Source organism: Wyeomyia smithii, chromosome 2 (genome assembly GCF_029784165.1).
Source record: "Wyeomyia smithii strain HCP4-BCI-WySm-NY-G18 chromosome 2, ASM2978416v1, whole genome shotgun sequence".
In the NCBI taxonomy this organism is placed as follows: Eukaryota; Metazoa; Arthropoda; class Insecta; order Diptera; family Culicidae; genus Wyeomyia; species Wyeomyia smithii.
Genome location: NC_073695.1, coordinates 68,938,072 through 69,057,618, shown reverse-complemented (window position 1 = coordinate 69,057,618; position 119,547 = coordinate 68,938,072). Strand labels below are relative to the sequence as shown.

Sequence of the window (119,547 nt, the reverse complement as noted above, 5' to 3'; positions counted from 1 at the left end):
GAACATCTCACACAAGTGGTAACTATATTACATCGAATTGCGAACGTAAAACTTGGAGAAATAGAGAACATCGCACAACCAACTGCATTTTCATTATCGAAATCAACTTAAAATCGTCCGGGAAAATGCACCAAATCACAACTCCGTACAAATTTTCGATATAATCCGCAAACCTATCATTGTTCTTCATCTTTTACACTCGCGAAAAACATCCCTAGAGCTTTAAACACTGGAAAAACTCAAAATTAGTAACAGCCAGAGCCTGACAAAGTCATTTTCAATTGACAATTATCAGGTTATAGTGACGCTTTGACCCGTCGCTTTCAATTGAAAAGCTTTTATATCATTTTCGAGCACTTCGTGAGTCACATGACACAAAGTCGAAAGCTCTTGCTGTGCTTCTGACAACTGAAGGGCTTGGAATTGATACAAACGCTTTTCAATTAAAAGCGGAGATTATCACTATCACTCTCACATGACGATTCTCAATTGAAAATGGCAATGAGCGTTGACGGAGACAGAAGGCTTCCATATAGGAAAGAGGAAGGAAATATTGATCGGAACTTGCGTAACGTATTTTTTAGATGCCATTGGCGTTCTAACTACGGCTTGCGGTATTAGAAACCTATCCTCAAATGACGCGATACGGTGCTAATTTCAAATGAGACGCTGAAGGAAAGAAAGAGTCTCTCCCTCCGTCTCTCTCTCCGTCAATTGAAATAGTCATTAGTTTCATTTGAAATGATCCGAAAGAAGAAAGAGGGAAAGAGAGAAGAAATTACTCGTTGATAGTAGCCGAAAGGAATCAAGGGAAAATGAAACTGTTCAAATCGAAATGACAACGCGAGTATATCAGTTTCATTGTTTTGTTTCGAAAATGTAGAGCCCTGGTAACAGCACAGAAAAAACGCGACACGACACGGCAGCAGAGGTGCCAGTTCAATCAATTGAATGAAACTACCCAAGATAAAGTATAAAAGAGTGAACTCAACGTTGATTATTTTTGACGTATTATTACACTGAGTGCAATATTTTTTTTTTTTACTCTCGCTTATTTTCCGTCGGTCTAGTTCCGCCACTGTTGTGGCCAATCACCGACGCCCAGGGAGGCGACTCCACACCCAGGACCCTAACTCACGACCCGTTAATTAACGGACCGGCGCCAACGGCTTTACTTCCTCATGCGATGGAAGGCGTGATCCCAGAGATTTTTCGCCTCAGAAAATCTCCCGGTGCCGGCTGAGATTGAATCTAGACCAGTTTGGTTGGTTGTGAGGCGTCGAGCGTGGTTGGCTGAGACGTTACCAACCACACTAGGCCCCCGCTTCACTGAGTGCTATACATCTACTATTAAATTAATCTACAATTACTCAAAATTGGCTTCCTGCACGGAACGACTCCGTTGAGTGAAATCGACATGAATTCGGGTACTTTTCGTTTTCCGTGTACAAGAAGTGCGCAAATCCAATTTCCGCACTTTTTGTAGAAGATAAATATTACCGCGATTGGACGTACCCGTGCACTCCTACAAGAATTTTTCGCGAGAAAATTTGTCGCAATCAACAATAACATCGCAGCGGATCCACGATTTGCGGGCCCCACTGACAGATGCTATGTTATGCGTATGAAAAGTTGCGGTGATATGCTATCTCGTTTACACACACGCTGAGATGTTAACCCTTGAAACATGACTAACATTTGAAAAGGCAATAACAGCCATTGTCATGAAGCAGAGAAAACTGAAGTTGAAGTTTCGTATCTGAAATTTAAATCCTATTTTAACGTTTCATACGACAAGGTGTTTTTTTATTGAAGATTAAAAAGCTGGTAGTATCATCTACTGTTTACTAACACGAAACTGTAAAAAAAAAAAACAATTTCGGGTGAGAAATGAACAGAAAATATAATTACGCCATAATTATAATGTAGTAGCACCTATGCCATGATGTTTCTTCTGTTATCTGCCAACACTGGATATACGCCCATGAATAACAGCAAAAGAACTTTTCAGTGTACTTTTACGCCCTGGCTTTTATGTCAGGTTGATTGTAAATATGGACTTTCGTCCTTTTGATCAACACAAATAAAATACGTGATTTAAGAAGGTTTTTTAAAACAGAAGTTCTATTTCATAAAAAAATATTAATACACAAGATAAACAAGATATCCCGCCATCTCGGTAGGAGATACGTTGATTGTGACTAAAAATTCGGATATAACCACAATGAAAGTGAGTGAGAATATTTTTGACGTTGGACTAACGTCTATATCGAAGTTAGGCACCTGAATTTGAAAATCTAGTAATTCAACCGGGGAAAACTAGGGAAAAGTGGTCAGGTTTTGAGCGCTTATATATCAGTCATTTGTTTTCAGAATTTCGAGGTTTTGGTATCAACCGATCAGAAATTCTTTTACGGTTGAATTTATGTAACAAAAATAACCTATTGTTCGAGATACACTATTGAAAAATTGATAAATCACATCGATTGTCTAAATCATACCGAGCAACCAATCACCACCTCTCTTCACAAGCACAGTCGACACTAACGGATACAACCGATCTGACTTTGTAAACAGTCTCACAGCTTTCAACCAATAACGAGCTCGCTTTCGGTAGCTGCAACAGGTGTTTCAACACCGTTTTAAAATGCTTCTTTTATCATTACCACTGAACAGATTCTAAACACCAATGGCTTGATTGATGGGGGAAATATTGCGCAAGATTGTCATATAATAATTTAAATATGTTTTCGATACTAAACTAGTTAAAAGTTGTGTTAAAAGTCGTGCACATTCAACCAATCACAAGCTCGCTTCTTGTTTGCTCGCGGATGGATTTTTGCTTTGGGCTATATAATAGCCTGTGTCGTCTCATAGCAGTCATCAGTTAACAAGTGAAAGGCCACCAGGCCGGTCTTGTATAATCAGCAGCGGTGGCTGATTCCAGCGGCCAAACTGAGCTGCAGCAGAACCAGAGCGGTGGTATCAGGCAGCAGCGGCGGAGGTAGTGGGAAGCTGCATTTCTTCATTCAGTTGGTTCTCCTTCGATCTGAGTTGGACCCCACCAGCGGTAATCCAATTCAGATATCAGTGGGTGAAAACAGCCAGAAACTGCACGAGCCAGCACCGCCACTAGGAAAGCTACCGCCATTTAGTGTGTGTGCAGTGTGCACATATAGCGTATGTGCATCTGTATTGCTATGCCATTTGCGATGATAGGGATGGCGCTGTTGCGTGTGTATGGCTAGATATAGCGTGTGTAAGACACTAGCATGTGTAGCATATTATGGCTATTGCGTGTATATCTTCAGCGTGTGTACGGATAGTTATAGCTTGTGTGTGGATAGCTGCTGCGTGTGTAATGATTAGTTATAGCGTATGTATGGATAGTAATAGCACATGGTTGCATAGCTTATGCGTGTGTATAGATAGTTGTATCGGATGTATGGAAAGGATTAGCGTGTGTATGGATAGCTATAGCTACAGCGTGTGTATGAATAGTTTTAACGCGTGTTTAGATAGTTATAGCATGTGTGTGAATAACTATAGCGGGTGTTTATCGAAGATTATTATTGTCATTGAAAATATTAAAACGTCTTAACGAACACAGTTGTGAATTTGATTTTACAGCAGCGATTTTAACTTCTTCAGCCAGTCTTTATTCATCGAGGAAAAATTACTACCTATGAATGATCAACACTTATTTACTAGAAATTTGATTTAGATCAAAACGGGTTCTTTTGAGTATCATAAATTATTGGTAAAAAGAGTTGCAAGTTTTCTCAATGTGCATTCATTAAATTTTCGTTTTTGTTTCTCGGTGCGCGGTTTTGATTATGTTTCTCGCACACAGAGAAAGAAACAAACTTGTCGCTATCGTGAAAAATAACAAAACAATTAGAAATGCTCTAAATCACAACTGAAGAAGTTTAGATATTTTCCCGTCACTCGCCCAAACCTTGATAACAACTACCGAAAAACGTGTGATTGAGCTCTTGCTATTTTGAGTTATTGAACCAAACGTTTTTTTGTTTTTCAAATACATGAAGTTGTATGCTGGGCTGGAACTAACCTAGCATGAGTTTTATCGATTAAATGTCAAACAATTTTCAAATTTAAAATTCTCGGTTGAATCGTTCGGGCTCTAATTTCAGATAGTTTCGTAAAGTTTGCTTTTTGCTTAGATAGGAAAATTTTACCAATTCGCTCAATTAAATGATTGTCTTGGTAGTGCAGCAAACAAAGGGTTGATTCGAATATGTATGAAATGACAGCGATTAAATAAAAGATATCCATTCTTTTAGTATATATTATTATTTATAACGTTTTAACCTCTTAGCATTCAAAAATGCACTGTTAGATAAAATTGCCGCAAATACTAGAGTTGCAATTCTCTCTATTATTTGTTTTAATGGAATATAAGAATACCGTAGTCCAACGTCATACGGTCGTGTCTTAAATACCACCCTCCTACTTTTTTTTATCTGATTAGTAAATGAATCTGTTTTCTTCTAGATACTTATTAGAATCTGATGTATACCCACTGGAAAATAAACTACTTTTGTTGTTCTTCAAAAAAAAAAATCCATTCCCTGATATGTTGAAATCAATAAAAGCAATGACTGCTACTGAGCATTACCCATTGTAGAGACGACATTCTTCGCTTGTAGCTTTATCAGCAGCTTCTGGGAAAATATTAAAAACCTAATATATATATTTTACAAGCACCAAGTATGTGTATCATACCGACTCAGGGGACTGTTACCGCCAAAGTTTTGCCTACCAGTCATAAATTTATTATAGCATTAAAGTTTTATTTAAAATGCTCACACACTATATCTTATTTATTGAAAGTGCTCATTGTACTGATAACAAACGTTTAGCTTTGGTTTTTTTCCTTCTAAATACATGTTCGATAATAAGTCGCATACGCTGTAACAACCGTATGCGACCGCTGTAACAACCAACTTGACTTGGTGAAAGGCAGTAACTTGAGGGCATAATTCCAATGATGCCAGTTTAAATACGAAGAATGACGATGTAACAACACGCTTGTGTATAATTATAGGATATGAACCATAATAACACATGATAAACTTTTGCTCACAAAAGTTCACTAAAATGCTTATCAATTAATGCTAACCGATAAATAACGTTTTTTGAGTATGTTGCACCATCATGGAAATAGTTGAATAGGATATTGCGATAATATTTTTGAAGGAAATATATGTGGCGTAACAACAATGTAACATGGTACTCAGAAAGTGGAAATATGTCTTTTGAGAAATAATGTTTATTTGCAGAATTTTGGCACTATTTGTTTAATCAGACTATAGAATTGCCATTTTTATTTCATGTTATTGAATAAACTCAATTTGCTTCAATTTGGCGTTTACGCCCTTTTCAAATGTTACTCTAGATTTGTAGGCACACGAACAAAATACAGAAAAATACAGATTTTTTTTACGGGAGCATACAGATTTATCAAAATAAAATCTGGCAGCTCTGATTTTAATCGCCTTGCGCAGAATTAGGGCGCCTCACGGTAGTTTTTTTAATTTTGTCGGCGAAATGTCTGCAGTTGTTTTGAGTAAAAAACACCATCCTAGCTTATCGCTAGAATCCATTAAGTCGTTGAATAAAAATCGTATTCACACGGTTCTTGAGTTTGCACAAACAGACGATGATCGTTTGCTGCAAATTACAAATCTCGATGCTGAGGAAATTTCCGCGATTAAAGCCACCCTAGTGGACTATTATTCTGGATACAATGTTTCGGTTCGGGACTATTTCCGATATCTCACCGACGTTGTTCAACCCATCAACACCGGCATAAGAGGTTTGGATTTGCTGCTTGAAGGTGGTCTATTACCAGGACATTTACTGGAAATTTGCGGAGAATCTGGTGCTGGAAAAACTCAACTTTGCACGTCACTCGCTGTGAATGTTGCCAAACGGCACAAGGTGGAGATCCTGTATGCCGATTGTAAATGTGATTTTTCAGCAAATAGAGTACACCAGATGTTAACAGCGATTAGCTGTACGGAACAGGAAATCCACGATATCATGTGTAAAATTAAAGTGCAACGATTTTTTTCAGCAGAGAGTCTAGTGGAAGCAATGGAAAATTTCAGAGCTCTCATTGACAATCACGATACATTCAAGGTGCTTATCATAGATTCGCTGCCCGCGTTGTGGTATTTGTATCAAAATTCAAAAAGTAACTGCTATCCGCTGGGGTTGTTAACCCGGTTGATCGGTATTCTAAGGAAACTTGCTACGGAAAACTTTCTATGCGTAGTTGTTGTCAATCTTTTGATTCCATCAGCAGAATTAGCATCTAAACCAAATAATCTCCGACGATCAACCCAAAATGTAGTAGAAAATAGTTCATATCCGGCGTTGGGTAAATTTTGGGAAACTGTTCCAACGACAAGAATTGTAATTAGTAAGCTAGAGGGAAACACCATTGGGCCCGAGAGATTGTTAACAATTTGGAAGTGTAACTATTTGAAAACCGGTGATCGACAAATTGTAACCATTACAGATGTTGGAACTAGTTGAATGAGAATAGTTTTTGAACTTGGATTAGTTTGACCAGGAGCTTACTGTTACTCGCTATGTATGTTTCTTTGTTTTAACAAAGACTACTAAAGAGCTTTTTATTGCATTTTAAACTTAGTATATTCAAGTTTATACATTAAGTTCTATTTAAAAATAAAATTTACTTCCTGATACAATTACACAATAAAACTATTTTCTCTGTATCTGCCCTTACACGATAATACTAAACGTTACCTGTCGATAAATAGTCATGATGAAATAAATCGTCTCATCTCAAGGCTTTCCGCTGTACTTGTCTCGTTGATACATTTTGAGGACTTTTTTTGGTGGAACTAAATTTCTACTTAGGCCAGGGCGCTTTTTCTTGTTTGCCTGCTTTTGCCCCGCTGTGTGCGTTGCATCTGGCTGACTGGAATGGGCCACATCTCCAGATTCTGGTGGATCTGTTTGTTCACTACCGTGCAATTCCTTTCTCAGTATAAGGTCAGAGTCGTGGGCAAAGTTGCACTTGCTTCCAAATCGGCAGCGACCCTTGCGGTAGCTCCAACATATCTTACGCTTTTGCTCGGTGCTATCGTGTTCAGTATCAACCTGTAACGGTGTAGAAGCGCTTTATTTCGTGATAGATGGTGAAGCTTTATGATACAAATAGACAGCATGTTTTAAAATTTTGTGGTGATGCTGTATGATGTTAGTATAAGCGTGTTTAATCATTGCGTTTCAAAATAATCGATAACAAAAACAACTACTATATACCATTTTAACATGTTTCTCCAAACTGGCTAGTTTAGCATCTTCTGCTTCTCGAAACGGGTTACTGAAAACGCCGCCAGGAATTGTTTTCTTATCGTTAGCTAGCATTAAACTGGCACTGGGTAGCACCGGTTGAGTTTGCCTAAAACCGAAAATAAATAAGGAACAGTTTTTGTTTTTTAAAGTAGTTTGTTTACCAATTCTGGTACCTACCTTTTTTCTGCTGTAAGTAGTTCGTTTTGTTGATTAAAATCCGAATCACTAGCGGAACTATTACCAGATCTACTATTTTCATCCGCACTGTCACCGTAATCAGCCACCAAGGAAAACATATTGAAACCGTTTAATTATATAACTGATAATGGCATTGAAAACAAGTTTGTTCTTTTTGGAAATTCTCCAATATAAATAATGATTATAAAAAAACTTATCGTTTGTTTACCATAACTGCGATACAAAATTATTCTGTAACGCTGAATAACGCCGTGCATCAAATGAATTATAGAAAACTGAAAATACACTCAAAGAAAATATTACCTAGTGAACACTTGAATGTTTTCACTGCATTAGGTAAATAATACGCAAAATTCCGAATACTCAATTGGGTTGTTTAACTGTACCAGGTTTTTGTATCATCTAAAAGAGCTGCATTTTCTAAGCAAAACGTACTTTTCAAAAATTTTATATCGTTTTCCGGTTTTCAAATAACGAAATAATACAATTGTCAGGTTCGAGCACTTCGTGAGTCACATGACACACAGTCGAGCTCTTGATGTGATTCTGACAACTGAAGGGCTTGTAATTGATACAAACGCTTTTTAATTGAAGTTTACAATTGAAGTTTATCACCACATACATAAGACATAAATAACACTCAGGAAGAAATCTTCCAAAAAAGTTGGTACCAACAGACATTTGACGCAACCCTACAAATTTCGCACTTCGCGTTGCATGCGAGGAAAAAGGAGGGAAATATTTTTGCTATTTTCATCCCACACATGTTGACAATTACATAAGAGAGTTCGCGTTGGAGCGAGCCAACTCACTGACATCTCTATCCTAATCCCATTGCTCTTGTTGTCTTGTTTTAGCTTTGACCTGTTTTTGATTTCTTCTCTTTTCAATCAAACCGGTCGCTGCTAAACGCGCTATAGAGAAATAGTAGCCGGGCCTCCGGGAAGCATCGCGCTCTCAAATTTGGCAGCCCAGTAACAGCGCTGCTAAAGGTTTATACTGGATGAAACGTCAAACAGAGACGATAGCAACGACCGGTGTGAAAACGGGTGAGTGCGTAAAATAGCCGCGCTGTACACAGTCGCCATAACAACTTAAATAGTAGCGCACTGTTAAGGATGCCCTAAAGACGTTTACGAACTAAGCACGCAAAGTATTTTGAAGTTAGAAGGTATGATTATAGGGTCATGATGTATGTATTGTAAAGTGAGCAGGAAATAGTTTCCATAGAAAATTGAATGGCTTGGCGAAACTATTTCATTGGTGTTAGTGAAATACTGTACGGTCGATCATACCTTTTAACTTCAAAATACTTTGCTAAGCACGTGCGGTGGCGGGTTGAAGCTGACAAATTTCACAGTGCGCTTCGGGCAGCACGCCAATTCAATAGACCTTTTTACGTACGAATGTGTTAGTGCAACTAGTTGAGGAAAATATTTACAAATAGTTGTTTTGTTTGCAATGCTATGTTTTCAGCAGCTGGACCAATATTCAGTTGACCACTCATTATGTGTTTTAAACTTGTTTCTGAATAATTTTTTTCATTCGTGATCAGAAATCGGAAGAAGCTGCTGAACATAATCGACCAAAAATGGTAAAAAGTGATAAAAGTCGAAGCAACGAGATGCGATCATGGAGGGGGGATTGTTATAAAGCTACATAATTATCTAGAGGGGGGGGGGGGTCTTAATTTGTGCCGAAATGCTACGATGCGGTAGGAGGGAATCAAAAAACCTTAAGAAAGCTACGTCATTTATGCATGCTCCCAATGGTACATGGGCGAACTGTTATTGTAGCGATTTCTAGCAGGTTTCGAACTGTTGTAAATCGTAATTCTAAAACCGAAGAACAACGATAGAATTTTTAAAAAATCATGATTTGCTTAGAAAATTCAACTGATACAGCTGAACAACCCAATTGTGAATGTCTTGCTCTTCGGCCTAAATAACAGAGTTATATATTTTGCCAAAGCCCGTCAAGCTTGTTGCCGACATGTTGAGCGGGAGTGCGAATGAAATAGCTTGTCACCGGGTCGTTTCACACTTCCTGTTTTATTGGTCTTATTTCGCAAAATGCACTCGAAAAAGCCGGTCTTCTTCACACAGAGTTCTATTTCACAAAATCAATATGCGTCGAAGCGCAACTAATTCTGAACACCCTTATATCAAATTGAAATAAGTCTTAGAATGATCTTTTACATTATGTGGATGTAACCAATATCTTCTCTTCAATGGTAGTACAAAGGATTTAGCAAATAAGAAATGTAATCTCTCTGGTGAGGTGTAATTTGCAGTGATACTATGTAGATCGCAGATTCTAAAGCAAAGCAAAGCCTTGCTATTACATTCCAAATTGGAACTCGAATTTCTGTTATAGACAGACTTCGCAGCCAACTGTTTGAATGTACCTACAGGATAATTGCGGAGCTGGCGCTACGATCCTACTGACACTAACAGTCTCTTCCGAGCCAAGACTCGAACCTCCGACAACTGACTTGGTAGGCTAGCATCGTACCTCGAGACCAGCTGGGACGGTTCGGGATCGCAGATTCTATAAGCATTCGAATCCTAATCACTTTTCGTGACGGACGCAATTTAGATATTCCTTTCATCCCCGTACCTTTCAGTAGTAAAAATTTACAAATTTCCAGATCGACAATATTATTCGTATTCATACGTCGAAAGTGTTATATAAACCATCTTACCAATGTTTGTGATAACCATTATTGCTGGGAAACTTGAACGAATTATATAAAAATAGAATAAACACATAACCGCATTAAAAGAGTGCACCTGTAGTGTTTTCCATGGCAGATTTATACCAGGGTGTATGACAGATTTCAATAGAAGAAGTATAAATTTAGTTTATTTTCCGTGTAAAATGCGTTCTTTCCACCACAAGGGAGCGCTGCAAAATTCACTGAGCACTAAGCAGTTTTCGAATCACAGATGACCTTCCGTTCTGTGCTGGAAGTAACCTAACTGCTGTCAAAACCCTTCTTTATCCGCTCGATTTTGACCCAGTATAGAGATAAGTGACTTTTCACCTACGCACACTAGTAAACGTGTAAACCCGTGTGAAGTTGCTTTTGTTTCCTCCAAACTATAAATCATCGCATCTCGTTGCTTCGACTTTTATCACTTTTTACCATTTTTGATCGATTATGTTCAGCAGCTTCTTCCGATTTCTGATCACGAATGAAAAAAATTTTTCAGAAACAAGTTTAAAACACATAATGAGTGTTCAACTGAATATTGGTCCAGCTGCTGAAAACATAGCATTGCAAACAAAACAACTATTTGTAAATATTTTCCTCAACTAGTTGCACTAACACATTCGTACGTAAAAAGGTCTATTGACCTGGCGTGCTGCCCGAAGCGCACTGTGAAATTTGTCAGCTTCAACCCGCCACCGCACGTGCTTAGCAAAGTATTTTGAAGTTAAAAGGTATGATCGACCGTACAGTATTTCACTAACACCAATGAAATAGTTTCGCCAAGCCATTCAATTTTCTATGGAAACTATTTTTTGCTCACTTTACAATACATGTAAAATTTTTTGTAAATGATGTATGTATTGTAAAGTGAGCAAAAAATAGTTTCCATAGAAAACTGAATGGCTTGGCGAAACTATTTCATTGGTGTTAGTGAAATACTGTACGGTCGATCATACCTTTTAACTTCAAAATACTTTGCTAAGCACGTGCGGTGGCGGGCTGAAGCTGACAAATTTCACAGTGCGCTTCGGGCAGCACGCCAGGTCAATAGACCTTTTTACGTACGAATGTGTTAGTGCAACTAGTTGAGGAAAATATTTACAAATAGTTGTTTTGTTTGCAATGATATGTTTTCAGCAGATGGACCAATATGCAGTTGAACACTCATTATGTGTTTTAAACTTGTTTCTGAATATTTTTTTTCATTCGTGATCAGAAATCGGAAGAAGCTGCTGAACATAATCGACCAAAAATGGTAAAAAGTGATAAAAGTCGAAGCAACGAGATGCGATGATTTACAGTTTGGAGGAAACAAAAGCAACTTTACACGGGTTTACACGTTTACTAGTGTGCGTAGGTGAAAAGTCACTTATCTCTACACTGGGTCAAAATCGAGCGGATAAAGAAGGGTTTTGACAGCAGTTAGGTTACTTCCAGCACAGAACGGAAGGTCATCTGTGATTCGAAAACTGCTTAGTGCTCAGTGAATTTTGCAGCGCTCCCTTGTGGTGGAAAGAACGCATTTTACACGGAAAATAAACTAAATTTATACTTCTTCTATTGAAATCTGTCATACACCCTGGTATAAATCTGCCATGGAAAACACTACAGGTGCACTCTTTTAATGCGGTTATGTGTTTATTCTATTTTTATATAATTCGATCAAGTTTCCCAGCAATAATGATTATCACAAACATTGGTAAGATGGTTTATATTACACTTTTGACGTATGAATACGAATAATATTGTCGATCTGGAAATTTGCAAATTTTTACTATTGAAAGGTACGGGGATGAAAGGAATATCTAAATTGCGTCCGTCACGAAAAGTGATTAGGATTCGAATGCTTATAGAATCTGCGATCCCGAACCGTCCCAGCTGGTCTCGAGGTACGATGCTAGCCTACCAAGTCAGTTGTCGGAGGTTCGAGTCTTGGCTCGGAAGAGACTGTTAGTGTCAGTAGGATCGTAGCGCTAGCTCCGCAATTGTCCTGTAGGTACAGTCAAACAGTTGGCTGCGAAGTCTGTCTATAACAGAAATTCGAGTTCCAATTTGGACTGTAGTAGCAAGGCTTTGCTTTGCTTTAGAATCTGCGATCTACATAGTATCACTGCAAATTACACCTCACCAGAGAGATTACATTTCATATTTGCTAAATCCTTTGTACTACCATTGAAGAGAAGATATTGGTTACATCCACATAATGTAAATGATCATTCTAAGACTTATTTCAATTTGATATAAGGGTGTTCAGAATTAGTTGCGCTTCGACGCATATTGATTTTGTGAAATAGAACTCTGTGTGAAGAAGACCGGCTTTTTCGAGTGCATTTTGCGAAATAAGACCAGTAAAACAGGAAGTGTGAAACGACCCGGTGACAAGCTATTTCATTCGCACTCCCGCTCAACATGTCGGCAACAAGCTTGACGGGCTTTGGCAAAATATATAACTCTGTTATTTAGACCGAAGAGCAAGACATTCACAATTGGGTTGTTCAGCTGTATCAGTTGAATTTTCTAAGCAAATTATGATTTTTTTAAAAATTCTATCGTTATTTTCGGTTTTAGAATTACGATTTACAACAGTTCGAAACCTGCTAGAAATCGCTACAATAACAGTTCGCCCATGTACCAACTGTCATTGGGAGCATGCATAAATGACGTAGCTTTCTTAAGGTTTTTTGATTCCCTCCTACCCAGAGATGCCAGATGTTTTTGAAAAATGTCTGCAACTGCTCGAAAAACCGGAAAAATGTGCTCGAAATCTGAAAAAAATCCGTCCGTGATCCGAAAAAATTTCGCTCGCGCAGGCAAAAGTCTGTAAAAATCTGCACACATTTTAAGAAAATCTGCACAAATATGAGGAGACTCTGAAAAAATCTGCAGAAACCGTGAAAAAAATGCAAATATCTGCAAACCGATAAATATCTGCACACGGACTCCAAAAATCTGCGTTTTGCAGACAAATCTGCACGTTTGGTATCACTGCTCCTACCGCATCGTAGCATTTCGGCACAAAGTAAGACCCCCCCCCCTCTAGATAATTATGTAGCTTTATAACAATCCTCCATGATTTTTTTTCACAAATTTTACTATCAAAAACAAACATGGTATCATAAATGAACAAGAAAAGAGAAGAAAGTATTAAAAACGACCTTAAACAGACAAAAGAGTGATAGAAAGGAACAATTTGCAAAAATCCAAATTTTTTTAGTTTGCTACGTAGCTTGGTTTTAACCCCCCCCTCCCCCCAAACGTCAGATTTCGTCACAAAACTACAAACCTCTCCACTCCTCATCAAATGCTACGTCATTTATGGATGTTCCCATTCATGCGATTTAGTGCGATTTTTTATTCTTCATTAAAGAAATTGAAGGACAATGATATAAATTCACGTTTGCTTAGAAAATTACACTCTTTGAGCTGATATTTAAAACCCAGAAATCCGTGAATAGCTAAACAACCCAATAAAGACATTCTGTTAGAATTACAACAGATACTCGGAACTACTCACTTTTTTTAATTATGTTCTGATTTGATCTTTGTCTTGCCCCATGGTTTAGACAATAAACAGATATTTCCATGTTTTCTACGCAGATTTTTTGAGTGGATTTCTACAAGCGCTTTTTACGCGCAGTCAGGGACATACGTGGAGTCTCGCATTTACGAGTTTTTTTTTGTGTTTTTTCACGCGGTACAGAATACGCGAAAAATATTGTTTGCAAATTTAATATGGTACAACCACATTATCCGTTTTTTTCCTCTGTGTGGACTCATCACTGCGACCAGAGACATTTTTGATTTATTGTGATACACATTATCCGTTCGTGCAACCACATTATCCGATGATCCAGAAGCTTATCCAAGTTTACCTAATCTCATCCTGCTTATTTTTATTCCATCAGACGCATGACGCATCAATGAGTCCAAAACCCATATATCTTCAGAGTTTGGATCTCGGTTAATCGATAACACATGTTATGTAATGTAATAACGGGATGATAGTCATATTTGATTTATGACAACGATAAAGTTTCAAACTAATTTTCATAAATAACTGTCGCTAACACATGATACACACGTGAGAGGAAGATCTTCGCAATAATTGCATCATTAACAGTTTCAAACACCCGTTTTTAATAAGCATTGGTTGTGGTTCGTGTTCCAAACCAACATGTTCGGGACATCAGATAGCTTTTGTTGATAGTTTCACTTATCTTCACTACGCTATATTAGGTTTTTTTTTTTCGAATTCAAAAAATTGCACAAATGTGGAATTTTGCTGTTTTCGCACAACGTTTTTGCATTGCACGTAAAAGTTCGTAAACGTACACGACAAATATATATTGCTGAAAGAGCAAAGAAAATTCATTTGTGATTTTTCAGTCCTCTTTGTGTACACTTCCTGTATGATCATATACTTGAAGTTGACCTTCCGTTCTGTGCTTCCAGGTCAAAACTAGCAATACTCAGAGGGAGAGATATGCGAAGAGAATGTTGTGCACGTTAATTTTTTGTTACTCTAAAGTTAGTTAGATATCACCAATTTTCGGGAAAAGTGGAGGTACCCTAATTCGCGTTGACGGTGTTGCTGATATTTGTATGGTTTTTGCATGCGAAAAAGAAGGAAGGAAATATTTTTGCTTTTGTCATCACGCACATTTTGACAATTACATATGAGTGTTCACGTAGGTGCGAACAGCCTTCAAAATCTCTTTCAAAGCGAATAACCCGAATTAGAGTACTTTTACGGTTACTCATTTCTGAGTGAGGGCGTCATAAGTCAAAAACTGAGTAGAATCTACTCTGTTTATGCAAACCAGAAAACATCGAAAATGAATACAAGTCACCCAGTTTGTCTGAAAAATTTGATGATTTCTGGTTTTTGTAAATCCGACTATAAATTCAGGAGAATCAAAAACATAGATTTATTTTTCATCGAAGCATTATAAATCTCGCCAAACATGTGAAAAGGGCCCATGTGCCATATGTAAACAAGCCAAATTTTCTCTTTTTTTGATCAATACAAGCGAAATCTGCTCTTACCAATAAGATTTATTGATAAAAGAATTTACTCTTAATCAAACAATCTTATTTGTACGAGTAGATTAAGCTTGTATTCATTGAAAAACGTGAAATTGTGGCTTGTTTACAGATGGCACTTGGGCCCTTTTCACATGTTCAGCGAGAAATGTTTTAAATCATTTTCGTGTCTTCCGACAACCGACCGACAAGTTGCGATTATCGATACCGGCGATAAATATCGAAAGCCTCCTCATCAGGGGACATTCACATACCACGTGGACAGATTATAAACGATTTTGAACCCCTCCCCCCCCCCGCCATGGATAACTGCTGGATAACTTTTTCCATTCACCGTTTAGTGATAGTAGTGAAAATGAATGATACGAGTGCGAAAGAGAACGGAAAACTCTCCGCTTATGAGAACTCGTTACTATTAGGCAGTAAAATGAAGCGTAATTTGAGCAACACACTTTTCACTGAAGCCGAATTTTCACAAGTTCATGTAAACCATGTAAAAAACCCGCAACAACTGTCAAACCGCTTTGTTCTTCTTTTTTTGTGACGTCACCGTGCAATGATCAATGGACCGTGGACATTACACATAGCCCCAACCCAAGCTGTCTACGTGGTATGTGAATGACCCCTCACTGGTTTATTATTGTTTTTTCTTTGATGAATTTAGGTTGAATGATCCTCAACACCAGGGATATTTAGAGGATTTATTCAAAACTTCGAATGTGGTTTAAGTTTAAAGAGACCAACAAAATATTCAAAAGAATGAAATTTATTGGTAATTGTCTGAGGTTGATGAAAATGTCTGTGTATATGAATAATTTTCTTCCAGATATCGGTGCTAACCTTACCGACACGATGTTTCAAGGTATCTATAATGGTTCCTCTAAGCATCAGCCTGATCTGGGTAATGTTCTGGAGCGGAGTTGGGCAGCTGGATTACAAAAAATTATTGTCACTTGTGGCAGTGTTTCTGACTATGAGCCGGCTTTGCAAATCGTTAATCAAGATGGTAAGTATGTGACAGGATGGCAAGAACACATTTAATTAAATCTGCCAAGATCAGGCAAAATGTTATTGTGGGTGCTATTAATGTATCGCCTGTATTCTAGAGCGACTTTTCATGACGGTTGGCTGTCACCCGACTAGATGCGGTGAGTTTGAACCGAATCCAGAGGGTTACTTTCTTTCGCTATGTAGGCAGATTGAGGACAACTGTTCTAAAGTCGTTGCTATCGGTGAATGCGGTTTGGACTACGATCGGTTGAACTTTTGTGCAAAAGATCTACAGAAAAAATATTTCGAAAAGCAATTGAATCTAGCCTGCAAATATGAGCTACCTCTTTTCCTTCATTGCCGAAACGCACATGAAGATTTTCTAGAAATTTTAAGCCGAAATCTAGACAAGGTTCCCAAACGAGGTGTCGTGCATACCTTTGATGGTTCAGCGGAAGACGCACGAAAGTTGATAGAGATGGGTTTCTGCATCGGTATAAATGGTTGCTCGCTGAAAACGGAAGACAATCTGCATACGATAGCTCAGATTCCGGACAGCTACATTATGCTCGAGACTGACGCTCCGTGGTGCGAAATTCGTCCTTCGCATGCAGGATCGAAGTTTATAAAGACAAAGTTTCCATCGGTAAAAAAGAAAGAAAAGTGGGAGCAAAATTTGCTGATAGCCGGACGCTGCGAGCCTGTGATGATTGTGTAAGTTGAAAATTTTACTTTTTAAACAGACCATTATAGCGTGTATGTTTTTTTAGACAAGTGCTTGAGGTACTCTCAGGTGTAAAAAAACAACCGATTGAAAGCCTTGCCGAACTCTATTACAATAATACAAAAAGGGTTTTCTTTCCAAGGGAAAAATAAAGATGCAATAATAAAAAAGTATTATTTCAGGCACAAAAAACAATCGAAAGCATAAAGTTGAAAAACAGGTTGGTTTCGAAATGATAAATGTAGATTAGTTTGATTTTGACATGAAAATGATTTCCGAGTTACTTCCACTTTTTGAATTCACAACCATCCGGTGGTTTAACTTCCACCGGTTTTGAACCGACTTCTCCCCAGTTTGTGCTAAGTACAGTTCCACCAGATTCGTAGAACGATTTCATCATGGCTTTTTTGGTATCCTCGTTGGCGTCAGCGTAAATTTTCTTGAATAAATCCTGGACAGCGTCTTCCCCCTGCAAAAATATCGGTTATATGTCACTATAGGATTACAAAATATTCTATGTTGCTCTACCTGAGGTTTTTCCTCTGCTTCCTGTTTTTCGATGTCCTTGGAAATTTTGTCCCAATCGTTCGACTTTTTGGGCAGTGATTCGGCGGCAGCAATTTCCTCCTGCTTCTCCAGTGCCACCCAGCGGTGCCCGATGAGTTTTGCCAGTTTTATTTCAACCTTGCTGGGAGTTGCTTTGTGCGAACTGTTTTCGACGTTGACTGCATCCCACAGATTGATGACGATCGGCTCGATTCCATCTGCAACCATGCGGAGGCTATTCGAGGCGATCGTGACCAAATAGTGTTTATCTGTCGCATTTTTTAACAGAACCGTAACCGTGACGGTCGTATCCGACTGATACCAATCGTACTTTACAGTAGTACCCATTTAGGGGGTCTTTTGAAAGTTGATAAAGAGAACTGCAGCCGTATGATCCGAATTTGCACAGACTATTTATGTCACTTACCAGAGCAGAGGCTGTTTTTTCGTTTTATTTTCTAGAAATTTTGAAGATCCCACTAGCAGCGTTACTCATGTTACGAAATGAATTGTGTACGGACTGCGTTACACAGCTTTTGAACTACGGAATGGTTACCGTTTTTCTGTCAATCATTGAAATTAATTTTGACATATTGACATGTTTGTTAGTATTGACTTCGACATAAAATTGCTTTAGATTATATGTTTGTTTCTCGCTGCGATACGATACGTGTGATATCAGCTTGCAAGCACAGCAGAAGTAGAAGGAAATAGAGGATTCACAAAAGTGTGTGAAAATTTGAAAGTCGGTAAAGAAAACCATTAAAAAATTTCGTGATATTCGTGAATACGAGGAAACTGCTTGCATCATCTGTTTGAAGTTGAATGTTTCATTGTTCGTGATGCTTTGCTAAAGTAACGGGTTGTTTCCAGTATATGCGGTTGTGATTACAGACCGTAAATGGGACTGCCCGATACTCTTTATGCTACCTTGATTACGATATGGACAGACAGGATTTGAAAAGTAATAACACACGGAGCTATCGAACAAAGAAACGAAAAAAAGCGATACGCAAATTTGTGGTGCACATTTGCCGCATCCTTATTCTAAGCAAATTCTCTAGTTTTGATGTCTTGAAGAAATAAGTGTATCTTTGGGGTATCGCAAATATCCAGAGACAAGGGAACAGCTCATGCGAGACGAAGCCAGTAACCCAGAGGCTTTCAAATTGGATTACTCGAAGATTTACAGTTCACCGAAAGCAACCGCGTACGAAAGAAACTGAAAAGTGGTTGAAGAGTACGAAGCACGACAGGAAGTAAAAACGCAACATACCTACTATCATAACAATAAAACACGAGCAAAACCGCAACTCAACCAGTAGCAGTGCGCAACCAATTACTAGAGACGAGCTAAACATGAAGGCAATTGAAGCCAAAATTGTCGTTTTGGGATCTCAAGGTGAGCGAGATTTTTCTATTTTAATCGTATACTGAATGTTGAAATTTGTTTTCGGCGAGAGCAGAAAATACTTTTTTTTAGAAATAGTTTTTGGAGACTACGAAGTTTCTCTTTGGAATGGTTCATTTGTAGGAAATACTATCTGTATGCCTTTAGAACGAATTGTTCAAGATCCCGCCGCTGCTTGTAATATTTTGAATCCTTTCAAATCTCAACGTAGAGCTCAACATGTCAATTCAACGGCATAACGGTTTTTTGCAACCCCAGATATCAAATGGCGGCTGGCACGTCATCGAATCTAATTTTTCGAATCTTATTATGTAGTGCACTTTTATGAAGTCGTATGACCTTCAACCATTTTTATCAGAGATATTTTATCAATTTTATCTTTATACAAATTAAAAACCTATATCTGATGCGCTCATTACTTTGGTTATCGGATCAGTGGATTTTTTTAGATGAGTCCAGTGAATTGGGTACACATGAAATGCATTTGATATACGACAGTTCGCATGAATCTTTCTTGTTTCTGTCTGGAGTTTTTAACGTCATTTGAGATTAGATTAGAAAAAAAAATGAATTAAATGCGGGTAAAATCATTGTTTGTCCTTCATTTTTTTACGTTTTAATTCTACTCATGGAAAAATAATCTGCATACGCTGTAATGGATGAAAAAAAAAATGGATTCAATGGATTTTTTTTAATAGGGTGGAGTTATTTACTTATATTTCTTGAGAATTTATATTGTGTGTTTCGTCACAAACGGTGAGGTATCAACATATTACATGTATTTTTTATTTTATTAAATGCAGGAAAATTTTGAATCAGGGATGACGCTCCAAAATCATTGTTGAAAGTTTATGCTAAATTCTTTGAAGTTGCACAATAATTTGTCCAGGTAGGGACTGCATATCATATTGCTGATTCAATTATTTATTTGTAAACTTACAGTTTATTCTTAAAACAAAGTCTAGAATTCTTGTTGATAAGAAGATATAAACGTTTTAAATACTTTTTTGCACTTTAGATATTCTTGCGCTCCTTGAAATTAAGATTCTTATTATAAACTAGCCCTAAGTATTCAACTTGATCAGACCAACTCAGGGCCACACCGTTCATATCAACAAAGTGATTATTGGTGGATTTGAGAAACGAAACTCTTGAAATATGAAGAAAAATAATTAGTTGTGTTTATGATGCATCAGGAGAAATTTTCCATGTCTGCTAATGAGACAGTCCACGCCACTTCCCAAATTGATGCTGATTGATCATTTCCGATTCCGTCGAATTCCACAGTTGTTCCTTTTCGATAAAATTCTCTATCTGAAAAAAAGATGAAATGGTGTCTTCATCAAAGTTGTAGGTAATAAAATTTCGGTTGAGGAAATATATATTAATGCAAAGCCTTGGTGCTACATTCCGATTCGGAACTTGACCTTCTGTTTATTTATACACAGAGGCATTCCATGGAAAATAAATAAAAATAAATTTTTTTTTAGGATGCCCTTTCCGATTTCGCTGAAACTTTGCACAGCTGTTCCCAGTTGATAAAGAGGTCATTCTACACTATCAGTACTTTATGTAGACTCACGGCTGCTGTTTCGGAAGAACCTATCCAAAAATGTGACTGATGAATAAAATATTTTGTATCAGAAAAACGACTTGTTTGATTGAACTGGGCCAAACATTCCCAATTGTCACAAAATCTAAAACATCGTAGAAAGTACCTTTTTAAAAAATCTATCGCATTGAAGACGACAATATGTACTACTATCTGTCAAAATTTGGTGAAAAACAAAAAAAGTTATGGACGTTTGAATATTTTATCATTTTCACTCAGAACTTATTTTTGATGATTTTTTTCTGTTGTTATAAACTATCGCTAAGAGCATGATACAAATCCAACCCGCTGTTTTTGTGGTATAATTAACTATTTAATCGATTATACTTGCCATGCTCTCATACCTACCTATATTATTTCTCGGCCAAATAGCAGCTATAACTACACGCAAAAGTTTAACTTAATTAATAAGTACACTAAAGTCGCTTTTCATGCGGGGGATACATGCCGCGTAAAAAAACCGCGTAAATTCCGGAATCCGCGTAAAAAACACGTAAATTCCGGAATTCGCGTAAAAAAAAAACTGCGTAAATTCCGGAATCCGCGTAAAAAAAACAGCGTTAATTCTGCATTCCGAGTGAAGGGAAACCGAAATCCGCGCAAAAAAATACTGCGTAAATTATGGAATCCGTGTAAAAAACCGCGTAAATTCCGGAATTCGCGTAAAAAACCGCGTAAATTCCGAAATCCGCGTAAAAAACCGCGTAAATGCCGGAATCCGCGTAAAAAAGCCGTAAAAAAATATTTTCTTTCGTGTAACAAATCTATTACTTTACAAGTAATAAAATTCTTCTCCTGTTGAGTAACAACCCTTACTGTCATATAATTTGCACATGTTGCAAGATCACGTGTATCTAATAATAACTGTTACAACTACTTGCAAAAGGTAAATGAAAAATTATCCTCATCTCCAGTCGATTTACAACACACACTGTCGTGACTTAAATGAATTAGATCGCTGCGTCAATACAAACACAGCAAATGATGTCTCGCTTACACATGAAACCGGCTCTTGCTTGTATGTTCCCCTGCAAAAATGTATAAAATTTCATTCATTCATTCCTGTATCAGAAAGTAAAATTAAAGCAAAATTGTATTCAAATTGTGATGACGCTCAAATATTCGATATAGTAAAAAAAGTGATGTAAATTTAGAGATATGGAAATATACATATCACATAGTGCTTAGAGTAGTGTATATGTCTTATCTTATTTTTCAGTTTGGCCATAGTACTTAATTTTGCTCGTCTTATTTTTAAAACCGTCTGATAGCGAGAATCTTTACTGAGTTACGCATATTAGATTTCAATAGGGCCAGTATCAAAATGATTGATTATGTTACAAAAACAGCGCGTTGGATTTGTATCATGCTCTTAGCGATAATTTATAACAATAACAGAAAAAAACACAAAAAAAAATTCTGAGTGAAAATGACAAAATATTCAAACGTACATAACTTTTTTGTTTTTTATTTGACCATCACCAAATTTTGACAGATAGTAATACAGATTGTCGTCGTCAATGTGTAAAAAAATTAGATTTTTTGAAGAGGTACTTTTTAAGATATTTTAAATTTTGTGACAATTTGGAATATTTGGCCCAGGAAAAAATATTTTTACAGAGTATATATTTTTTTTAGAATCGCAATTTTATAACCTACAATTTTGCCGAAGACACCATTTCAATCAAACAAGTCGTTTTTCTGCTACAAAATATTTCATTCATGAGTCACATTTTTGGATAGGCCCTTTTGCAGCAGCAGTTGTGAGTCTACATGAAGAACTTATAGTATAGAATGACCTCTTTATCAACTGGAAATAACTGTGCAAAGTTATTTTTATCTGGCTGATACTTAACACAGATGTTTCAATGGGCAAAAAATGTCGTTTTGTGCTAACGTATGCGTTAAAATAATGGACTTTTCTCGGATGGTGGTAGAAAAATAATTAAGACAGATAATTGAGTTTCATAAATTTTCTATGAAAGGCAATTGTGTTAGCTTACTTGCAAAAAAAATATACGATCTTGCGAACGGCCTTCTGGCAATTAACCGGAACATTCGCCATGGCTGACGAAAACATGCGTGTAGGCATGTTTTTTAATTCTTTTTTCGTTTAATTTATCAATTCCTCTTGAAATTTTGCGACAAATTATTGAAGTAAAACTTACGCTTCAGGCTTGCCAGAAATCCTCGACGAGACGCAACTTGGGAACGTTGGGCGGGCTCGCCAACTTGGGTACCACATCGACATTTAGCCGTTCCATCTCTTCAAACGATCGCCTCGAATAGTGAGCCGACTCCAGATCCGGCCAAAACACCGTGTCTTCGGCCTTCTAGTATTTTTTGGTGAACGACGCAACTTCCGGCAGGTACTTCGTACTAGAGATGGTCGAGTACGGGTATTTTTACCCGAAACCCGTACCCGACCCGTACCCGACGGGTTCGGGTCGGGTTTCGGGTAACGCCAAAAAATATTTTACGGGTTCGGGTCGGGTACGGGTAATTAAAAAACCAAGGCTTCGGGTTCGGGTCGGGTACGGGTTTGAAAAATAATCAATTGGTCGGGTACGGGTAATTCAATTTTCGTGCATTATGAGAATTTAATTTTTATCATTTCAAGCCTGGGTGTTTTCTTAATGTCGATAATCGGTAAGATCGGAGAAAAAATCGCACATCCTCACTCAACGAGAGATCGCCCAATACCTATCCTGACAGTTGTCGGCCGTCTATGCACCAAGGGAATGACATCATGCTATCGCTTTCTAATGTTAGAGTGAATAGTTCTTCCTGCAACGGTTTTGATTTAAATGGAATTTTTGTCGGGCTTTTTTCATAACTGTCAGGAAAACCGCGGAGCATTGCACAGTGGGGCGACTTAATACAAATGCTTGTCAAGTAAAAAAAGTGTCAATAAATACGACAAAATATGGTATTTACTTAATTTTGGGGTGCTGAACACGAATCTCCATTCCACTTTTTATTTGGGGACGTTCACAAAGCACGTGACTTAATTTCTCATGATTTTCCAGCACTTTTCCTCTCACTTTTTTATTAAACAGAATTATATGATCTTTAACCACAAGCAACGCCACAGGGCGTCCTCTTTACAAAAACAGATTACGTAGTTTTTGCACAACTCCTCAAATCAACCAAATTTCGCGAAAAAAAAATTGTTTTTATAAAAATTTAAACAATATTATATATTATAATAGGTAATAAAAACTAACTAAAAAATCAACTTTTTCTTCGAGGACAAAAAAACCAAGCTATCATTGAAGCTGCAGAGCGTTTTAAAGTAATGTTATTTTTTTTTTAAATATGTCATAAACATCAGTATGCCGAGCTTTGAAAAGTTATAAAAAAATCAAATTTTATGATATTGCACCCAAATTTTGAACTTAAGCACTTAAATGTTATATCAATAATAAAAAAAATATGAAACAGCTGACGTTTAAACATTTGTTTTGATGGCCAGCGCTTTCCCACTGTGCATTGAGATGTTTAGTACGAAACAAATATATAAAATTTGACAGCGATAGCATAGTCTTGGTTTGTACTGTGACCAAGGATGCCGCATGTGCAGAAATATCTGTTTTTTACCGATTTTTAGAATTTATCGATGACACCGAATCTATACTCAAAATAACAGGTTTTTGGCAAATGCAGTGAATTATCAAATTTTTCTCAAGTTATAAACTTTTGACCTTACAAAATTCGTTTGACCTTTTAATGAGTTTATAAAACTCGTCGTTTATTTTAAACTTTACTAGACATGCACTTTTCATAGTGGACCGATTCCTTATAGTGGACCACCCGCCTGACACTCTGGGTTCATTATCATTCGCACACTCGGTTCTAGCCTAACTCCGGCCATCAGCTCGAGAGACCACATATGACAATCAGTGCATAAAATGTGCGAGGTACCCAGGCATTTTGAAATAAAAAATTGAACAAAAATTCAGAACGGGTCGGGTACCGACAATTTCGGCGTTTTTTTCTATCGGGTACGGGTCGGGTACGGGTATTTGGAATAGATATTTTTCGGGTTCGGATCGGGTACGGGTATTTTAAACAAACCAGACTTCGGGTTCGGGTCGGGTACGGGTTTGAAAATTTTTGTTGAGTCGGGTACGGGTCGGGTACGGGTAACAAATTTCCCATACCCGACCATCTCTACTTAGTACTATAAATCCCCCCGTTTACGGCCAGTCCGGAGCGAAAGAAGAACAGCTTTGACATCCCCTTCTCGCTGATTGTCAGCCACAGCAGCACCGTCTTGGGGAACTTGGTGTGTGAAAGAAATTTCACCTTAGTGCTTACTTCTTTCCAGAGGCGACGCGTGACCAAGTGGGCCACCTGTTCAATCGACATTTGCAACATTAAAACAACAGTATTGGGATAACAGATTTTAAAAGTTTTATTTATCAACATTTATTTATATAACAAAGGAATCCTTCGGTTTACTTTTAACGCAAACTTGTCGATAATATCGTCGTAAAATAATGGCGTCAGCATCATCTCATGGAGTAAATCCTTCTCCACAGCCATCATCATAATACCAAATAATCGATTCTGCCCCGATTTAGACCGCAAATAATTTTTGATCCGTCGGAGAACCGAAAACGTTCGTTCGACGGACGCCGTTGTATTAGGCAATGTCAGTATCATTCTGGCCAGCCGAAGCGTTTCGGAGAAAGTTTGATGCAGGTTTTGTCCAAGGATAAACGACGCATACCCTTCCGGTTTTTCGTTACTTCTTCGTTATGCTTATTGCGGGCGATCTGCCGGCTATGGTCAAGTGCTTCGTCTATCCTCATTTGCCCGAACATCGATAAGGCAAGTGAATTGTTTATGTGATCTTTAGAGCTCGAATGCGTTTTAATTGACGCAGAAAGGTGATTCAGATCACTATATCCTTCCTTGCTCCAAACATTTTTTTCATTGGCGCTACGGAAAAGCAAACATGGCCAGCAGAAAAGTTTATTTAATTTCGCCGATCCACACAGCCATTGCTGGTCATACGATGACAAATTAAAGTTGCGGGACATAATTTTCCCCTTCAACTTATACGTGGATTTTAATTGTTCCATAGGTGGACGAGGAACCGGATGTCCAATAACTTTAATTTTTTCTTCCATGGTTCTGGCGGCAAACGGGCGCTTTAGAATTTGCTCAATAATGCAATGATCCATAACGTTGTCCATCTGGAAATCCACGCAAACAAACTCCAGTAGGTATATGGTAGTTTGTGATGATTAATTGAAATATAATATGATGAAGTAATTAAGCTTTACTCACCACGTATCGTTCCTTAAACGAGATTGAAATTTCACACAAGAAAGCAACAGAAATTTGAAAGATGGAGCAATGGTAGTCTTAGCCGTCACAAACAAATCAAAAGCAACCGTAACGTGAGCAGTCAAACATGTACTATACCGACTATACCATTCTAGTTACCATACTATGGTTCAAGTTATTGAATGAACAACATCGAGAAAAAAGGCTTGAATCGAAACCACACATCAACGAAAAAACACCACTACATCTACAATAACCATGAATGAATTTGTTCGATTTTTCATTTGTATCGCACTCAGCGCTGCGCGACACTTTTTTTCTCACGTGAAGAATAATGTCATCAATGAGGAAATACATGAAAACCCTTCGCTGCACTCTCGGCTTTGCATCGACCTGACGCTCGCTTGAGCGTTGAGAGCTGTGTACTCTCGCGGCCTCTCTCAAATTTCAATAAACGAACATCAAAGAATGGTGGGGGTCGGCGTCGGCGGTATCGTTTCCATCGGCTTGGTTCAACATAATTTTTGAACCGCAAATGTCATTTTTACGCAAGGCTGCGCATTAGTAGTGGTGCACGCTTTATGTACATAACTGGCTGCGTACGCTATAGTACTTCAAAATGCAGAGAAGTGTTTGAATGAATGCTAGTTCAGATAAATGATTTGAACAAACGGTAGTCATTACTGCTTATCTCGTTGTGTTGTGTTGTATTACGGGTGGGCTGTGTTGCGGGTGGGTTGAGTAGTGTAGAGTGTGTTTAGCCAGGTTATATTATACACGGTGGAGAAATAAATAGAAATTGAAATTGGTGGAAATAAATTGAAAATCAAAAAAATGTTCGAATGTTCGAAATAACATTAAGGTTACAAGAAAACTTAATGATGTCAGATCCATGCTACAAATGAGAAATAATTCGAGTAATTGTTCCGAAATTGTCTACCTGTCATATGAACAGGTTGAACAGGTGGACGAGACGCCTCTGCTTCTTTCGTGGTGGAAGTAAAAAACAAAGTGCCCTACCAGTCGTTGCCATCCAGGGTGAGACAGGTCTCGTCGTCCATCACCACCGCCACGTCGTGAATTGCCGGGAAAATCCCCCCCTGCCCGGAACGGTCCCCCTGCCCTTCCTGGCTACGCCTATGCTTGTTACAATATACTCATAAACGAACCCAAGTTTGAAGAACTGCGAGATTCTAAGAGATTGATGAAACGAAAACAGAAGACGAATATCTACGCGATCAAATAGTTTTCGCTATCCTCTGAAGTCTTACTTGCAGCAAAATTTTTTCGATCATACCAACCCATCCTGAAAAATGTCACTGTCGTTTGGCTCAAACTGTCAAATCCATAAAGTTTAGAGGATATGGAGTGTCTTGCCAAGGTAATCGTTTAATGTGCGTAAAAATGATCGAATTTCCGTTTGCTGAATATTGAGTTTTTATTATAACAAGTCTCATGGGAAACTGATGGCATGGGGTATTGGATTGTCGACAGGGTGACAGATTTCAGCGGCTTAAAACAACAAGATATACAACACCAGTGCGGCGAACGGAAATTTGGTCTAAATTAGCTGGTTCAAATCAGGTTTCGTTCCAAAAATAGACCACCGTTAAGATGCCCTTACATTTGATGGTCAAAATTATGTAAATTCCACATATTTTCTATGTGGTATATGGAAAACTTTGTGTGGTTAAAATCCATTTCTCTTTCAGTTTTAGGAAACTAATATAACTAGCTTTTAATTGTATGCGAACATACCATAACAGCTTTAGTTGGATTTTTTATGTTCCAAGATATTAAGAAAAACTGTTTTTTTTTTTAATTTCTGAAACAGGTAATTTTGGAGGCGTTTTTTAGCATGAACCATTGCATATATCAAGATTTCGTTCAGAAATTATATAGATTATATAGATCAAAAACTACAAAAACATGTGCTCAAAACTTCCTCCTCTATGGTTCCTGTATGAGAGCCATGTCCACCCCTTCTTTTTTGAACTTCATACACAAAACAGCGAATTTTTTTTTTACTTTACACAATTTTTTTACGCGATTTTCTTGAAATTACGGGATTCGTGACATGGGAAACATTTGTATAGAAACCAAGATACACACACATACATACACTTACATACATACATACACGTATGCAACACACATACACGCATACATACACACATACACACACACTTATCACAAAGCGAAAGATTTTGTCAAAACGACGCAATTATTTTTACTCGATTTGTTCAAAATTACGCGATTTTTTTTTACGCGCACGCATTTTTTTTGCGCGCACGCATCAATCGCGTAACAAGAGAATCCAGTGTACTACTGTCCATACACTGTAAAAAAATTTCACGTCGAAGTGAAGTGATTTGCTGTTGAATTCGCACTATTTGCCGAACATTTCAAAGTGAAGAGAAAATCCTTCGAAACATGTTAATGCAAAGAACGATGAAATCAAAAGCAAATCACTTGATTTTCTGTTGTTATGTTCATCTTTTTTGATATGCTTATGTTTGAAATTCGGAATGTTGGTCATTTGGATATTATCAGCTAATCACAATAAATTCAAAAGGTTTCTGTTTATTTTAGATTTTTCAATTTTATTTTATTCTAAGTTTTCAGTTTGATTACAAAATGACAACTGTCGCTGTGTCGGTGCATTCGATTCAGGATCTGTAGAAGAGCTGTTTTATTGTTATATTAATATCAAAGAATCAATAAAACTTACTTCCAAACAAATTTTTAATCTCTAGGAAAAATTCCGCCACCGTCATTATTTTTGTTTCGTTTTATGTTTTTGATGTTTATCAATTGTAATTGCAGCTGTAATTCAATTAATTTGAATAGTTGTGCAAATACAAGAGATATTCATTATAATATGATGGTGATTTTCATTGAACAGTTTTCAACGCAAGATCATTTCATTGGAAAGTGTTAATCATTGAGAAATCAACACTAAATCACTTCAATTTGCAGTGTGACGTGACGAATCGAGTCAAGTGCAAAAACACTCGAAGTAATCGTGGCATTTAATTACAGTGTACTATCCACGTTAACCGGAAGCCATGCAACTGAATAATCAATGATAAAGCAATATTGGTGTACAGCGGGGTTTTAGAGTGATAACCACAAAATTTACTGTTGAGAAATATTCTTTACATTTTTGGTGTGGCCGTTTTCTAAAAGATAAAAATGTAGGTACAATGTTCGCCTAGACTAGACTTTGCGCTTTTTCGGTGGGTGTGTCATTGATAAGTGTGGCGTTAGACGTTGCTTTCATTGAGCAGTTCCGGCTCGAATAATCGAAGCTTATCTACGTGTTGCGATTCTCAGCTTTCCTCCAAAGGCGTCTGTCAGATCACAAACAAATGTCACCTGCTTGTCGGAAGATCTTATCTTCTTTCATTTATATCTTAGTTCAGTATACACGTGTAAGCCGTTTATTGTCTGTGCTGAGAAAGTTCTGATAAGATTCCGTTGTCTAGGAATTGCCGGCTTCGATTGTTGTCTTTCTGCGACTGTACAAAGTATCTCTTTATTGACAAAGTGACATATTTGCGTAAGGCCAAAAATTACGTTTCGTAACACCCGGGTCATGTACCCAACTGCAAACGACGCACCTGGCAAACCTTTGGTCCTCTTGTGCACTTTTTTTCGTTCTCATAGCCTTGCCATGATAGAAATTTAATCCTCTAGGATTTCAGTTCTATTTTCATGAACAAACATCATCAGCAGCAGCATTCAGATGTAGTTCACTTGCGTTTACGCTGCCATTTGTCACTGCAGCTGCGATAATGAATATTTATCTATTGACATTGAAAAGCAGAGTTGTAATGTAAGAAGCAAAAAAAAAACGCGAGACGAATGATTTGTATTTGCAGGCACGATTGCTTTTTTTCTACCACGTTGCTCAGTTTATGCTTGCAAAATTGGCCAAACTGTGCTGTGTTGTATTGGCCAATCCACATCGATGATTTTGTCAATTTCCATCAGCTTCATTGTGGGTTAGCTGTAACATGGGGTACCAAACAGTGGAAAATTCTTCAATTTATTATCTTATTTTCTTTTTAAATTCATTTTCGGTTAACTTTTTTCAGATTTGGTTTAAATTCCAGTTCAATTTTATTGATGTGTAAGTTCTCGGAGCAGCAAACTACGGACATTGTTTCAGAGAAACATTGAAGACAATTTTTTATAGAACATAGTTTTTCGTTTACAAAATGTACCTACATAGGCGCAATTTAAAAAAAAAATTCCCAGTTTTATTTGTTTTGTTACGAAATTTGATAGTTCTTATTTTTATAATTACGAACACACAACATTGCTTTGAATACTACACATACGCTCATAACCGTGGTCCGTTGCTTAAACCATAAGCAGGCACATTGTAATCATGCGGAAAATATACACAAATGAAGCCGTGTTCACCAGAAGACAGAATCACAGCAAATATTTTGTGCTGAATAGAATCTGCGCAATCATTAGAGCATTCTGTATATTTCATCAGTTACGTAGAGTGTATTTTGAATGTTTAACTTTGTGTTGTGAATAACATCGTTCTCTATGAGCGCTGAACTTATGAGTATCATGAATAGGGGCAAGTAATATACAACTTCTAAAACCAGCACTGGCTAAAACAATTCATAGAGAAGCTCTTCTCTGTTCTGTCGAACAACTTCAAATGCATTTCTGTATTGTTATGCTCGATAATTGCACCGAAGAACCCTCTGCATCGTTCACAAAATTCATAAAAAGGAATTAGAGTTAGTGGAAAGGTACTGATTTATATCCACCAAGGTTGGTCGTGCGATATTTATAATACCTACGAGTACTCACACTTATTTAAATTTTACATTTTTTCTTTCAAAAGTCAAGTAATATTTTTTTTTATTTCTTTCAGGTGTGGGAAAAACTAGCCTTGTAGTCAGATATGTATCGAATCTGTACACGAAGGAAGTTTCGCCAACAATCGGTGCATCGTTCTTCACCTGTAAGGTTAATTTGGAAGATTTCAAGGTGAAAATGCAGGTACGTCGCTATTCACTCGTTGCGCTAGAAGTACCTGTATTAACTGCCTCGTATTATTTTCAAAGGTTTGGGACACTGCCGGCCAGGAGCGGTTCAAAGCGATGGCTCCCCTTTACTATCGGAATGCGAACGCTGCCTTGCTGGTTTTCGATCTAACGCAATACAACTCGTTTGTAGAAATCAAATCGTGGGTTCAGGAATTACAGCGCAATGTCCAGGAACCGATGGTTCTTTCTTTGGTAGGTAACAAACTTGACCTCGAAGAGAAACGGGCTGTATCGCGGGAGGAAGCGTGTCTGTATGCAACCTCGATTGGAGGAAACTACTTTGAAACTTCAGCACTGCAAGATCAGGTATGATCGAATTTAGTGACATGATGTGAACAAAGCTATGACAACTAAAATTTTCACAGGGAATAGAGCAAGTATTCATATCCATTGCGGTAGGATTAATCAAAATGTCCGGTGAGCAGATCTGTCCGTCGTTGAAACGATACGAGTCATCTGATTCACTTGTTTTGTCGGGATACACGAGTGGTAAGTACTTTATGCTAGTGATATCTGCTCATGCTGACGATGCGCTTTGTTGCAGGCATGAATGGAGTAGTGCAGATGGGCATACCTGTTGATTGCGATAATGTTCTTACAGACGGAACAGGTCGACTGGAGACGCCTTCCTGGAGCAGGGATCACATAGCTCATGCAGATGGTCAGCGTCCTGGCTGGTGTTGCTATTAGACGCGTAGCGGTAAGCGGAAAAAACTATCGGCTTCTCTTGTGATACTTCCCAAACCCACACGTGAATTAGTTGAACATCGAAAACAATTCGATTAAGACCTTTGTTAGTTTGTATATACACGTATCGTAATAGGAAGCGACTTATAGCTATTATATCAGAGTTAACCCAAAGTATTGCCGGACGCTTCGAGTTTTGTCACACATTTGATAGGTATTAGCAGTAGGGCTTCGCATGCTACATTTCGTCGCATTCTGAAACGCTTCATGACAAAACCGATCTCTAAGAAATGACACGTTTTTCAGCTGCCAAGCCCAGTTCACAGTATATTGTTTCCCGAGTTTACATCAGCACTTTATCATATACATACAACCATTTAATTTATATTGATATTCATAAAAGAGAGTCAATTTTTCCTAGATAAGATAACAAGCAAGTTGTGGTTGAACTTCTGAGAAGCTTGAACATTGATGATATTTTGATAATTTTTAGTGTATTGTGTACATTTTTTTCTTCCGAAAATATTCCTGGTTGGAGAGGCTTTGCTTTTGAAAAATATTTCGGAAATATGAATGATTTATTGAGTAATTGAATATCTATCATTGAATAAGACAGATGCTTTTCTGAAATAGTGAAACAATTGAAAAAAAAAAGAAAAAAAAAGTTGGCTGAGAATTTTTTCAGTGCTCTAATATCTTTTCCAATTGTAACTGCTAGCTCACGTTGAATCATCGTTGGTCCTAATTTTGTACACCTTCATTTTTTCAAATTTCATGCTTGAGAGTATTAGGAAATGATTCTGAGAACCGAGCAAAACATATGTAGATTGGTTCCTCAATCACAATTTATTCATACATCTATCCAATGTGTAACAGCATTGTGTTGTAACGATATCAGTTTTCATTTCGTTGCATGCACAGTAGGGTGTCCCAAAAAAAATCGATGTTGAAAAAGTCAAGGTGCTCAGCCCTAAATTGAAAGATACTGTTATTTATAGCATTTTTGTAGAACATTTCGACTTTCTAAAAGGTCGTTTTCAGGTTGCCCAAACGCGATTTATGAAAAAATGACTTTTTCAAGCTACAAACCCACTTTTTTCAATTCTGTTCGATTCCGACATTTTTTCGTACATTTTTTTATTTTTGTGGGGTTGTTTTTGAATATTTTGCCTGGTTTGGTTCAGCATTGTATTCAGTTTTTTGGCTCCCAGAGCCCATTAAACATCACAAAAAAAAATTAATTTTTGTAATAATTTTTAGATAAAACCCTTCAAAACACAAATTAAAAAAAGATTTGATCAAGAACTGAAACTTTCATTGCAAAGCGGGATTTGCCACGAAAATTCACATTAAAAAAAGTTAGTTGATATCTTATCGAGGAGCTGAGATATTGGCATTTTCCTATGTGATGGAAAACTATGCATTTTAACAAATATGTTAAATAACTGTTTTATTTTGGGAGATAAAAAATAACAATGTTCAGGAAACAAATACAGTTTTGGATGGCTTATAACTTAGTAGAAGGTTTCAAAATTTGGAAAAATCTGCGAAAAAAGTTAAAACGAAAATTATGATTTTTCGTGCCTTCTAATAGAAAACTCAATGATGCTCGTAATATCTAAGAGATAGAAACATGTCTTCGGTAAAGTTTCTTGTTTTAAGGTAACCTAAAACTTTGTCGAAGACATCTTGCGTCTATCTCATTCTGATTAAAAAGTAAATTTTTTATCTCACTTATTGGTGGATTGATCACCCTTCTTTCTACATTAAAATTTGCATTTTTGAATATCCCGAAACTTCTTCGAACATACCTCATGGCTATAATCAACATTTGAATCACTATTTAGGAAATTATACGCACAAACGGCAAAATAAAACACTGTGCAATGCAGATATTGAGCTTTAGTGGCATTTTTGACAAAATGCATAGTTTTCCATCACATGTAAAAACGCCGATATCTCAGCCCCCCCGATAAGATAGCAAGGATCTTTTTCCATGTAAATTTTCGTCGTGAATTCCGCTTAGCAGTTAAAATTTCAGTTCTTGATGAAAAAAATTTTTTATATGTGTTTTTAAGGGTTTCATCTGAAAATTATAAGGAAAATTCACTTTTTTGTGATGTTCAGTGGGCTCTGTGAGTCAAATAATTGAATGCGATGCTGAACCAAACCATGCAAAATATTCAAAAACAATCCCACAAAAATAAAATAAATATATGGAAAAATGTAGGAATCAAACAGATTTGAAAAAAGTGCAAAAGAGTGGTTTGTAGCTTGAAAAAGTCATTTTTTCATAAATCACGTTTGGGCAACCTGGAAACGACCTTTTCGAAAGTCGAAATGTTCTACAAAAATGCTATAAATAACATTATCTTTCAATTTAGAGCTGAGCACCTTGACTTTTTCAAAATCGATTTTTTTGGGACAGCCTAATGCACAGGTAGACTGTTTACAAAACACAAGTATGTACCCCCTGTCAGGGTGTTTGCATACACGCTCGTAGATAATAACTCTAAAATGAGTAACATTTGACGCATTTTCGTAAAAAGTGGAATAACTCTTAAATTGAGTAACTCCACAAATACTCAAAACTGAGTAACACTAGGCGTCTTTAAAATGAGTCATTATTACTCAAAATTTGAGTATGACATTACTCATTTTTTGGGTACAGTTCAGTTTCGTTACTGGCTAGAAATCCGCCACTGCCAATAAACGACACCACATGTTCATCAATAATTACTTTGTAATAAAAGTAAACAGTTAAAAAGCCTTCTGAGGCGCACACAATTAAAAAACATATGTCACAAACTGAAGCACATCGTAATCATCTTTCAAAATGGACGTCGTTACATGCGACGTTACTCAGAAGAAGTTATATGAAGGGAACCCAAAAAGTGAGTCAAAGTTACTCAAAATCAAAAAGGACTTCTACTCATTTTTTGACGTCTACGAACATCGTTCTAAACTGAGTCAGAGTTGCTCAGTTCATGAGTTATTATTTACGAGCGTGTAAGCATAGTCATCATATGGCAGACGCCACAACATATGTTGTCATGGCAACAGATGCCGGTTGTTGTGTGAGGGTGCGTTTTTAAGTCAGGTAGCACAGTGTTTGTTGTGTTAACTCAGCTTGTTTATTTAGTTGAAAATCTAGAGCAATGAATGCGGAATGTGTTGTCCGTAGTAATCCGGAGACCGAGTTGGCAAAAAACGCGAAGTTACAGAAAAATAAATTCAAATTTAAATCCACCAATGATGGGTAAGTTATTTACTGGTATTTTTGGAATCTGGTTTCGAAGCAGAAGTTGTCAAACTGCCGTTTTAACGATATAGTGACGTGGATTCGCCAGTATTTCAGTAGGGTAGAGCGGGGCTAGTTAATCATTTTTGATCGAAATGTTCTGTAACTTTTTGTAGGAAATATTATGGCAAAAACTCAATACATGACAATGTTGCGTTAAGTCTGTAGCTTCTAGAAAAAATATGAACGACTCAAAATAGTTTACGATTTTGCGGATATATTATGTTTTTTGAGTGGATGTCAAATTGGCCAACTAGCCCCTCAAGTGGGGTAAGTTGGTCAGAGTGTGGGGTAAATTGACTAGTTTTATTTCGGAAGGACAATTTAGTTATCCTTCCTCACTGCATTTGCGGCAGTCTGTAATGTCTCGCGGAAGTCAAACCTCTTTCGGTTTTTTTTGTTTATACGTTCGCTTTCCGAAATCCCAAACCATGAGAAAAATAACATATAATTACATTGAAAAAATGCTATTACTTTTTCATACCTGACGAAAGGTATATGATGAAATCTTTCTGATGGTTTGGTTAGACACTAAATCAAAGACAACACGAAATAAATTGAGAACCGGAGCCGAATTCTAGAATCGCATCTGCAATCACAAGTACACTACCAAGCCTCATAAGTCGGGTAGGAGGTATTGATCGATGCATTAGTGGACGTTAGGTATAATTATTTTAGATCAATGACTCGGCATTCATAGTGTCCACTGAAACATTCATAAAAATGACGCTGGAATGGAGATAACTTCTACCAAATTGTTTATCGTTTAAAATAAATGGTTTTGCTAAACAGAGCACATGCTGTTTTCGGTGATTTTAGTTTGCATCACAAATTGCGCCGTTCCTGGAATTGCATATACTTGATAACTTGAATTCATTGATGATGTGCATAGGAACCAGCCCCGCTAGTATGTGACCAACTAGCCCCTGATGTAATAAATATGAAAATTACTTAAAATAAAATTTTGGCGAAAATTTGTTTTACACAACAAAAAGGACATTCTTTATGCATTGAACTAGGTTTATTTCAATTTGGCTAGCTTTGTTTAGACAAAAAGTTTTGAAAGGAATGGACAACTGGAACTCACGAAAAACTTGAACAATAGTTTTATTGGTAGAACAAATTAACTAATGTGACTGTTCGCTTCAAGCGGTTGTTAGGAAGTGACTAGAAGAAAAAACTTTTCTCTGGTTGTCTCAATTGACTGTAGTGATCGATGCCTGCTTTGTCTTCAAGTTTCAACTTGAAAAATAAGTAGAATTGATGACCAATTTGGCACCAACCTGTTTTTATTATACGTCCTAATTGAAACTGTACTTTATTTTGTCATTTAGTTTCTCTGGTTATCTGCTACATACCACCCATATTACACGATTTTTTTGGTACGTAGATTCGAAGATATTCTCATTGACCAACTTACCCCGTAACCAACTATCCTCGCTCTAGCCTACCTCATGGTAACATAATTTATCTCCAAAAATGTTGCACAGTTAATAAGCAGTCCATTCGATTTAACATTGTTTCAGAACGTCATTTCAGTTTAAACTTTTCATTGAAATGGTAGCTGTTGAAAATATAATTTGGCATGCTCCCGCTATGAATTTATTTTCACTATATAATGATGCGTGTCATGTAATTCCTGTTTATTTGTGGGGGCGTTATGATTTAACTGCTAATTAAAATGGTGTATATTTGTGAAGTCGAACTCTCACGCTAGATTGCTAGTATATTTGGCGCATGAATCTTAGTTCTTTTCAATTATAATTAATTACAATTATGTTATCAGTGGTTATTTGGTTTGTATTCTAAACCGCATTATGATCAGCGCCCCAAATACGGATGAATTACTACGTAGCATCAATGTGTGCTTGAATAGCTATGGATTAGGCTTATAACTTCAACCACCATTACCATTAGCATCGGAGTGATTTATTCACCCCCAGATCGAAGAGCAAATTTTGCGGACATAAACAATCACATTGACTCGATAGGTGCGATAATATCGAACTTTGGTGTCGCTTATAACGCGACCCAAGAGCTCAAACTATAAATAAAGGAAACATTATGGTAAATGCTTCATTAATCAAGTGCTAAGCACGAGTTATGTATGTTCCCGATCATTTGAAAATATCAGGATTATAACAAATCTTGATCTTGATCTTGATCAGAATTAGTTAGAATGTACAATATTTTTTCAATTGAATAACAAATTTTGTTATAAATATGCTTTGAAAAATACACTTTTGAGCGTTCAAGTGTATAATAACATAATTTAAAATAATTCTGTACTTTTTATCATTCTGGCATATCAAGAATATTACAGGCTTTGTTATTTCTATCAAGCTCAGATACATTTGTGTTACCCGTTTGTTAGAATCGTTTGATCGGGTTTAGCCATGTTTTCACTAGGAAAAACAAGTATATCTACCCGTCAACCCGTCAACTCAACAAATGAGAGAAATAAGTTTAATATAAGTGTACCTAGCTGTTGAGATGAATAATGGAGCGATTATCCTACAAATTTTGCTGCTTGGGCTATCATTTGAAAAAATGATGGAAATGACAAGAGATAGAAAAAAGTTGTCAAAGAATGACTTCTAAGCATTTGCTTGAGTTTGATAACAAATGTGAATTTTGAAAATATGGAAGAGAGAGTAACTTTAATCAATGGCTATCATGTAGCAAACTTGGATAAAAAACCTTGGTTTGGCGCGCTCACATCATTCACTCTTATTACGGGTTGCGTTGTAGTAAAAATATGGGTGCGGGAGAATATCAAAGAGAGAAAATAGGAGAGAACAACGTAAACAAACGTGTTTTCCTGCTATCATTAGAGTTACCGCTCACCGTGCAACGCACGAGCTGTTTAAATAAATCGTGCAATTCGATCAATTATCAACTTGAGAACAACACTCCAATTGTTGTTTTAAGTATAATATAAACATCCAATGAAATTCGACTTTTCGAATCTCGTTTAGCGGTAGCTACCAAAAGTTTTTTCTTCTTGGAGAAAGTCATTATGAAAATTACAGCTCAACTGTGCAGCATCCTTCTTCCCAAAACCAGGTATAGTCACAAACTTCCACTCCCATAGACAGGCAGGCATTCGAAGCAGTCTGAAAAATATTTCATCAATATTCTTCCTTCGCAACATGCTACCCAACAAACAATTTTGTCGAATAATAACTTATCAAGCTATAGTTCAACCGAAATCCGCTTAAGAATAGATTAATAAGCTGTTGATCAACAAAATTGTTTCTTGAGTATGTGCGGCAATATAGGAGACAGAAACAAAGCTAAGAATTAAAAAGTTCTCTAGCTCTTTTAATGACAGGGAGAAAAATTGAGTGTTTTATCGTCACTGAGAAAGAAGCACTCCTGTCGTCTAACGGCTGTTGTAGTACAGTACATTTTCTAAGGCTGGCCCGAAGTCCGATTGAGCTGAAATATTGCATGAGGACTTTTTTTGAGAAGACCTAGCTCTCTAATGCTAACCGAAATTCGAAGGTAAAATTGGCACCCAAATAATCAGTAATGCTGAACCGTATTATCAAATAAAATTTAGATTGCAGACTCTGGAAGGGTAGGGGTTGAATCCTTAAACACCTGTTTTTCTGTTTTTTATACACAGACTTCGTGGCCAACTGTTAGTGTGAAGGACAATTGCGGAGTTTGCGTTACGACTCTACTGACTCTAACAGTCTTTGCTAACCCAGCTTGGCTATGAGATCGTTGGCTATGCCGATGATATTGTCCTCATAACTCGCGGAAAAAGTGACGCAACATTGTCGAGCCGCTTTCAGACGGCACTAGACACTACACTGAGTTGGTGTACTCAGGAGGGGTTGAACATCAATCCCGCTAAAACAGTTATTGTCCTCTTCATCAAACGGAGGAAACACGCGCTGTCTCCTCTGTCACTAAATGGGTTCTTACTGAACTTCTATAAAGAAGTGAAACACCTGGGGATTATTCTGGATAGTAAGCTGAATTGGATGGCTCAAATTGATCACGTGGTAAAAAAAGCTACAATAACAATTTGGGCCTGCAGCCCACTATTCAGTAAAACCTGCGGGTTGAAACTACAGTTGACTATTTGGTCCTACACAACTATGGCGCGATTAAGAATTACCTACGCCGCTCTCGTGTGGTGGCCAAAGGTGAATGAAGTGACACCCCAAGCAAAGCTTAACAAAATTTAGCGACTGGCCTGTCTCTCCGTCACCAGCGCCATGCGCACTACACCAACGGCCATGCTCTGCTTGATACCTCTACATCTATAATGTAAAGAAAGAGGCGGAGCTTGGTGCACTAAGGCTTCAACGAAATAAAACAATATTCGAAGGCGACCAGGTTGGTCATCTTCGCAGTCTAAGGGAGTTTGAATTTACACCTTTAGTCACCACAGTATCAGACTGCATGGCGGTCCAGAACAATCTTGACGTTTCATATAAGGTGATCGAAACCAATCGCCACATGTGGAGTAGGAATGGTCCTGCACTTTCATCAGGCATCATCTGTTTCTATACAGATTGGTCAAAAATAAGATCCTACGGGCCCGGTTGTTAAGGAAACCATTCCAATGGATGCATGGCCCACCGTTTTTCAAGCAGAAGTATATATCATACTCGTCTGCGCCAAGATATATCTTAAACGTAACTACAGGCACGCGATAACCGGCATCTTCTCGGACAGCCAAGCTGCACTATTGGCACTAAGGTCCGCCAAATGCGCGTCCAAATTAGTTTGGGAGTGCAGCGCAGCACTACGAGAGCTATCCCGGTGGAATCAAGTTCTACTGTAATGGGTACCTGTACACTGTCGCATCGAAGGTAATGAAAGCCCTGACTACTAGAGATGGTCGGGTTTCAGGTTTTCAAACCCGAAATCCGAACCCGACCCGTACCCGTCGGGTTCGGGTTTGAAAATTTTTGAAGCTGTCGCGTACGGGTCGGGTTCGGGTTTGATGGAAAAAAAACTTCGGGTTCGGGCTCGAAAATGTCGGGTTTAGGTCTGAAAACCCGAAACCCGACTATGTCCAACAAGCATGTTTATAAGATAGTGATTTCCAATTTCAGGAAACTGTAAAAATCACTAACATTTCAATACCATTCGAGGCTCAAAGCTTCAGCGCAGCCTTAAATTGGTTAAAAAAATTGACCCTTAGAAAATCTCGGGTTCGGGTCGAGTTCGGGTTTCACAAAAATAAAATTTTCGGGTTCGGATCGGGTCTGGGTATGATCGAAAAAAAAGTTTCGGGTTCAGGTTTCAACCGAAAAAAAAAATTCGGATACGAGTCGGGTACAGGTTTGAAAAAAGTCAAACCCGACCATCTCTAGTCATTTGTCTTTACATGATCCTCTCCTTTTTGCGGGGAGGGGCTCGCATTTATTTTTATCGGAGACGCGATGATTCTATCTCATAGCTGAAGCGAGATTTTTATGTTTTGACCAGTCCTGGCCAAAAATGCGACCCCCCTCCCTCCTCGCAAAAGGGGAAGGATCATGTAAAGACAAAATATTATTGTATCTTTGAGTATCGCTTACACTCTTGATATTACATTAAACAAAATAAGTTAATATAACGTCGAGATAAACCTATTTTATTATCGTAGGGGAATTGGGGCAAAATTGACTTGTTGTTGACATTTTACGTGGATCAGACACCTACCAATCGATTTCTGAGACTTTTTTACTCAAAATAAGACATAGTTTGACTATCAACTTTAGATATTAGCGCATTACCATTAATGCTCATACATATTCGATATTATTTCGCTTTGTGAAATATACCAAAATCATACCAAAACCGTTTTCGTTGAATCACCGTTTTGAACTCAGTTTTTGTCCGATTTAAGATCTGTTTTTTTGACGTAGAATACGTCCTACGGCAACATACACAGGGATCCAATTTCAATACCGAAAACATCGGGAGCGTCACGAAAATTGTCCAATTTCAAACGTTTTAAATTCAGTCAGTCTCCAACCGATTTCTGTCATTTTTGCAGCAATCGATTGGAAAATCATTTAGGCAAAAAAACCTTTTTTTACCTGATTGTTCGAACTATTGTACTATTGAAAATTGTTGAACATTGTCGAAACACAAATGTCGACTTTTGATTGGTCGCTCGCTGCCTTTCCCTAAAAAGGACGACAGAATGGAGTACCTAGTTAGCCGAGAATGCACTCTTTGTGCTATATAAGAGACTGTTTCTCCTCAAGCCAATCAGTTCACTAGCAGCAGGCAGCAGCAGCGGACATCAACACCGATGGCAGTAGGCTAGGCGAAGTGGATCAGCAGCGGGCAACAGTGGCGGTGGTAGTGATTAGCTGCAGTTCCTCTTTCAGTTCGGCTCCCCTCCGATCTGAGTTGGACCCCACCAGCGGTAATCCAATTCAGATATCGTTGGGTGAATAAAACCCGAAACTGAAAGAGACTCACACCGCCAGTTGGTTTGAGAAGCCACCATCATCCAGCGTATATGTATCTATAGGGTGTGTGCAAATTACGTGTGTGTATATCTGTAGCGTAGCTATATAAGGTGTGTGGCTTGCTATATAGCGTTCGTGGCTAGCTGTATAACGTGTGTGGCTAGCGTGCGTGGCTTTCTATATAGCATGCGTGGCTAGCTATATAGCGTGTGCATGTCTATAGCGTGTCTGTGCATGTTTATAGCGTGTGTGGCTCGTTATTGCGTGGTTTGCTATTTAGCGTGTGTGGCTATAGTAGTATAGGCTAGTAGTATAGCGATTATAAATGGGGGAATGCACTATTTGCCCTCGTCTATAGCCTCTTCGTAGCCACTGCCTAAAATAAGATAACTTGATGTAACTTGATACAAAAGACAGCCTCAAAACAATTCAATTTCATTCTTGTTTTGGATACGGCAGCAAGTGAAACTGCTTGGCTGCACATAGCTTCTGCTGTTGTTCATTGTCGTTACCAGTGCCGGCTATAGAGGTAAACGTCATCTGTAGCAGGAAGACATTAAATTAGTTAACCCCAATTGAGTTTACCATACCTATTGCAAGAAAAAAATTCAAAATGGCGTCACTGTTGCCCCTTAAGGTGAAATGTGTTCAAACTCGAGGGAATTTGTTTTTGCGTCAAAATACATAAAAAAATCATACATAGATGCCAAGGCAAAAAAAATGTTGTGCTGTGTTATATACACCTTATTTAGCTCCTGGATTTTTTAGTCTCAGACCAGCACCAGCAGTTTCAGTCTGGTAAAACCCTAATGATTTGTTTTTAATTCATGCTAACTTTGGTTTTCCTCTACTTCTCAATGATTAAATGTTCACGCCTTGTCTTTATTCGTCTTTTTACGATAAAAGGGATGGGAAAGATACGTTGGCAATTTGGTATTGTTTGAATAAATTCTAAAATTCTATTCCCAATAGGACGATTCTCAACATCCATCATACAATCTACCAAAATGGACGCATTCTTCGTGTACGCTTTATTCACGCTTGTTTCAGTCGTAATAATGCAAAATTGATTGCAGTCGATCACAGGTTTGCATGAATTTCATTCAAAATTCGCCTTCCGTTGGCAAACCCACATTAATTGTAACATTTTTCAGAGGCAATGTTTTTGTTTTCGAACTGGTAGCCGAAAGTTATTCCGTGCTGGAGGAACGCTTCAAAAATGTCACAGCTGTCGATGTTATGCCTGAAACGAGCAACATTATCCTGGGAAATCGAGATGGGATCGTTTCTGTTGTTAATTGCGGTAAGTAAACAACCTATATTATGAATCGTGGACGCAAATGCTCCAGAAACTCTTTTGACTGGCTGTAACATTCAAAGTAATTAGTACTTGTTTTCACTTTATTCTACCCAGAAACTGGCGTGACTCTTGTTCGCTTGAAAGCCCATCGAGCGCCAATCACAACGATATCGTTTCCGCCTCTTTATGGAAAATGCCAACGTCAATCAAAACAACCGAATAAAAAATTTGCTCCCACTGGAGATGGAAAAGTGCTTGGTGCCAAAGATGAACTAAAAGCAAAATTAGGCGAAAATCTTTCTTTGATGCTGTGTCTGGTAACGACAACCGAGTGCGCCAAGCTGTATAACACAGGCAATTTTGTTGAAGAGCATCGACTAAATTACGGAACGGTAGATGCAATGAGCCGCATCGATCAGCTTCAATGGGTACCGAAAGTAAACACACTGTTAGGCTGTTGCCTTGATGGTGTACTAAGGCTTTGGACGCACAAATTTAAGCTTATCAGAGAAGTCAACTTTAGAAAATTGCAAGCACTTTATTTGAAACAGTATCAGCCAGAAACATGGGTTGCAGAAGATGCCGATTTTTTGTGTGATGATGGGTATCAACCGAAAAGAGAAGTCGAGAAGGTGATCCAGCACATGACTAGTGATGAGCGTACGAAAGGATTCGTCAAGTGTGCTCAGTTCACCAGAAATGGAGAGCTTCTTATTGTTAACTGTTTGGATAATTCTTTAGCCGTGATCTCATGCGATGCTTGGCAAATAAACAAAATAATTACTCTTCCAAACTTGTACGTTACGACTTTTGGAATCGTTACCGCGGCACAACAGGGCCATTCGAAAAACGATTTCATCATCCTAGCTACGACAATTGAAAATGACTTGCTCGCATTGAATCTGGTTGACCATCAGAAAAAATATATGGTACGCAATTCGGAAAGCAAATGCTTTAAGTTTTCCCTGTCACACAATGGCAAAATGGTTGCGAACGTACTAAAAAGTGGTGAAATTCTGGTTCACAATTTAGAACTTCATTTGTGTGCCTTGACACCAAAAAAATTACAACATTTGTGTACAACATCAGGGAATGGTCCAAAAATGGTATACTCGCGACCAGTAGGAACGGCTTTGGGTTTGCAGCACCGACGGCGCCTGCAGAAGTTGGACGAACCGACGTCGGCAGGCAATAATTTCGCTGCCACTCCTTCGCTGAATTCGTTATACGCTTCTCCCGCTACGGTAGGGACATCCATTTCAACGGCTTCCGTACCGAGCGTATCCGGTTTTCGTAAAGTGAGCAAGCTCAATTTAGACAGACGGCTCGAAAGGATCAACGATAAGGTAGGTTGGCAAGCAGTCCAAAGCCTGATTATGGCATAATCTCAAATTTTCATCTCGTTTGGACAAATTGCAACAAGAGTGCTGTGAGTCCAGCGATGATTATCTCAAAATTAGGCGTTTTCATCGAACCAGTGCTATTTGCGTTGGCCGGAGAAGGGAAGTTTGTTTTCTGCCTGATAAATTTTGATATCTTGTTATGAATCGGAACAGGTAGAAAGATCAGACAGACGGGAAACGAAGATTGAATATTGTGAAATGAAGGAACGCAACAAATGAAATATGCTGAATAATATGTAATATTGTTGAATAAATATAGATGAAAGAAATATAGTGAAAATGAAACTCATCATCGACTCTGTTCGTTGGTGCACTGAACATTGCCAAATTCATCTGGCTATAATTACACACTGCACTCTGTTTCAGCTTTCCAAAACTTTGGTCCGAAGCAGATTGCTGCCCATACTGAGGGAATTCGGTGAGTACCCGGAAAGACATCGGAGCACAATTTGGCGCAACCTGCTAGAGCTGCCACAGAACAGCGATTGCTTCAACGCGTTGCTTATGAAAGGGCATCACCGTTGCGTGTCGGACTATGAGCGAAGGTTTGCCAGTTTGGAGGCTCGCACCGTTCGGAACATGAGGAAACTTGTTTCCTGTTTGGCACATTGGACGCCGCTCTTTGCGCACTGTGATTTTCTGCCAAGTTTTGTGTATCCTTTCGTGAGGCTCTATCAGCACGATTCACTTACTTGTTTCGAAATCGTTGCCAGCATTCTACTTAACCACTGCCAGCTGTGGTTTGAGTTTGCTCCGCTTGAACCGTTTAACTATTTGGGCATGGTAGATAACATCCTCGGCGAATACGAGCCCAAGTTGATGAATTTTTATCGCGAACACAATATATCTTCGCGAATTTATGCGTTGACAATGATGGAAACGGCTTTCGCGGAAACTTTTCCTGGCAATCAATGGAACCGACTCTGGGATCATGTGCTTTCGAACGAATCCTATTTTATGGTGTTTTTTATCGCAGCGTACAATATGGCCCACCGTACTGTCATCACCAATTGCACAACGGAGAGTGAAATCATAGCATTTTTCCACGAGCCAGCATCGATAGATGCCAATAGGGTGCTAAAAAAGGCATATGATTTAGAAGAGCGATGCACGGATAACATCCATCCGAAGTATTATATGAAATCCTTTGTTTCGCTTGGCATCGTGGGATCAGAGGGCAATCCGACTGCATCGTTTCGTTGTAAACAAAGCCGGAATAAGGGAGGAATCGTTGGTAGTGAAAGCAGCAGCAGCAATAGCAGCAGCACCATCAGCAGCAGTTGCAGTTATAGTAAATTTAACAACTATCCGAAACAAATCATCGATAACAAGGCAAATGAAATTGATTTTCTGAAAACGGAACAAAATCGACTCGAAGCGAAAATATTGGAAATGGAGAAGCTGGAACGCATGCTGCAGAGCCGAATGTTGAACAGTCGAATACAGGAAGAGCATGACAATCGTATGCGAGGTAAATGTGATATTTCTTTTGTTTTATTTTAGAGAAATCAGGCTCCTAGTATTATGTATTTTGTATGCGTCTATTGTTCATGTGATTCAGTGCAGTAAGATAGCCTCGACATATGGCACCATATAAAATGTCAGTTTGTAATTAAATTGCAGAGGTCGAGCGTAAATTCGAGGAAGCGTTGGCTGACGAAGAAAGAAGAATTGAAATGCAGAGAAAGCTACTGTTACTGCATAAGAAACAACTCCGGGAGCAGGAGAACGAAGTCCTTCTGGAAAGCTGGAACGTTCAGCTTAGGCAGAGTGCTGCGTCGCGGGAAACTGAGTTGGAAACCTTACTGAAAACGTTGCAGCGTGAGGTAGGTGACAGATTATAATGAAGATGTATAACGTGTCACTGAGAGCTAATGGATGTTTGAATCATGATTCCTTCTCAGTGAAGATGCAGCTTTGATTATTGTCCAAAACATATGCTGCTATTGTCAGTTTTCCGAGTAAAGCGCATAGTAACTCATTTTACAATCTGCTTGCATATCTCAAATAAATTTATAAATACCAAACAGATTTGGCTTTCAGATTTGTTATTTATTTCGCAAACAACATTTTCCAAGCATTCATTTAATTACCAACAGAGACAGCGAGAGGCAACGGATATGATGTTTGCCGAAGAAGATATCAAACTGCAGCAAATGGAGCTGCAAGCGAGACGATACGACACACGGCAGTCGAAATTAGTGGACGAACGTTCTCTGGAGCAGCGATACAGTCAGGCTATCCAACAGCTGGGACGCCAGAAGCAGAAACTCTACGTGGATATCGAACGGGTAATAAAATTTGTTTCTTCCCTTCTACTGTTACACAACCCCATGCACGATATCGACTTTGCTATCTACTGCATTCTCATACCTTCGAGTGATGCCGGTTCAGTGTTATAAATTCCTTCCGACTATAGGCAGCGGTCAACCCAATGGCTACTTTACACGGACATCCGGGTGGAATGTTGAATGCTGAATCTGACTTTTATCTTGACACAGAGGCAAACCACACACAGTTTAGATTATATGGTGGTGCAGCACAGCTGTGGCATGAGAGGTTGAAATCATAAACTGATTTATTTGCTTTGATATCGACTCATGGTGACCGATGGCGTGCAGATTCGTTTTCTCCAAATCAATCAGGTGCTCTTTTGTAGTTGGAGAAATTGATTTATGTTGCAAATTGATGGGTAATGTAAAAAAAATTTTTCGTTCCGACTTTTCGTGGGCAGTATTAGAAATGTTCAAGTGAAGAATTATTCTAAGTATTAGTGAAGATGATGTTCTCAGTATAATAAAACACCAAATTTACAACATGGTCTAACAGTTACTACTTCACGAATTTCAATTTGCAGGTTCCATATTATCGAGTGGATCCTTATTTAACGAACTCAAACTCAGCAGTAAGCAGTGGTTCGAAGTACGCTTATTCTAACACCACCACCGTCAAAGAAACAGGATTGGAGGTAAGGGTATTCTATGCTGGGAAATTCTGTTTCCATTTCAAAAAACAATGATTGAAATGTTACAGGAATACGCTAGAAAAATTAATGAACTTCAGAATCAGCTGGAGAGTCTGATAAACGTTCGAGAGCCGTGCAGGACTACGCCATAGGATAGCCAAGAAGAGTACCTGCCAATCCCAGTTTATTTTTACTATCAATGTAGAGTTATTCCAAAAACACGCCGCCAAGTTTTATTTTTTCAATCATTAGCAGCTGAAATAAAAAAGAGTAACTGACTAAAAAATTGAACAACTGTTAATTAATTTTAGAGCAAATCCAAAAAAAAATTAAAAGTTATTATTTTTTCGTGTTTGTTTTGATTAAAAACGAAAAAAAGCAAAACCAGAAGGTTTGTTTGATTGGTATGATGTCTTCGGCAAAGTTTTAAGTTGTCTTTCCAGAAAAAATATGCACGGTAAGATTAAATAAAAAATTTAAAGGAAGAAACACAAAAATATCATTATAAATAAAATATGTGAAAATCTCCATTTTTTAAAATCTGTTTTTTGCCTTTCTCCTAGAAAGGTATAGCAATCACTTGCAAAACCGAAAGTATAAAAGTGCTCCAAAGGGCCGAATGGCATATATCACTCGACTCAGCTCGACGAGCTGAGCATTTTCTGTATGTATGTGTGTGTGTGTGTGTGTGTGTGTGTGTGTGTGTGTGTGTGTGTGTGTGTGTGTGTGTGTGTGTGTGTGTGTGTGTGTGTGTGTATGTGCAGATTTTTATTCTCACTCACTTTTCTCAGAGATGGCTGGACCGATTTTCATGAAATTAACTACAAACGAAAGGTCTTGTTGCCCCATAAGACCCTATTGAATTTTATTGTACCGTAAACTGGGGTGACTTTGATCACCGGGGTGACTTTGATCACTGTACCTCTTTTTTGAAAATGTGATAAAAAAGCGCTCGTAGTGCTTGGGATTTGTCGTAATCTTCGCTGATTGTGTGGATATATGTCTGCACTGCTACTATTCATGCATTTCCTGCTATATAAAGAGTGTTTTTCATGCTAAAATATTAATTGAAAATAAAGTGTTTTGGATATTTTTGTTGCATACAAACAATCGGTTCAAGCAGGTTCAAAACAACAAGTTGCAATACGTAAAGTTTTTTTTATTTTGTTCCCAGATTAGTTCTTAAGATGAACAAATATTCTAACAATACATTTTATTGTTATTTTTGCAAGTTTTTCCTCGAAGGCAATGTTGAGTCCCAATATTCTCCACAGCGTATCACATATTTCTTCTTAACAAAAACCCAAGACGTGAAGTAACATGCAAATTTGGACAATTTCATAAGTCATATTCCTCGTGGACTAGTTTTTGATGATTTTAGACCACTTTCCCTCTCAGTGGATAATCATGCATATATACTCTAAAAATTTTTTATGAATCTTGGACATTCGCCATTATGAACTGTTCACGTAGAATGTGAATGGCACCCAAATTGCTTTTCATATTTATAAACTCGTTTAAGTTGTTTTAGGCTGTACAATTTGGTGAAAGTAGCAAAGCGTTACTCCAAATTCATCAAAACAATGCAGTGATCAAAGTCACCCCGGAATGATGATTGGTGTAAAATTTTTTGAACATATTTAAAAACAGCAAAATTGTTGCTAAACTTTTCAAGTAGTGGCTGAATCTTTCTCAATGCATGCCAGTACTTATTTTAAAAATATCAAAGAATATTGTTTTCAGTATATTCTGAACATATTTGAGATACAATCAAAAATGTGATCAAAGTCACCCCAGTTTACGGTAATCGGATTTTTAGTTTAGAGGTTATGTTTAAAAATGTGAAAACCATGAAACATCAATATCTCAGAAACTACACAACCGATTTGAACAAAATTGGTCTCAAAAGAACGGGCTACTTAGAAAACTCTTAAGTTTTGAATTTCATAAAGATTGAACTTGTGGTTCAAAAGTTATGAAAAGAAACGTGTTCTGAAGACTGTTTAATCTCACTCATGTTTCTCAGAGATGGCTGTACCGATTTTCATAATATTAGTGTCAAATGGAAGGTCTTATTGCCCTATAAGACCCTATTGATTTTTTTTTGCAAACGGATTATTACTTTGCCTGTTATGTTTAAAAATGTGAAATCCAGCTATGCAAAGGAACATATTCCGAAGACTACTTGGACTCACTCACTTTTCTCAGAGATGGCCGACCCGATTTCCACAAAATTAGTGTCAAATGAATGGTCTAGCTGCCTCAGAAGACCCTATTGAATTTTACTGTAATCGAACTGTAACTTCATTTGTAATGTGCCGACTTGTGAAAATCACGAAACTTCATTATCTCAGAAACTACACAACCGATTTGATTATTATTATCAGATGAGCGGGCTAGTTAAGGGTTAACTGATGAATTATGATTGAACACGTGAAACCAAGTTTGGCTGTCCTACACGTTCCCATTTCATTTGATTATAATCGAACTTAAGCAACCGTTATGTATTAAATTTTTAATAAAACAACGAAAGTCAATTATCTCAAAGATTACATGACTTATTTGAACATAACTAGTGTCATACGAACGAGTCATCTCTCAAACTTACAAATAACAAACTTCATAACAATTTGATATGTGGCTCAAAAGTTATGGAAAGAAGAGAAATTCAAAGACTATTTAAAACTATACCTGCTTTGATCGATATATGTGGCCTCAACATAATTTAAATGTGGTGTCGTACTATTTGAACGTTCCAAGTTCATTGATTCCTTGCGGTTTGTTTGAAGTCTGCAAATGCACGACGAATCGGCCATAGGATATGATCAAAGTCAAATAACAAATCGTTTGAAATGATTGGTTTAATCGAAATGACAACATCCTCGTCTTTTGGCTTCTGTACATCGCCTTAATTCTGAATATGATCATATTGAGTGGTATTCTGTAATTATCAGCAGACTTTCTGGCATCAATCTGACACCGGAAATACCCATATTGGGAGGTATTTTTGGTTGTTTGCCAGAAACTAAAAGTGGTCGTCTTTAAATTTAAAATAGTGTCCAGGGTCAATGTTTGGTTTCTATGCATCATCACGTTTGCGGAAATATCCATATTGAGTATTATTCGGTCATTTCCGACTGTTGCCTATAAGTTGCCATCTAGCAATTCAAAATGGTGCCTGAGGTCAATTGTTAGCTCCTTGCATCATTCTGGTTCCAGAGATACTCATATTGGATAGTATTTGTTTATTTTAGGCTGTTTTTCACAAACCGGAAGTCGCCATCTTGGATTTCAAAATGGTATTTAGGCTACTGGTTAAAGAAAAACTCATATTGGGTGATATTTGGTCACTTTGGACTGTTTTTCAGAATCCGAAAGTCGTCATTTTGGATTTTAAAACTGCCTGTGAAATCAATTTCTGTCATCTGGGCGTAATTCTGGTTCCGAAAACATTCATATTGAATGGTATTTGGTCATTTCCGGCTGTCTGTCAGATACCGGAAGTCACCATCTTAAAATTCAAGATTGTGTCTGTGATCAATTTTTAGCTTCTGTGCATCTTTCTGGTTCCAGAAACACTAATATTTAATGGGAATCGTCCATTTCAGGCTGTTTTCCAGAAACCGAAAGTTGCCATCTTACAATTCAAAATGTTGTCTGAAGTCGATTTGTGGCTCCAGTGCATCATTACGGTTCCGGAAATACCCATATTGGGTGGTATTTGGTCATTTGCCGCTGTTTTTCCGACACCGGAAGTCGCCATTTTGAATTTCATAATGACATTTGGAGACAATTTCTGGATTTTGAACGGAATACTGGTTAAAGAAAAACTCATATTGGGTGGTATTTCGTCATTTTCTGCTGTTTCAGAAACCGGAAGTAGCCATCTTAGAATTTAAAATGCTATCTGTGGTCGATTTTAGCTCCTGTGTATTATTCTAGATCCGTATATTATTATATTGGGTGGAAATCGGCCATTTTCGGCTGTTTTCCAGAAACCGGAAGTTGCCATCTTACAATCCAAAATGCTGTCTGAGGTCGATTATGGAACATATTTGTTACTACTAAAAACATTCACCTGCCAATATGGTTCCAATCAAATTTGTTCGCGAGATGTGCAAAAGTTTGTAAAGAAACATGTACTTCCAGAAGAGGGAGGGGCGTCAAACCATTATGGACATATTTGTTACCTCTAAAAACATTCACATACCAAATTTGGTTGTATTTTCTTGATTGGTTCTTGAGCTGTGCGAAATTTGTGTTTCATTTTCATGGGATCCCTCCCTTATAGAAAAGGGAATCGGGTTTCAAACCATATATATGTACATATTTGTTACCACTAAAAACATTTACCTGCCAAATTTTGTTCCATTTGGTTGATTAGTTCTCGAGATGTGCACAAATTTGTGTTTCATCCAACTATTATGGACATATTAGTTACCCCTTAAAACATCCACATGCCAAATTCGGTTTCATTTGCTTGGTTTGCTCTTGAGTTGTGCAGAAATTTATGTTTCATTTGTATGGGACCCCTCCCTTCCAGAAGAGGGAGGGGTCTCAAACTATCATAGGAACCTTTATCGGCACCAAAAACCCCTACATACAAATTTTCACGTCGATCGGTTTGGTAGTTTTCGGGCCTATATGGATCAGACAGACAGACAGACTTGACTGCATTTTTATATGTAAAGATTACAACATCAATATTTTAGAACCTAAAGAGTGAATATACATTTATTGGATTGAAGCGTTCATGTAAATCTATTTTTACAAATAAAAAATTGAATGAGAAAGTCTGACCGCTAGGTGGATTAATTTAGGTTTTTTTTTATCAAAACTACACAATATTTGCCAAATCGATAGTGATCTTAACTTGAAAAAAAAAAAAAAACTAACAAATACATAAATTTCAGTATCAAAATTTAAGAATGGTTGGGACCAGGAAAAAAATTTATCCAAAAAAGTTTTCTGAAAATGCTTCGTGATATCTGACTGATAACACTACATCATTAAATTAAGAATGTGAATACAATTTTTCTCCTTCTATATGTCACATTTAAAAGGTTTAAAAAAGCTGGATAACTCTTTGTTGGATTTTAAAGCATTACACAATGCAACAATTTTTTTGCTATGGCTTCTATATATAATTTTTCGATGTTTTTGATGCAAAAATAACTTTCTTTCCGCAAAAGAGGGAGGATCATGTTGATTTGATGTTATTGTATCTATGAGTATATTACAAAGTACCACAATATATCTAACTAATGGTAGCAGTGGTCATAGGCTCCTACAGGATCTATGAGTATCGCTTACACTCTTGATCTTACATTGAACAGATTTTAAATAAGTTAATCCTACGTTCAATCTCCCTGACGGTTACGAGGTACGACGCTGACCTAACAAGGCAGTCGTCGTGAATTCGAGTCTCAGCTCAGGAAAGACTCTTAGTGGCAGTAGGATCGTGGCCCCGCAATTGTGTCCTGTACACTAAACAGTTGGCTGCAAAGTCTGTGTATAAATAAACAGAAGATCGAGTTCCGAATCGATTTTTTTAATCCTATATTTAGATACCGTCAAACGGGGCGTCTTGCAACAGCGGGGCGACTTGCAACACTAGTGTTTTTATTTGATTTTTTTTAATTTTCACCGTGCACATAAACATAAACAATGATTGTTGTCATCACGGATGTGTTGTTTACATTGTATTCATTGTCCTTGTGTACTGGTTTGCAAAACAGACGCGCTTTTATTGTTTTCTCAGGCATAATTTCTGAACTAAGTTCTTTTGCTAATATTGAAACATCGCCAATCGTAAGTTCATGTGACAAAGTATGAATAGCTTCTCTAAAATTGATCATAACTAAGGATTCTGCATGTAATAATGAATACATTTATGCAGCAATACCATGAAATTTTCTTGTAATTGCTTCGTGACATTCAACTTTTTAAAAAGTATCCGACTAGTTAATGTGCAATCATATTAAAAGTTTGAAAACGGGGTGTTTATTTTGGTATGTATTTTTTTCGATGATTCCCTTTTGCAGCATTTTTATTGCAGTGGTAAATATGGTTAGAACCTACAAAAGACGTACCGGAAGCCGGGCTTACGGTAATTTTACGAAAGTAACCTTGGAAAACGCAGCGTTGGAAGTTAAAAAGAACTTGTTGTCCATCAGGAAAGCAGCTCAGCGTCATCGTTTGTGCCCATCGACGCTTTCACGGTATTTAAAGAGAGAAGGTACCGAACTGAGAGCGTACAGGGGACAAACCGTACTGACATTCGACGAAGAACAAAATTTGGTAGATGGTTTGCTACTGGCTGCGGAGTGGGGAATGCCCTTTCAAAGGAATGATCTTAAGCTAATCGTCAAGCAGTATCTTGATGGCACTGAAAGCAAGGAAAACAGTTTCAAGAAAAACTACCCTGGAAGTGATTGGTGTTCGTCCTTTCTAAAAAGGCACTCAATACTCTCGAATCGTTTGTCGGAAAATATAAAAAGATCTCGAGCCGAAGTTTCGCAAGATATTATATCGAAATATTTTCGGAATCTGAAAAAATCAGTCCAGGGTGTGAAGGCGGATTTGATCATCAACTACGATGAAACAAACCTTACAGATGATCCGGTAAGATCGAAGGTCATCGTTTGGCGAGGCGCAAAACATGCCGAGCGAATCCTGAATTCTACAAAGATGAGTACATCTGTGATGTTTTCTGGAACCGCATCCGGTATTTTACTGCCCTCTTTTGTTGTATACAAAAGCCGATTTTTGTATAACACATGGACCACAGGAGGTCCCAAGAACACCGTTTACGGATGCTCGAAAAGCGGTTGGTTCGACAACGAGTTATTTGAAAAGTGGTTCTTTAAGGTAGCGCTTCCACATTACAAGAAGCACGATGACAGTGAAAATCGAGCTCCGAAAGCTCTCATTGGGGATAATTTGGCGAGTCATACATCCCTACGAGTGTTACTAACGTGCAAAGAACACAACATAAAGTTTACATTCCTCCCCCCGAACAGCACACCTTTGCCAACCGCTGGATGTGGCCATCTTCCGTCCATTAAAAATTAAATGGAGAGAAATTCTGCTGGAATACAAGGCAAAGCATGCGGGAACTGTACCGAAACATCTATTCCCTAGTCTCCTGAAAAAAACTATTGCAAGTCTCGAAAACGCTGCCAACAATTTACGCTCTGGTTTCCGTACAACCGGAATATGTCCTTACAACCCGCAACAAGTGTTACAGAAGCTTCCGGATTGCAAAAAGAACCCGCCAGATGGGAAGTTGTGGTCCAAAGCTTTGGTCAATGTTTTAAAAGAGGCTCGATTTGGAAAGTCCCCAGAATTCGGCCAAATTAGGAAGAAACGACTCATTACTGAGCCTGGACAGGCCGTGACTGCCGAAGAGTTGCAGGAAAAGCTTACAACAGCGACAAAGTTTACGAAAAACAAAACAGGACCAACTGGCAAGAAGAAGAAAATTGATCCACCAGCACCAGAAACACCTATCGTTGTTCCTCCTACACTACAGGATAATGTAACCACCAAGACCAAAATGGTTAAGATGTTTTAATACCATTATTTCAATAAAACAATATATGTTGCAAGTCACCCCGCAGGTGGGGTGACTTGCAACACCCATTGTTTTCTCACACTGTTTTTCTCAATTTAAGACATATTTTGCTTACCACATTTAGATATTGGCGGATCCATTAACGCCTTACAAATTTGATATTATTTTGCTCTGTGAAATATATAATAAAATTATGCCAAAACTGTTCACGTAAAATCACCGTTTTAAAATCAGTTTTTGTTCAATTTAAGACCTGTTTTTTAAAAGATGGGTAAGAAAATGCTATTATGTGGACAAACTCTTTGAATTTTAATATCTGGCTTTGAAAAAATGGCGTCGAAAAACCAGTGAAAATTTTCGGTTTCTAAAAAATTTAAAATGGCGCCATTGTTGCACCTTAAGGTGAAATAGGTCTAAACTAGGAGAAATTTATTTTTGCATCAAAATACATTTTTTGCATCAAAAATTATATATAGGCAGAAGAAAAACTAAATTTTTGTTGCGCTGTGTTTTCTGTGGTGACACCTATTTATTACATCACGCAAAAACCCAATATTTTGCCTCCCATCACTAGTGTTTCTTATCCCCAAAATTACTGGGACGGATGAAGCCGAAAAGATTCGACCCATTAATATTTTTTTAGAACTAGGTGTTTTATTCAAATAGTAATAATTTGCTAATCCCAGAGCAATCAGGTTCTCGAAAGGGGCACCCTTGTGAGTCTGCATTAAGTCTGATGTTATTGAAATAGAAAGAAAAAATCGAGGCTAAAGAATCTATTCTTGCTGTATTTTTGGATCTGAAACGCACTTTTAAAACAATTCCCAGGCCCTAATTGTTATAAACATTGGAGCGCTTTGGTATCGCAGGGACAGCACACAAATGGTTTGAAAGTTATTCGTGGCTAGAACACAAAAGACTCGTTCTAATGACTTCGAATTGGTTTCCATTGCTAACACACTTGGTGTACCGCAAGGAAGTGTTTTAGGGATCTTTTTGTTCATAATTTATAAAAGTGAGAAGAAGCGAGTTTTACGGGTTTGAGATGCAAATTTATTTGACTATGACACTGTTCTGTTCATTGCAGCAAAAAATCCAAACGATGCCGTTGCAAATTCAGATTTACACTATATGGCGAATTGATTAAAATTTTAACAGTTTAAATTAAATATTAGTTGAACACAGCAGTTGATTATTTCTTCTGTCAACTCTAGACCAGACGTAAACATGGTAATTGATTGTGAGACGGTTGATCGCGTGAATGAATTAAAGTATCTTGGAGTATTGATTATCGATGACAATTTAACTTTTAAGTCTCGCAAAGATAATGTCACCAAGAAAATGACGAAAAAATATGGTGTATTGTGCCGTTTGAGAAATGAATTGACTGTTAGTAGTAAAATTAGTCTTTATAAGTCAATCATTCCACCACATATAGATATTTGTTCATCCATACTATGTCTTGCAAACAATACACAAATGTTGAGACTGCAACTGAAGCGCTTACAAAATAAAGCAATGTGATTTATATTAAGATGTAATTGATGCACTTCCTTGAGTGTAATACTGGAAAATCTGTTTATTTAATGAAAATGTAACTTAGCCAAATACCGGCCCAGATTTTCGTTAAACAGCTCCTATTTGATTCGTAATTGAATATTGATTCGAAGTGCCAGAGTATTTGTAGAACATTTCTTACAAAACTAAGCGGTAATGCACAGTGGTTCGAATTGTATGGCAAGGGCGGTCATAAATCATTTTTGTACAGTATTGTACAGTGTTAAAACTACTGAAATCGACAGAATTAGGTGTTTTTCGACTATAACAAACTTTTTTGGGACAGCCATCATCCAACTTGTTTCAATTTTCTGGTATTGCCTTTATTATACATGCATAGAAGGGTGCCAATCGAATATAGGGAAAAGTTTGACCGTTGAATTTCAAAATACGGCAGCTTTCAAAAGTTTTACCTCCTCAAAAAAAGTCCTTATGCAAGATTCAAGCCCAATCTGGTTTCGTTAAGTGAACCCTCAAAGCGATCAAAGTTTTATTATTCTTCATGTACGTTATTCTTCTGGACTAATTTCAAACAAATTTGATATTCTCTCAGGAACCTCCCGTATTTCAACACCAACTATCAAAACGAATATAGACAAATGTTTAAGAACAAATTGGTTAATTTGAGCTGAATGTACCACAACCCTTCTAAAAAACTATGTAAAAACTATAAAATTCAAACGAAAAGGTAGCCATCTTTAGTCGCTTGCCATCTACTTAGATGCAAATACTTGCAGCTGGAACCTTTAGCAAATCTCTTTTAAGTTCTAAATCTGTCGATTGGTAGTAATTTGGTGACAGTATCTCGCGCGGAACACATTTAAAACTTTACGAACTAATTTCATTTTTGTCATATGACTTACATTTTAAGTTTTAGTAAAGCGGGCAATGTATGCAGTTTGCGAGGATGCGAAAATGAACGGGAATAGAAGGTGTGACTTTTAGGCTTAGAAAAAATTTTCCCTCGTCCAGACGGGACTCGAACCCGCAATCTCCGTTGTCTCCGGCGAGGTGTTTTGGCCAATTAAACTACTGGGAAAGGTATAAATAGTTCTAAACCAAAGTCGAATCACCCTCTACTATTGTGTTTCCGTATCTCAGCACGCCAACGATGAACTGCACACACTGCCCGGTGGGAGTTTATTTTTTATAACTGAGAGAGTGATCTCTTCACGCACACAGTGTATAATGACTTATTATATCTACAGCGGCGCAAGCGATGAGACACCTCAGTCGGTGGCTAGACTCCAAACGCGTATCACGGAAGAGCTCCGTTGGCTAGATTTACTTTACGAACTAATTTCATTTTTGTCATATGACTTACATTTTAAGTTTTAGTAAGTCCCGTCTGGACGAGGGAAAATTTTTTCTAAGCCTAAAAGTCACACCTTCTATTCCCGTTCATTTTCGCATCCTCGCAAACTGCATACATTGCCCGCTTTACTAAAACACATTTAAAAGTTTACATGAGTTTGAGTATGAGTAGAGAGCTCTGACTTTATTACTACGTTCCCTCTTACGACTAATTATGATTTCAGTTTAGCACGCACCTATCCTAACAACACCGCAATAGCAAAACATACCTGTTTTCTGAAGGCTTATGAAGAAAATAAGCAAAAGAAGCAATTGAGTTTGTTCTACAGCGGATATGTACACAATGTAAAAAAACACGTCTCCTCAATCTGATTTTGAAATTGTCGAACACCTTCACTTATCTCGTGCTCAAAAGTAAATTGTTTATAAAATAGGCCAACAAAAACAGCTTTCCTTCATTCTCAGGTTCCTAACCGATCCAATGAATCAATTATAACCAGAAAACAAATTTTTTTTTTTGTATTTTTGGTTTATGAGCGAACCACTGTGCAATGTTGAAATTTAGTTGAAATAAAAAAGTGTAAAAAACGGATTATAAGAAATCAACATATTCTGGTGAAGTTAGGGTAAATTTGTATCTATTTTAAAAATTCTATCTCTCTTCTCTCCAAAACTGCAAAAATATTCAAAACGGGATGAGAAATAACCGAGGTAATGTTTTTTTTCTGGTATGAGAAAAGTTTTACTCAACATCATCTACAACTTGCACTACGACACTTCAGAAGTGTAATAATTCATCACGTTAGAGGGTACTCCCACTTCCTCTTAGACACGTTACGTAAATCATGGATGCCGCCTAAACTTTTGTCTTTCTCCTAGAAAAAAGTATAGCAATCGCTGTCAATCCCGAAGCTGTGAAAGTGGTCTAACGGATCAAACTTTTAACTTTTTTTGAAAATTCACATAAACATATTAGGGTGGGGAAAAGTGATCGATTTTCCAGAACCAAGTCTTTTTGGTTCCTTTTGGGGCCCCAAACAACCCCAAACTTACTGGAAGTCGATTGGTTTTGTCTCCGCTTGGCGCATTGCATTTCAAATTTGTATGAAAATTTACATGGGAAAACCTACTTTTTTGCATTTACCTTTCTAAAGAGCTCAATAATGATCTAATAATGCACTACATAATTTAAAAGTATAGTATTTTAGATGCCTAACAACTTTGCAGAAGGCACTGAAGAGATAGGATGTCCCTAAGAAGAGCTTTAGCTGTTCAAAGTTGAGTATGTCGATTTAAATGCAGAAAATCTTGTTTTCTGCCAACATTACCAATGTACCGGCGCCAGTAGGATTCCCATTAGAAATAACCTGTCGTAACGAGTTTATACACTCAGCTGGATCAAACAAACAAATTCAGGTCAATATTCTAGGCGTAGGTAGAATCTACAACGTGTTTCAGAGATTACTTCTGATGGAAATCTGACTAACGCCTGACACTTGCAGTGTTGGCAGAAAAAATGATTTGCAACATTAATTTCGACATACTCAACTTTGAACAGCTCCAGTATTTTTTTGGGACACCCTAACTCTTTGATGTCTTCGGACATGTTGTTAGGCATCAAGAAACCTACCATTTGAAGTCATGAAACTAATGGTTTGAGCCACTTTGAGCTGTTTAGAATGGAAAATGCAAAAATGTTGGTTTTTCCATACAAATTTGGAATGCAATGCGCCAAGCGGAGACTAAACCAATCGACTTCCAATAAACTTAGGGTTGTTTGGGGCTCCAAATAGAACAAAAAAAAACTTGGTCTGGCTTTCTGCTATCAAGTTTCGTTTTTTCCATGTAACGATTCCCCACCCTAATACATATGTGTGTGCATGTGTCTCGCTCACTTTTGCTCAAAAATGACTGGATCGATTTCCACAATCTTAGTGTTAAAAGGAAGTCCTAGTGACCCCATAGATTGATATTAGGTTATTTGATTATTTCCTTATAATTTCGACGTGGGACTACGTATTTGTTTTCTATACTGGGATACATTCTGAAAAATTGGAAATGAAACTGGTAAATGTTCTATCAGATTTCAGACGATATTAACTGCATAACCACATGATGGATAATAATAAGTTATTATAATAATAAGTTATTATTATCAATAACCAATATGTCGTTGGATAGATAAAATGTTGAACAATTTTGTAATACGCTAGTCATAATTATTATTTCATTGCTCAGCGGTAAAAATTGATAAAAGTTTGAAGGACAATTTTTTTTAAACAATGAACCAATCACATGCGACCATGCCTAGCACAGCCGATATGAATAGACACCAACCATTTATTGTGACATTATTTATATCAGTATTAAGAAATAAATTGACAGAGTTCCAACAGGTCAAATAATGTTTGCTTCCATGGACATAGTTTAATTTGATGTCTCGAAGGTAAATGTTTTTCGAAAAGTTTGATACAGCTCTTTTTCTTAAACAATTAGTTAACCTGCTGTTGGAGCCTAATAAAAACTGAAGTCTTGAAGGAAAACATGCAGCTAAAGACAACAGTACCATACAGTACAGGTGGAGCAGAGCGGCTCTGATTGTAGCGGTACATGATTTCTTTTGGTGGGCAATCAAGGAAAAACTGTAATGCTACTGCTGAAGGTGATTAACAGTTTATCTCATGAATATGGTTACCATAAGTACTATAGATTACTCAACAAGGAGTGACCATTTTTGCAACGATTCTAAATTATAAGTTAATTATATTTCATTTTATCTTCGATGTTCACTAGACAATCGTGTCTGGCATAGCATAGGTTCCAAAATATTGATGTGGTAATCTTTACATATAAAAATGCAGTCAAGTCTGTCTGTCTGTCTGATCCATATAGGCCCGAAAACTACCAAACCGATCGACGTGAAAATTTGTATGTAGGGGTTTTTGGTGCCGATAAAGGTTTCTATGATAGTTTGAGACCCCTCTCTCTTCTGGAAGGGAGGGGTCCCATACAAATGAAACATAAATTTCTGCACAACTCAAGAGCAAACCAAGCAAATGAAACCGAATTTGGCATGTGCATGTTTTAAGGGGTAACTAATATGTCCATAATAGTAGGATGAAACACAAATTTGTGCACATCTCGAGAACTAATCAACCAAATGGAACAAAATTTGGCAGGTAAATGTTTTTAGTGGTAACAAATATGTACATATATATGGTTTGAAACCCGATTCCCTCTTTTATAAGGGAGGGATCCCATGAAAATGAAACACAAATTTCGCACAGCTCAAGAACCAATCAAGAAAATACAACCAAATTTGGTATGTGAATGTTTTTAGAGGTCACAAATATGTCCATAATGGTTTGACGCCCCTCCCTCTTCTGGAAGTACAGGTTTCTTTACAAACTTTTGCACATCTCGCGAACTAATCTACTAAATGGAACCATATTGGCAGGTGAATGTTTTTAGTGGTAACAAATATGTTCCATAATCGACCTCAGACAACATTTTGGATTGTAAGATGGCAGCCGAAAATGGCCGATTTCCACCCAATATAATAATATACGGATCTAGAATAATACACAGGAGCTAAAATCGACCACAGATAGCATTTTAAATTCTAAGATGGCGACTTCCGGTTTCTGAAAACAGCATAAAATGACCAAATACCACCCAATATGAGTTTTTCTTTAACCAGTATTCCGTTCAAAATCCAGAAATTGTCGCCAAATGTCATTATGAAATTCAAAATGGCGACTTCCGGTGTCGGAAAAACAGCGGCAAATGACCAAATACCACCCAATATGGGTATTTCCGGAACCGTAATGATGCACTGGAGCCACAAATCGACTTCAGACAACATTTTGAATTGTAAGATGGCAACTTTCGGTTTCTGGAAAACAGCCTGAAATGGACGATTCCCATTAAATATTAGTGTTTCTGGAACCAGAAAGATGCACAGAAGCTAAAAATTGATCACAGACACAATCTTGAATTTTAAGATGGTGACTTCCGGTATCTGACAGACAGCCGGAAATGACCAAATACCATTCAATATGAATGTTTTCGGAACCAGAATTACGCCCAGATGACAGAAATTGATTTCACAGGCAATTTAAAGTCCAAAATGACGACTTTCGGATTCTGAAAAACAGTCCAAAGTGACCAAATATCACCCAATATGAGTTTTTCTTTAACCAGTATCCTAAATACCATTTTGAAATCCAAGATGGCGACTTCCGGTTTGTGAAAAACAGCCTAAAATAAACAAATACTATCCAATATGAGTATCTCTGGAACCAGAATGATGCAAGGAGCTAACAATTGACCTCAGGCACCATTTTGAATTGCTAGATGGCAACTTATAGGCAACAGTCGGAAATGACCGAATAATACTCAATATGGATATTTCCGCGAACGTGATGATGCATAGAAACCAAACATTGACCCTGGACACTATTTTAAATTTAAAGACGACCACTTTTAGTTTCTGGCAAACAACCAAAAATACCTCCCAATATGGGTATTTCCGGTGTCAGATTGATGCCAGAAAGTCTGCTGATAATGACAGAATACCACTCAATATGATCATATTCAGAATTAAGGCGATGTACAGAAGCCAAAAGACGAGGATGTTGTCATTTCGATAAAACCAATCATTTCAAACGATTTGTTATTTGACTTTGATCATATCCTATGGCCGATTCGTCGTGCATTTGCAGACTTCAAACAAACCGCAAGGAATCAATGAACTTGGAACGTTCAAATAGTACGACACCACATTTAAATTATGTTGAGGCCACATATATCGATCAAAGCAGGTATAGTTTTAAATTGTCTTTGAATTTCTCTTCTTTCCATAACTTTTGAGCCACATATCAAGTTGTTATGAAGTTTGTTATTTGTAAGTTTGAGAGATGACTCGTTCGTATGACACTAGTTATGTTCAAATAAGTCATGTAATCTTTGAGATAATTGACTTTCGTTGTTTTATTAAAAATTTAATACATAACGGTTGCTTAAGTTCGGTTATAATCAAATGAAATGGGAACGTGTAGGGCAGCCAAACTTGGTTTCACGTGTTCAATCATAATTCATCAGTTAACCCTTAACTAGCCCGCTCATCTGATAATAATAATCAAATCGGTTGTGTAGTTTCTGAGATAATGGAGTTTCGTGATTTTCACAAGTCGGCACATTACAAATGAAGTTACAGTTCGATTACAGTAAAATTCAATAGGGTGTTATGAGTCAGCTAGACCATTCATTTGACTTTAAATATGTTCAAAAAACTTTACACCAATCATCATTCCGGGGTGACTTTGATCACTCCATTGTTTTGATGAATTTGGAGTAACGCTTTGCTACTTTCACCAAATTGTACAGCCTAAAACAACTTAAACGAGTTTATAAATATGAAAAGCAATTTGGGTGCCATTCACATTCTACGTGAACAGTTCATAATGGCGAATGTCCAAGATTCATACAAAATTTTTAGAGTATATATGCATGATTATCCACTGAGAGGGAAAGTGGTCTAAAATTATCAAAAACTAGTCCACGAGGAATATGACTGTTCAGAGCAGAATCGGGGTTTTCGGCTTTGTTCTCGTTAAGCACCACACAGGATTTAAATTAAACTAACGATCACTGAGAACAACTTTTATTTGAGATCCGAACCGCTAAGCGTCTCGATGGGAAAGAGACCGTATTTTAATTTCTAGCCGCTGTGTACCCTACGTTGTGAGATATTTTATAAATTTATAGCGCGAGAGCTAACTTGGCAGTGCTATAATCGCATTTCACTGATAGCTTCCTCGAATTGAAGCAACGCTTTTTATTAGAAACTGTCAATGACTTATGAAATTGTCCAAATTTGCATGTTACTTCACGTCTTGGGTTTTTGTTAAGAAGAAATATGTGATACGCTGTGGAGAATATTGGGACTCAACATTGCCTTCGAGGAAAAACTTGCAAAAATAACAATAAAATGTATTGTTAGAATATTTGTTCATCTTAAGAACTAATCTGGGAACAAAATAAAAAAAACTTTACGTATTGCAACTTGTTGTTTTGAATCTGCTTGAACCGATTGTTTGTATGCAACAAAAATCGCCAAAAATACACTTTATTTTCAATTAATATTTTAGCATGAAAAACCCTCTTTATATAGCAGGAAATGCATGAATAGTAGCAGTGCAGACATATATCCACACAATCAGCGAAGATTACGACAAATCCCAAGCACTACGAGCGCTTTTTTATCACATTTTCAAAAAAGAGGTACAGTGATCAAAGTCACCCCGGTGATCAAAGTCACCCCAGTTTACGGTACAATAAAATTCAATAGGGTCTTATGGGGCAACAAGACCTTTCATTTGTAATTAATTTCATGAAAATCGGTCCAGCCATCTCTGAGAAAAATAGTGGTCCTCGTGGTTCTGTGATTAGCGATGTCGGTGGGCTAGCTCTCCCACACGGTTGTGATATCGGGTTCGATTCCCGATCAGGTCGAGGATCTTTTCGAGCTGGAAATTTTCTCGACTCAGCACTGGAGCACGGTGTATCGTTGTACTTATCCTACAACATGCAAAATGTGCCGAAAACAATATCGATAACGAATTCTCTCAACTAATCTAGTTGATCGAGACCGCATTAGCCCCCCAGGCTAGCGTGCGATATTGTTGTTGTTGTTATCTCTGAGAAAAGTGAGTGAGAATAAAACACACACACACATACACACACACACATACAGAAAATGCTCAGCTCGTCGAGCTGAGTCGAGTGATATATGCCATTCGGCCCTTTGGAGCACTTTTATACTTTCGGTTTTGCAAGTGATTGCTATACCTTTCTAGGAGAAAGGCAAAAACACTACAAGCCAAGCGTAAAGGAAATTCTTTAAGTGTTATTGAATATAAATTCAAGATACAAACGAATAAACAAAAAAAAAAAACAATTTGATTTGTGTTACTCGTTCTAAAAGAGTCTAATGCATGTTTATATGAAACTGTTGAACTGCTAGATTTTCTTATTTCGAAATCGATGCTTTAAGAACACCAAATTGTCGAGCAATTCGAGCTATTAATAGGTTTTCTTTCTCAACTGCTCGAATAATACGTAATTTTTGCTCCAAAGTAAATGAATGCCTCTTGAAATCAATCAAAAAATACCGGCAATTTTTCTCTTACTACTCATAGGATATACAGGAAATCGATTTCCCGTCAACTCGACTGAACACCTTCTCAGAATTAAATGGTGTGTAGGCCTTACTACGCTAAGCAATGTTGATTACTTTTTTACTTAAAATCAATCGGGACTGACATTTGAAAAGGTTTTCAAGCCTTTTTGCCTTTCTCCTAGAAAGGTATAGCAATCACTGGAAAAACCAAAGGTATAAAAGTGTTCGCAATGGCCGAATGTCATATACCACTCGACCCCTTTCGACGAACTGAGCATTTTCTGTATGTATGTATGTATGTGTGTATGTGTGTATGTGTGTGTGTATGTGCAACTTTTTTTTCTCACTCACTTTTCTCAGAGATGGCTGGACCGATTTTCATGAAATTAATTGAAAATGAAAGGTCTAGTTGCGCCATAGGTTGCTATTGAATTTCATCGTAATCGGATTTTTAGTTTAGAGGTTATGTATCAAAATGTAAAAATCACGAAACATCAATATCTCAGAAACCACACAATCGATTTCAATAAAAATGGTTTCAAATGATCGGGCTGTCTCCAGAACCCTTCACTTTTAAATTTCGTTATGATTGACTTATGGTTCAAAAGTTATGTAAAGAAAAGTTATCCTGAGATTGTTGAAACTCACTCATTTTTCTCAGAGATGGCTGAACCGATTTTCACAAAATTAGTGTCAAATGAGAGGTCTAGTTGCCCTATAGGTTGCTATTGAATTTCATTGCAATCGGATTGTTACTTTGTACGTTGTTCATAAAAATGTGAAATCACATAATGAAAGTAAACATATTGACTTTCTCCTAACGATCACTGGCTAAATAAAAGGTAGAAAAGTGATCCAAATGGCCGAATGTCATATGCTACTCGACTCAGTTCGACGAATCGAGCATTTTCTGCATGTATGCATGTATAGGTGTATATGTGTGTGTGAGTGTGGGTGTGTACGTGTGTATGTGCACCATTTTTCGCACTCTCACTCATGTTTCTCAGAGATGGCTGGACCGATTCTCATAAAAGTGTCATATGGAAGGTCTTGTTGCCCCATAAGACCCTAATGATTTTTTTTTGCAAAGGGATCTTTGTTATGTTTAAAAATGTGAAATCCAGCTATGAAAAGAAACATATTCCGAAGACTACTTTGACTCACTCAATTTTCTCAGAGATGGTTGACCCGATTTCCACAGAATTAGTATCAAATGAAAGGTCTAGCTGCCTCAGAAGATCCTATTGAATTTTGCTGTAATCGGACTGTAACTTCGTCTGTAATGTATCGAAATGTGAAAATTACGAAACTTCATTATTTTAGAAACTACACAACCGATTTGAACATTATTGATATCAGATGGGCGGGCTTGTTAAGGGTTAACTGATGAATTGTGATTGAACACGTGGTTTCAAAGTTTGGCTGTCCTATACGTTACCTTTTCATTTGATTGTAATCAAACTTAAGCAACCGTTATATTTCAATTTGTGAAACAACGAAAGTCTATTATCTCAAGTATTACACGACTTATTTGGACATTACTAGTGTCATACAAACGAGTCATCTCTCAAACAAATTCATAACAATTTGAAATGCTGTTCAAAAGTTTTGGAAAGAAAAGAAATTCAAAGACTATTCGATACTATACCTGCTTTGATCAATATATATGGCCTCAATATGATTTAAATGTGGCATCGTACTATTTGAACGTTCCCGGTATCGCTCGTGATTAAATTGTTCGAAATTGAGATTCATTTCTTGTATTTCGCTATTTCTGTGCTTAAGAAACGTCAAATTTCTTATTTTATACTTTAATTACAACATCAATATTTTAGAACTCAAAGAGTGAATATACCTTTATTGGATTTATGCATTCATGTAAATCTATTTTTACAAATAATAAGCTTCAATGAGGAAGGCTGAGTCTGACCGCTAGGTGGATTAATTTAGGTTTATATAAATCAATAGGATAAATAAATAATCATGGGAGATAGAGGAAAGTTGTCAAGAGATGATTTTTAGGGAATTGTATGAACTTTTATTTGAAAATATTGAAAAAACGGAATTTGAAATTTAGCACTGAAATGAAAAAATTAAAAACAAAGACTTAAACAATAGGTCATCACAGATTTTTTTTTTCGAAATAAGTTTTTTAGATAGTAAATTGTCTATATTGTTGCCTAAAACTCTTAACATAAATATTTACAAAAATGTCGCAGTCGATTTCTTGTTAGGAAATAAGCAAAATATTCCAAGTTCCTAATAATAATTGAATAACAAACATTAACATAAAGCTATCCGCTACGATTGACCAAAAAATTTAAAATAAACTTCAGATTTTAACACTTTTGAATATTTTCGTTTACAATCGATAGATCATTGAAAGGCTCATAACGCCTCCATCGCATGTAACACAATGGAGGCGTATGGTTACCGGCGATCAAAACGAAAGTTTTCAATCGGCAATATAATAAGCGATATAAGCAAAATATCGCTTACGTTTGGCTTTACTAGCAAATTTGTATTCGCAGGATTGAACGGCAAGATCTCTACTGGGAAAAACGCTATAAATTTCATCTCATCAGAAATGTCCAAACTAAACTGTTCTTTTTCTTCTCTCAACACCTCATTATTAAACAATTTACAGATGATTTCCATCCTTCAAGCATTCGTTCTCATTTTATACAATGTGCAAATGCGCTATTCAAGACGTGACAAAACCCGTTTCCTCTTATATTTTTGCATCTGGAATAACAGTCAGCATTATAATGTATTATTCCACTATTAAGCACCAACACCATCCTAGTTGCTTTACTTGCCACCGTTGCTGCTACTTTATTGCTGGTTATTTATATACATTTTGATTCACCGGAATGGAAATGAAATATTCTTTCCGCTCTTTGCAGCTCTAGCTTTTACGCTTTATTGTGAAATGCAAAAAAAACATCACCGAAGAACACCCAACAAATATAGCACGCAACCCAATGTAAATCAACTGCGGAAAAAAAATCCCGCTAGAATAAAATGTAGCCGTAATATTGGGTAATAAATAATCAACGCAGAGACTAAAATTTTCCTCGAAGGATATCTGGAACAATTGAACTCGTACGTGCTTATATTTTAACGCATTATCGGCCTCGAAAACTTTCTCTTCCAATTGCAAATACACTTCCGCCAACGGTAAAGAATATTTACATCAGTGAAATGTTCGCTACCATTCTTGCAAACTTTTGATTACATCTCCTGAGGTATGGTACCTTCGAAGGCAAGTCGAGCGGTTAGGACTGCTTGAGCCCAGCGTAAAGTTTTTCGTGTCACGTCCGTGACGTCTTGACATAATCTTACAGAAATGTAAAACTTTTTTTTCTTAATGAAGCAATTCGACGTAAAGGTGATTCATTAGAAAAGGTTTCTGTGAAGTGAACGCAGAAAGAAACCAAGACAGTAGAAATTACCATACCTTAGATGGCTCAGCGTGGCGGAAGAGATGATTACGTTATTCTTTTCCAAGAAGTGACAGTTTAACAAACAAAGATTTACAGTCAGATGAAAGTAACGAATTTTAAGTTTCAATAAAACTGAAATACAGATAGTTGGGTGCGATATAATGAGAATGGCAGGAACAGTGTATAGCACGAAATATTGAAGACTCAAAAGGGTAAGCTTCATTTTTTCAACAACAACAACAACGCCAGCCTGGAGGGCTAAAAGCGGTCTCGATCAACTAGATTAGTTGAGAGAATTCGTTATCGATATTGTTTATGGCACATTTTGCATGCCGTAGGATAAGTACAACGATACACCGTGCCCCAGTGCAGGAATCAAGAAATATTCTAGCTCGGAAAGATGGGAGAGCTAGCCGACCGACATTGCTAACCACAGAACCACGGGGACCACTTCTGCTTTATTTTTTAAGTTCCTAATAATAATTGAATAACAAACATTAACACTACGATTGACCAAAAAATTTAAAATAAACTTCAGATTTTAACACTTTCGAATATTTTTGTTCACAATAGATAGCTTATTGAAAGGCTCATAACGCCTCCATTGCATGTAACACAATGTGGCGTATGGTTACCGGTGATCAAAACGAATGTTTTCAATCGGCAATATAACGAGGCCGGTTGTAGAGATATAGATAACAACGAATGGGCTTTGCCCGCGAATTAGTCACTTGTTGATGTCTCAAAACTATAACATTGCTCTTATATTCGTATTTTATAATCTTCTTCTTCTTAGTAAAATCCTCTAACATACAGCTAACTATTCACTTTTATTTTTGTATATATCAAAATTGCCTATTTTTGAGACCTAGTAGCGAAATTAACACATTAACATGGCACAATTCAGAATTTATTTATCATCATGTTGACATACTTCAACCAATTTGATTATATTTTTGACTAAAGCGTGGTAGCTCACAGTTAGGTTTTTTTTTCTTTTCTTTTTCCCACCCACTCGTTGAATGGGTGTATGACCAAGCAAAATGATTGGATTGCGGGGGAGTTCCTACTGAGTAGAATAGAATAAGAATCGTTCTAGCTTCACATTAGATAAATTTTTACAAGCAATCGTAGCGTCGTTTGCATCAGCTGCATAAACGATTTTGGTCCAGCAAACTGCCAATATTGCAAGACGAACGGAACCAAGTGGCGGAAAAATAATTCGTGCGATCATTGTTTTAATGTGCATCCCTTCGATGAGCAAATGCTGTGCTTACAGATATGATTTGTATTAGCACTTAGTTAATGGTTACTGTTATTGGACAAGCGGGCGAATCAGCATAAATCTATTTGCTGAGTCATAAAACAAGTGCTGTTGTGTTATGGAATGGCACTAATTACTTGACGACGGATTTTGCGCCAACTAGTCTACGGCACTATCATTATTATTTAATTTGCAATATCTATTAAACGAAAATAAGTTGGTGTCTGTATAACGGCGTTTCACTCGAAGTAGAATCAACGGATTCGAGGATCGAAGCAAGCTGTGATCAAGAACGGACGTGAAAATGTTTCTCGTCGGAATTTTTCATCGTTTTTTCAAGTTTTTATAAGTTATATATTTTCTATCTGGAAAAGTGATGTGTCTACGTTTATGAAGGCCGCTGTTGTTTCGGTGTGAATTCCGAGTGTTTGATTTGAATCACGATGAAGTGTTCCGAGGGTTGTCGAGTACGGTTGGAGATAGTGCAATAATGTCGACGTATTTTATTTAGCCTTCCCGTCGCGTAATCGTTATATTTTAAGTGCAAAGGGTGGAGTAAAAGGTAATACGAAATGTGGCGGTTTCGTATTATCGGTGAGAGTGACGTCAATGTTGAAATCCGTGAAAGATTCGTGCAATTTTGTGGCTAATTTGTGAGAGCTGCATTTCGTTTTCGGTGGCGGAGCACGTTTCCCGCTAGCCCTTGCCTTGTCATAAGTGTGTGTGAATAAGTGCAATGTGAACAAGGAAAAGCGAGAGAAGTGCGAGTGCAGGATGACCGTTGCTCTTGCGTGCGGCACGTTCTCGCACTAGCATGATAGTTCAGAGAGGACGCGGGAATTAAAGGATAAGTATTAGTGTTGGTGACGTTTTGCCTGTGTTTTTTGTTCGATTTGCATGGCAAAAGGGAACCAATGTTTTTTCTTTTTGTTTTTTTTTCTCTGCTTTCATTTTGAGCAGTTTATGCCCTTGTTTTATGATTTTTCTAGCTTTTGAGTAAATACTGAAACACATAGACAGTTTTTAATTTAATTAAGTAGAAATCTTGTCGGTTAGCATGGCAAATAAATTTTGATTGCGATTGTTTTGGCATTTCGTTGAATCTAATTAGTACTCGGTCTTGTTAGATATGCATATTTGCATTTTGTAAAAATTTCCAGCTATGAATGCATGAAACTTTGCCAGTTTTTCGTACTCAGTAGGTATCTTCGCTTCGTTATTCAAGAAGTAAGTGGTAATCAACGCGAAATACCGTGTCTCCGCGCGTATGCGTCGGTAAGAGGTAATAGAGCGGTCGCGCATAACTTTCCGGGGTAAACGTGTTTTCGGCCCAGGTGAGCTTTGCTCAAATATAGATTTTCGGTGTGTTGTGACTTACGAGGTGTACCAAACCATTTATTCGCAGACTGTCCACCCGTAGGTTCTATTCCAGCACGCAGTGATTCGGAGTAGGTTCCGTTCGTTCGATAAATATCGTTAATAATTAATCGCGACAAAACATCGTAATTAATCGCCACCAAATATCGCAATTATTTGCAATTAATATCAGGATTATACGCGACTCGTCTGTCAACGCACACATCCTTTTTTTCGTTTTCTTTCTTTTTTCGTTCGTTTCAAACGGCAATGGCCAAGCAAATAGGCCGTTTTTGAAGTTCTCTTGCTGACCGCTTGCAGTATGTGTTGAGGGCCTATATATTTACTTGTTTTCTTGTTTTTGGTTAATGCATATCTGGTTGCTTCGTAACATTGTGTAGTCAGCTGAGATAAATCAATGAGAGATACGTTTCGGTAGTTGCATAATGACTTCATAAACAGATTTTCGAATATTTGAGTCTGTCTTGATTAGGTTATAGGTCCGGTATCCTTGCGTGCGCTTTATTTTTGCGGTGTTACATCATCAACCGGAATGAGTTCGGATCGCGTTATGATTTCCGTAAAAGATATAATGAACTCGTACGCGCGATATTTGGTATTATGAACCTGGTATTAGAACTCAGCGCATCGTTTACCAAAACGAAATCTGCTGCAAACCTTACCCTTTTCTCCAACATCCCAGTGATTTCTCGTGGAAGTGCAGAGGTGTTCTCGGCTTCCAATAAAGCGAGTATCACGTCAACATATTCCTATACACACTCCTTCTTTGACCTGCATTCGGATGCGGCCGGCGCTGATATTGCCTAATATAAAGATTAAGGTCACCAGTTTTTTCACATTGAGGATGAATGTTGTTCTCAAGCATCATCCATTGGTTCTCTGTGTAATTACAGCTGATCTGGCAATAACGGAGTAGCAACCGCGGGCGGTCAATCATGCTCATGCTCATGCTCAAGTAGAATCAACGAATTTGAATGATTCTTTTTGTGTTTGTTTTGTCTTCATCTTCGACGAGTAAATAGGCCATAAAAATAACAATAATCAACTGATAAAGTTAGAAAAAAATTGAAATATATTTTCGGTTTTTCCCGCCTTTTACTCCAAGAACAACGTCATTAGATAACTATGATTGTAGGCTATGACCGGTAGACAAGTTGTTGTAGCGTCGTTATTGAGGCGTCGTTGTTGAGTAAACAAGCACCTGTTATTGATTCACGTATTAGGTGATATTCGTTTTCGCTGCCTACTACACCTTTTCTATGCAAAAGCGCTATAGCGTGGTAGCAGCAAACTCGACATGCATGTGAATACTCTCAACGTGGCTTTGATTTTATTCAAGGACATATACTTGATAATGTAAATTAAAGTTCTGGCTTATTTGAGCAAAGTTGCATATAATCGTTTTATTTATCTGATAAATGAAAAGAAAGGACAAGAATAACACTATTAGCTGGTAAAATAAACGTGTAGTTTTTGCTTCTCAAAAAACATTGATTTCTGTTCATGTTTCGATAAATAGGCACTATTGCATTCCTACAAATCACTGGATTTACAAATAATTGTTGAATGTTGAATTGAAAACTATAATGTTGACGAAGTGTCAATTGCACTGTGCTTAGGTAAGAGATCTGCCTCAAAAAACAGATGTAATGTTAATGTTATTGAAGCGAAAATTTCGAAGCTCCGTGTATCCATATATTACTTACCAATTTACCACTTAATTTCAAACGTCTGTATGTACCTTCGCGCTCCCCAGTTGCGTGATATTCGATAATGCCCGAAGCCCTGATAACTGGTGGCATTAAACCTAAAACATGCATATTCTCGCATAAACAGCTTTATGTCACATGGTCACGTGAAAAACAATTGGTATCATGTATGTTTGAAAAAAAAAAAAAGATACCCGAAAAATGGTTGGCCATTAGGTTTTGCGAAATTTTTTATTCAGGACAAAACAAAATTGTCACTATGCCATGGCAATAATGAAAATCAACTGGAAGAGTTATAAAACGTTAAAAACCAACCCTTGATATTTCCTGCCCTTCTGAGATTCTGAGAGGTTTTCTGTGAGTTTTAGTGAGTAACGATTTTTTGTTGCCTTTGATCGGAAAAATTAGAAACAAGTTTCCACCACCGGGGCGTACTTAAACGATAGCCTTCCCAAGCAGCAAAATTTGTTTCGATAATGAATTTTGTGCATCACAGCAACAAATTCTTATGCGGAATTAAGTTTCAGTTACATCTCAGTTTCATATACAATGACAAAAAAAGCGCAGGAGGTGGAGCCAATTGCAACATTTTCGTTGTTTCAACACAAGTTTCAAGAATGAAACCGCAATGTGTATGAACTTATGCATGGAATTTGATAACAACATGGTAAATGCTGTATTGCAAGTTCATGGCCCAGTTTTGAATATTGCTTCCCTTATCATGCCAATGCAATGGTCATTACCAGTTTTTAATTTTGCTTCTTCAATTCATCAGTACCTCAGCGTGATAATGAAATTCAAAGCAATTTATCATATTTCGTTTAGAGACCCACACTTTTTGGACGACTTCTAGTCCAAGCACCCAAAAGTTACAACGCAGTAATTAACCTCATCTCAAAAACAAATATAAGGCGAACGATCGAGCAAAAGTTGCTGTTACATGGCTTCAGAACATGACAGCAACTTTCAGAAGTATTTGTGTGTGTTTGTTTTTTGTATCTCGCAAGCATCACGTTGGCAACCTATATGCTCCACCCACTAGATCTATTCAGTGAAGGTTAGGTTTTCAAATGCCGTTTATACGTTTCAACCACAAATCTAACCTCGCGAATTACGTTGTTGGTGTGAAGATTTTTGAAGCAGCGATGCAACTTTAGTTGTTGCTTGTTTCTTTACAATTTCATCGTAGTAACAAAAAATGTTTCTTAAAACTTCGGAATTTCATTAGTGCAACAAATGATCACAATTTATTTTTTTATTAAGTTTCAATTGTTGCTTGGGCTTCATTTTCTAATATTTTATGGAATAGTTCTATGCGAATTTCGTATTGGTTTCTGTTGATGTCACTTAAATTCAACGTCGGTTTCTGTTAATTTGTGCTGTGACTGTTTTTCAAGAAGGAAGAAGACACTGTCGGTACGTAATAAACATAATAGTTTAAAAATAATAATGTGTTTTTGCAAGAATTCTGAGGAGTATTCATACTGGTTTAAGTTGGTTTCGAAAAATTTTCTTCCACATGTAGTGGGAATGCTTCCTAACGAAGGTGCCTCTAAGGGCATGGTATAAAAGGAATGTTCCCTAATCTACACACAAATTAAATTCATTGTTTTTGTTCCAGTTTTGCGAGTTAAGACACGAGTAGTAGCAGGTCAATAAAAGTGTCAGGCTCCGCAACACTGAAGATAGAATATCAGAAAGTCAGGAAATCTACGAGTCCTGAAGGGAAGTTGATCGGTTAAGAACAAGACGAGCTCGAAATGCGCCGACGTTTGACACCCCATGTATCTCAAAATCATCAGTTACACACTTAGTTTCCATAGTTTTTAAACGAGTCTTGAACAAAATAAACTTAAACACTCAATTGAGAGAAAAATGCTAATCAAATATTTTTAAATACTACTACTTTATAGATTCAAGGTCAAATTTACCACCGAACAGATGCATTGCTGCCACTACCCGATGGCAAATGTCCTTGAAGCGACAATTCTGACAGGGAACTACAAAAAAGAAGTCGTAATAATTCCGCGTATCCCGATTACTCCTACCGATTTGCCGTTTAATTTCAAACGTCTGCAATTTCCCGTGCGTCGCGCATTCGTGATGACTATTGATAAAACCCAAGGACAGTCACTAAAAATTTGAGCCATAAACTCCGAGTATTCATGCTTCTCACTTGGACAGCTCTATGTCGCATATTCACGTGACCCTGACCCCGACATTGTGGAATATATAGAATTTAGTGGCTAGGACCGCCTTAACCACTTTCACATGTTTCGTATATTCCGAATTTTAAGCTTGAATTATTTAGAATTCTGAAGTTTTTCATAAAATCTGTTCCAGTGAGATTGGCCAGGCAGAAGGGTATTACTATATTTGCATTAAGCCAAGCTTTTGAATAATTGAAAAAATAATGTGATAATTTCCTTCAGAATATTTAAAAGAATGACTGTTTATTTTCAGAAATGTATTGAAATGATTTGATTATGGTTGAGAGGTGCTTCATAATGTTCAATGAAATAAAAACGTAGACTTTACGAGCGCAGGATTGAAAAAAAAAACTAAAAACAAATCAGAGCCAAAACATCGCAGGTATGTTTTTTAGCAGCAGTTAGATATTTCAGTTTTTGCAATACAACAGTCAATAAAACTCAAGGTGGCGGTACGAAGTTTGCCGGGTCAGCTAGTTTTCTATAAAACTCATGCAGTAGCTTTGGATAGATTACCTATAAAATTCCTAAAAAACATTGTTCCAGTTGCATTAAGTTGCTCAAACTTTTTCGCAATGAGTAGATAAAATCAAAATTATTCCTATTCTTTGTAAACAGAATAAACTTTCTTTATCGCTTTTAATCAGCATTCAGAAGTCAACATAGTGCCAAGACTTTGCTCTTGAAAGTACATGATGATAAAACATAAACGGTTGGCAAAAATGATGTTATTATCTTGTTTTTTTTTTTATTGATTTTGCTATTTAGTATTTAATCGAGTCATAGCAAATTAGTTGGTCAATTATTAAATTAAGAAGAAGATATTCACTGTATATTTTTTCCAGCTCAGCTGCTAATCTTATGAACAGTTATGTAAACAAAAGAAGTCTAGCAGGGTCCTGAAAAAGTTTTCTGTCAACATTCCAACCTTTTCTATCAGGAAATCCGTGAAAATCAGTTTTCTGACCTCTGCTGATTCTGTTTTATGATTTCAGTTCATTATAGGGTCTCACAGTGAATGTGATACACACATTTGAGTGACTCAAGTTTTACCTTGTAAATCAGATTTGTTTGTTTTGATTGCGACTCATGTTTGTAGTTCACTTGTGAGAGATGAAGGTAATTTTTTACTTTTTGCGGAGCAAAATTGCGAGGATTCAAGTAGAAAACAAATAAAGATCTTGTATCTTGGAAATAAGCAAATAGGGAATTAAGCAACGTACAGATTAGAAGCTGTCACATCTGAATTTGAGCAGATTGTTTGTGTATAGGATTATCAAACAATTCGAGGGGGCTGGCTGTAATCAAATGCACAGGCGAAAAATTTCCTCTGAGCTAATCCTACTGTGATAAACAATGAAGACCGGATGGAGAAAAGATACAATATTGAAAGACGATTTCGAATGTTTGAACCTGAGCGTGATGTTTGGGAACGCGGTGGTCCTGATCTCCGCCCAGGATCAATCATTTTCTACACAGATGGTTCAAAAATGAACAATCGAGTGGGAGCAGGAGTAACTGGCCCAGGAATAGACCTGTCAGTTCCAATGGGCCAATGGCCAACTGTCTTCCAAGCTGAAGTCCAAGCAATACTAGAATGTTCTGAAATATGCCTACGCAGGAAATACAGACACTCAAACATTTGCATGATGTCCGACAGTCAAGCAGCGCTGAAGGCTTTGAAGTCTGCGACATGCACATCAAAACTAGTTTGGGAGTGTGTTCAATCACTCCAAACACTGGGTTGTAATAATCAAGTAGACTTATACTGGGTTCCTGGTCACTGTGGAATAGATGGGAACGAAAGAGCCGATGAATTGGCAAGACTTGGATCGTCTCATCAGTTCATAGGACCAGAACCCTTCTGTGGTCTATCCGCTTGTTCCCTTAGAATGGAACTAAAAGCATGGGAAACTCTGAAAGTGGAATCCAACTGGACAAACACCTTCATCGGTAGGCAGTCGAAACGGTTCATCACTCCGAACGTTTCTATGACTCGTAAAATACTGGATCTTTCAAAAAAAGATCTAAGCACGTATACTGGTTTAATAACAGGGCATTGTCCGAGCCGTTATCATTTGAAGGTTATGAAAAAACTTCAAGATGATACATGTCGAGTATGTGGCATGGAAAAAGAAGACTCGGAACATCTGTTATGCCGATGTCCGGCAATTTTTATCAAAAGATATAAGTTCTTCGAGAGAGGTCTTCTGGAACCCTCTGAAATCTGAAGAACAAATCCCAGTACGGTTGTGCGCTTCATACGAAGTATAATACCGGACTGGACTAATGCTATTGGCCAGACTATAACGACCACTTCCAATAGTGATACGTTATCCTGACTAAGCAAAATTAAAAAGGGGGAATATGTCACAAAATATCAAAAAATTGGTCGCAGTGACGAAAATACCCAACACGGAAAAAAAAAATCCTACTGTAACTTTATTTATTTGCCATGTTAGAAAAAAAAAAGAACCAGAGGAGAAATATTCATCTGTTCTAATTTTATGGCATGAACGAAGTATATCACTTCCACAGTGACACCCTGTACATCTTTTTCTTGATGATGTCCAAATTTATATCCGTATTAATCCCGTACTGATAATTCCGAATTACTCATCATAGGAAACAGGCTGAATCACGATAAAAAAAACAATGTTAATAACGAAATAAAAACGAACCTAAAATGAACTTTTCATGATCATGTTCTATGTTGTTTAGAAGTACTTGATTACTTCGAAAAAAGTTAAAAAATAATTGCCCTGGAGCTAAAAATTCAATTTAGCAAACTAAGTATTTTTTGCGGGTAGAGGAATTTTTCAGGCTCAAGACGAATTCCCTGAAAAAGGCGTATGCGTTTTAGCCTAGTTTTAATTCAAAGCATTGTAGTTCAGAAACAAAAAAATATATACAGCAAAATTTTTTTTTGGCCAAATAAAATTTTTAATAAACACTAACTTTTAATTTTTCAAATAAATTAGTAATTTTTTTCCTCATTTTTTTCAAAAAAACTTAAAGTTTTAACGCAACTTTTGATAAAAAGTCCAGGATGAATTAATAAAAACATTTCTTTTATTAAATATCGAATTCGGTTTTAGAATTAATAATTTCAATATTTTTCAAAATATTCATATTCCAATGATGTTAAACAATTGAAATAATCATTTTAAACTGAAAAGCCCATAATAATAAATTTCGTGAACGCATCGGTTTTCAAGATATTTTGAATTGAGGTAGAGAAAATTAAAAAATAAACACTTAATCATGCATTAAACAAAAAAGCATCAAATTTTCCCCTCAAATTATTTTTTGTTGAATCTTGATATTCTTCCTAAGCTTTCGATAAAAATGTCTTGAATAGACAAATGTAAACAAATTGGTCCCATTTGATTTTATTAGTTATTTTTCAAACAAAAAGCTCTTGGCGACTAATTTTTTACATGCATTTCAGAAATATATTTCAATATCAAGTTTAAATTTCAGTCTTGTAAGTAACCCGATCAGAAGAGCATAACTGAAAAATTACAAAATTCTATCAACGCGAGATACAAATAACATATTTTGATACAATTTTGTATTTTCTCATATGATTTTAATGACAAAATTAAATCTGAATGAGTTATAATATCAAAACCTGAAATAAAGTTGTTCTGAAACAAGTCTAACAAATTTTTCGTCTTAATCAAAACCCGTTGTTTCTAACAATGGTTGTTATTATACTGTTTCACATACTATCTTATTTTGTTAGAATGCTGATACGTTAGTAACAAAGTTTGATAAGTGTTTGATACTAGTAGAATCATTTCTGTTATAATATCTGTTATTTTAACACCTAACGGGAGCAAATCGAAAACACAGCGTGTAAGGTTTTTTCCCATAACAACATAACAGCTTCTGTTACATTTTTGTTTTTTCTTTCTGATCGGGAAACTTTCATATTTTTCAAATTCGAGCTCCAGGGTAAAATAGTTTTGATAACTGTAACGAGTACCTTGGAAGTAATGGTTTTTTAGATTTAGCAGCACTATCGTAATATTAAATAACGATATTGTAAGATTGAATTAGAATTGATTTGTTTTTTATTTCATTTATTCTGCATTACACATAATGCATGTTAGAATTAATTTCCGACTTTTGCCACGTTCAAATTCTTTTTTTCTAAATAATCTGTGGTTTACATTACCGCAACAGGCGCCAAAAAAGTAGTAATTGGCATAATATTTACTCAGCCACGAGTCCTCTTACGTTCGCTTACGTTGCTTTGCATGCATGGCTGGCGGTCGAAGAGTGGATTGACCCAGCCGAATAAGTCTATTGACCTATTGCGTCACTGGGAGAGTTTCCTTTTTCTCTCTATCCTCGGGGATGGGATACTGGATGCTGGGTGGAAGATGTACGCTAGAAGAAGATGACTTTGCCGAAACTGCAACCTTCGGGCTTTTAGCGTGGGCAATGATCCTCGCGAGACAGGTTCCGGTAACGAAGTTACCGTGGACGGTTGATCTGAGGAATCCCAATGCTTTTTTTTTTTTTATTCTAATTAAATGTAGTAAGATAAAGGCCCAATCGCAGAGAGCATAACGAGGCCGAAATAACTATTGGAGTAGGGAAAAGCCTGCTTGAGTAAAATTAATAAATATTTCTCCTCAAACAGGCATAAAAACCCTCTCATCTTTTCATATACAATAATACAATTATAAATAAATTACAAATCATAAAACACAATCTTGATAAATATGGTTCCTAAATCCCAATGCTTGATCGTTCACTCTAAGTTGACTAGTGAAAGAGGTAGGAGCGATCTGCACAGTAAAGATCCGCGCGAAGTTTGAGACAGGTGGTTTAAAAAACCAGTGAAACTTTTTATTTATTTTACAAAGGACAGTTCCTTTCCCCAGATAGACCCGTAAATAGATAAAGGCAGGTTCCATTCAGAGTGGATGTGCGTAAAAAATTCCAGTGTGCAAAGTGTGCATAAAGGTAAGAAGCGGAATCTTGCCCAAAGGCGGTAGATAATGAAACGACACGTGCTGGCCACCTTTTTCTTCCATTAGAATCGCCACCGCTCATCGATTGCGACATCACGGATACCCCCGCGGCTTTCCTGCACAACACGATTCCGAACACGAGCATCGTCAAACGTTTATGCCTGTACGGAACAGGCCGAAAGACCAGTAATCGGCACCATCACCCTTGATGCAGGCAGCAGCAGACGTTCGAAGAGCGTCGTTGGTAGCGTGCCGATAGGACATCGGTGAAAGGACCCGCGTGATACGAAGCAGAACGACGCAGCAGCAGTAACCAGGTATGGCGGCTACGCCATTGTAAGCCGACCCACCCTCATGAAACCCGGTAAAGAGTGAGTACTCCCATCTAATTTTTTGTCCATGCGCATGCGACTAAGCTAGGGCCGTGACCCTAAGCCGAATCTAGTGAAGATTCGCCCCCGCCGTACACTTGCCCCTTTGACGACAGCAGAATTGCACACTGTAGAAGATAGGGAATAAATCGGGAAAAGAATGAGTTAGGATAAGAAATGACTAGGCCTAGTGAAGCGAAATTGTAAATCAAAACCATTGTAATAAAATGCTGAAACGTGATAGAAGGTACCAAATCTCACTGGAATAAACCGCAGTAGTTATACGGCAGAAAACGGCGGTTTTTTAAGAAAAGCGATAGACTGTCCTAGTAGATGGGTTAAGGTTTTTCACTGGTTCGGGGTTTCGTGTAGTTTCGCTGTTTTTTTTTGGTATTATTTTACTGGGGCGGCTGGCTCCGAAACCAGCCCGGAAAGCTCCCGAATCCACTCTGGTCAATTTTAGTTCTGCGAGACTGGATTGGGCCAGTGATGAAAATTAACCCTCTGCCGTTCTGTTTTTGCGAGGTCGAGTACCGCGGATAAAGGTACCAGGTGGGAGCGTAGGCAAAGTATCTGACGCATTTAGCGGAGTAGAGCAGGGCATTTAAGGTCAGCGGCCAGCTTCCCTTCCCGTAACGGGAAAAAAGAACCTCCCCTTGGAAGGTCTCTGGCTGGGCAATCACATCTCGGCGGGTGGTCTCTCTTAGAAGAGTGGCGCATTTAAGCCACCCGCTTATCATCGGGGAGCGATTCGGCCGACCAGCTACATAACTGGTCAACAAAAGCAAAAAAATGCGCTAGAGCTCAAACTGGAAAGTAGAACGATTATGACTTTTTAACCGTTTCTGTAATTTATGGTGCTCATAGCCAAGTCGGATGCATTTTAGAGCTGCCTAGGGGCACCAAAATTCACAGGAATGGTTAGAAAGCTATAATCTTTCATATTTTCCCAGTTTGAGGACTCAAAGCCTGTGTTGACCAGAGTTATATAAGCTAAAGTTCAAAAATTTCAATTTATCTCAGCATAGTTCCTTCTACTATAGTCAACCATTCTTTGTCAGAGACATTATCTTCTGGAATAGTATGCTAACTAACATCAAACTACTAAATTTAAATTCGTGCTTACATGTTGAATTTACAGTAGACGAGTAGGGATAATTAAACAGAACAATTTGTTAAGTAGAAAAATTAACTAATTGTCCAAATCTATCCGAGATGTAAAAATGAAAAGATAAAAATCTTACGTTACAATAACAAAACTTCTTAGGGGGGGGGGGATAACATTTGAATTATTAATCCAATCTGTTTGCTGTCAAAAAATGACTTGTTTTATGTTGCTTATACATTTTAATGAATCGAGGCTTGTTGCTGGAAAACTATGAAAAATCTGCAAAACCGGTATATTTTCATAAAAAGTTAAAATTTTCCAAGCTAAAATTTCTCAAAATCAAACTAAAATATCTCAAAACCAGATGCATTTAGAAAGTTAGTTACCAAAAGCGTCATGATTTGAAATCACTCTTTAAATCATATTGTATCATTGGAATTTGATTTTTCTTTTCAAATTTGAAATTGGAAAAATTCTTTAAAATTCAACCTTTAAGTAAAAATTGTCATACATTTTTTAAATTTCAACTTAAGATTTTGAAATAATGTCAGGTTTTATATAGAAGAAAAAAATTACGGGAAAATTGACGTGGACCGAAAAAAATCCTCCCCCCGTGGATAACCGTGGACATTGATAAAAAATTTCCCCCCTCTCCTCTTTGTGCACGTGGACGTTTTTTTACAAAAAACGTGGTTTATTTGGGTATTAGACTAGGGATTGGATCCCAGCAAAAGAATAACAAAAAAAAATAAAAAATCAGGTCCAGCTTACACCCTAGACCCAAGACTTGAAAAGCCATGAATAAAATGAATTTAGTGAATATTCAGCTCAAAAGAACTGAGAAAGGCACTAGAAGAGAGAGATCATAAACTCTGCTGTGAATGGTTCCGAAGTTAGAAGAGACTAAAATCAAAAGCAATTTCCAATGTTGCTGGAAATTTTTGTTGAAAAAAAAAAGTACTGAAATGTTGAGAGGTTGATATTGGTTGATTCAAAAAAAAAAAAAAAAAAACTACTCTTCAAACCAGCGAAGATACTTGAAAACGACGTTATAGTCTAGAAGAAACTGAAAGAAACTTTATCACAATTTGAACCTTGAATGATTGATAACACTTCTAAACGTGAGAAAAATAATAAAATAGACTCCAAAATCTACTCTAAAATGACTTCTAGCAAAAAAAAAAAATTGGAAACCAAACAGAAAACAGTCAAAACATAGCTCAACAAATTCATGGAATTCATGGCCAAAACACAAATAATTTCTAATAAATTTGTAAACCTCTCGAAGAAATCAAATAAAAGCAAAAACAAAAAGGATTTAACAGTTAGTTCAATATGGCTGAAAGCTTCTGTAGAAGCTTGAAACATCAAAAAATTTCTACAAGTCAGGAAAGATTTAAAAAACAACAACTATCCAAAATTGAACTAAAGATACATGAAAACGTGTCGACAAGCAAACTGACTGAAATGAAACCATTACAGTGCTTTTCCGATTTTATCAACAGTTGTTTTTATTTTTACTCGCCAAATTCACGCTTGATTTACTCACCCTTTTTTCTCACCCTTTTTTTAGTTTTTGTCACGCTTTTTCAAAAGAAAATCTAAATCCAGAATAATGTACTTCCAGTTGTAGTAAGTGTATTTGTAACATCATTTTCACTTGTGCTGTTTGACCTAGAATGTGTATAGTTTTTTGAACTCAATTTATTTGATCAATTTTCTGGGGCAACCGAGTGTCATATTAAAACAATTTTGTGAAAAATGAACCGTGAAATACGTATTTCATTGACTTTAGAGCAATAATTATGTGTTATTCGAGCAGTTGAGGTAAAACATCTGTTAACGGCTCAAATAGCCCTACAGTTTGGTGCTCATAGAACGTGGATTTGAAAATTAAAAAAAACTAGCGGTTCCACAATTTCACATAAACAAGCGTTAGATTCTCCTGACTATGCTGAAGAATGTGCAGTATTAATCATATTGATATTGCATAACTATACGTGAGAAATTCGCGAAACGCCATGGGGTAAAATATTATGTTTTTTTTTGTCTATTTATTTGTATCTTGAACTTATACTCCATTGAACTTTGAAAGTGCATAATTTTACTAAAAATATCATAAATTTCATTTGAATTCAACACAAAAACTCCTTTTTTTATCATTTCGCTAAATTCACGGCTTCGACAAATTCATGGTGAATTTTTTTTTGACCGTGATAAAATCGAAAAAGCACTGTATAAGCAGAAAGTAAAAAAAATATTTTCAGACCAAAAACTGCAAAAAATTATCTCAAATTAACCTCAAAAAACTTTAAAAAAGTAGTAAAAGGTAGCAAGAAAGTATACAAAAGTTTATGCTGAAACACTTCTCTAAAATCTGGCAGAAGTCGAAAAGAAAACAAAAATGTGAATATATCTTTAAGTGACATGTTTTTGAAAACAAAACAAAAATCATACAGAAGGAATTATAAATTTTTCTCGAACCGGTTAAATAATCCTTTCCTAAACAAAAAAAAAACTAAGTTAAGTCTAAAAAAAGGAAATTACTTTTGAAACCCAAAATTCTAACGAGAGAGAAACCCAAAAGTAAAATGGTTCTAAATCAGCGAATGATTGGAGGACGCTTCTAAATGAAAAAGAAGACCAACGCAGAAACTGATTCCAAATTTAGGCAAAAGTGGTTTAATAGATACATGAGCCTTTTGACGAAACTCAATCCAAATTTAGCTGTGAGTTTAGCTGAAAGAGTGATAAAAATTAAGGAAAATGATTTCGAATTATCCCATAAAAGCTTAAAAGTAGGTACCACTGCCAACAAGATAAAATAAAATAAATTCAAGTTAACCCGACATTTTGGAATGTTCTCAACATATGTGAAGAAACTTATCGAAAAAAACGTGAAACTATCTCAAAAATAGCTGACAACTCTAAAAACCAGAATATCTGTGGAAATTTTTTATAGGGCAATGTGTTTTTTTTTTTGATTTACTTTTTTCGGGAAAAAGCGTGTTCACGTGGACATGATCATTCCTCCCTTCCCCTCTCCTCTTCCGTGGACAAGCGTGGACATTTGCGAACCCCGTACCCTCCATAAATTGTCCACGTGGAATGTGGACGACCCCTAATTTGAAAATAGTTACATTTAAGAAGTCAGGCACTAAAGGTTTTTTGATTGGAAATATGTATCCTGAATCTTCCTAAATCAATACAAATATTTTTGAGAATGCTAAAATGAAAATTTTTCCTAAGCTTTGCCTTAATAAAATATTTGTCTTTCATATCTCCATCTGGACATTCTACTAAGAATGTTGCTACAGCTCCAAGTTGCTTTGTAAACATTTATAAAGATCAATTTTTCTTTGAAATTGAAATTTAGTTGCAATTGATATTTTTTTGTCAAACACTATTTTTTACGGTGTATAATTCTAGAAAAGCATTATTAGTTTCCTACAATTTAGTTTCAGATTTGTCTGTACAACCAAAGTTTTCTGAGCTACAATACTTTAAATAACGACTCTGTTAAAATGCATACACTTATTTAGAAAATAACTCTTGTGACGGTAAATTTGTCCACTCGCATAAAATATTCGGTTCGCTAAGACAAATACGTTTGTAAAGGTTTATTTGAATCAAAAATGGTTTATATTCGACGACAAGTCATTTGGCATAGAAATGCCCAGACATATCTAAAAAAGAGCTGGAAAAGAGTTGCCAAGAGATTTTTTTTTTCTTCATAATGCCAAGAGATTATTTTTGGAAAATTATCTGAACTTTTCTGCACAAATAATAGTTGATACCGTACTTCCACCGTTTAGAAGTGAAAAGCAGCCTTGGACATGAATTTTTTTTGCAATGCTCAGAAGAGTTTTAACCTAACGAATTGTCTATTTAAAAACGTTAAGTTTAAAGAGATCTGCAATGACCGTTTCTTTGTAAAGCTATTGTCAAAATATTTTTTTTTATTGTTGGATGTTTTTTTTTACAATTTTTAAATGTGAATTCAGACAATTTTTTACAAACCATCCCCTGGCAACTTTTTTCAGCTCTTGTTATTTCCAGGTTTATTGATTTATTAAAAAAGATAACAAACTGTAGTCTCAAAAAAAAGGTCATTAATTTACTATCTCCCAGATAGTCTCGAGGTACGATTCTCGCCTAACAAGCTGAATCGAAGTTTCGAGTCTCAGTCCGGGAGAGACTGTTAGTGTCAGTAGGATCGTAGCGCTAGCCCCGCAATTGTCCTGTAGCCTTTAACAGTTGGCTGCGAAGTTTGTGTACAATGAACAGAAGGGCAAGTTCCGAATCGCAATGTAGCACCAAGGCTTTGCATTTTTTTTTTAATTTAATAAGGCCTAAACACCCCCAAGGTTACAGTGAATCCTGAGAAAGTGCAAGTGAATCAGCAAAAGTTTATTACATGCAGAGCAGGGTATTACTTGTAGGTTGTTCGTGCAAACTAAATGCGGGGGCTCATTGTGCTGGTATTTAATTGTTCGCCTAACCTTTCTCTTTTCTTGTTCAGCAAATTGAAAGTAATGACGCACGTAGGCTTATTTAAGTTTACATACACAATTCACCACACTTCAATTTTTTGACGTTGGACCAACGTCTATATCGAAATTAAGCGCCTGAAATCTAATTACTCAACCAGGGAAAAATGGTTAGGTTTTGAGCGCTTATATATAATTCATTTTTCTTCAGAATATGTTGGAATCAACTGATCTGAAAATTTTCTACGGTTACATTTATGTAACAAAAACAGCATATTGTTTAAGATATACTATTGAAAAAAATTGGTGATTGTCTAAATTATACCGAGCAACCAATCACTACCCGCTATTTTCAAGCACAGCCGACACTAACGGATACAACCGATCTGGCTTTGTAAACAATTTTTTGTTGTGGTTGTTGTTTTACTCGAGGTAACTCTCTGTTCCTGATGCTTTTTTACTTTCCTAGCCATTCCCTATTCTACTACGCTCCTCGCTCTTTCCAAATAACTGACAAAACCTTGATATAAAAGGTACCATTCGAACATTTCACCTCATCATTTTCATTCCAAAACTGTACCGGTATTATACGGACGCCATCGAATTGAATTTTCATTCATTTATTGACCGGCAAAGTGGACGGTTCTTTCTGGAGCAGCAGAAAGCGGGTGATGAAACTTCGTGTTTCGTGTTTAAAAAAAAAATTTACTGCCGATGAATGATCAACACTTATTTGCTAGAAATTTCATTTAGTTCTTTTAAGCACCGGAACGGGTGACAACTACAATTCTGGAATTTTTTTGGGAACATTTAGAAATGTACCAAATCACCAATAAAGAAGTTAATATATTTTACTGTCACTCGCCAAAACTTTGATAACAACTACGCAAAAAGCGTGTAATTGAGTTCTTGCTTCTTAAAGTTATAAAAATAAACATAATTTCTTAAAATACATGAAGTTATATACTAAACTGAAGCCAACCTAGCATGAGTTTTATCGGTTTAATGTCAAACAATTTTTCGAAACTTAGAGTTTCCGCTTGAATCGTTCTGGTTTCCAATTCAGATAGTTTCGTTGAGTTTGCTTTTTGTAAAGATAGCAAAATTTTACCAAAGTTCGCTAAAATAAATGATTGTCTTGGTAGTGCCGCTACGAACAAAGGTTTTTCTAAACTGACAGCGCTAATATAAAAAATCCATTCTTTTAGTATATACCTACTATTATTTATAACGCTTTTTGAAGTCTCAGCATTTAGAAATGCACTGTGAGATTAAATTGCAGAAAATACTAGAGCTACGATTTCGTCTACTATTTGTTTCAATCGAATATAAAAATACTGTAGTCCAACGTCATGCGGTCGTGTCTTGGATACCACCCTTCTATTTTGTTTTTCAACAGTTGATTGTATCAATTTTTTGTCAGTTATCACTTTCACATCACGCAGAGGCATGTAGTCGGTACCGTCCATCTCAGTACTAAAGAAAAATAAAATAGTGAAAGAAAATTGAAGTGCGGTGAACAATTATGTAGGTAAATACTATATTTCTATTAAAAACAAAAGGAAACCTAAAGTTACAACAAAACTCCTATTAAAAGTTCAACGTGGAGTAATGGCTCTTGGTAACTGAATTTGTAAATGAATTCATCATCGAGATATGTATTTAAAAATTCGACTGGAAGAATTTTCTTTTTTCTCCCAACACTAACAAACACTAAACTCGCTTTTTACGCGTTTTTTTACACGGATTCCGGAATTTACGTGGTATTTTTTTGCGTGGATTTCGGTTTCTCTCTACTCGGATTGCAGAATTTACGCGGGTTTTTTACGCGGATTCCGGAATTTACGCGGTTTTTACGCGGCACGTATCCCCCCGCGTAAAAAGCGACTTTAGTGTACGTCTTTTTCGTAAGATTTGTTTCTGATTCCCCATCAATATTAACCAATTCACCGTTCAAAAGCAATTAAATTGGTTGAATAATTCTGAAGTTGTGCTTTTAGTGGATTGACTTATTTTCCAAAGATGAAGAATATTGTAGCCTAGTCGGAACTATGAAAATCTTATTATAAATGAGCTTTCAGCATTTGCATGTAATGTTCCTGCATTAACAACAAATATTGGCTATGATTGTAACTCCCTCGTTGGGATGTACCGGATGCCCTCGGGTGTTGAACCGTTGAGCTTCTTGGTGTTTCGCCGACCAAACAGAAAAGAGCGCAGAAGCTAATATAATACACATCTGTGCAGAGAGAACGACAAACCATTACGACGGTGGAGTACGCAAGATAAATCTACAAACATCCGACATGATTTATTATTTCCCAGTCCCTTTTCTTGCATGGATACAGCTGCTGGTACGATTGCAATTGTGCAGTATGTGCTATTGCAGTTGAAAGCAGTCTCTGAATCGATAATTTGTTCCGTCCGATCAGACTTGCACTCGATTTGAAGAAATCAAACAAAAACGTGTTCTTCCAGCTGGGTATTACAACTCATGTGTTTTCATTCCGTAAATGTTCCTCAGTATGGTCTGGATATTTACACACAATTACCGAACGACTGGATATTGGATAAAATGCGATAATTTTTAAATAAATTGAAGTAAGTTTCAATTTTGTTGATTAACAGTTTTCCGGCAATGATATCAACATCAGCAAACGTGACAGGTTGGTCGATGCAGATTTCAGTTTTTTTTCTCTGCTGTGCAATAGATCTATTGAACCTGCTGTGAGCGTCATATGGTTCGAAAGTGGATCCGACGGGCAGCTGTTGACTTAAACGGTGACAGGGAATCTCCTGCCACCGATACATACATATAACTAGTCGACTCCGGAGCAAATTATTTTTTCCCTCTGATCCTGAATCATTGGTATCCCGCAGTGGGATATCGCCGGATGCTTTGTGGTATCTTCTAGTACTTACCTATCTCCCTGATGCGGTATACCCAGCTGAATTGCACAGAGCGCAGCGAAGCTTGCCGTGCCGTATGAATCATTTCCTGGCTATGAATTTATCCGTTTGCAACTAAATTTGTAGATATCAGCTAGTGGCAACTGAAACAGTTTGATTGATAAAACCGAACATAAATCTTCCGTTGGATTTATATATAATTTGATTGAAGGTAGCAATTAGGTTACTACCGGCAGTTAGATTAGAAGCGTAAACATAACACTACCTAATGCATACCAATATTCGAACTAGTTTATTACCAAACGTTCCGATTGAATTAATTTATTTTACCAGTAGGTCGAGCCAAAAATAAATTGTTTTTTCCCTACCGTTATAAAGTTATGCAGAGTTTCACTTCTAGCATTTGTTGGGAAAATGATTGATGTGGGTCAAACCGGGCTGGTGCTACATGGGAAAAGTTTTGCTAGCTATTATTCTGGACACTGATGCGATCCATCTGCTGTGAGAGAGAAAAAACATACGAACACCTTCAGGCGACGAAATTGCTGTTATGCACGCTGTTACGCCTTTTTCCGCCTTCATCGTACGCATGATTTGAAATGCTCATAAAAGCCACACATATGTACGTAGTAATAGCAATTCCGTGCACGTCCCACAAAGGTGCCATTTACGGCAAGCCACTTCTTTTGCTCATGCAGCTGAAAAAATGTACACCGTGCCACAGCATGTGAAAAACTGTCACGGAGGCTCGAAGGTAGTTTTAAATAAAATCATTCTGTTTACTGTATATGAAACTTTATTAATGACTTGGTAAATTATCAATTCTCTGGATTCTCAGGTGTTTAAAAATTGTTCATCTTCAATTTAAAATTTTTATCTGTGATTTAACCAGCACACAATTGTTGATTTACGTTTCGCTTCTAGTGGAGCATAAAATTTAGTTTGGCGTATGGTGTTAGCTTGAGGGAACATTTCGGCGTAAACATGCGGTGAACCGTGTGACGTCTTGCTTTGATAGGCTTCAGGAAGGTAAGCCTACCAGACTTTTCTCAGCACGGAAAGCGTGTACGTGAAGTACATTATTAATTTCTTTTTTTTTTAAGTTTTTTTTTAACATGTGATGCTGTCAGAAATGGGTCACGATTTCTACTCTCGTGCCGCGTTGTTCAATTTTTCTGGGATCAGCTTCTAGTAGGGGTCTTAAGATTGGTAACAAATGTTCTTTGTTGCTTTAGTTTGATCATTTTTAACCTCGACCATTTCGCCATACGGAACCGGACACAACATTAAACACGGGACGACGAATTGAGCAATGTAAAATTGCTGGCCCGTAGAGTTACGGTACCGGTGTGGAAGTTTTTATGCTGTTATACACGTACTGTACACGCGAGCACTCGAGCGATTACTTGAAACGCATTTTCTACTCTTTTGTGCAGTCCCTAGGGCAGTTCGGAACGGTAATTTATTCTCCATCGCTATTGTACTGCCGTTCCAAGCAAAATTGTCCCAGCGTACTTAAGGTTTGTGTAGAACATGGGACAACTATGCTTAGAACGGTAGTGAAGGTCCGTGAAAGTATGTGTGCTGAAACGAGATAATGGTAATTCAACTTAATACACACTGTTTGCTCGAAAATGTGAATATAATGTGTGGAAATTGTAATACCAGTAGCCCCAGTAAATCATTTTACTTCCATACTAGTTGTTGTAGGTACTAGTTCTACTGGTTGCTAACCGACAGAACGGTTCGTACGGATAGCTTCCTTCTAATTTTGCCAAAGGAAACTAATATGCAGCTTTTGCTTTCCTGATCAGCATATGTAAGCTTGAGACCGTTTAACATTTCCATCACAACTAGCAATTTTGCAACATTTACCGGTAAATAACTATGCGTATCCATAGGTTCAATTCAGATGGAGGCGCTGTATATTTTTTGTTATTCAGATTAGGTTAGCAAAGATGTTGCCAACGCAGGGCAAGACTAAACCTAAAAACGGGACAATATAGATAAAAATAGTAGAAAAATGTAAAACAAATGAAAGTACGGATTTTTTTAAATTTTAAAGCAATATTCTATAGATATACTATAGGAAGAGCAGAACAGAGACAAATTTAAAATCGAAACTATTGCCAAAATATACAAATTCTGGCCAAGAAAAAAAGGAAATATACAAAAAAAAAAAAGGGAAACAAACATTTATAAAAACGATATAAGATATGAAAATGGGTAACATGCAAAATCAAATTAATTTTAACAAAATTCTAATTCACAAAAACTGAAAACTTCTTAGCAATTGAAACAGACAAAATAGTGCTAGATTGAAAACAAAAACAAAAACATTAAAAACCTTGAGTTAATCAAAATAAATGAGGTTATACTACGAAGTTAACGTAAATCAATTTAAATGAAAATAAACAACCAAAAATTTATTAAAATGAACACAATCAAACAAAATTGTTCCAAGTATGTGGCGAAATACATTCAAAAACATATGCAAGGTACCTTTAACGAAGAGGAATGAAAAAACAAAACAAAAATGAAAGAACAACACCCAACTGCAAAGAGGTTTCTTTACACATACTAAAAACTTGTTAATGATAATGGTGTCAATATATTGCAGCGTTATGAGCAGCAATACGTTCATTTTATATTTTAGTGGAATCAATTCCCTTGCGCTGTGAACAGGTTGATCCTGTGGACGAGTCGCTACTTATTTTTAACGGGTTTTAAATTTCTCACATAATGAAATTTAGCCCATATTCTGCACTCGTCTAGCATAGACGGCACTGCTAAACGATGGTGGTGCTTTTGAGATAGAAGCGTTAACGTTAGTAGGTAAGTGTTACCGATCTATAAAAGTCACCGTAAGTGCATCATTGGTGCTTGTATTAATCGTACGCTTTTCATTACCACCACCACTATCAGCACAACCATAAAAATTCTAAGCATACCAGATCAGTCGGAAAATTTAAATATACAGAGCACAGTTTCATTTTAGACAAACGCTTTAACATCTCTCGTGTGACTGAATTAATAATCTTGTAATTGGTGCTCGATGAATGGTGAAACGAATGTCGTATTGCTTTTTATGTATATTGGGCTACAAGTATACTAAAATGTAAGGTAGACGTACTTCCTCATTTTGGAAACGAATTGTTGCTTTGTTCACCCCGTTTGTTCAGCGCGGATGTAAAGAGAAAACATTTAATTTTGTTCGGAGTCATGTTCGTTGAAATGGAATTCCATGCATATTGAAGCACCTTTGTACGACGTGAACAACTTTGCAACTGACCAACTGCCATGAATCGTCGAATAACATTGAGAGGAGAACTTGGGCCTGTACCGCCTGTTTTAAACTGGACAAGCTCTGTACATTTTTTGCTGGGTTGGATTTAAAGTATTCGGTAGTAACCACGTAAACCGCATTCATCTTTAGGCGGATTGCAAGCGTTGGAGAAACTTATATATGTGAATGTTTTCAGAAGATAAAGTTGTTCGCTCAAACTGTGCGGAAGCGCCAATTCTAATCTGATCGGCGTGCAATAGGAGCTGATTCGCTTAGTGTGATACTAAAGTGAAATTTATGATAAAAATTTTAGGTTTAGTTTTGCGGGTAAGGGCTTTGACGTGCTTTCATAAACATTATTCTTCTCGTTTGAATTTAATTTTTGAACTGTCGGCTAATTTTAAACATAGGGAGTATAAATCAAAAAATTGAAACAAAGATGTTCTGCTTAATTCTCAATGCCCGGAATTTATCAGTTTCTAAGGCCCGAGTGAAATTCAATGCACCAATTATTGACAGAGAATTTCAACTTCTTATACGTTTGAAGAACATACGGAGACGTCAATACCAAAGATCTCACAATCCTGCTTTGAAAATTATTTTTCAAGAATTACAAAAGGAAATTAAACATTGATTCACTCTCTTGCGAAATGAGAATTTCATGAGAGAAGTTGAACAACTAAAACCTTATTCAAAACCTTTCTGGAAGCTTTCGAAGGTTCTTAAGAAACCTTAGAAGCCCATTTCAGTCCTTAAAGATGATGATTGCATTTTTCTAACGAATGAACAAAAATCTCAAAAATTTGCTCAGCAGTTTGAGAGTGTTCATAACTCCAATTTGAACGTAGTAAGTCCTATTGAAAATGAAGTAAACCAAAAGTATGATCAGATCACCACCCAAGAATTTCTTTCATAAGAGGTATTGGGAACAAACTTGAATGAGGTGCGAACTATTCTCAAAAAATACAAAAACTTGAAAGCACCAGGAGATGATGGGATTTTCTATATCCTCATTAAAAGACTTCCCGAAGAACTTCCCGAAATTTCTTGGTAAATATTTTTAACAGATGCTTTGCACTAGCACATTTTCCTACGAAATGAAAAAATGCCAAAGTCACTCCAATTTTAAAACCCGAAAAGAATCCAGCTGAGGCATCAAGTTATCGACCAATTAGTTTACCTTCTTCTATTAGCAAACTTTTTGATAGAATAATTCTTAATAGAATGATAACATAAAATTATGAGAACTCAATTTTTGCAAATGAGCAGTTTGGTTTCCGCCATGGGCATTCCACTACTCATCAGTTACTTAGAGTAACAAATATGATTCGAACTAATGAATCTGAAGGCTATTCGACTGGAGCTGCTCTTCTAGACATAGGAAAGGCATTCGACAGTGTTTGGCACAAAGGTTTAATAGCTAAAATGTCAAATTTCAGTTTTCCGCTTTACCTCACAAAAATGATACAAAGTTATTTACCTGACCTTACTCTTCAGGTTAACTATCTAAATGGTAAATCTAACAGATTGCCTGTTAGAGCTGGTGTGCCTCAGGGGAGTATCTTGGGCCCAATCTTATATAACATTTTTACTTCTGATCTTCCTGATTTACCACCAGGTTGTGAGAAATCTCTGTTTTGTGACGATACAAGCATTTCCGCAAAAAGAAAAGCCTGGCAGTTGGCTTCAAAAAAGTTTAGATATATTTTCTTCATACTTGCAGAAATGGAAGATTTCCCCTAATGCTTCTAAAACACAGTTGATTATTTTTCCTCATAAGCCAAGAGTTTCATTTCTCAAACCCACCAATAACCACGTTATGAAGATGAACGGTGTGATCTTAAATTGGTCTGATCAAGCCAAGAGTTTCATTTCTCAAACCCACCAATAACCACGTTATGAAGATGAACGGTGTGGTCTTAAATTGATCTGATCAAGTTGAATACTTAGGGCTGATTTATGACAAGAATCTTACTTTCAAGGAGCACATTGAAAATATCTAGTCAAAGTGCAATAAGTATATCAAATGTTTATATCCTCTTATCAACAGGAATTCTAGACTTTGTCTCAAGAATAAACTGTTAATTTACAAACAAATTTTTAGGCCAGCAATGTTATATGCAGTTCCCATCTGGACAAGTTGTTGTGCAACCAGGAAGAAGACACTTCAAAGGATTCAGAATAACTTTTGAAAGTGATTTTGAAGCGTCCTCCCTGGTTTAGCACGTAAGAGCTACATAGGCTCACTAATGTAGAAACATTAGAAAATATGTCAAGCCAAATTATCAACAAATTCCGACAGAAATCGTTGCAATCCTCAATTGCAACGATTTGCTCACTTTATAGTCAGTAAGATAGTTTTAAGTTTATTTTAAGTTTTGTTTTATTTCTTTTTTTTCCTTGACAAGTAGGTTTGATAATTTTCCTAGAATTACATTAACATAACTGCGAAAGCTAATAATTTTCAATAATTTAAAAAAGTGTACAAATATATATCATAGTGTTTATATGTCACCATTTGTGGCAGAACACACAATATTAATTCTGAATAGATATTAGTACATAAATAAATCATAACAAACATTCCGCCTCTTATAAAAAGAAAAAAAAAATCGTGTTGAATTATTTTTACATGCAATGTAAATTTTAATGCATATAGAGTAAAATCACGCAAAATGACCTGGAAATACGCAAACTTTAGCAAACTGAGTGTTTTTCACAGATGGAGAGATTTTTTTGATCCACGGGTTATTTTCTAAAGGGTGAATGCATTTTGGCATAGGTTTTATTCTGAGAATGAGTTGTATAGAATTGTCTCATAAAAAAACCTAAATTAATCCACCTAGCGGTCAGACCCAGCTTTTCTCATCCAAACTTTTATTTGTAAAAATTGATTTATATGAACGCTTTAATCCAATTAATGTATATTCACTCTTTAGGTTCTAAAATATTGAGGTTATAATCTATAGATATAAAAATGCAGTCCGGTCTGTTTGTCTGTCTGTCTGATCCATATAGGCTCGAAAACTACCGTACTGATCGACGTGAAAATTTGTATGTAGGGGTTTTTGAAGTCGATAAAGGTTCCTATAATAGTTTGAGACCCCTGCCTCTTCTGAAAGGGAGGGGTCCTATACAAATGAAACATAAATTTCTGCACAACTCAGAAACAAACCAAGCAAATGAAACCGAATTTGGCATGTAGATGTTTTAAGGGGTAACAAATATGTCCCTAATAGTTGGACGCCCCCCCTTTTCTGGAGAAGAGGGCTTCCATACAAATGAAACACAAATTTCTGCACATCTCGAGAACTAGTCAACTGAATGGAACTAAATTTGGCAGGTAAACCCAAGTAACAAAACTTGATTTATCAAAGTTTTATAGCGCTGTTTTGGCTGTATTAAGCGCTATAAAACTGTTACTAGGGAAATGTTTTTAGTGGTAACAAGTATGTCCATAATGTTTTGACACCCCTCCTTCTTTTGTACGGGAGGGGTGTCACAAAAGAAACACAAATTTCTGCACATCTCGAGAACTAACCGAGTAAATGGAACCAAATTTGGCATGTGAATGTTTTTAGGGGTGACAAATATGTCCATAATGGTTCGACACTCCTCTCCTTTCTGGAAGGGAGGGGTTCCATACAAATGAAACACAAATTTCTGCACATCTCGAGAGCTAACCAACTAAATGGAACCAAATTTGGCAGGTGAATGTTTTTAGAGGTAACCAATATGTTCGATAATCGATTTCAGGCAACATTTTGGATTGTAAGGCACATCGCAAGGAATCAATGAATTTGGAACTTTTAAATAGTACGATACCACAATAAAATTATGTTGAGGCCACATAAATCGATCAAAGCAGGTATAGTTTTGAAAAGTCTTTGAATTTCTTTTCTTCCCATAACTTTTGAGCCACATATCAAATTGTTATGAAGTTTGTTATTTGTAAGTTTGAGAGATGACTCGTTCGTATGACACTAGTTATGTTCAAATAAGTCATGTAATCTTCGAGATAATAGACTTTCGTTGTTTCACTAACAATTTAATACATAACGGTGCCTTATATTCAATTATAATCAAATGAAATTGGAACCTATAGGGCAAACTTTGAAACCACGTGTTCGATCATAATTCATCAGTTAACCCTTAACTAGCCCGCTCATCTGATAATAAATCGGTTGTGTAGTTTCTGACATAATGAAGTTTCGTGATTTTCACATTTCGGTACATTACATACGAAGTTTCAGTTCGATTACAGTAAAATTCAATAGGGTGTTATGAGGCAGCTAGACTTTTTATTTGACACCAATTTTGTGGAAATCGGGTCAGCAATCTCTGAGAAAAGTGAGTGGGTCCAAGTAATCTTCGGAATATGTTCCTTTTCATAGCTGGATTTTATTCTGTGCCGAACACGCATCAGTATCGGATGTGTTTGGTGATCGCTCCGATAGAATATGAAACAAAAGACGCGCGAGCAAGTGTTGCCATTGTTTGCCTGGTCGAGTGAAGGTTCAAGGTCGCCCGCCTTTGTGCAACTGTTCCGCATCGTGGCTGTTTGCTGGTGCGTAAGCCGATTTGGCTGCTAAGTGATTTGTGCTACAGCAGTGGACGAGAATCTCAACACAAAGGAGGAAAAAGAAGAAGCCAACAGTTGACAGCGAGTTGTGTCGCTGTGCTGAGTGATCACACACCCGGCTCGCTGCTGGTGGCTGTTTGGAGCTGCTGTATTGGTGCTGCTGGCTGTAACGGCTGCAGCTTCGACTTTTCGGACAACCAACCCTGCTGAAAGGAGAAGTAAAGAGGTACGTGTTCTGTCGGCGCTAGTGCGCTAGATTTAGCGCGATGGATGTATATCCCTCGCCTCCCGTGCCACCATCCCCGAGCCCCTCCGACCCTGTCCCTCCTGCCAACCCTTCCTCTGTTAATTCTCCAGTCCCCCCTCGCCCCAGGCTTTACCCGGACGGATCTCAGGGCAGCTTTACTGTTTTCTTTCGGCCAAAAGCAGGACCGAAATCGAAACCGTTAAACATCCTGCAGATTTCGAAAGACCTGACGGAGGGGTACAAGGCCGTGACCGAAATCTCCAAGGTCAGACCCAACAAGCTCCGTGTCGTGGTCAGCAACCTGGAACAGGCCAACGCTATTGCTCGCTCCGAGCTTTTCACACGCGAGTATCGCGTTTATATACCCGCACGAGACGTGGAGATCGACGGTGTCATAACCGATTCGAGTCTGTCGGTCGAGTGTATCTTGGCAAGCGGTTTTGGCTGCTTCAAAAATGCTTTGTGTCACGACGTAAAAGTAAAGATCATAGATTGCAAGCAATTGCGGTCTGTGTCTCTTGTCAACGGCACAAAAGTGTACACTCCGTCAGATTCGTTTCGTGTTACGTTTGCCGGATCTGCTCTCCCTAGCCACGTCTCGATCGATCGGGTTCGTCTGCCTGTGCGATTGTATGTACCCCGTGTTATGAATTGCACCAATTACAAGCAGCTAGGCCACACAGCCGCCTACTGCTGCAATAAGGCACGATGTAGCAAGTGTGGAGAAACTCATGCGGACGATTCTTGCAGTGTAAATGCTGAAAAATGTATTCACTGCGGGGAAAATCAGCATGAGCTCTCCACATGCCCGGTGTACATGCAGCGCAGAGATAAAATCAAGCGGTCACTTAAGGAGCGTTCAAAGCGATCTTACGCTGAGATGCTGAAGAAGACCGTGACCACTTCTACCATAACATCGAACCCCTTTGATCTGTTGTCCTCTGATGAAACCGATTCTGACGATTCACCAGCGGGAACAACTTATGCCAATCCTGGGGCGTTTAGAAAGAGGAAAAATATTTCCTCTCCTAAACTTCCCCGAAAAGGGCCTAAGATTTCCCAAAGTAAAATGAAAGTTACAAACAAACCAAACAGTGCTGCGGAAAAACCGAAGCAAACTCCTCCTGGGCTTGCAAATTTAAAGTCCCAGAAGGAGTTTCCAGCACTGCCAGGAACATCTAAAACCCCAGTTGCTCCTTTTGCACTCCCAGTTGATGTAACAAACTCTGGATTAGTGAAATTTTCTGACATTGTGGACTGGATTTTTGAAACTTTCAATGTACCCGATCCAATTAAAATTTTTCTTACAGCATTCCTCCCAACAGTTAGATCATTTTTGAAGCAGTTGACTGCCCAATGGCCCCTCCTTGCAGCGATTGTATCCTTCGATGCCTAATTCATCTGCGTATACGAAGGATTCTATCTCTGTCTAACAGTGGAATTGTAGAAGTATTTTACCAAAAATTGATTCATTTAAAGTTTTAATAAATAGAAACAAATGCGATGCATTTTCCCTTTGTGAAACTTGGATTACTTCAAATATTGATCTCAACTTCCATGATTTTAATATTATTCGCCTTGATCGAGACACCCCATATGGAGGAGTACTTTTAGGGATTAAAAAGTGCTATTCTTTCTATCGTATTAACCTCCCCTCGATTCCAGGCATCGAAGTTGTCGCATGTCAAATGACAATACAAGGTAAAGAGCTTTGTATTGCCTCAATATATATTCCTCCCAGAGCACAGGTTGGGCAACGGCTGCTCTTTGATTTAATAGAACTTCTTCCCTCGCCACGTTTGATTTTGGGAGACTTCAACTCTCATGGTGTGGCTTGGGGTTCCCCCTACAATGATAACCGCTCCTCTTTAATCTATAACCTTTGCGATGACTTCGACATGACTATTTGGAACAACGGTGAAATGACACGTATCCCGAAACCTCCAGCGCGCCCAAGCGCTTTGGATCTATCCTTATGTTCGACGTCGCTACGGTTGGATTGCACATGGAAGGTAATCCTCGATCCTCACGGTAGCGACCATTTGCCTATTCTTATTTCAATTACTAACGGATCAACTCGCGTGCGACCAATTGACATTCCGTATGACCTCACACGGAATGTCGATTGGAAGTTATACGAGGAAATGATTTCAAAAGCGGTCGAGTCGATTCAACATCATCCACCACTTGAAGAATACAACCTCCTCGCGGGCTTAATCCTCGACGCCGCGTGGCAAGCCCAAACGAAAAAATGTCCCGGCGTAACGATCAAAGAGCGGCCTCCAACTCCGTGGTGGGACAAAGAGTGCTCCGATGTCTACACGCAAAGATCCGACGCGTTTTTGGCCTTCCAGAAGGGAGGTATACCCGACGACTATATACGGTATTCGGAGCTTAATACCAAGCTTAGAAGCCTGGCTAAAGCAAAGAAACGCGGATATTGGCGTCGGTTCGTGAACGAGACGTCGAGGGAGACATCGATGAGCACTCTTTGGAACACAGCCCGAAGAATGCGGAATCGCGTAACGGTCAACGAAAGCGAGGAGTCTTCAAGTCGGTGGATATTTGATTTTGCCAGGAAAGTATGTCCGGACTCTGTTCCTGCGCAAAACTTTGTTCGCGATACGTCTCCGGGTCACGACGCGATAGAATCACCTTTTACGATGGCAGAATTTTCAGTTGCCCTCCTGTCCTGTAACAATAACGCACCTGGCTTAGATAGAATCAAATTCAACTTGTTGAAGAATCTACCCGGCAATGCCAAGAGGCGCTTGTTGAACTTGTTCAATAAGTTCCTGGAGCAAAACATTGTACCGCAGGATTGGAGCAAGTGAAGGTGATCGCCATCCAAAAACCAGGGAAACCAGCTTCTGATCACAACTCTTATAGGCCGATTGCAATGCTATCCTGTATCTGGAAATTGAAGGAAAAAATGATACTCCGTCGTTTAGACCACTGGGTCGAATCAAATGGTCTACTATCAGATACTCAATTTGGCTTCCGCCGTGCCAAAGGGACGAATGATTGTCTTGCGTTGCTTTCAACAGATATTCAGCTGGCGTATGCTCGCAAAGAACAAATGGCGTCTGCGTTCTTGGACATTAAGGGGGCTTTTGATTCCGTTTCTATTGACATTCTTTCGGGTAAACTTCACCGACAAGGATTTTCTCTAATTTTGAACAATTTTTTGCACAATTTGCTGTCCGAAAAGCACATGCATTTTACGCATGGCGATTTGGCAACTTTTCGCATTAGCTACATGGGTCTTCCCCAGGGCTCATGTTTAAGCCCCCTTCTTTACAACTTTTATGTAAATGACATCGACGAATGTCTGGCAAATTCATGCACGATAAGATAACTTGCAGACGACAGTGTAATCTCTGTTACAGGAGCCAAAGCTGCCGATTTGCAAGGACCATTGCAAGATACCTTGGACAATTTGTCTGCTTAGGCTTTACAGCTAGGTATCGAATTCTCTCGGGAGAAGACTGAGACAGTAGTTTTTTCTAGGAAGCATGAACCTGCTCAGCTTCAAACACAATTAATGGGTAAAACGATTTCTCAGGTTTTGGTACACAAATATCTTGGTGTCTGGTTGGACTTTAAAGGCACCTGGGGTTGTCACGTTAGGTATCTGATGAAAAAATGTCAACAAAGAGTGAATTTTCTTCGTACAATAACCGGACAATGGTGGGGAGCCCACCCAGGAGACCTTTAAAGGCTTTACCAAACAACGATATTGTCTGTCATTGAGTACGGGTGTTTCTGCTTCCGCTCCGCAGCAAACACACATTTGATCAAACTGGAGCGAATACAATATCGTTGTTTGCGTATCGCCTTAGGTTGCATGCAATCGACCCATACGATGAGTTTGGAGGTCTTAGCTGGAGTACTACCATTGAAAAACCGCTTTTGGAGCCTGTCTTCTCGTATTCTTATCAAATGTGAGGTCTTGAACCGTCCCGTGATTGAAAATTTTGAAAGGTTAATCGAACTTAATTCTCAAACCCGTTTTATGACATTGTATTTCCATCACATGTCCCAAAATATTAACCCTTCTTCGAATATTCCAAATCGTGTCGACTTATCAAATACTTCTGATTCTACTGTGTTTTTCGATACATCCATGATAGAAGAAATTTACGTCGCAGAATTGGCTGCAATTAAGTACACACTAGGGATTATCGAAAAAATGCCCACGGACCATTATTTCATCTTTAGGACAGTCTCAGTTCCATTCAGGCTCTCCGATCGATGAAAGATGTTAAGCACTCTCCGTATTTCCTGGGGAAAATACGGGAACATCTGAGTGCTTTATCCGAAAAATCTACTCAGATTACCTTAGCGTGGGTCCCTTCTCACTGCTCGATACCGGGCAATGAGAAAGCGGACTCTTTGGCTGAGGTGGGCGCAACAAACGGTGATATTTATGAAAGACCAATTGCTTTTAATGAATTTTTCGCACTTTTACGTCAGAATACGATCATCAGTTGGCAAAATGCTTGGACCAGAGGGGAATTGGGAAGGTGGTTACATTCCATAATCCCCAAAGTATCGACGAACCCGTGGTTCAAGGGGTTGGATGTAGGTCGGGATTTCATTTGCGTGATGTCCCGGCTTATGTCCAATCACTATAGATTTGACGCGCATCTCCGTCGTGTTGGGCTCGGGGAAAGTGGTATCTGTGCCTGTGGTGAGGGTTATCACGACATAGAGCATGTGGTTTGGTCATGCCCTGTACACCGCCAGGTCTAAATTAATAGCTTCCCTGCAGGCCGAAAGTAGGCAGCCGGCTGTTCCTGTTCGTGATGTCTTGGCGAGCCGTGACCTATCCTACATGTCCCTTATATACGTTTTCCTGAAATCCATCCACGCCCCAGTTTAATCCTATTCCCTTCCGCCTACATCCAACCAAACGACAAGAACACGTTAAGACCCCGGATTCGGAAACAGCAACTAGACCCGCACGATACTCTCAGGTCCCGAGGGAGACAACCCAATATGCCAGTCCGTAATATCTTGGCCCAGCAGCGGAACATATTCAATATGCTGCTTACCTATGGCGATGGAAAACCATCAAACAACAAATCAGTGCTTTTAATGCAAAACATTCTAGCCTTAAGTTAGATTTAGTTTCAGCTCGTAGTCGGCAGCGAGGATAAAAAATTTGCTTTTAGTTATTAAGATACTTTAGAAAGTAAGCTACCAGATATAATTGGCGCTGTTAAACATTAAATTGTATTTGTGCCGTGTCAAATAAATTATAGATGAAGAAAAAAAAATCTACATGCCAAATTCGGTTTCATTTGCTTGGTTTGTTCTTGAGTTGTGCAGAAATTTATGTTTCATTTGTATGAGACCCCTCCCTTCCAAAAGAGGCAGGGGTCTCAAACTATCACAGGAACCTTTATCGACTTCAAAAACCCCTACATACAAATTTTCACGTCGATCAGTACGGTAGTTTTCGAGCCTATATGGATCAGACAGACAGACAAGCAGACCGGACTGCATTTTTATATGTATAGATTATAACCTCAATATTTTAGAACCTAAAGAGTGAATATACATTTATTGGATTGAAGCGTTCATATAAATCTATTTTTACAAACAAAAGTTTGAATGAGAAAAACTGGGTCTGACCGCTAGGTGGATTAATTTAAATCTTATTTTCAAGAGACCTGAAGTTATTACGCAGCTTAAAAAAAGTCCAGAATGGAGAAACGAAAACCGAGACCGAGACGATGAATAAAAGTATGCAAGAACTTTTGAAGTGATTATAGTGTAGGTTGCAGGTTTAGTCGAATGTAACTTCCGCTCATACAAAAAACGGAGAACGGAAAAATAATGTTCCTAGCTGTAACCCAAATACCCAAAAAATATGATGATTTAAATTATGTATCATATGTGTTCAATTATGAGTTGTTTCTTTGTTAACCGTTATGTACTCGGTAGGGTACCCGGGTACCTTTTCAGACTTTATTGCTTTAAAAAACAAGGATAACCTCAACTCAGCTAGCTGAAACTTATGGAATGCTCTTAACTAGTGGAAATAAACCATTTTCCATCATCAGATTGTTTATAGCAGCAGAAGGAGTTAAAGGGGGGGGGGGGTAACTTCAATTTTGACGTTGATTAACGTCTATATCGAAGTTAGGGCCCCTGAATTTGAAAATCTAGTAATTCAACCAGGGAAAACCAGAGAAAAGTGGTCAGGTTTTGAGCGCTTATTTTGCAATCATCTATAATCAGGTTTTCGAGGTTTTGGCATCAATCGATCAGAAATTCTTTTACGGTTAAATTTATGTAACAAAAACAAACTTTTGTTTGAGATACACTATTGAAAAATTGGTAATTAATATCGATTGTCTAAATCATACCGCGCAGCCAATCACTACCTCTCTTCCCAAGCACAGTCGACACTAACGGATACAATCGATCTGACTTTGTTGTTATTGTTGTTGTCACTTTCTGTTTCTGATGTTTATGCTGCTGCTAGCGGAAAAAACCTTGCAAATATGCATTTTTTGTTGGTGTTAATATTACGACAGCGGCCGGCGCCCCATAATTCTGATTCCAAAACCGCACCAGTGACATGCGGACGCTAGGTGATAGCAGCTGAAAGGAGGAAATACAAAATAGTACCGGTCATCTCGTGCCGGTTTCACCCGTTATGCTGGTGGCTTTAGTAGTAAATGGCTACTGCCAAATATTTAAATGGCTGGAATTCTGGACGGACTAACCAGGAAACTATAATCGGCAACTGGCACCTTTTGTTGCCTCGAAATTTTGGTACAGAAGCGGCTAATTGAATTTTCTGTTTTACCAAATGCTGCTGCTAGCGGAAAAAACCTTGCAAAAATGCATGTTTGTGTTGGTGTTAATATTATGACAGCGGCCGGCGCAGCTTTCAAGAAACATTTGTCTCTACCATTCCATCATCTATGTAGCCCCGCCTTCTTTCTAATTATCTGACGAAGCCTTGGTATGAAACGTATCGTTCGAACATTTCACCCCATCAGTTTCACTACTAAACCCTACCGGATACATACGGACGCTCGGTGTTAGCAGCTAAAAGGAGGAAAAACAAAATAGTAACGGTCATCTCGTGCCGGTTTGACCCGTGATGCTGGTGGCTACTGCAAAATACTAAAATGGCTGGAATTCTGGACGGAAACCAGTAAACAAGAAATCGGCAACTGGCACCTTTTGGTGCCTCGCAGTTTTATAATAGAAGCGGTTAGTTGAATTTTATGTTTTACAATTGCTGCTGTTAGCGGAAAAAAAACTTTCAAAAATGCATGTTTATGTTGATGTTAATTTCACGACAGCGCTTGGTGTTAGCAGCTGAAAGGAGGAAAGACAAAATAGTACCGGTCATCTCGTGCCGGTTTCACCCGTTATGCTGGTGGCTTTAGTAGTAAATGGCTACTGCAAAACACTTAAATGGCTGGAATGCTGGACGGACTAACCAGGAAACTATAATCGGCAACTGGCACCTTTTGGTGCCTCGAAATTTTGGTACAGAAGCGGCTAATTGAATTTTCTGTTTTACCAAATGCTGCTGCTAGCGGAAAAAACCATGCAAAAATGCATGTTTGTGTTGGTGTTAATATTACGACAGCGGCCGGCGCAGCTTTCAAGAAACATTTGTCTCTACCATTCCATCATCTATGTAGCCCCGCCTTCTTTCTAATTATCTGACGAAGCCTTGGTATAAAACGTATCGTTCGAACATTTCACCCCATCAGTTTCACTACTAAACCCTACCGGATACATACGGACGCTCAGTGTTAGCAGCTAAAAGGAGGAAAAACAAAATAGTAACGGTCATCTCGTGCCGGTTTGACCCGTGATGCTGGTGGCTACTGCAAAATACTAAAATGGCTGGAATTCTGGACGGAAACCAGTAAACAAGAAATCGGCAACTGGCACCTTTTGGTGCCTCGCAGTTTTATAATAGAAGCGGTAAGTTGAATTTTATGTTTTACAATTGCTGCTGTTAGTGGAAAAAAACCTTGCTAAAATGCATGTTTATGTTGATGTTAATTTCACGACAGCGCTAGGTGTTAGCAGCTGAAAGGAGGAAATACAAAATAGTACTGGTCATCTCGTGCCGGTTTCACCCGTTATGCTGGTGGCTTTAGTAGTAAATGGCTACTGCAAAACACTTAAATGGCTGGAATTCTGGACGGACTAACCAGAAAACTATAATCGGCAACTGGCACCTTTTGTTGCCTTGAAATTTTGTTACAGAAGCGGCTAATTGAATTTTCTGTTTTACCAAATGCTGCTGCAAGCGGAAAAAACCTTGCATAAATGCATGTTTGTGTTGGTGTTAATATTACGACAGCGGCCGGCGCAGCTTTCAAGAAAAATTTTTCCTTACCATTCCATCACCTATGTAGCCCCACCTTCTTTTTATTTATCTGACGAAGCCTTGGTATGAAACGTACCGTCCGAACATTTCACCCCATCAGTTTCATTACTAAACCGTACCGGCTACATACGGATGCTATCTTGAAAGAATTCTGGACGGACTGACCAAAAACATGGATATATTCGGCACCTGGCCCCTTTTGGTGCCTCGATATTTTGTTACAGAAGCGGCTAATTGAATTTTCTGTTTTATTACAAAATGCTGCTGCTAGCGGATAAAACCTTGCAAATATGCATCTTTTTGTTGGTGTTAATTTTACGACAGTGGCCGGCGCCCCATCATTTTGATTCCAAAACTGCACCAGCGACATGCGGACGCTAGGTGATAGCAGCTGAAAGGAGGAAAGACAAGAGTACCGGTCATCTCGTGCCGGTTTTACTCGTTATGCTGATGGCTGTTAGTAATAAATGGCACTGCAAAATACTAAAATGGCTGGAATTCTGGACGGACTAACCAAAAACAAAAATATATTCGGCACCTCGCCCCTTTTGGTGCCTCGAAATTTTGTTACAGAAGCGGCTAATTGAATTTTCTGTTTTACCAAATGCTGCTGCAAGCGGAAAAAACCATGCAAAAATGCATGTTGTGTTGGTGTTAATATTACGACAGCGGCCGGCGCAGCTTTCAAGAAAAATTTTTCCTTACCATTCCATCACCTATGTAGCCCCACCTTCTTTTTATTTATCTGACGAAGCCTTGGTATAAAACGTACCGTCCGAACATTTCATCCCATCAGTTTCATTACTAAACCGTACCGGCTACATACGAACGCTATCTTGAAAGAATTCTGGACGGACTGACCAAAAACATGGATATATTCGGCACCTGGCCCCTTTTGGTGCCTCGAAATTTTGTTACAGAAGTGGCTAATTGAATTTTCTGTTTTATTACAAAATGCTGCTGCTAGCGGATAAAACCATGCAAATATGCATCTTTTTGTTGGTGTTAATTTTACGACAGCGGCCGGCGCCCCATCATTTTGATTCCAAAACTGCACCAGCGACATGCGGACGCTAGGTGATAGCAGCTGAAAGGAGGAAAGACAAGAGTACCGGTCATCTCGTGCCGGTTTTACTCGTTATGCTGGTGGCTGTTAGTAAAAAATGGCACTGCAAAATACTAAAATGGCTGGAATACTGGACGGACTAACCAAAAACAAAAATATATTCGGCACCTGGCCCCTTTTGGTGCCTCGAAACTTTATTACAGAAGCGGCTAATTGAATTTTCTGTTTTACCAAATGCTGCTGCTAGCGGAAAAAATCATGCAAAAATGCATGTTTGTGTTGGTGTTAATATTACGACAGCGGCCGGCGCAGCTTTCAAGAAACATTTGTCTCTACCATTCCATTATCTATGTAGCCCCTCCTTCTTTCTAATTATCTGACGAAGCCTTGGTATAAAACGTATTGTTCGAACATTTCACCCCATCAGTTTCATTATTAAACCGTACCGGATACATACGGACGCTCGGTGTTTGCAGCTAAAAGGAGGAAAAACAAAATAGTACCGGTCATCTCGTGCCGGTTTCACCCGTGATGCTGGTGGCTGTTAGTAATAAATAGCTACTGCAAAATACTAAAATGGCTGGAATTCTGGACGGACTACCAGCAAACGAGAATAATCGGCAACTGGTACCTTTTGGTGCCTCGCAGTTTTATAATAGAAGCGGTTAGTTGAATTTTCTGTTTTACAAAATACTGCTGCTAGCGGAAAAAACCTTGCAAAAATGCATGTTTGTGTTGATGTTAATTTCACGACAGCGCTAGGTGTTAGCAGCTGAAAGGAGGAAAGACAAAATAGTACCGGTCATCTCGTGCCGGTTTCACCCGTTATGCTGGTGGCTCTTAGTAATAAATGGCTACTGCAAAATACTAAAGTGGCTGGAATTCTGGACGGACTAACCAGTAAACGAGAATAATCGGCAACTGGTACCTTTTGGTGCCTCTAAATTTTGTTACAGAAGTTTTGTAAAAGAAGCGTTGCAATTCCCTCTACTATTTGCTTCAATGGAATATTTTTTTCATAGAATACGGTAGTCAACGTCATGCGGTCGTGTCTTGAATACCACCCTCCTACTTTTTTTTACCCCATAAGTACCCGGCAGGGTACCCGGGTACCCACACAATAGAATGCTTCTTGCTTTTTCAGTTCTTGTCCGATTTTCGATCTTGACCCGTCAAAAGATTGGATTGGATTGGAATCTGTCTACTTTTAGAATCCGGAACTTACATGAACCTGTGACCACATCTGGTTCCTGTTAATCCGGATCTTCGGGAGCATGTTCCGATGAGACGAAGTAGTACAATTGTTAATAAAACCGAACAAAATTGGTATCAAAATTCATGAAATCACTCCAGGAGTTGATTTTCATTCATTTTGAGTCCATCTGATAAGTTGTCCGAAATGGCCGTTTCGGAGCGGATTCCCGATCTTGAACATGGTCCCGAAGTTCCGAATTTACGGGAACCATACGGGACCAATGGCTCTTAAGGTCCAGTATATTAAAAATAGACAAATTTTCCAATCTTTTGACGGGTCAAGATCGAAAATCGGCCAAGAATTGAATAAGTAAGAAGCATTTCATTTTGGTGGGTACCCGGGTATCCTGCAGAGTACTTACGTATGTTAAAATTGCCGAGTACATAACGGTTAATGTTTACAGGTTATGTTTTCCAGAAACTGATTTTGATTTGATTGTCTTGAAAAGTTAAAGTAAGTTAGTTCAAGCGCTAACACTCTTCGATAATGTACTTATCGCGATACTGAAAAATCTTGTTAGTCTTGCACAAAAAGTTTTAATTTTGAAGGCGTCTTATGAGGGCTTAATATAAAACCATCGACAAATATGGCATCCATCCATCTTTTTTTTTTCAAATGGATTGTTCATTTATTATTACTTATTACTGTTGTAATCATCAATGCTGTAATCAAATGTATTTTCATACTTATATTCATGGGGGATAACGTTTCATTATTATCCCTCTATATAATTGAAATTTAAGGGAGAAAAATAAACATACATATTGCACGCCATTTGCTAGGTCATCGACATTACCTCGAATGTTTTACGTGACTTTGTTTTGCTAGACATAATGAACCAGTTGATAATTGCAACGAAACAGTTGCCTTTTGCGATCGGACTATTAATTTTGTCAGCGCAATTCGTACCGTGTCGACATTATTCACATTGCCAGATTAAACAGGGTAGTACCCTATCGAATTAGCTTTTTCTGGCCTTCCGGTTTCCCTCCCCAATGAAGTTAGGTGTTCATTAAATCGATTTGTTTGCTGGTTTAATGCAACAGAAAGTGTAATTAAACGGGTCGGATCGAGCCGAACTTATGAAAGCTCAACAAGTTATGGGTCTGATAAATCACATTAATGGCCAGCACCGGGGCATCCTCATCAGGTGCTTATGCATTTACACGTGTGTAGGTTACTGGCTTTTTCGTACCGGGGCAGGGTGCACTCTGGTGGGTTGGGCAGTTATGCTAAAAGCATCATTAGTCAATATAACATTGCAGTGTCTTGGTAGCAGTCTGGTGATGGTTTAAATGCTTGCTTTCATACACAATGTTGTGACACTGCATGGTATTGCGGGTTTTGTTTAAGATAGTCACCGTGTCATGACTCATGAGCAGTCAAAACGTAATGAGTGGTTTAGAGTGATATTCTACCGTAAGTATTAAATAACACGACACATGGCATGACTTTGTACATCATTATTAGAATACGCTGAGGTATGTTTTACTCAAACCGCAAATGGTAACAATGTTTATAATTATTAGAATTGTGACAATGTGATTACGACATCTTTTGATCGTAGTTTTAATTAGTAGTGAAATGTAAATTAATTGTAAAATTCGAAACGTTCTGACCCTTCTTATAAATGCCGACTACATTCACCTTGATAGTAGTGTGTTAGTAGCACTTAACCTCAGAACGAGTTGAAGTTGTGAGGAAAGTGTATGTTTGAGCAAGTAATTTAGTAGCTATGAAGCTAAAGTCGCACGTGAGCATCATATTCGTACTACTCATAATTTCATTTACTCTAGGTCATTGTATGCCTTCCGGTGTAGATGATGATGATAAATGTGATTATGCTGTTTTTTCACGACTTTCTCTATGTTGATAAGCTCTCTTGAAAATACGAAGCCGGTAACAGATCTTCTTAGCCGAGAGTCAGCAAATATTGTCAATATGTTTGCATTAGACATGACACTTGCGATATCACTGTGAGTGGTGATAACGGTATATAAATAATGACATTGATAGTCTATAAACGGGAAGTCTAGTCCATGAGTTCTTTCAATTCACACCGTGACCTATAGAGTAAGCAGCAGAATCCACACGAAACACGCGACAGTCATAAATAATTGCGCTAAACACTTTTCTCGTGAGGGCGATTTGTCTGTCGCCGTATGTCTTGATTTAATTGAACTGAAAATAATGACCTTAGTTACGGCAATGGTATTAAATTTACTGTTGACTGAATTTAATGATTTTCTAAGAAGCACGGAACTACTAACTGGGTCGTGTGATGGACATCAGAGTGGTCCTACACTATTTTGATCGTATGTGGTAAAAATTACTACTCGAACTAAATTTCATGGTAGTTTTTCTTCCTTTTCTATCAAAGTACACTTCATAGTTTATCGGATTACAGAAGAGTAAAACATAATTGCAGTAAAATTTATTTATCATAAGGCAAAAGTCAGTGAAATACCTGGAACCGGTGACGCACCTGGTAGTATAAAATAAAACTTTTACTGCTCCGAATACAGCTGCTTATTAACGAAGCTTGTGAAATGCGGTACTTTCATACAAGCAATTATAGGCTGACAACTCACATGCGAGGTCTGCTTTCCGCCTCCTGTCTAGCGCCCAGTAGGGTAAAACTTTCTATTATGTCGCAAGCGGTACTTTCGGATTATGGCGACAGTTGGTGCCGTGGATTTTCTCTTTTTACCCTAAAACATATTCACGATATCAAGTGCTGTGAACCATGCGAAGTCTGCGAAGCAAAGTACGTACACAGTTGGTTTATTTGCATATTTGACCAATGGTAACTATTTCTTTAACTGCAATTACGAACGAACCTTATTTGCAAATCCCGATTCAGGTGGTTGTATAAAATAAGGCAAATTAACAACCTTTGCTAAGTTTCAACAAATGTAATTCTAATTTGTTAAATATGTTTATATACGCGTGATTGTTCTTAATACAATGTCATATTTAGGATGTCAACTATTGAAATCTAAAGCTTTTATGATAAACTTGAATTGCGAGCTTGTACCAGCATTTAACGAGACAATTCAACACAAGTATTGAGTTTGTGAGTTTATAATTTAACGATTACTTTTTCGTACGTTTGCTCGACTCTCTACGTTTGTTCGGGTTTGCTGAATCCAACCGACATTAATCGACAGATCCTGTTCGATAGTTGTTAATACCGGAGTTCGACAGAGTGCATTTTGTTGAAGTGGTTGTGTAATGTGTGCTCAAATGTGCATCGAATAATTGCATTGGTAGGTACCAACGTGAAGATAATTAAATGGATTGTAAAGAAGCAATTGTGCCAAAGTAATTCCGAGTATACGAGCTGCTCGGTTTGCATTTGTAAAATAACAGGGTAACAGGGAGCAAGTGATAACTTTCAAGTCATTAAGAGCAACTGCTGCAGATGCAGTTATTGCCAGATGACGGTTTTGTTGTAGTTCTGTACTGACGGTACCCGATAACTGTCCCATGATGAAAAACAACATATTGAGAAAACGGCGATTTAATATTACCCGTAAGTTTTCTGATATTCAGCTATTTCAAGCAATTTCATCCAAAACCAATGACCAGAACAGTTTCATGGTACCACAAGTTTAACGTTGATAACGAAAAACCATGGGTGGAATTGGTTTAATAACAATTAAGTCGGCTCCCGATGATAACTCAAAAGTGACAAAAAATAATATGGGACAGTTTTGCGGGTACCGGCAGTGTAGTGATTGTAATTATGTTCAATTAGATATCAGCGTTTCCAAGCGATGTTTCGACTAGGGGACACATAACTTTTCCACAGGTATTTAGACCAGTTTTGGAGCCTATTTTTCAAAACGACGTATATGTTTCAGCAGGTAAAACCTTTGAAAAATTAAACCTCGAAAGATTTGTTGACTTGTAAAAAAGACTTTTAAAAAAATTACTTTCTCCAATGGTGAATGAGGTTTCCTCAGCTGGAAATATTTCTGATGAAATTCGCAGCTGTTGAAATTTTACTTTTCCAAGAATTAGGAGCAGTAAATTTTGAATTTGAAAATTCGATCAATACATACGTCTGTTTTATTAATTTCAATAGTTTATTTGCTAATCTGTTTAAACAAATAATAGATTTGGAATAAGAGAGGCCTTATTCTATCGCTAGGTGGATTGATTTGCGTTTTATTTTACTGTGTTTATTCAATTGTTTCTCAGGTTGATAGCGAAAGAAAGAAAATAAATAAATTGAGTAAGTATTAAACATTTTCTAACAGCTGGAACTTCAAAAACGCACTGTTCTTACAAAGTGTTATACAAATCTCCGTATTCCGTTGACAACTTATTGACACTAACTGGTTTTGAGATTAATTGCATTCGACAAACACCGTGCTCTCATCGTCTTAATATTTACGTCTTGTAACGAAAAAGCAGCTTAAAAAGTAGGAGGGTGGTATTCAAGACACGACCGCATGACGTTGACTACCGTATTCTATGAAAAAAATATTCCATTGAAGCAAATAGTAGAGGGAATTGCAACGCTTCTTTTACAAAACTTCTGTAACAAAATTTAGAGGCACCAAAAGGTACCAGTTGCCGATTATTCTCGTTTACTGGTTAGTCCGTCCAGAATTCCAGCCACTTTAGTATTTTGCAGTAGCCATTTATTACTAAGAGCCACCAGCATAACGGGTGAAACCGGCACGAGATGACCGGTACTATTTTGTCTTTCCTCCTTTCAGCTGCTAACACCTAGCGCTGTCGTGAAATTAACATCAACACAAACATGCATTTTTGCAAGGTTTTTTCCGCTAGCAGCAGTATTTTGTAAAACAGAAAATTCAACTAACCGCTTCTATTATAAAACTGCGAGGCACCAAAAGGTACCAGTTGCCGATTATTCTCGTTTGCTGGTAGTCCGTCCAGAATTCCAGCCATTTTAGTATTTTGCAGTAGCTATTTATTACTAACAGCCACCAGCATCACGGGTGAAACCGGCACGAGATGACCGGTACTATTTTGTTTTTCCTCCTTTTAGCTGCAAACACCGAGCGTCCGTATGTATCCGGTACGGTTTAATAATGAAACTGATGGGGTGAAATGTTCGAACAATACGTTTTATACCAAGGCTTCGTCAGATAATTAGAAAGAAGGAGGGGCTACATAGATAATGGAATGGTAGAGACAAATGTTTCTTGAAAGCTGCGCCGGCCGCTGTCGTAATATTAACACCAACACAAACATGCATTTTTGCATGATTTTTTCCGCTAGCAGCAGCATTTGGTAAAACAGAAAATTCAATTAGCCGCTTCTGTAATAAAGTTTCGAGGCACCAAAAGGGGCCAGGTGCCGAATATATTTTTGTTTTTGGTTAGTCCGTCCAGTATTCCAGCCATTTTAGTATTTTGCAGTGCCATTTTTTACTAACAGCCACCAGCATAACGAGTAAAACCGGCACGAGATGACCGGTACTCTTGTCTTTCCTCCTTTCAGCTGCTATCACCTAGCGTCCGCATGTCGCTGGTGCAGTTTTGGAATCAAAATGATGGGGCGCCGGCCGCTGTCGTAAAATTAACACCAACAAAAAGATGCATATTTGCATGGTTTTATCCGCTAGCAGCAGCATTTTGTAATAAAACAGAAAATTCAATTAGCCACTTCTGTAACAAAATTTCGAGGCACCAAAAGGGGCCAGGTGCCGAATATATCCATGTTTTTGGTCAGTCCGTCCAGAATTCTTTCAAGATAGCGTTCGTATGTAGCCGGTACGGTTTAGTAATGAAACTGATGGGATGAAATGTTCGGACGGTACGTTTTATACCAAGGCTTCGTCAGATAAATAAAAAGAAGGTGGGGCTACATAGGTGATGGAATGGTAAGGAAAAATTTTTCTTGAAAGCTGCGCCGGCCGCTGTCGTAATATTAACACCAACACAACATGCATTTTTGCATGGTTTTTTCCGCTTGCAGCAGCATTTGGTAAAACAGAAAATTCAATTAGCCGCTTCTGTAACAAAATTTCGAGGCACCAAAAGGGGCGAGGTGCCGAATATATTTTTGTTTTTGGTTAGTCCGTCCAGAATTCCAGCCATTTTAGTATTTTGCAGTGCCATTTACTACTAACAGCCATCAGCATAACGAGTAAAACCGGCACGAGATGACCGGTACTCTTGTCTTTCCTCCTTTCAGCTGCTATCACCTAGCGTCCGCATGTCGCTGGTGCAGTTTTGGAATCAAAATGATGGGGCGCCGGCCACTGTCGTAAAATTAACACCAACAAAAAGATGCATATTTGCAAGGTTTTATCCGCTAGCAGCAGCATTTTGTAATAAAACAGAAAATTCAATTAGCCGCTTCTGTAACAAAATATCGAGGCACCAAAAGGGGCCAGGTGCCGAATATATCCATGTTTTTGGTCAGTCCGTCCAGAATTCTTTCAAGATAGCATCCGTATGTAGCCGGTACGGTTTAGTAATGAAACTGATGGGGTGAAATGTTCGGACGGTACGTTTCATACCAAGGCTTCGTCAGATAAATAAAAAGAAGGTGGGGCTACATAGGTGATGGAATGGTAAGGAAAAATTTTTCTTGAAAGCTGCGCCGGCCGCTGTCGTAATATTAACACCAACACAAACATGCATTTATGCAAGGTTTTTTCCGCTTGCAGCAGCATTTGGTAAAACAGAAAATTCAATTAGCCGCTTCTGTAACAAAATTTCAAGGCAGCAAAAGGTGCCAGTTGCCGATTATAGTTTTCTGGTTAGTCCGTCCAGAATTCCAGCCATTTAAGTGTTTTGCAGTAGCCATTTACTACTAAAGCCACCAGCATAACGGGTGAAACCGGCACGAGATGACCAGTACTATTTTGTATTTCCTCCTTTCAGCTGCTAACACCTAGCGCTGTCGTGAAATTAACATCAACATAAACATGCATTTTAGCAAGGTTTTTTTCCACTAACAGCAGCAATTGTAAAACATAAAATTCAACTTACCGCTTCTATTATAAAACTGCGAGGCACCAAAAGGTGCCAGTTGCCGATTTCTTGTTTACTGGTTTCCGTCCAGAATTCCAGCCATTTTAGTATTTTGCAGTAGCCACCAGCATCACGGGTCAAACCGGCACGAGATGACCGTTACTATTTTGTTTTTCCTCCTTTTAGCTGCTAACACTGAGCGTCCGTATGTATCCGGTAGGGTTTAGTAGTGAAACTGATGGGGTGAAATGTTCGAACGATACGTTTTATACCAAGGCTTCGTCAGATAATTAGAAAGAAGGCGGGGCTACATAGATGATGGAATGGTAGAGACAAATGTTTCTTGAAAGCTGCGCCGGCCGCTGTCGTAATATTAACACCAACACAAACATGCATTTTTGCATGGTTTTTTCCGCTAGCAGCAGCATTTGGTAAAACAGAAAATTCAATTAGCCGCTTCTGTACCAAAATTTCGAGGCACCAAAAGGTGCCAGTTGCCGATTATAGTTTCCTGGTTAGTCCGTCCAGCATTCCAGCCATTTAAGTGTTTTGCAGTAGCCATTTACTACTAAAGCCACCAGCATAACGGGTGAAACCGGCACGAGATGACCGGTACTATTTTGTCTTTCCTCCTTTCAGCTGCTAACACCAAGCGCTGTCGTGAAATTAACATCAACATAAACATGCATTTTTGAAAGTTTTTTTTCCGCTAACAGCAGCAATTGTAAAACATAAAATTCAACTAACCGCTTCTATTATAAAACTGCGCGGCACCAAAAGGTGCCAGTTGCCGATTTCTTGTTTACTGGTTTCCGTCCAGAATTCCAGCCATTTTAGTATTTTGCAGTAGCCACCAGCATCACGGGTCAAACCGGCACCAGATGACCGTTACTATTTTGTTTTTCCTCCTTTTAGCTGCTAACACCGAGCGTCCGTATGTATCCGGTAGGGTTTAGTAGTGAAACTGATGGGGTGAAATGTTCGAACGATACGTTTCATACCAAGGCTTCGTCAGATAATTAGAAAGAAGGCGGGGCTACATAGATGATGGAATGGTAGAGACAAATGTTTCTTGAAAGCTGCGCCGGCCGCTGTCGTAATATTAACACCAACACAAACATGCATTTTTGCAAGGTTTTTTCCGCTAGCAGCAGCATTTGGTAAAACAGAAAATTCAATTAGCCGCTTCTGTACCAAAATTTCGAGGCAACAAAAGGTGCCGGTTGCCGATTATAGTTTCCTGGTTAGTCCGTCCAGAATTCCAGCCATTTAAATATTTGGCAGTAGCCATTTACTACTAAAGCCACCAGCATAACGGGTGAAACCGGCACGAGATGACCGGTACTATTTTGTATTTCCTCCTTTCAGCTGCTATCACCTAGCGTCCGCATGTCACTGGTGCGGTTTTGGAATCAGAATTATGGGGCGCCGGCCGCTGTCGTAATATTAACACCAACAAAAAATGCATATTTGCAAGGTTTTTTCCGCTAGCAGCAGCATAAACATCAGAAACAGAAAGTGACAACAACAATAACAACAAAGTCAGATCGATTGTATCCGTTAGTGTCGACTGTGCTTGGGAAGAGAGGTAGTGATTGGCTGCGCGGTATGATTTAGACAATCGATATTAATTACCAATTTTTCAATAGTGTATCTCAAACAAAAGTTTGTTTTTGTTACATAAATTTAACCGTAAAAGAATTTCTGATCGATTGATGCCAAAACCTCGAAAACCTGATTATAGATGATTGCAAAATAAGCGCTCAAAACCTGACCACTTTTCTCTGGTTTTCCCTGGTTGAATTACTAGATTTTCAAATTCAGGGGCCCTAACTTCGATATAGACGTTAATCAACGTCAAAAAAAATTATAATTCACAATATCTATTAATTATCCCGCTTTATCCAATATCAGGTCTATCCGAACTGCATGATGCACGTACCTAAATAAAGTTAATATGTTCTCATCGTAGTATCCTCAAGATGGTTTTCAGGTACGATACTGGTCTAATAATCCAGTTGTTGTATGTTCGAGTCCCGGCTCGGAAGAAGACTGTTAGAGTCAGTAATATGTTGCATTCATGTTAAGATTACTGGAAGAAATATTTTTCTGCTCGCTGGTGAACGGCTCTTCGCTGCTCAATGTAGTCTTTCTACCGTGAGCGAAGCACTTAACCTCTCGTCAATAAATGCAATGACGGTAATACAGGTCGGACTCGATTATATACAGTCTCCGAAAAATTTTCACTGTATATAATCGAATCCTGTATATAATCGAATCAGAAAAAAAAAATTTTTTTTTGTTTATTTTGCATAAATAATTTGTTGTTTTTGAATAAATAAGTAGGATTTTTGTGACTAACCCCCTTAAAGTCGCAAAAAACCTTTCTTACAAAAATATATGCATATATAATCGAATCAGAAAAAATTTTTTTTTGTTTATTTTGCATACATCTTTTGTTGTTTTTAAATAAATAAGTAGAATTTTTTTGACTAACCCCCTTAAAGTCGCAAAGAACCTTTCTTACAAAAATATATGCATATATAATCGAATCAGAAAAAAATTTTTTTTTGTTTATTTTGCATACATCTTTTGTTGTTTTTAAATTAATAAGTAGAATTTTTTGACTAACCCCCTTGAAGTCGCAAAAAACCTTTCTTACAAAAATATATGTATATATGTATAATCGAATCAGAAAACTTTTTTTTGTTTATTTTGCATACATATTTTGTTATTTTTAAATAAATAAGTAGAGTTTTTTTGACTAACCCCCTTAAAGTCGCAAAAAACTTTTCTTACAAAAATTGATGTATGTATAGATTTCGTAGTTACTCTTTATGTTATTGCAGTCAGCCATGGCAAGAACACTACACCGTGCTGCACGGGTGCCACTTTTGCATAGAAACACTACACGGCGTGTACGGTCGTTCTTACACATTACGCAGTGCAAGTTGCAATACACGCCGTGTAGTGTTTTAAATATTTTCTCCGTAGTGCGTGTTTTAAACATGGCTGATTGCAGTAAACCTTAAGAAAAATTTTGATCAGTGTGTATTGTGTTTGTTTACTCTTTTAGTTTTGATATTGTTGTGCTGCGTTTTCAAGCAATTCAGAACAAAAAATGGCAAGTGCTCACGTAAAAGCCAGGAAACGAAGAAACGTTTTAACTTTTGCTCAAAAAGCAAAAGTTCTTTACGATCTCGAACAAGGTCTGTCGGTTCGTGACGTACAACGAAAATACAACATCGCTGAAGCAACTGTGTATCATTTAAAAAAAGACTGTGTATCATTTGAAAAAAGACAAAGAACGGACTTTTATGAATCAATAAGGAAGCGCTTATTTATAACGTAACGCAAGAATAATTATTGTTGATCTTCTTTCCCCCTATGCCATGCTTTTTGTTTAAACTTTCCGTATGGGTTGCAACACTTTGCCAACGCTTTCCCGGTTCCTGAGCGTTACATAATTTGTAAACGTTCCCTCGCGATATTTCTGTTTTAGATCAGCTTTACTTTACTTGAAACATTATGGCTCAAAAACCAACGTTTTGGGTCAAAAAATGTTGCGTTACGTCATATTGGACTGAAGGGAACGTCCATTAATTACGTACCGTAAATAAAAACTATTTTCGACCCCCTCTTTCCTCTAGGTAACGCTCTTTGTATAGAACTTCAAAATTTTAAGTATTGATTGCGACGTTTCGTCAGATCTCTACCTCCCCCAAGCGTTACGTATTTTTGGTCGATCCCTATACGACATTGCTGCTTTAGGTAAGTTATACTTAAAATTGAAAAAAAATATTTTTTTTATGATTCGATTATATACAATTTTGTATATAATCGAATCATATATAATCGAGTCAATATATAATCGAGTCTGTATATAATCGAGTCCGACCTGTACAGTAAATTGATTTATTAGACCACTAATTCCCGTTATCAATCTGTTTACATACTCACTTGCAGAAAAACCGAGCACAATAGACAGCGAATCCATTCGTTGTCTGGAGTGCAAGAGCGGTATCGCTTTTACCGTTATGCTTCCGTGCGATAAGCTCACTGCATGCTAATACGGAAGCGCGGGTTTTGATTGAGTGCTTTTTTATTAGAGGAAAACTCACCTGAAAGCATATTATTAGTACATACATAGGTAATAAGGCGCATTATTTATTTCATATCAATTTTGTCATACTGCTTTGATTCATGATGGAGCACAACAATGTTTGTGCTTTGTTTTATGCTCAGGTAGGGGGTTGACTGCAAATTCCAGAGTTCGTTTAGCTTGGTTTTTTATTTAGCCACACTGCGGTATGGTGTATTGTTGACATTGTTCATTACGGCATTTTTCAAAATATGTCACCAGTTCCCAACCAGCTCCCACACAGTTGTGCCGGAAATACAGGGAATAATAGGCAGAGTGATTTCGGGGCATGCGTGAGAGAGAGTGGAACATTTATAGTGTGGTGGTTTATAGTGAGAGTGGAACAGCAGAAGGGCAGAAGCAGATTCAAGATTGCTACACTTTGCTTTTTAGTTTTGATCTACACATGAAGATAATAATCGTTATTATGAAATCAGTTCTACGTAGTATTGCGCTTCAAGTTCTTTAAAAAAGTAATTTGTTTCCATTTCTCTCGGCTTGTGAGAAAGCTACATTTTCATTTCGTATAGGACTGGACCCAAGACTGAGACTTGAGGCACATCTGCTCTGACAGGAAATCGAACCTCTAGAGTTCGATGAGTTAGATAATTTTTTAAACTTTTGATTATAAAACTTGGAAAATTGAAAGTTGACAATTTTGCAATCAAACTTTTATGCCGAACACTGTCGATTGTATTTTCTATGTATAGAAGAGCAGCTCTAGCGGAATAACCTTCAGGTTCGTTAGCTCGTATCATATTAGTATCTCTGAGTAATTGATGAGTAGTGGAATGCCCATGGTGAAATCCGAACCATTCATCTGCATAAACTGAATTTTCGTTGATGTGTGATTGTTAAGAATAATTCCTGTTAAGAATAATTCTATCGAACAGTTTACTTATCGAAAAAAGCAAACTGATTGGTCGATAACATGAAACCTCAGCTGGATTGTTATCCGGCTTTAAAATTGAAATATTTTTTACATTTTTCCATAACGTAGGAAATTATGCAATTTAAAACAGTTATTGGAAATTTTAACCATAAATTCCATTGGAATTACTTTGAGAATTAT

At 37.6% G+C, this 119,547-nt stretch overlaps 6 protein-coding genes and 1 long non-coding RNA gene across 12 annotated transcripts; 4 read left to right on the top strand and 3 right to left on the bottom strand.

Moving 5' to 3' along the window:
* Window positions 1-5,482: 5,482 nt before the first annotated feature.
* On the top strand, window positions 5,483-6,740 carry LOC129722470 (DNA repair protein RAD51 homolog 4). The gene has a single exon (XM_055675919.1). The coding sequence runs from the start codon at window positions 5,572-5,574 to the stop codon at window positions 6,562-6,564; it is 993 nt and encodes a 330-aa protein (XP_055531894.1). The 5' UTR covers window positions 5,483-5,571; the 3' UTR covers window positions 6,565-6,740.
* On the bottom strand, window positions 6,662-7,758 carry LOC129722471 (uncharacterized). Its single transcript, XM_055675920.1, has 3 exons — window positions 7,531-7,758; window positions 7,321-7,459; window positions 6,662-7,155 (listed from the first exon to the last, which is right to left on the bottom strand). The coding sequence occupies exons 1-3, from the start codon at window positions 7,647-7,649 to the stop codon at window positions 6,838-6,840; spliced, it is 576 nt and encodes a 191-aa protein (XP_055531895.1). The 5' UTR covers window positions 7,650-7,758; the 3' UTR covers window positions 6,662-6,837.
* An 8,035-nt stretch (window positions 7,759-15,793) lies between these two features.
* LOC129722396 (deoxyribonuclease TATDN1) lies at window positions 15,794-17,241 on the top strand. Its single transcript, XM_055675801.1, has 4 exons — window positions 15,794-16,082; window positions 16,137-16,316; window positions 16,417-17,014; window positions 17,071-17,241. The coding sequence occupies exons 1-4, from the start codon at window positions 16,028-16,030 to the stop codon at window positions 17,174-17,176; spliced, it is 939 nt and encodes a 312-aa protein (XP_055531776.1). The 5' UTR covers window positions 15,794-16,027; the 3' UTR covers window positions 17,177-17,241.
* LOC129722399 (uncharacterized) lies at window positions 17,180-18,040 on the bottom strand. Its single transcript, XM_055675805.1, has 2 exons — window positions 17,553-18,040; window positions 17,180-17,493 (listed from the first exon to the last, which is right to left on the bottom strand). Exons 1-2 carry the CDS (start codon window positions 17,916-17,918, stop codon window positions 17,305-17,307), a joined length of 555 nt encoding a protein of 184 aa, XP_055531780.1. The 5' UTR covers window positions 17,919-18,040; the 3' UTR covers window positions 17,180-17,304.
* A 123-nt stretch (window positions 18,041-18,163) lies between these two features.
* Window positions 18,164-32,148, top strand: LOC129724229 (uncharacterized). Of its 2 annotated transcripts, none has more exons than XM_055678945.1 (5): window positions 18,164-18,972; window positions 30,795-30,922; window positions 30,988-31,275; window positions 31,335-31,458; window positions 31,571-32,148. In XM_055678945.1, exons 1-5 carry the CDS (start codon window positions 18,930-18,932, stop codon window positions 31,657-31,659), a joined length of 672 nt encoding a protein of 223 aa, XP_055534920.1. In that variant the 5' UTR covers window positions 18,164-18,929; the 3' UTR covers window positions 31,660-32,148. The 2 variants fall into 2 exon arrangements, with proteins under 2 accessions (XP_055534920.1, XP_055534919.1); XM_055678944.1 differs by having other exon boundaries at window positions 31,514-32,148.
* Window positions 32,149-34,724: 2,576 nt separating this feature from the next.
* Window positions 34,725-47,333, top strand: LOC129724228 (TBC1 domain family member 31). 5 transcript variants are annotated; one of them, XR_008727896.1, is made up of 9 exons: window positions 34,725-34,915; window positions 42,361-42,474; window positions 42,543-42,691; window positions 42,776-44,034; window positions 44,458-45,562; window positions 45,715-45,917; window positions 46,191-46,382; window positions 46,511-46,736; window positions 46,949-47,060. XR_008727896.1 is itself a non-coding variant. In XM_055678940.1 (9 exons), the coding sequence occupies exons 1-9, from the start codon at window positions 34,815-34,817 to the stop codon at window positions 47,206-47,208; spliced, it is 3,291 nt and encodes a 1,096-aa protein (XP_055534915.1). In that variant the 5' UTR covers window positions 34,725-34,814; the 3' UTR covers window positions 47,209-47,333. The 5 variants fall into 5 exon arrangements, 4 of the variants coding, with proteins under 4 accessions (XP_055534915.1, XP_055534914.1, XP_055534916.1 ...); XM_055678940.1 differs by lacking the exon at window positions 46,511-46,736 and adding an exon at window positions 47,125-47,333 and having other exon boundaries at window positions 42,803-44,034; window positions 46,949-47,059; XM_055678939.1 differs by lacking the exon at window positions 46,511-46,736 and adding an exon at window positions 47,125-47,333 and having other exon boundaries at window positions 46,949-47,059.
* Window positions 47,334-89,481: 42,148 nt separating this feature from the next.
* Window positions 89,482-118,705, bottom strand: LOC129724667 (uncharacterized). The gene is made up of 3 exons (XR_008727939.1): window positions 118,527-118,705; window positions 118,295-118,455; window positions 89,482-90,143 (listed from the first exon to the last, which is right to left on the bottom strand). It is a non-coding gene; the product is annotated as an uncharacterized LOC129724667 (long non-coding RNA).
* Between the last annotated feature and the right edge of the window lie 842 nt (window positions 118,706-119,547).

What these genes read in the sequence shown, in the direction of transcription:
- LOC129722470 (XM_055675919.1), top strand. Translation starts at nt 5,572, where the DNA reads ATGTCTGCAGTTGTTTTGAGTAAAAAACACCATCCTAGCTTATCGCTA.
- LOC129722471 (XM_055675920.1), bottom strand. Translation starts at nt 7,649, where the DNA reads ATGTTTTCCTTGGTGGCTGATTACGGTGACAGTGCGGATGAAAATAGT. An exon ending in CTACTTACAGCAGAAAAAAG is followed by an intron (nt 7,460 to 7,530) that starts GTAGGTACCAGA and finishes TTTCGGTTTTAG; the next exon opens with GCAAACTCAACCGGTGCTAC. An exon ending in TGGAGAAACATGTTAAAATG is followed by an intron (nt 7,156 to 7,320) that starts GTATATAGTAGT and finishes ACACCGTTACAG; the next exon opens with GTTGATACTGAACACGATAG.
- LOC129722396 (XM_055675801.1), top strand. Translation starts at nt 16,028, where the DNA reads ATGTGGTTTAAGTTTAAAGAGACCAACAAAATATTCAAAAGAATGAAA. An exon ending in GCAAATCGTTAATCAAGATG is followed by an intron (nt 16,317 to 16,416) that starts GTAAGTATGTGA and finishes CCTGTATTCTAG; the next exon opens with AGCGACTTTTCATGACGGTT. An exon ending in TGCGAGCCTGTGATGATTGT is followed by an intron (nt 17,015 to 17,070) that starts GTAAGTTGAAAA and finishes ATGTTTTTTTAG; the next exon opens with ACAAGTGCTTGAGGTACTCT.
- LOC129722399 (XM_055675805.1), bottom strand. Translation starts at nt 17,918, where the DNA reads ATGGGTACTACTGTAAAGTACGATTGGTATCAGTCGGATACGACCGTC. An exon ending in AAGCAGAGGAAAAACCTCAG is followed by an intron (nt 17,494 to 17,552) that starts GTAGAGCAACAT and finishes ATATTTTTGCAG; the next exon opens with GGGGAAGACGCTGTCCAGGA.
- LOC129724229 (XM_055678944.1), top strand. Translation starts at nt 18,930, where the DNA reads ATGAAGGCAATTGAAGCCAAAATTGTCGTTTTGGGATCTCAAG. An exon ending in TGTCGTTTTGGGATCTCAAG is followed by an intron (nt 18,973 to 30,794) that starts GTGAGCGAGATT and finishes TATTTCTTTCAG; the next exon opens with GTGTGGGAAAAACTAGCCTT. An exon ending in CTTCAGCACTGCAAGATCAG is followed by an intron (nt 31,276 to 31,334) that starts GTATGATCGAAT and finishes AAATTTTCACAG; the next exon opens with GGAATAGAGCAAGTATTCAT.
- LOC129724228 (XM_055678939.1), top strand. Translation starts at nt 34,815, where the DNA reads ATGAATGCGGAATGTGTTGTCCGTAGTAATCCGGAGACCGAGTTGGCA. An exon ending in TCGAAAGGATCAACGATAAG is followed by an intron (nt 44,035 to 44,457) that starts GTAGGTTGGCAA and finishes ACTCTGTTTCAG; the next exon opens with CTTTCCAAAACTTTGGTCCG. An exon ending in TCAAAGAAACAGGATTGGAG is followed by an intron (nt 47,060 to 47,124) that starts GTAAGGGTATTC and finishes GAAATGTTACAG; the next exon opens with GAATACGCTAGAAAAATTAA.